At 36.4% G+C, this 144,179-nt stretch overlaps 3 protein-coding genes, 2 long non-coding RNA genes and 1 pseudogene across 10 annotated transcripts; 3 read left to right on the plus strand and 3 right to left on the minus strand.

The window, feature by feature from the left end:
- The first annotated feature begins 23,728 nt into the window (after positions 1 to 23,728).
- On the plus strand, positions 23,729 to 40,206 carry LOC110786903 (uncharacterized). The gene is made up of 15 exons (XM_021991487.2): positions 23,729 to 23,949; positions 24,042 to 24,101; positions 24,220 to 24,325; positions 25,863 to 25,935; positions 26,067 to 26,112; positions 28,691 to 28,801; positions 32,644 to 32,719; positions 33,113 to 33,209; positions 34,566 to 34,626; positions 34,749 to 34,879; positions 35,542 to 35,659; positions 37,323 to 37,446; positions 38,814 to 38,927; positions 39,386 to 39,460; positions 39,929 to 40,206. Exons 1-15 carry the CDS (start codon positions 23,884 to 23,886, stop codon positions 40,009 to 40,011), a joined length of 1,341 nt encoding a protein of 446 aa, XP_021847179.2. The 5' UTR covers positions 23,729 to 23,883; the 3' UTR covers positions 40,012 to 40,206.
- Positions 40,207 to 40,883: 677 nt separating this feature from the next.
- Positions 40,884 to 42,242, plus strand: LOC110786911 (uncharacterized). Its single transcript, XM_021991499.2, has 2 exons — positions 40,884 to 41,013; positions 41,059 to 42,242. The coding sequence occupies exons 1-2, from the start codon at positions 40,884 to 40,886 to the stop codon at positions 42,240 to 42,242; spliced, it is 1,314 nt and encodes a 437-aa protein (XP_021847191.2).
- Positions 42,243 to 51,081: 8,839 nt separating this feature from the next.
- LOC110786904 (imidazole glycerol phosphate synthase hisHF, chloroplastic) lies at positions 51,082 to 78,377 on the minus strand. Of its 3 annotated transcripts, XM_021991488.2 has the most exons (19): positions 78,092 to 78,377; positions 77,891 to 77,973; positions 76,346 to 76,440; positions 75,483 to 75,586; positions 74,232 to 74,401; positions 74,032 to 74,146; positions 72,166 to 72,221; positions 72,031 to 72,069; positions 71,808 to 71,906; positions 71,313 to 71,375; positions 71,166 to 71,228; positions 70,838 to 70,920; positions 70,052 to 70,160; positions 69,912 to 69,965; positions 65,161 to 65,248; positions 60,219 to 60,256; positions 53,980 to 54,085; positions 53,096 to 53,262; positions 51,082 to 51,527 (listed from the first exon to the last, which is right to left on the minus strand). In XM_021991488.2, exons 1-19 carry the CDS (start codon positions 78,276 to 78,278, stop codon positions 51,468 to 51,470), a joined length of 1,779 nt encoding a protein of 592 aa, XP_021847180.2. In that variant the 5' UTR covers positions 78,279 to 78,377; the 3' UTR covers positions 51,082 to 51,467. The 3 variants fall into 3 exon arrangements, with proteins under 3 accessions (XP_021847180.2, XP_021847183.1, XP_021847181.2); XM_021991491.2 differs by lacking the exon at positions 76,346 to 76,440 and having other exon boundaries at positions 78,092 to 78,234; XM_021991489.2 differs by lacking the exon at positions 51,082 to 51,527 and having other exon boundaries at positions 53,122 to 53,262; positions 65,174 to 65,248; positions 78,092 to 78,360.
- Positions 78,378 to 78,979: 602 nt separating this feature from the next.
- Positions 78,980 to 80,261, minus strand: LOC110786912 (uncharacterized; annotated as a pseudogene).
- A 6,570-nt stretch (positions 80,262 to 86,831) lies between these two features.
- LOC110786888 (uncharacterized) lies at positions 86,832 to 89,785 on the minus strand. Of its 4 annotated transcripts, none has more exons than XR_008919089.1 (3): positions 88,847 to 89,151; positions 87,264 to 88,249; positions 86,832 to 87,143 (listed from the first exon to the last, which is right to left on the minus strand). It is a non-coding gene; the product is annotated as an uncharacterized lncRNA (long non-coding RNA). The 4 variants fall into 4 exon arrangements; XR_002532942.2 differs by having other exon boundaries at positions 86,832 to 87,140; positions 88,082 to 88,249; positions 88,847 to 89,139; XR_008919090.1 differs by having other exon boundaries at positions 86,832 to 87,050; positions 88,082 to 88,249; positions 88,847 to 89,135.
- On the plus strand, positions 88,897 to 92,831 carry LOC130459583 (uncharacterized). Its single transcript, XR_008919091.1, has 2 exons — positions 88,897 to 89,036; positions 91,870 to 92,831. It is a non-coding gene; the product is annotated as an uncharacterized lncRNA (long non-coding RNA).
- Positions 92,832 to 144,179: the final 51,348 nt, after the last annotated feature.

The following is a 144,179-nucleotide window of genomic DNA, read 5'->3' on the forward strand; positions in this document are numbered from 1 at the left end:
ACAAAATAGCCATTAAGTTCCAGCCTTTGAAAGGACTTTAAAACAAACTAGATGACCCTACAACTAATGTAGCATTGCCATGCTTCATTTCCCACTTGTAGGCCATTAGTGTAGCCTAGCTTCCATTGTTTGAGTTATTACCGAAGTAAAAACCTCAAGCGGTATATGATACCAAGGAAGTTTGATTGCTAGGTCACTTCTCTTTAAATATAAACTTTTAGGTAGAAACGGAATTGTAAGTTCCTTTCATTTGTTCCTTGTTTTCCTATTTCTTGTACCCTTTCTTATAGTCTTAAGAATTGACTTCTGTAGTGTTGACTTTTATACTTTGTTAGACATGTCCAATGTCATTTTATCAAAGTTTTTACCATTTAATTTATGTTGAATATTCTGTTTCAACTAGATGGTCTTACCGGAAGCTTCTAAAGTTCTCTAAGCATCGATCTATTCGAATGTCTAGGGACTAGACTCATTCGAGAATTAAATGGACAAAGATGTTAGGTTGTTAACCATTGGTAAAGCTGAGCGTTTAAACTCAATGCTTTATGATCTCAAAACTACAATGTATTTTGAATTCACAAGCACCAATCGGTTTGCCATTCGACTTTGATATTCGAAAACAACCATAAAAGTCGCTATAAGAAACGTACATTTTAAATTGCTCACTTTCTCTCATTTCCGTGAATCGTTCTTGGATTCACTACCAATCGAGGAAATTTACTGTTACCCTTCTAAAAGGATTTATTGCAGTAAAAGATATTTAATTATAAACAATAATTAAAACATACATTGAAGCATGCAAAGTCTAAACATTTATCATGAGTAATAACTTGAAAATTAAAGCAATCATGCAATTTAAACAAGTTATTGGCATTTTATTCGATTTTATTGTTCCGGCAGGTGTGAATAAAATGATTCCAAGACCCTAAAACCATTGAAGAATTAAGCACATTATGTATTTTGAATCAATTCTAAAATATTTTAGGTAAGCAAAAGCCTTTTTTCTAATAGTCTAGCTAGAAACTACTCTTGGTTGATAGGTACGTCTAAGAGCTTATTAGGTAAACCTATCGAATTTGCCACGACATAAAAGGACTCCTTACTTATATCGTTGAGTTTCACCAAAACTAACATGTACTCACAATTATTTTTGTACCTTACCCCTTTAGGATCAATAAGTAACACCTCGCTGAGCGTAATCTATTACTAGATTGATGTAAAGGTTATCCAAGTAAGTGTTATTATGGCATGGCACCTTTTAACTCAATTTTTAAGTTTGGAACTTAAAGCTCTTACTATGTTGGTTAGATTTTAAGTGAACTAAAATCCTTAATCATGCAACATAATCAAGCTTCGATCTCATGCATATTTAAGACATATTTAAAAGCAATAAATAACTTAAAGCTTCGATCTCATGCATATTTAAGACATATCTAGTATGGCCCGACTTCATCTTGAAGCTTCAACTTCAAAGTCCGTCTTGAAAATGGATGGAAACTTCGTCTTGAATTTCACCGTGGGAGGCGCTATTTTCTTCAAATAGGATAAGCTATAATTAAACTAATTACAACTATTTGATGGTACGCAGACCATATTTGAATTGAAAAACAAATTTGGTGCTTTAGACCAATTACATTCAAATTAATGGTACGCAGACCATATTTTCTATCCTATTTGGGTCATACTAGTCACTTCATAACCTGCAAAACAGTACATATAGAATATATATACCATCCACCCATTCATTATCATGAATGGCCCACATAATTGGTTAGTAAAAACACATTGTATGCATCACATAAATATTTGCAGCAATTAATCAAGGGCACCAATAATTTACCAATTATTCAGTCCTTATTAATTCTAATCAAGTTGTTTAACCTTAAAGGATTTGTAGACCTAATCAAGAGTTTATGACTAAAATTGCTCTCACTTAAACCAATAAATTCATATGAGTTACTAATTTTAAACATAAAAATGTATTTCTAGTCTAACCGGAAACATACAAATTTAATTAAAATTTAAAGCTCATATAAATTTATAATTGAATCCATTTTATTTAATTTATTTTTCGGTTGAATTAAATGAATTTAAATTAATTCAAGGTTTAATTTTAGTAAAATAATTAGTATAAATAAAATTTATAATAATTATAATATTCAAAATTAAAATCCGAGAAAACAATTTAAATTATTAATTTTAAATTAATTAAAATTACTCGAAATGAAAATCTCAAATTAAAATTTAAAACGATTTAATCGTAACACAAGCTACGCACATCACCACGCAATGCACAGCCATAGGCCACACGCACACACAGCCATCACTGGCCACGATGCGTGCAGCCTCTGTGTTGTGTCGCGTCTGCTGCTGCTTTCCCTCGCAAGGTACCGCTCGCTGCACGCGAGCCAGAGCTCGCTGCGCGAGGCAGTGCGCGCTGCGCGAGGCAGTGCGCGCTGTGCGAGGCAGTGCGCGCTGTGGCGCAGCTCGCTTGCTGCCCACACGCGACTGCTCGCTTGCCTTGCCCCTCGCCCTCGCCCATCGCATAGCACACACGGCCAACTCCTTTGCTTTGCGCGCGCGCTACGCTATGTTGCTCGCTGCATTCGTACCGCACGGGCGACGAGCTCCCTTGCTCGTCGTCGCGTGCCCGCACTATACAACACCCCTTAAGGGTAACACGTAGCTTCCATTGCTTTGTGCGTGCAACATTCATGAGCGTTTTTATAAAAATTTAAAATTTTTAATTTAAAATTAATGACAAATTAATAAAACATATTAATTTCATAATTTTAGGGCGAAAAATCGAAAATCAATTAATTTCCGATTAACATGGATTCAAATCTAGGTCATAAAAATTAAATTTTTAATATAAATTAACAATTTTTATGGTGGATTTTAATCATTGGTACCTAATTAAATTATTAATTAATTATGAAAAACAAATCAATTCTAAATTATTCGAATTTCAACAAATTAATCATAATTACAAATTAGGTTGTATAATTAACAAGTCTAGGCATTCATAATTGTTAAACATATACAGTAGGTCAATCAAAAACTCAAGATTTATCAACAAGAATCGCAAAAACTTAATTTAACATCTTAAATTTACAAACTTTTGCGTTCGAAAAACTAAAACCTCCGAAAAGTCATAGTTAGGCTTCGAATTTGGGAATTCTGGGTTCGGCCGAAAAATATTACTTTTGTCAAAATTTTAGAATGCCTTTTACATGCGGAATTGACACAAAAATCACTCGATTTGGATGAGTAACGAAGAAACTGCTGAAAAACTGCGTACATATAATTAAATAAACGCAATTTGCAATTAATTATGAAAACTAATCACCCCTTTAATTCCTTGCAAATTTGTAAAATTTAACCATGTTCATGCAATTTAGATTATGAAAATAATAAGAGGCTCGTGATACCACTGTTAGGTTATGATACATATGAATAAACATAAACCATGCGAAAAAACCATAAAGCCAGGAAACATATTATTTACACATAATCATTTAGCATAATTCAGATGCATACACTTTGTAGCGTGCCCTCCCTAGCTGCGCCCGAACCGAACAAGAACAAGTCTTTAGGACTCCAAGTGTCGTCCCTCCGTAGATAGTCCACAGCACGTCCGGATCCGCCTTAAGCTTGACCAACTAGAATCGCCCTTAAGGTTACTAGGATTTTCGGCTATTTGGGTTGCAAGTGTTTGGCTAATTTTTGCTTAAAAATCTTACCTTTGAATACTTCAAAATCATCTTTCAAATATGTGACCCTAGGCCCTTATTTATAGAGTTTATGGAAAGGAATTATAATCCTACTAGGATATGGATTTATTAATTAGAATCCTATTAGAACTCTAAATAATAAATTTAATCTTTTAGGATTAGGATTTAATCAATGCACGAATTCCGATAGGATTAGGATTCATTACGAACACGAGCACACACACACGCATGCACGCCCGCACGCAGGCATTGCAGCCCACGCCGAGCGCACAGCGCATGCGGCCTCGCAGCCCATCAGCTTCTTGTGCGCCCGCCAATGCTTGGCTGGGCCTGGCCTTGCGCTGGGCCTGGTCGAGCACTTGGCGTGTGGCTTGCTGGGCGTTGGCCTAGCTTCGTGTTGGGCCTTCGTCTAGCAAGCCTCGTCCGATGCTAATTCGTACGATACGCTTTCCGATTAAATTCCCGAATCCGGAATTTATTTCCGATACGAACAATATTTAATATTTCCGATTTCGGAATTAATTTCCGTTTCGAACAAATATTTAATATTTCCGTTTCCGGAATTATTTTCCGATTCCGATAATATTTCCGATTCTGACAATATTTCCGTTTCCGGCAATATTTCCGATTCCGACAATATTTCCATTTCCATTAATAATTTCCGATACGTACCATGTTTCCGTTTCCGGCAACATCTACGACTTGGATAATATTTATATTTCCGATATGATCCATATTTCCGTTTCCGGCAATATCATCGTTTCCGGAGTATTCATTTGCTTGCCTTTGACGATCTCAGCTCCCACTGAAACCAAGATCCGTCGATTCCGAATATCCATAGATGGAGTATTTAATTGCATTAAATACTTGATCCGTTTACGTACTATTTGTGTGACCCTACGGGTTCAGTCAAGAGTAAGCTGTGGATTAATATCATTAATTCCACTTGAACTGAAGCGGCCTCTAGCTAGGCATTTATCTCACTTGATCTCACTGAATTATTAACTTGTTAATTAATACTGAACCGCATTTATTAGACTTATCATTTAATGCATACTTGGACCAAGGGCATTATTTCCTTCACTTTGAAGATCAAGATCAATCCGAGATATGAATCATATTCATTTTTCAAGATGACTATAACGTTTGTAACGAGGTCCTCTGATGAGTGACATTTATGTCACTCCTAGGATAGTATTTTGTATCTTTTTATTCTTGTTTTTGTTTGTTTTCCTCCCCTTTTATGCTCATTTTAGTCCTTTTGCTCTTACATGCTAGTTGACTCGGTTTCCCCTAATTACCGCCCTTTCGCCTTGTTTTTCTTAAATTTTGTCAAGCTTTTGCTTTTCACGAGTTTGTTAATGTGTAGGGAAACAAGTAAAATGGACGGAATAGTCAATGGAAGTCAACGGCATCCAAGGAAAGCTCGAAGTGGAAGGAAGGAGTCAAAAAAACTCAAGATGTTCGGCCGAACTTCAGAGGTGTTCGGCCGAACCAAAGCAGGACAGCCTGAAGATTTAAGCCCAGAGTTCGGCCGAACATTCACAAAAGTTCGGCCGAACTTACCTATGTTCGGCCGAACCTCCCCTATTGTTCGACCGAACATCGCAATCAGTAGCTCCTGTCTCTTCCCAGGTTCGGCCGAACCTGCATTATGTTCGGGCCGAACTTGCCTCTTAGTTCGGCCGAACTTCATTTATGTTCGGCCGAACCTGCTGCCAGCGTTGAGCCACTTTTCGGGACTATTTAAAGCATTTTAGGAGCTTTTAGAAAACCTAGTTTTTTACAAAAGTAGTTTGAAATTAATTTTAGAGAGAGAAAGGAGGAGAACTTCATTCATTGCTCATTGTATTGCTTGGGATTCTCCCTAATCTTGGATTTTGAAGCTTCATTGTAAAAATTCTCAACTCTTATTTCTATTTAATGTCATTAATTTCTGATTTTTCTTATTTTGTCTCTTATTTTTCTCATTAATCAAAAACCCCAAAAATAGGCACTTTTATATTTTTCCTTCCTACTTGTTTGATTGTTTAGTTTTTCCTAATCCTTTATGATTAGACTTATTAGTTTCCTTGCTAATCTCTTGAGATTTGGTGATTTTGATTGTATTTTGGATGATGGTTTTGCCTATAGATTTGATTCCCATGATGAAACTAGCTTGAACTCTTTGGTTAGGGATTTTTGCTTTGATTATTCGGAAATGCATACTTCCATTGAATTCATCATGTTGAAATTTGTAGTCAAGTCCATGAGTGAGTAGTTCTCATCTAGGGGTTTGGGTGTAGCCTAGGGTTTTCATGTGTGGGGTTTTAAGGTAGGATTTGATAGTTTTGCAATTAAATGCATAAGTTGGGGGGTCCTCGTTGCTTGCTTGGTTAGACGTAACTTTGCTTGGTCAATGGAACGCGATGCATTGATTTGGCAAGGGATTGTAATTCATTGCATTGTATGATTTCAATCGGATTTATTTTGATTAGTTCTTAGGCTTTGGGTTGATTGCGGAAGCATGATTCGTTGCTTGAGGATTTTAAAGATCGATTCCCCTTTCAATTTGTCTTTGCAAGTTTAGTTAATCCCCAAATCCTTATTTCCCCCATTGCATGTATCCCTTGGTGAATCCCAATCCCCTAGTGTTTTTAATCCTTGTTTAACATTTTAATCGCTTAGCTAGTTTGAATCTTCTTTCTTTTTCAACAACCAATCCCTTTTCGAATTAGCTTATGTTAGCATTTCTAGCTACGGAACTCGCAATTCCCTGTGGATATCGACCCTTTGCTTGCCACTCTACTTGATTCTTGTGGTTAGTTTAGGTATTTAAGTTGATTTAGGTGTAAGACTAGTAACGACCTAGTTTTTCCCTTTATCATCCTCCATCCAACGAAAAGATGCTTTGACATCGAAGTTATTTCATGGCTACACATATACCATGATTTTGGAGCCGTTCTTCAGTATTTGCTCATTTAGTTATTTGGAAAAAAGAATTTGTTATTATATTTTAGATTTATTTTTGTTCTTGTTAAGGGAAAAATTTGATTGTAGATGACGTATGGCTTTATTTAATGAAATTTTCCCTTACCCCGTCAAAAAACAACTCTTTATTATCGCCATCAGCGGCTTAAACTGTGAGAAGCCCGAACTCTCCAAAGAAAAATTACAGGCGAAGCAACATCAAGCTTAATCCCATTTTCAGGAAATTGAATATTAGGTTCGAGATTAATCGGGATATCCTAAAGAGAAGACCATGTTGTTTCATAATAAGTTCAACAATTTGGGTAAGATTGAGTTAAAATTTTAGTTTGCTATTTTGGTTTTAGGGATTGTTCTAGTTTTCAGGGGTTTTTAATTTGGAGATTGAATTTAATTGAAGAATTGATTTTTAAGGATATTATCATTTGTTTCCATTATTGGTGATTTTAGTCTGCTACAAGAAATGAGGTTGGATGAGAAGAATTGGAAATAAGAAGAGAATAATGTACATCAACAATGGCGAAAGTAATAAGTAAACCTAGACAATACTATGAAAAGGAATTATGAATGCCATGAGAAAAAGTTGAAAGACTCCTCTAGGGTGGATATGCCACAACATAGTTCAATTGTTAGTGGGCATAAATGAGGAGTTAGAAAATTAAAGAGAAGAGAGCTTGAGATTGGATGGTCATTATACTTTATTTGATTCCAAGGAAGGGTCAAATAGTGTACTATCACCATATAGGAGATGAAAGTGAGTACAGGGACGATGCTTGTTTCAAGTCAACGGCTAGTATATAGCAAGATGAGAAATTTGAACCAGGAGTTAGAGTAGGAAATAAGGCAGGTCGTTGCATTGGAAAGAAGGCTACGAGGAAGCATGTGGATAAGAAGAACAATGATATTATAACTCACTCTTACCCTGTTTTTAGCAGTATCGGAGTTGAAAAGAAGAGAAAGGTTGTTGTCCCGCCATCTGATTGCATACAACGTCCAAGGAAGGAGGCTTTATATGCGTCTCTTTGCAATAGTGTCGAGTACTGTGCTAGTAGTGTTGAGTCTTGTGCTATTAGTGTCTAGTCCTGTATTAGTAGTGCTAAGTCTGTAATGCCCCAATATTTTATGATTTAGGAAATATATTTTATAGCCAAAATAAAAGTACATTAGTTTATCAAATGAGTTTTCATAAATTATAGAGTATATTCCTACTTTCAGAAAGTATAAAACCTTAGTTAAGTTTTAATAGGAGTCTTCTATACGAGACACGTACTATAAATACTCTTTTAAACCCTAAAACTATTTCTAATAATTTAGTGGTTAGCCGTCCTCGTTTTCCTTAGGTTGTGCGTGAGTTTGGAGCAAGCAAACACACTACTCATCCTTTGTTCATCTTCATAATTTATCATCAAATCTTCCTTTTCAATTAGAACACCAGTAGCTCACGCATGCCTATTCATGTGTTTAATTATCTTTAACAAACCCGGCCCAAACGTACATATAAACATTGAGCAGCAGCCGTATCGTGTTGTTCGCTAGAATTCTACTATTTGCTATTGTTATCTGGGAAGGTAATCACACGTACTTAGTCTATTCGAATTATCTGTATATGTAAATTGTAATCATGCGCTTATCGATCTGTTGTTGTTAACACTAATTATTTGTATTCATAATTATTTCTTGGAGTTGTATGATTAGTTTTGTATTGTTTAATAACTGCCATAGTATTGTATTATTACGTGTACTATTAATATGAATGAGAATGATGCTAATTGCTAGTTTAGATATAATGATTAGGGTTTAGTGTAAATGTTGAAGGAAATAATGCCCTTGGTCCAAGTATGCATTCTATGATAAGTCTAATAAATGCGGTTCAGTATTAATTAACAAGTTAATAATTCAGTGAGATCAAGTGAGCTGAATGCCTAGCTAGAGGCCGCTTCAGTTCAAGTGGAATTAATGATATTAATCCACAGCTTACTCTTGACTGAACCCGTAGGGTCACACAAATAGTACGTAAACGGATCAAGTATTTAATAGCATTAAATACTCCATCTATGAATATTCGGAACCGACGGATCTTGGTTTCAGTGGGAGCTAAGATCGTCACAGGCAAGGAATGAATACTCCGGAAACGATGATATTGCCGGAAACGGAAATATGGATCGTATCGGAAATATAAATATTATCCAAGTCGTAGATGTTGCCGGAAACGGAAACATGGTACGTGTCGGAAAATATTATCGGAAATGGAAATATTGCCAGAATCAGAAATATTGCCGGAAACAGAAATATTGTCAGAATCGGAAATATTACCGGAATCGGAAAATAATTCCGGAAACGGAAATATTAAATATTTGTTCGAAACGGAAATTAATTCCGGAATCGGAAATATTAAATATTGTTCGTATCGGAAATAAATTCCGGAATCGGAAAATTTAATCGGAAGCGCATCGTACGAATAAGCATCGGACGAGGCCTGCCGGACGAGGCCCAGCACGAAGCCAGGCCATCGCCCAGCAAGCCAAGCGCGCCGCACAAACAGCAACGCCAGGCCCAGCGCAAGGCCAGGCCCAGCAGGCTGCGCGCAGCGCGCAGCGCGCGCGGGCGCTGAGTGGGCTGCTGCTCGCGCGCACGCATGGGGCCCATCGTGGCTGCCGTGCGTGTGTGTGCAAGTGTTTGTGTTCGTGCACGTTTCCTAAAACATGCAGAGTTCGGTTAATGATTAAATTCCTAATTCTATTTGATAAATTAATTAAATTAGAGTTCTTGTAGGATTCTAGGTTTAATTAATTTGTATCTGAATAGGATTTCGATTCCCTTTCCATACCGCTATAAATATGAGGCTAGGGCTCACAATTTATAACACAAGTTTAAAAGTATTCAAAGTGAGTTTTTGAGAAAAAATTCAGTCACACATTTGCCTATAAAGTGCCGAAAATATTAGTACCTTAAGGGCGATTCTAGTTGGTCAATCTTAAGGCGGATCCGGACGTGCTGTGGACTATCTACGGAGGGACGACACTTGGAGTCCTAAAGACTTGTTCTTGTTCGGTTCGGGCGCAGCTAGGGAAGGCACGCAACAAAGAGTATGCATCTAATCTATGCTAAATGATTATGTGTAAATAATATGTTTTCCTGGGTTTATGGTTTTTCCGCATGATTTATGAATTGTCATATGTATCATAACCTAACAGTGGTATCACGAGCCCCTTATTATTTTCATAATCTAAATTGCATGAACATGGTTAAATATTACAAATTTGCAAGAATTAAAAGGGGTGATTAATTTTCGTAATTGTTAATTAATTGCAAATTGCGTTTATTTAATTATACGTACGCAGTTTTTCGGCAGTTTCTTCGTTACTCATCCGAATTGAGTGATTTTTGTGTCAATTCCGCATGTAAAAGGCATTCTAAAATTTTGACAAAAATAGTCTTTTTCTGCCGAACCCAGAATTCTCAAATTCGAAGCCTAACTATGACTTTTCGAAGGTTTTAGTTTTTCGAATGCAAAATTTCGTAAATTTAAGATGTTAAATTAAATATTTGCGATTCTTGTTGATAAATCTTGAATTTTTTATTGACCTACTGCATATGTTTAACAAGTTTGAATGCCTAGTCTTGTTAATTATGCAATCTAATTTGTAATTATGATTAGTTTGTTGAAAATTAGAATAATTTAGAATTAATTTGATTTTCATAATTAATTGTAATTTAATTAGAAACCTATGATTAAAAACCACCATAAAAATTGTAAATTTACGATAAATTTTAAATTTTTATGACCTAGACTTGAATCCATAACAATCGAAAATCAATTGGATAATAAATTTTCGATTTTTTCGCCCTAAAATTATGAAATTAATATTATTTATTAATTTGTCATTAATTTTAAATATAAATTTTAAATTTTTATGCGATTCGTTCATATAACTTGCACGCACGAAGCAATGGACGCTTCGTGTTACCCTTAAGGGGTGTTGTATAATGCGGGCATGCGACGACGAGCAAGGGAGCTCGTCGCCCGTGCGGCACGAATGCAATGAGCAAGGGCGTAGTGCACGAGCACAAGGCAGCAGCCCTGCCTTGTGTCGTGTGCCACGAGCAATGGACGAATGGGCATGGGCGAAGGGCGAGCCAAGGCAGTCGCGTGTGGGCAGCAAGCGAGCTGCGCCACAACGCGCGCTGCCTCGCACAAGAGCGCGCAGCCTCGCGCGCAGCGAGCGCAAGCTCGCGTGCCACGAGCGCTGCGCCCAGCATTGCTCGCGCGCACAACGAGCAAGGATTCGCGCGCACAGCCAGCATTGCTCGCGCGCACAGCGAGCGATGTCGCCCGCCCAGCGAGCGATGTCGCGCGCCCAGCGAGCGATGGCTCGCGCGCCCAGCGAGCGATGTCGCGCCCGCACTGCGAGCGATAGCTCGCGTGCGATGAGCGCTGGCGCGCGCAGCGAGCACCAATGCGTGCGGAGGCTTGCGATGGGGATGCAGCAGCTATGCGACGAGCGCATGGGCTGCGCGCACATGGCCAGCAATGGCTGTGTGCGTGCGGCCCATGGGCGTGCAACGCGTAGGGTGTTTGCGTTACGATTAAAGATCGTTTTGAATGTTTAATTTAAAAATTTCAGTTCACGTAATTTTAATTAATTTTAAAATTAATAATTTAAATTATTTTCTTGGATTTTAATTTTGAATATTGTAATTATAATAAATTTTATTTATTCAATTATTTTACTAAAATTAAAATCATGAATTAATTTAAATACGACTGAAATTAAATTAAACTTTTGGATTCAATTATAAATTTATATGAGCTTTAAATTTTAATTAAATTTGTATGTTTCCGGTTAGACTAGAAATACATTTTTATGTTTAAAATTAGTAAAGCATATGAATTTATTGGTTTAAGTGGGAGCGTATTTTAGTCATAAACTCTTGATTAGGTCTACAAATCCTTAAGGTTAAAACAACTTGATTAGAATTAATAAGGACTGAATAATTGGTAGATTATTGGTGCCCTTGATTAATTGCTGCAAATGTTTACGTGATGCATAATATGTTTTACTAACCAGCTATGTGGGCCATTCATGATAATGAATGGGTGAATGGTATATATTGTATATGTACTGTTTTGCAGGTTATGAAGTGACTAGTATGGCCCAAATAGGATAGAAAATATGGTCTGCGTACCATTAATTTGAATGTAATTGGTCTAAAGTACCAAAGTTATTTTTCAATTCAAATATGGTCTGCGTACCATCAAATAGTTGTAATTAGTTATAGCTTATCCTATTTGAAGAAAATGGTGCCTCCCACGGAGATTTTCAAGACGGACTTTGAAGTTAAAGCTTCAAGATGAAGTCGGGCCATACTAGATCACATTTATCTTATGCATGCTTTAAGTTATTTATTGCTTTAAATATGTCTTAATTATGCATAAGATTGTGGCTTGATTATGTTGCATGATTAAGGATTTTAGTTCACTTAAAATCTAACCAACATAGTAAGAGCCTTAAGTTCCAAACTTAAAAATTGAGTTAAAAGGTGCCATGCCAAAATATACACTTGCTTGGATATCCTTTACATCAATCTAGTAATAGTTTTCGCTCAGCGAGGTGTTACTTATTGGTCCTAAAGGGGCAAGGTACACAAATAATTGTGAGTACATGTTAGTTTTGGTGAAACTCAACGATATAAGTAAGGAGTCCTTTTATGTCGTGGCAAAATCGATAGGTTTACCTAATAAGTTCTTAGACGTACCTATCAACCAAGAGTAGTTTCTAGACTATTAGCAAAAGGCTTTTGCTTACCTAAGATGTTTTAGGATTAAGTCGACAAACTGTGCTTAGTTCTTCAATGATTTTAGGGTCTTGGAATCATTTTATTCACACCTGCCGGAACAATAAAATCGAATAAAATGCTAATAACTTGTTTGAATTGCATGGTTGCTTTAATTTCAAGTTATTATTCATGATAAATGTTTAAACTTTGCATGCTTCAATGTATGTTTTAATTAAATATCTTGCACTGCAATAAATCCTTTTAGAAAGGTAACAGTAAATTTCCTCGATTGGTAGTGAATCCAAGAACGATTCACGGAAATGAGAGAAAGTGAGCAATTTAAAATGTACGTTTCTTATAGCGACTTTTATGGTTGTTTTCGAACGTCAAAATCGAATGGCAAACCAATTGGTGCTTGTGAATTCAAAATACACTGTAGTTTTGAGATCATAAAGCATTGAGTTTAATACGCTCAGCTTTACCAATGGTTAACAACCTAATATCTTTGTCCATTTAATTCTCGAATGAGTCTAGTCCCTAGACATTCGAATAGATCGATGCTTAGAGAACTTTAGAAGCTTCTGGTAAGATCATCTAGTTGAAACTTAATATTCAACATAAATTAAAATGGTAAAGAACCTTGTTGGTGACATTGGACATGTCTAACAAAGTATAAAAGTCAACACTAAAGAATTCAATTCTTAAGACTATAAGAAAAGGTACAAGAAATAGGAAAACGAGGAACAAATGAAAGGAATTTACGATTTCGTTTCTACCTATAAGTTTATGTTTAAAGAAAAGTGACCTAGCAATCAAACTTCCTTGGTATCATATACCGCTTGAGGTTCTTACTTCGGTAATAACTCAAACAATGGAAGCTAGGATACACTAATGACCTACAAGTAGGAAATGAAGCATGGCAATGCTACATTAGTTGTAGGGTCATCTAGTTTGTTTTAAGTCCTTTCAAAGGCTGGAACTAAATGGCTATTTTGTTCCATAATCAACATACCTAAATTTCTGTTTTCAAACACAGAAAGACTCACATTCAAGAAAAACAAAAACAATGTTTGTTTGTTTATTTGAATGAAATGGTCAATTACAGGTTGAGTCAATATGCTTGATTAAAACAAACAACTCTTTAAAGAACTTTACTAGGTTCAAATCAACCCCTTGATTTGAGTTCCACTAATCTTTGGCATTGTTGCTTAGACCATATCAATAAGTTAACATTCAAAAGCTCTATTTTGATGGACTTTTGAAAGTTGATTGATCAATTCAAGACAAGCTAGTCTTACTTGTTGAAAGTAACAAAAGATATGAACTATTGTTAGAACGCCTAGACAATAGAGTTCAAAGCTAAAGAAAGATTTTATGACTTTATTATTTCACATGGATTTGAGTGAATATAGGTTTATTTACTCAAATGTGATATAAGTTGAATCTGTTTGGCTAGTTCAAAGATTCAGAAGTATAAAATCCACTTGGCAAGAAATCATAAAGATCTAGGTTAGATCATGTTGATGATTACTTGAGACCAAATATGATCATCAGTGATTGTGTGTTGTAATTTCACAATCTAGTCCATAAGATATGGCATATCGTAGTTGGAATAATCGAAGTCAATTAGTACTTGATTCGATCAATGATGAATCATAAAGACTTTTCCTATAATTTCTAAAACAAAATGCTCAACTACCACCAAACTAAACCAAATTCGTCAAAGCTATTGAAAAGTAATTTCAGAATAACTTTTCATAAAATATATCTAGAGAGTTGCAAAACTCAGTGGGAGCTTAGTGTTTGTCATTTCGACAAACTAAGGCCCAAGTATAGATATATGTTTCATTATGATTTATTCAAATGAGGCACAAGGGTATTGTTTCTACCACGAATTTTGAGAACATAATGTTTGTTTGCTCGAAATAATGTCCTTTTGGAGATTCGTTTCCAAAATGACAAGTGGGAGAAAATAGACCTCGAAAGTTTTCGAGGCGAACAACAAACATAAACGGACATTCCGGAGGCTTTTCGAAGTGCTTTAGAAAATCCGAACTTATTCTTTAAGGACTTTAGAAGTGGCTTTAGAGAATAGACATCTCTTAGAAGACTTTACAAGTGCTTCAAGGAGAATAGAATATTCAAAGGACTTTCAAGTGGCTATTGATATTCTATTGTTTGATGTTCTATACCCAAGTAGGCATAGAATTCAAGTCACTGAAACTATGAGATTCTTCTATTAGATAGTGAAGAAACATAGAGATCAGGACAATGAAACTATGAGATTCTTCTATTAAATAGTGAAGAAACCTACAACTTGCAGTCAAACTATTATCATATAGATTAATGAAGTTTGTGACTTGTAAAGAAAGCTATGACGAAATATAGATTCCCTAAAATGGTTAGAGGCCATATATAGACTGTATGTTTAAATGGTTAGAGGCCATAAAACATACTCAATGTTTTGATGACAAAATTGAAATTTTGTTGATTTGCAAGAATAGTTTCACACCTATTGGTTGCAAGTTTGTTTTAAGGATAAAAACCATCAAACATAAAATTGTGTTTACACGCAAAGCTAGATTAGTTGCTAAAGGTTACAAGCAAATTCATGACATGGATTGTGTTGAAACCTCATGCATAATCGTAATGCTCAAGTCTATAATTCAAAGCAATGATTGCATATCGGTACATATAGCAATTGGATGACAAAACAATTCCTCAATAAAATGTTGGAAGAAAACTATGTACATGGCATGTCATAGGATTTGTGGATCCAAATAATGCTTGAAATGAATGCCAGCTTAGGAAATCTAAGTACAGATTTAAGCAAGCAATTGGGAATTGGAATTGTATTTTAGTGAAGCTAATAAGTATTTTAGTTTCATAAAATATACATGATTCTTATAGAGATATAAGAAGTTTAGTGGGAGTACGTAAAACTTAATTGGTCCTATGTGTATCACACGCATATCTCTCTATTGTGAAATAACATTCAAATACTAATGACTTAGATTTGAAATTATTCATCAATGATGGACCATGGCGAAACTTAGTACATACTGGGTATTAAAATCTATTTACAAAGATCTTATGATATTGTTTTGGATTAAGTAATGGCATTTACTAAATCAAACACGAAAGACTCCATTGGAGATATTCGACCCATATGAATAAATCTAAGTAAAGGATGTTTGAACTATGTATAAGCATTTACTAAGTTAAACATCAAAGAATCTAAGTAAGATTCTTAAACCTATATTATATGTCAAAGAATTTAGCTGGATTTAGTATCTACTGAAACTAGATGAGCTGAAGTTACATGAATAGAATTCAATTGGGAATTATTCTGCAAAAGAATTTATCATGTATGATATAATATGAGGATCGCCAAAAACGTATCGTATGACTTTAGGCATGACGAACATATACCAATCTCTATTGATCTAAGTGAAGATCAACTAGATTGAGATCAAGAATACTTATGGTACTTGAAAAGGTACATAGGAATAGTTCTTGATTCAAGGAAATAAAGATATGCTAAATATTGATGGTACACGCATAAACACTGGCAAAGGATCAAGCAAGACCCTTTGGAGTTAACCATTGATAAGGACGAGCTATAGAGCATCGTGTTTTGAAATGGCAACATGGATTGGAGACCATGAGTTGTTGCGTGGGAAATTAAATATTAATTTCTATGTTCTAAGATACAACTGGAAGGTCTTCCACATATCTGTGAACTGCTTGGATAAGTAAATCCAAACAAAGCATCACTAGCAACCTAAACAGTTGAAGTAAAAGTACTTATTGCCTAAGAAGCAATAAAACAGGGTTGTTTGTTTATGTTAAAGAGTTTCTTCACTGAACTTGGGTAGATCATATGTCTTCTGACTTGATGGTTCTTCATTGCAAGATGCGTAGAACTACTCTTGTAGCTAGAAGGAATAGATCACAAAATAAACACACTCAAAAGATCTTATCATCATATCTCGAAGAAACATTCGATGAAAGGATATTAAGATTGGCAAAGCATGATAACTAAACCTATGCAACAAGTGAGAAACAACACTCACATTGTGGCACTGGAAATCAAGCATAGCTTTGAATTCCATGAACTGTTTTAAAGATGGGTTTGAGGCCCATGGTTATAAAACATTGGGGTTGAACATTTATCATATATGAAATGTGTTTTCATATTCCATTTAATCTTGGTTTAGTATTAAATGATGAGTCCCTTCAATTTGACAATATATTCAAGATAGACTGTCAGGACCAGTCCTGTGACTAAGAAATGTCTATCAAGTGAACTTGAATGTCAAAGGTTGAAAATGGTCCCTAATCGGAGTTTTCTATAAAATTGGACGCATAGAAAACGTTAGACGATTAGAATGCAAGATGACTAGTAGTTCTGTTTCTTGAACTGTGTGGACATGGCAATGTCATAATCATTTGCATAGATACTTACTTTGGGAAGACTAGTATCGGACAAGACCTATGAAACTTTACTGTAAGAGATGAAAGTCTGTCATAAGTAAATTTCATTAAATTATTAGACACTAAATCCTCAATACCTGAGTGATTTGAGATTACTTGTTTGAGAACTGGTTGCTTTGACGTTGACCAACCGTCGCACCGTAAAAGGAGGCTATAAAGGCAACGCTCAGGTAATCACCTATCAAACGAAGTCTAATCTCAAGATCGCAAGATTGGGATTGTCCTCCCATAAATCGGGATGAGATGCTTAAAAGTTGTACAAGGCCACTCGGAGAGCTAGAAACTGTGAAATGCATGGCCGTGCTCGGATGAATCATAGGCTATGATTATCTGTTTATTTGATCAGTTGAACTCTGAAACCGAGGAACACCTTTGGACATAATAAGGATGACAACTCTTACCTTATGTTCAAGAGCAAGCATCGAGCGACAAAGGAATTAGGAAATGCACACTTGTCCCTAAGGACAAGTGGGAGACTGAAGGAAATAATGCCCTTGGTCCAAGTATGCATTCTATGATAAGTCTAATAAATGCGGTTCAGTATTAATTAACAAGTTAATAATTCAGTGAGATCAAGTGAGCTGAATGCCTAGCTAGAGGCCGCTTCAGTTCAAGTGGAATTAATGATATTAATCCACAGCTTACTCTTGACTGAACCCGTAGGGTCACACAAATAGTACGTAAACGGATCAAGTATTTAATAGCATTAAATACTCCATCTATGAATATTCGGAACCGACGGATCTTGGTTTCAGTGGGAGCTAAGATCGTCACAGGCAAGGAATGAATACTCCGGAAACGATGATATTGCCGGAAACGGAAATATGGATCGTATCGGAAATATAAATATTATCCAAGTCGTAGATGTTGCCGGAAACGGAAACATGGTACGTGTCGGAAAATATTATCGGAAATGGAAATATTGCCAGAATCGGAAATATTGCCGGAAACGGAAATATTGTCAGAATCGGAAATATTACCGGAATCGGAAAATAATTCCGGAAACGGAAATATTAAATATTTGTTCGAAACGGAAATTAATTCCGGAATCGGAAATATTAAATATTGTTCGTATCGGAAATAAATTCCGGAATCGGAAAATTTAATCGGAAGCGCATCGTACGAATAAGCATCGGACGAGGCCTGCCGGACGAGGCCCAGCACGAAGCCAGGCCATCGCCCAGCAAGCCAAGCGCGCCGCACAAACAGCAACGCCAGGCCCAGCGCAAGGCCAGGCCCAGCAGGCTGCGCGCAGCGCGCAGCGCGCACAGCGCGCACAGCACGCGCAGCGCGCAGCGCGCGCGGGCGCTGAGTGGGCTGCTGCTCGCGCGCACGCATGGGGCCCATCGTGGCTGCCGTGCGTGTGTGTGCAAGTGTTTGTGTTCGTGCACGTTTCCTAAAACATGCAGAGTTCGGTTAATGATTAAATTCCTAATTCTATTTGATAAATTAATTAAATTAGAGTTCTTGTAGGATTCTAGGTTTAATTAATTTGTATCTGAATAGGATTTCGATTCCCTTTCCATACCGCTATAAATATGAGGCTAGGGCTCACAATTTATAACACAAGTTTAAAAGTATTCAAAGTGAGTTTTTGAGAAAAAATTCAGTCACACATTTGCCTATAAAGTGCCGAAAATAATAGTACCTTAAGGGCGATTCTAGTTGGTCAATCTTAAGGCGGATCCGGACGTGCTGTGGACTATCTACGGAGGGACGACACTTGGAGTCCTAAAGACTTGTTCTTGTTCGGTTCGGGCGCAGCTAGGGAAGGCACGCAACAAAGAGTATGCATCTAATCTATGCTAAATGATTATGTGTAAATAATATGTTTTCCTGGGTTTATGGTTTTTCCGCATGATTTATGAATTGTCATATGTATCATAACCTAACAAATGTGGAGTATCATAGGCGAGTAGTATTATTTTATGTCAAAGAAGAGTTGGTTTTATATACTCCGTATGGTCGAGTTCGATCAATTTTGGGATGCAGACTTATAATCTCATGATTGGTACTACTTGTGTGAAGTACTTTGGTTATTTTAGGCAGAGCTAAGTTGTATCACAATAATATAGTCGTTTGGATTCTCGTGCCAGCGTTGAAAAGCATAAATTATTCACTCGGAATGGGTATCAATCATATTGATCAGATAATGAGAAAAGATTGAGAATGATTATTATATTTTTGGTTTGAGGCTCGGCGTTATAGACCTTAGTTCTTGGCATGTTGGTAATGAGATGGTGTGGTAATGAGATGGTAATCATTAGTAGAGGAGCAAGATACAATCTTTATTTTTCTTAATATCCCCAAAAGTGGGATTTGGTCCAAAAGTGGCCTTGACTCAGAGAGTCTCTCTAGTAGCTATTGAGAGTTTCAAGTTTTTATACTTGTTGGTCTATTATTCGAATTACCCATGTCCAAGGCTAGGTATAGAAAAAAGAGAAAATATGGCACCTATTGGTTTGAGTACGTTTAGTAGAGGAAAAGATCATATCAATATATTTGAGGTTCATATGAAGAGAAGATTTATAGTTTCCATAGAGTATGGAGTTAGTTTTATCTTTGGGATCATACTTGAAATGTAGTTTCACACTACATTGTTTACATGAGCCTTTATTATTCCATATTAGTATGTTTTTGTTTGTCACAAGTGATTACTCAGCTTTTTGCTGACGTGTGTGTTTATTTGCTATGTGTGTTTGCGGCCATGTCTTTTTCTTATGGTGGCCCTGCGACGATCCTTTTGGAATTTGTCCTCTATGGTGAGCAGTCAAGATGACTGGAGCAGATAGATCGTGAATGATTGCAGTTAGAAGTAAAGGAGCTCAAGTGTTACCGTTTAGTCTTTTGTAACAGTTGTACAGTTGTAAATAGATCACATAGTAATTGAGTTGTAATGGTTTGAGTTTTGTAAGCCTTAGCACTTGACATTGTGGTCAAGTGTGGCGGTGATACCTCCGATTAAGGTGTAAGCTTCCGCAATTTTTATAAAGTCTATAGTATTTCTTATTTATTTATAGTCAGTATATCGGGGGTGTTACAAAGTCTTGTAACAATAAGGTCAATGTGTGTCCCATGAAATGGTCAGTGGCTAAGAGTAGTGGGTGTTTTTGTTGTTTCTGCCTGTTTGTAATAGCTGCCAAAAAAAAAAGTAAGACTCACTATAAAATAAAATAAAATAAAATAGTACCATCTTGAAAAGTAATAGATAAGAGCGGGTTGTTTTTGGAAGCGAAATGTAATAGTTAGGATTATTATGAATTAAACTGTAGTTGGAATTATTTTGAGAATACCACTAATAGTTCGGATTATTATTTCTAATTTTTCCTAAAATAGTTTTTAAAAAAGTTGGTGTAATCCGGTCCAGTCCGATCCATTTAAGTTCGGCCAGGTCTAGCCCATTTAACTTCGGCCCAACCCGGTTCTAACCCGGCCCAATGCACATTGTAGACACCTACTTTTGTCCCCATTTCCGAAAGGGAAGGTTCGATGATGAGAACATAAATCTCCACTTGGCAACGCATCTCCTATAAAATAACGAATCTCAATCACCCTTTCATTTCAGTCAAAACTGCTATTTATAGAAACCTGCTAAGAATAGTAACTGCCGTAAAAGGTAGTTGTTAAAAGTGGCAAAGTCATAAAAGATAGAAACCTGTCAGAATTAGGTGTTGCATTCCAACATAAATCCTAAAAGAGATAGAATTTGCATTCCTGGTATAATTCGAAAATAAGAGTTACGTATTAATTAAATTCCTAACGAACCTAGAGTTCGTAACGGGCCCAGACGCATTCCGTCATAAGTTAATACGCACTAAAAGACTCGGATAAATCTCAAAAGCTCCGTGTTCTAAGAGTCCAAATCTGACAAAGAAACTCGACCCAGATCCCATTTTCAACGCCTGGATCTGGGCGCCGAAATCTTCGGCGCCCAGCCCTGGGCGCTGAAAATGCCTGGGGCCGTTTTATCTCCGGATTCTTTTTGGATTCGTATCTTAAAATCTATCTTTCCACACACTCTTTTCCTATAAATACAGCCTAAAATCGACGTGAAAAAGAACACACAATTGCATAACCTGAGTATTGACTCTAGCCTTAAGCCTAAGCCTCACGCTGCGAAATTGATCCGGCGTTCTGTCGCAATCGACCCAAAAGTCGAACAGAACGCGTCCTGCCCCTTGTAGCTTGATGAATTAAGCCTAAATACTGGAACATTGCTTAGAAACCCGAGATTCGTTAAATAAAAGGAGAAATAGCAAAGCCAAGTGGTTAGTTTTCTGAGAACCACAACGCACCTCTCAAGGGTGCGTTGTAATGTGTCCCTCATATGATTTAATCGCTTTTATCACCCTTTTATAAAATTGTCAAACTATTAATTTGATTGATCTATCACGCCTAATAAGATAATACCTTGGACAATTGAATTATCATGCTAAGTACCTTAAATCAATCTAAATAAGATAATCACGATCGATTTAGTATTATGTGTTGCATATTTCTAAAATCAATTTAGAATAGTTTAATAGTTTAACGCATGTCCCTTCAATTATTTATGCTGAGCTAGTAAGGATAACCTGCCTCTGGAGTATTATCGATGAGCACTCCTCTCGGTAGCTACAGTCCCCCGAACTCTCAATCTCTGCCCTGCGGGTGTACGTTGAGCGATCCCCACACCAGGGATCACAAGGGAACCTATGGCCGTCGTGGTCGAACATATTTGCACTCCCTTTATATCACGATAACCGAGTTTTGTCAGTTTTTCTCATTGTCGTTAAAAACTGAATGGCGACTCCTATATTACTAGTCGATTGGGTGTAAACTCACAGGAAATCCAAATACACTTGACCTGACAACGCCACGTATACGAGGGACAAGGTCACGCATTAGCCTCGTGCTTTTTCGACCCCCTCACACACATGTCTAACTTAGACCTAACTAAAATCCGTGAACCAAATACCTCAGTGCAGGGGCGGACCCAGAAATTTATAAATGGGGGTCTAAAAAAAATTACTCCTATATGATTTGCTTTCTAATTTTTCATATTTGCTCTTTATAGAGGGTTAAAGTTGAGAGGTAAGTACTCGAAATATTAAAAACGCCATAATAAAATATGTGGAAGATTTATGAACTTTAATTTTGGATTTTCATAGCAATAAAACTCAACACCTAGTCCAAATAGCAAACAATAACTTGACGCGATTTCAATTTAAAATGAAAAAAAAAACAGTTTTTCATACTTAAAATGAGATTTACTTTATTACAATAATTACTACTAGAAGTATATGTTAAGAAAAATACAAAATATTTTTTAAGAAAAAACAACATTACTATTTTCTTGTGTTTTGTTAAAAGCAAAATCATTAACCATTCTAGAAAAATAAGCGATGAAAAAAAAAAAACATAAAGAATATAATTTAGGTGATCAACGAAGGGGACAAAGTAAAAGACAAAAAAATAAATGGAAAAAAATCATAATTAACTTCACTTAAAAGGATTCAAACCCTGGTCACATGGGTAACATAGTATTTAAGCAACCATTATGCTTCAAATACATTTCATTGTCATAAATGTAAGTTAATTATACATAACTTAACTATTTCAACTGTAATTAATTCCCCCAATATCAATTTTACAGTTTTTTTTTTCAAAAATAATGGGGTCCCTTTGGACCCCTCGAAGGGTGCATAGGTCCGCCCCTGCCTCAGTGTTTTAAGTAAATTGTGGGCGACAAATAGCATTTTACACAGTTGCACATAGGGGTGTCAACGGGGCGAGTCGAGTCGAGTCGAGTATTTGGTTGTTCTAGCTAGACTTGATTACAAATTTTCGAGCTCGAGCTCGAGCCGAGCTTAACCAATTAGCTTTCATTTCCCCTGTTCGAGCTTGACTCGTATAAGTTTTTCATTATTCGGGCTTAGCTCACGTGTAGCTCGTTTAAATTTAAGCTCGAGCCTAGCCGAACCGAGCTATATCCTAACACTTATAAAGCTTCATACTTTGATTACTATTCACCCAATAGTGCATTTACGTGCATGCCCCTCATTTCCTTATTTGTTTTATTTTGTCTTATTCTTAACATAGAGCATTTACGGTTTCACCCTTCCATTGCTATACAAAATGTATTGTTTTCTTTGGGTATAATTTCCTATATATTGTACCTTCGAACTATCAATTAAAACGCGTATAGTTTCTATTTCCTGTTACATGTAAATCCAACATCTAACTTTAAAATATCATTTCTAGCATTTACCATAAATTGTAAGTTCCTAGCTTTTAAGTAACATTTTTACAAAAATAATTTTGTATACCTTGGGGGATCGTGCGCGCTAGCGCACGATCCAACAACTAGTTAATATAAACGAGCTTTTCACAAACGAGTCTTGATAAACAAGCAAGATCGAATTTAAACGAACATATTCATAAACGTAATATTATTTTAAAAATAACCAATTCAAATAAATTTTTGCATAGTAATACTATTTTATAATCTCGTAAAATAAAATATTCTAAATATTGAAATCTTACAAAATAATTGCAATGAGATTTAAACGAGCTTATAAACGAACAAGGACGAACTTATAAACGAACAAGGACGATTCGTTCGCGAGCCTAAAAAAGCCGAACACCAAATTATTCGAGCTAGTATCATTTATTAAATGAGCTTTAAAATTTTGGTCAGACTCATTTATTTATTAATAAATGAGCTTTGAGCCTTTAACTGAGCTTGTTCACGAGTTGTTGACTTATCAGCTCATCGACGCCTTAGTTGCACACTGCCAGTACTTCTATCAATTTGTTCACTCTTTTCCAATATCAGCGACAACATTGCCCATTTGCACGGGCTCCCCCTTTCGCATTGCAAACCCTGCTGCTGTCTAGGAAGAAGACGAAGGAAGAGAAGAATAATATGGAGAACGATAATCTCATATCTTCTCTCCACTACCAAATCGATTCCCTGCATTGCCGCATCAAGGTACAAGCAATCATCAAACAAATGCAAAAGCGATTAGCAAAGCAATTGTTGAATTCAATTTTCTATCTTAATTTTGCCCTGTTTTGAATTAGGATTTAGAGGCCGAAAATGCAAAAATGGCGTTGCAACTTGCGAATTGCCGCTGTTCTAAGGTACTTTAATTTCATTTTTTCTGTTTGTCACTTTAGTGCAATTCCAATACTTTTGCAGTAATTTAATTTGCCAGTTTAAAATGTTGAACTACATTTGTTTTCTTTTTAATTTATTCAGATTGAGGAAGTTAGTGATACTAGTGTGAGTAATGCTGTAGTTCCTGTTGAAAATGCTCAGAAATTGCATCAAAAGAGTGGCAAAAACAGGAAAAAGAAGTTAAAAGGTTGGTGATTTTTTATTTTTTTTCCAGAAGTTCTTATGTCGATTAGGGTATACTGATTCTTAAGCTTATTATGGTTTATTCTAATTGATTGTCCGAAATATCCGCTAGTGGTATTACACTAACACTAGGTCCAATTCCGTAGTTAGCGGCTTGGGAAAAAAAGGTAGTACGGAGTAGTAGCTTTGGATGCTAGAGGATTTGGTTAGCGGTTTGCTCCATGGTTGATTGCATGAAAAACCATCAATTCTGATTGCCGTGGTTGTGCTATTATGCCATGGTGCATCTGCGCCTTGAAGCTTCCTTAGGCACTCTGAAAAACAACTCCTCCCTCCTTGACTTCTCGCTATTTGTTTGAATTTGCCTCGGGGTTATACCCACATAGACAAACATCAAAATAACAATAAAGGAGACAATAAAAACAGCAGAAAAGGAGTATGAGCCATATAACAATAAAAATTAAAGTATTAAACAAAATACCAAAAATTGTCTATAACTTTGGAAGACCAAGAAGATAAAATAAAGACAGAAAAGGCTAAACCAGTAAACTACTATTAGAACATTGAAAATATTTCAAAAATACACTATGTGTCCTTAATGAACACCCTAAAGTGAGATAAATCTCAGACACAAGTTATTTGAAGATAGGATTACCTTCAAAGAAACTACTTAACTCTTTCTCTTTTTAAGTTATTATTTGTTGGTGTTTGGGGATGACTCTTTTCTCTTAGTACATCTTATTTATTTCTTAACGAGGTTGTTGTTATATTCATTTGGTGAGAGTTCTTTGTAAAATGTGTTGTTTATAAGTCATGGCAAAGGAATATGAGCAGAGTGTAGTTGGTCACTTATTTTCTTGACTTTAGCATACAAAAGAAATAGTATTCCTACATTTTAAAAAAATATTTCCATGGATGGGCTCGCCTTTTTATATACTGAAGCATAGTATTCCTGCAGCAGCAGCAACAACACAACAATGACCAAGCCTTAGTCCCGAAATGATTGGGGTTGCTAACATGAACCGTCACAAGGAACCGTTTGCAAAACGTGAAGTAAGAGAAATAAAAGGTTATGTTAAAAGAGACAACATGGTATTCCTGCAACTAACAGAAAATAAATTCTTCCGTCCCAATTTAATTGTCGCACTAACATTTTCACGGAGTTAAACAAGTTATTGTAGGCTTATCTAATATAGTTTAATAGAAAAGTGGGTGTGGTGGGACATAGTGGAATACTTTTTGAATTGAATGTGAGAGGATGTGGGGCCATAACTTTTGGTAGTGGGAAGAAAGATAATAAAATATTAGTCGATCCAAGCCATAAAAGGAAACGTGACAATTAAATTGGGACAGACGTAAATAGAAAGTGTGAAGATTAAATTGTGACGGAGGGAATATTTTGACATTTCGATAAATTTATGTTCTTAAAATCTGTTAAGATTGTTTACTTGGTAATATTTGTATTAATTTATTTTTGCATGGTGAAAAGTGTGTAGTATGCATTTGTAAATTGGTTCACCTTATTCACTTGATGGTTATAGATAGGAGTGTGAGGACGTTGCATCACTATTCCAAGAGATACGTCGCTCTCAAAGTCGTGTATTTTGGTCAACGGTATGTCTTCAATATACTCGTATGTTCTAAGAAATAGTATTTCCTTAGTGCCTTTTATTGGTCTAGCATGGTTTACATTATTTTTTGAGAGGGGTTTACATTGTAGTTCTTACCCGCAATTTGATGGACAGGTTTTATGGCTTTGCATCAGAGGCACAAATGGAACCTACTGTGGAGGTGAGCTTAGGTGTCATTTTATATCTGTACTTGTTCAATTGGGTTTTTTTAGTGAACTACAATTGTCATGCTTTTTGATAAACTGACTTTTAAGCGGGGCTTAACATTTGGACAGAGCTTTTCGTTATTTTTTGTAGTTTCCAATTTTATGATCTGATTTTACTCTCTGTCTCAAAAGATATAGCCTTCTTTCTTTATGAACTAATTAGCAAATTAGATTATAATATTAGAATATGCTGTCTTTAGGAACTGTCAGCAAACTTTTCACCAACTTTTTTTAAAATGCTTAATTTTTCCTCCTCGGAAGCCCCTTTGTTGGATGATGATGGCGGAAAGATCAGGGTAGCTACATACATATTATAATCTTACACTGGACAATTATCATAACAAGGTCGTACTCTGAAGAACCTTCACGCTGGAGCCTGGAAAGTTGCCTTTTCCTTTCTTTCCAAACAGCAACATAACACTCTATCAGACTTCTTTCGAAATGCTAATCATCCAGGCACATTCAGCACTCTAGGGTTCAGGGGTTCTGTTTATCCTCTGCCTGAGCTTCAAACTATCCCTCGGCTTCCACCTGCCAACCAAAAAACAAATGATTTTGATTCGATTTGAAATATTGCAAGGATTCAGCATTTTACTATCTCAGCTTTAGCATCCAGAATTTAACCAGGTCTTAACTTTCAACTGCGAACATATTTTTTTTTTTGCTGGTATGTCAAATTGTCAACCGCAACTGGTCTGCAGAATTAGAGTATTTTAGACCCTCTCTGGCACACATGGTTCTATTAATTTTGTATAAAAAAATCCAACCGTATATTGTCAACTACAATCTTCCATTTCCAAATTTTCACCCCTTGGCTGTAGACTTGCAGGTTCTTATCAAGACCACCTTTTTTTAGCTGAAAAGGGATCCATTAAATACTATTAGGGTTTTCTAATGTTACACCATTCAAGTTTAATGAATGGTGTAACATTAGGAAACCCCTATTAGCTCCAAGATATCTTGTTTTAGCCTCTACGCAACACCACCAAAGCAATACAATTTCATATTAACTGGCGCTCCCAGAAAGCACTAGATAAAACCATAAAGGCAGAGTTAAGGAGTTGAATATACATCATATCGCCTTTTGAGAATAATTTAAGACTATCGGCTGTTTGATACCTAGTCTTTTTAGGATGATGGTTCAAGGATTTCCCTTCAAACTGTCAGGGCAACTATTCAAGCATTTGATTCCTATGAACAACAAAAATGGAGCTGGATCCCCTTGCTTCAACTTCCTAGGTTATGAAGACAACATAGTTTGGACTAGGGACATGATTAATTAAGATAGAGTAAGAAGCAAAAGAAGATATTCCGTGACATAGTCTACAAATGTGTTACAGAAATTCAGTTCCATACTTCCATCATTAATTATATGTATAATATATATATTTATATATATATAGGACCAGGTTTCAGTGAGAACCAAGTCTATAATGAGAATGAGAACCAATTTTGCCCCTTAAAAGTAAAGCAAAAAGTCATTAAAGTAAACCGAATTGACTCAAAAGTAAATAACCAAATATGCAACTTCTTATGATTATATTTTGTAACTTTTAAGGAAGAAAACACATTATAACCATAAAACATCATCATTGACATCTTACATGGTTTTGATTAAGTTTATGTTAATTTAATATAAAAAGTAAATGAAAAACTAGTATAAGTAAATGAAATTGGTCAAAAAGTAAAGGTCAAATTGTTTTTTTACCACCTAAAAGAATCGAAAAATTATTTTTTACCACCTAAAAAAAAAAAACTTGTATTTTACCACCTAAAAAAAAGTTAAAAATTGTTTTTTATCACCTAATAAGTATGTTGAGTTGGAGAAAAGGAGAATGATAGAGAAGGAAAAATCCCAAGTAAGGGATTAGGAATTCATTCAGTTAAGTATGAGTAAAGATCCCCTTCATTGCATTCAAAACTATTGATTTAAGAAAATGGACCATAAAGGGAGAGGATCATGCATGTCATATGTTGTTTCCTTGCTACTGTTGAAGGCATTATGTCTGTTTCAGATGTCTTCTTTACCGTTCTGGTAGTCATGGTGGGTTTAGAAGCTTGGGACGAGATACAACCTGGGGGAGAATCTGATTTTCCTTTTCTACAATTCAACATTTTATTTTTTTTACGTGGTAAAAAACAAAATTTCGATCTTTTTAGGTGGTAAAAAACAATTTGTCCAAAAGTAAATGAAACTTCTTTAAAAGTAACGAAACTGGGAAAGTGGGAATCCTTTTGAAAAGTTGCATAATTACAAAAATGCCATTAATGACACGGAAATCATTTGGACCATCCGATTTTGATGATCTAAGGCTCCAGATTGGTTCTCAGTTCTCATTTTTTAGTGTGGTTCTCACCGGATCTTGATTCTCTCTCACTCTCTCTCTCTAATCTGTATATATATATTCTATAGTCTCAGCATCAATATAGGGGATGGAAATAACTGGGATGTAATTTCAATAAAATCTTTGCACATTTTTATGATGGTTGGTTATTGTTGATCTTTGTGTATTTGTTACGTGTCTTTTGCAGTCTGAACTCTTCAAAGCTTTTGAGAAAACAAGGCTATTAGTTGATGATAGAAAGGGTTCACAATACTCTAGATGCGGCAGAACGGATAAGGGAGTCTCAGCTGCTGGGCAAGTAAGCATCACGAGATCCTTCCTGAAACTTTTTATCTCTCTCAAAGATTTTACTTTGGAAGTAATTGTCATTTGTCACTCCCTCGGTCCCTCCATCCCAAAATAATAGGCCACACTTGATTGCTGGTCATTTTAAGGGTTGAATATAAATCCCATTTCAAATGTTTATTCTTCAAACATGGAATAAGTTAGCGTTTCTTAAAGGACATGGTTAACGGTATCATCAAGGGTAATATGGGAAAGTTCATACAATATAGCAAATAAAGACAATGGCCTATTAATTTACAATGACTCAACATAGACTGGTTTCCTATTGTTTGGAGTAGAGGGAGTACTATATAGTATATAGTGTATTTTGAACTAGTAAAGTGACAACGTAATCTAGATGGAGATATTTGATTTTTATTGATTAGGCCTTCAGTAAAGTAGTTCCATTGTTTGATAAATAAACAGAAGTGTAAACAAGCTATGCACAAATGTTATGTATGTCATGAAACTAGAGCTAAACTGTATGCGTACATAATTGTGTGCCTGTGCGTACAATGTACATATGCTTTTCATATGAATTGACTAAGAATTCCGAAAGAATAGCTAAATGATATCTGTATTGATGTACTATACTCCTGTATTTTTATTTTTCCAATATTTCTATGTGGAATGTGCACATTAAGAAGAGTTACAAATAAAAGAAGAAATAACTAGGAAGATTAAAAACAATACAAACAAATAAGGGTTACAGATAAAGGAACCAGGAAGATCATGAAAATAGAGAGAGTGACAGAGTGTATCATAACTTATTTTTTTTACTCTTTATGCTTATATGCGTATGAGTTCTGTCTTATCTTCCATTAATGTAAACCTTAAGAACTTTTTCCACTCATTTGAAGTTTGGGCGTAGTTAATTGAAAGCTTACTCAGTTTGTTTTTGGATCTGCAATTCTAGCTGTTTAAACATTTAAAATTATTAACAGGCAACCTTGATTCCTTGAAGTAGTTGATAGACTGATCATAAGAACCTGATCCTTAATTATGGCCGTTCAGAATTCAGATTATTGCTGTTGTAGGGTGCTGGGCTGCATGAGGCAAGGATGTGAGTGGGAATCTAGATGAGAGATAAAAAGTTTCGAAAATTCAAGATAAGGACTTAGTTTTAAAAAGCAGGTCTTGTGTTCGCCTAGGCGCAAGGCGCAAATTGCGCCTTTTCCTAGGCTCAAGGTGCAACTATGCGCCTTATGGTATTAGGCTCCAGTTGCTGACATGTACCAATTTTCTTTAAAATGCCCAAACCACGTGACTTTAATGGTTCCCCAAAAGGAAGAAATTACTATAATGATAAGAGGAGAGATTAGACCCTTAATTATTTACCTTTTTCTCCGTTTTTTTCTTGTCTCTTCTGCTAGACAACGACAAGTCATGTAACCCCCCCCCCCCCCCCTTTTATGTAAGGTGTGGCCGACTTCTTCTGAGAATTTCAAATAAAGTCAGTGACTAAACCTTACCCGATCCCCCCCCCCCCAAACTTTTCTAGCAAGTAATCTATTTTGATTTTTTTAACAGAAAATAGATACCACACAAGAAAAATTATTGTGCGCCTTGCCTACGAAAGGTGTGGCCCTTCGCTTTGCGCCTAGGCTCTAGGGTCTTTTGCGTCTTGGTGCGCCTCGTGCCTTTTATTACTAAGGAGTGTCTAAGGATACGGATACATGGAGGAAATGCCAAAAAAAAAAAAGTTATTTATAAAAAAAAAAATTATAGATATTTTCAGATATGTAAGGACAACAACAACAACAAACCCTTAGTCCCAAAATGATTTGGGGTCAGATATGTAAGGACTAAAGAATAAAAAACCCATAGCTGATCACTAGTGCAACATGAAAAGTGATTGCATAAAGCTATGTAATGTGAATTTCTTCTTACTTTTGAGCTTTGAAAAGTAGAAGTATTTACTTCATATGTGAAACCAAGACTGTTCTAGTATACAATGTCGGAGTTCTGTTATCTGTTCCAAATTCTGGAAAAGTAAATAACTAAGTGGCGACGCTAAATAGTGCATTGAGTGGAGAAACAAATTATGGCTTCTGATAGCCTGGGATAGGGTTTTACTTGTAGGTGAAGCTTTAGATGGGTAGTTTAAGACAATGGAGTACAAAGTGCTTTATTCAAGACATAGGACTATTCATAATTTATCTCTGATGGATGAACCTTCTCAAGAAGTGAATTACTTTGACATTAAGAGAAATTAAAGGATGGCTCATAAAAGTAATGCTTATCATATAAAAAAAAAATTGGTTTAGGTCTTTTCTAGTAGGCTTAACAAAATCATATTAGTTTCTATGCTGTTTGTAGGGAATAGCTTAAGGTTTCATTACTAGGAAGATGTGTTTTACCATAAAGTTATACTTGCCTGTGTCAGGGATATCAAATTCTAGTTTTAATGAAAAACGCAAGGGAAGAATAAATTACTTTACCATAAAATGTTTGCTTCCAGGTCTCTTCACTTTTCCCGACCTTTCGAGTAAAAGGTTTGCCAGGGATCAATGGTTTGAATTGGGAGGTATCCTGGAAGAACAACCCTTTCTTTCTCCTTGTCTCTGTCACCTTTCATATTTACATAATGACCCAATGTTAGATTTTATTTTAGGAGACAAGAATATACTCCCTCCTTTCCTTTTTGTTCTGCTCACTTAATCTAAACTCTTGTTTCTAGGTAAATATGAAAAAGGTGAATAGGTGTAAGAAAAAGTGAATAAAGTAAGAGAGATGTAGTAAAAAATTGGGTATAAGAAATAAATAAAGTAAGTAAGAGAGTTTGAGTAGAAAGGTGCAAATATTGTGGGGAAATGAGGGTGAACTCGGTGAAGTGGTATAATTCATAGGCCAAAAATAGAATAAAGAAAAAGTGAGTAGAACTTAAACATCCCAAAACGGAAAGCGAGTAGAACAAAAAAGGACGGAGGAAGTATCTTAGTTTTAAAAAGCGCACTTTTTTGCGCTTAAAGCTCGTAAGCTCGGAAGCTCACAGCAAAACGCTTCTGCCAACCGAAGCCTAGCGACGTACAAGAAGCGCGCGCTTCCTAGCGCTTCGGTGCTTTTGCGCTTCCTAGCGCTTTTGCGCTTCCTGTAGTTTGGGCACATCAGACCCTTCTTTTTTATAAAAAATAAAGCCACGTGACTCTAATCTTCTTTTTTAAAGTATCACGTGATTTCTTTTTTTTAAAAAAGCGAATATTTGGGAAGTTTTTGAAAACTCTAGGCAATTTTCTCCCGTAGCCGGATTTCTCTACTCTTCTCGCCGGATTTCTCCCGTCGGATTCTGAATTTTTCTTTCATCTTTTTTATTTTTTCATATTTTCTTTCCATATTTTCTCCATATTTTCTTAACTTTTGAATTTTTATTATTTCTTTCCGGGTGCGCTTCGCCTACGAAAAGCGTGCGCTTTCGCTTTGCGCTTAAGCTCCAGGGTCCTTTTGCGCTTCAGTGCGCTTCGCGCTGTTTAAAACTAAGGGAAGTATATGGGTTGTCCTCTTTAATAGGCCATGTGAGCAAGTCATAGTCTTTCTTTGAGTACAATTCTACAAAAGGATGGTTCTGAGTGCATGAATGCACAAAAAAATAAATAACATACTATAAGTAGCAGGTAATATCTGGAACAGCTTTACCAATAATACTAAAATTATCTACTTGCTATTTCTTTTATGCTTCATTGCGAAAGCCATAGTAAAAAAACTAGGTCATTTGCTATTTTACAATTAGACCAATTGTGTACAGTGGTACATTCTGAAGATTTTGTCTGCATTTCCAAAGTTGGACCGTGTGGGAAATGAAAAGCTTTTTTTATGCAGGTGATTGCTCTTTACCTACGGTCAAATCTTAAGGCTGAGACAAATTCTGACAGAATCGTTTTTGAAGGGCAATATGGTCTGCTATGTCTCCTTGTTGATTATTCTGAGATTTGAAACCCCTTTCTACCTTGACTATTTTTTTGTACGAGTACAACATTGTATAATTGACCATGACCTATGATATTTACGGGTTTCTTTTCATTATCAATTTGTTTTAAAATCTCTAAGATGCCTTTTGCTTGGCAGAAATATGATTTTGCTGATTTTTAAAGAACACTTCTTGTCACCTGGTAAAAACAAACGTACCTAAATGATGAATGATTATTACCCAAGAAAACGTTAATAGATGTACTTGTTCTTCTCTCTTTCCTTATGTGTCTTACATCTTTATTTATTGTAATCAATTTTTTTGACTCTGATCTTCATTTTGTTGAAAGCTTATTATTATGAATTTTCTTTTATTTTTCAGAAGGAGAAATTGATTACGTGAGAATACTGAATAAAGTTCTTCCAAATGATATTCGGATAATTGGTTGGTCTCCAGCTCCTGTGGATTTTCATGCAAGGTAATAGAATCAATCCAAAGCTTTGCTTGTTATTTTAGGTACTGGAATACATGCTACACACTGGCTTTTCATGGAACGACAAGTTGAAAATCCATCACAGTAGTAACAGTAGTTAATCTAAAAACAGTTTCCTTTACAACTGGGAAACTTGTGCAAACAATACTATTTTGTTTCTAGTTTGTTTTTTGTTATTACATTGGCCAGGCCAATTTATCATTTATTTACGCCAAAAAGATTTGTAACATACCCATGTACGTTACAAATTTACTCACTTTACAGAACCATCTATTGATAACAGAATAACCTTGTTTAAAGGAATATTAGGTTGATGGCAGCCGAAAACATGTTCACCTCAGTATGACTTTTCTTATGTCTTCACTCTTCATCAATATTGTGGTGTATCCGTATATGACTTAAGGCTCCGTTCTATTCGACTTATTTTGTCTGAACTTAACTAAACTTAACTAAACTTATCTGAACTTATTTTATCTTATTTTGTTTGAAATAAACTTATTTGTGTGTGAAAATGTACTAAAAAAACTTATTTTTCTGAACTTATCTCATCTGAATTTTACTGAACGTATCTGAATGCATAAGTGCTTCTCCAGTCACATTTTACATAAAAAATATATAGAAACTTAGCAATCGTAGTGTTCATAAAATTATGGTATTGCAATTTATTTCTATGAAAAGTTTAGTGATTTTGTACTTATTAACTTAGTTTTGTAATGTTTATTCTGCAAAACATATTCTCTATGCAATTGACCTTCATCTTAGTGAATGATATGTGCTCGGTTCTTGACCTGTACACGCGCCTTCACCCCTCACCGTATGATTAGGCTCCAGATATTTCTTGGCTTAGTTTACCTCATGTTTTTAATGGCAGAGGTTGATACTAGTTCACTTTTTAATTAATGCTCTTTGAAGAAGATAGTCACTTAAGAGCTTGTAGCTGGCATAAATATGAACATGCACCTTCCAACCAGTGCAAACTCCGCAACTTTTCTCCTATCAGTTAATCTGTTTAACAGAGCTGTATTTCAGTAAATTGGACTATCCATATTTAATCCTGATAGAATGAAACAAAAGATGAAGGCAACTATCTCAATCTATAAATTCCTTCAGATGCTTTGATTCTAGTGGAGACTGAACTGTTACACTCCTGTTATTTTTTTTTTTTATAAATGATAAAGATCAATAAAGACTATAACAGTACAGAAAATGTGAGTTTGGTAGCTAGCTTATTTGTCATACTTGAATTCTTAGCTATGGATAGAAGTAAAGCTAGTTAAGGATTCATTCTTCCAGGCCTTAGTATCTGAGTTAACATCTCCTCTTGTTCATAAATGATTACAGGTTTGGCTGTTTAAGCAGGGAGTACAAGTACTTTTTCTGGAGCGACGATCTTGACTTATCAGTAAGAAATCTTAGGATTTTCATTCTGCTGTCTGTTGCTGAAATTGATGTACAAACAAATAAAACAATACTTTATGCTAACATGGATATTTTAGTCTTTATTTTGTTCCATGTGTTTTGTAGGCAATGCAGACTGCAGCAAAAAAGTTTCTGGGTGAGCATGACTTTAGGAATTTCTGTAAAATGGATGCGGTGAACGTACACAACTATAAGCGACGTATCACATCATTTGATATCATCCCAAGCAGTGAAAAGTAATCTTTCCAGAAAAATTCTATTTGCTTATTAATTAATTATTGAAAAATATTGCATTCCTTTAAAGCATCTGAGAGTGTCTAAATTATTAACTAGAAATATGTAAGATGTTCTTCCATGATAGGGATTTCTGTTTTCTGGACAAAGTTATTACTCCATAGTAAATATATGGCAAAAAAGAATCTATAATTTCTTTCTCTAAAATATTAATTGGTATCATATCCATTATATAATATTCATCAACTTATATTGAAGGATATATTACTGAAAGAGCATAGACCATTATTTGTTTTCTCCCATGGTCCCACCAAAAACGTTTCAAAAAAATGCTTTATGAATCATGATAAAACGGGGTCTATTCTGTTTCGGATTGTCGGACCTGATTGAACATAATTTGACATGCTTAGTGATGGGATGGACTTTAAAACTTGTTCTTGTTGGAGTAAGATATTGGATTAGTAACATTATATTGGGCTGTAGCCTTCCTAATTTGTTTGCTAATAAGATCCATTCTTCAAGAGAAATTTTTTGGTTTTTGTTGCTGAGTTGAACACAAATATTTACTGCTTTCACCATGGTATAAGGCTAATATGGTTGTCTAAATTCAAATATAATTGTGAGAATAAACAAAGGCACTTGCTTCATGGATATTATGATTCAGGTTTAGAGACAAAGAATTATGGGCCATCGTAATTAGAGGCAGTGCATTTCTGTGGCACCAGGTTCGATGCATGGTTGCTGTATTATTTATGATTGGACGGGGCCAGGAATCAGCAAAAGTAAGTATAACGCATCTGTGTTGTAATAAATCTGGATGTTGTTGCTACTATATTTTGCTATTAAATTATGTTTCAGGTGTATTTTTCCTTTTGAATCATTTTGTCACTTTGCTTGAGAAAAGAGATGAACTGAAAATGAGCTTTACTTTATGGATGTTCTACTAAAAGAAAATGTCAATCCATTGTTTGTTTGAGAAACAAAAGTAACCTCGAACCTGGAGGGCTTGATGTCTTTCTATATCTATTCCCCTCTTTTCTTTGTTGAGGGATGGTGGGGAGAGTTGGTGGTGGTGGGGGAGGGGGGTGGCGGCTTTGACTGAACAAACAGAAGTTAATCATCTTTTTATTAATAAGATGATTTTGTGTTTCTAGCTTCTAAGAAAGCGTAACTCTTACTCAAATAAAATGTCATTCTTTATGTTTTACTTGTATATACTTAGAATAAAAGATTTTAATTGTTGACACCAAAGGCGTATAGTTTTGCGGTCTTGCTTACAAATGTGTGAGCATGAACGTAATTGCAGCCTAAAGTGAAGTTGTGTGTTTTGAGCTCCAGAGAAGGGAGAAGGGTGAGACCCTGAGGGGGGCTCAATTAAAATGATATTCCAAACACCATAAAGGAATTATGTAACCTTTTTTTCTTCCTTGGCTAACAAAATGGGCAATGGAAGTATATTTTGTTCGTCATTTCTTTTTCTTGACATATTTGACTTTTCAAGATTGAATCACGTTTATGGTGTGTCTGTCTTCTCCATGTCTTTCCCTTTTGAGGGCTGCTCCTCAAGCATTGTGCCAATCTTTGCTTGGGCCGTCTCATTCCTATTCAATAATCAAAATCTCAGTCGATTTAATGCTTATGATGCTTATGATTGCGGGTTATCCATATTTGTCAAGAATTAAGTTTTAAAGTGAATACTTACACTTGGGACGGAGTTTGGAATTTCTGTCAACTGAAGTACTTCAACTATTAGCACACAGCTCATCTTCAGTTTACAGTGTGTTTGATCAACTGGAATTCTGAGTATCAAGGGTTTTCGGAAGTGAAATTATTTTAGGTAGTTTAAGCTGTGAAAGCTTACTTAATATATGTCGTTACAATCAAATCAATGCCTCAGATTCACACATTGAAGGGTAGGGGAAATTATATGTAGGCTTCCCTACCTTTTTAGGCTGTGTAGAATTGACTATTTACTCAATATGCAATGACCATATGCTATTTACAATAAATAAGCTGCATTAATTTATGCACCAATTTCATTTAGTCCATTACAATCCAAAAGTCAAAAGAATAGTAAATATTTGACTTGATTAGATATGGACTAAAATAACGTTGTAGCCGAATCTAGAATTTTCTACTTGTTATACAGTGTCACTTTGGTCATTTACCAGCACCACTCTATGCTTATGTCAGATTATGAGAAGCAACTCTTTCTTAGTATAAAGATCCACCTTGCATCACCTATTCTTGCTGTCTTATATTTGTTTGCTTTGTGGAAGATTCATCAAAGTCCATAATTGTTCTCCTCAAATTCATTTTTCTTAGCATCATTAGTCAACGTATCACTGTTTTGCTTAAAACTTGTATACCCTTTATTTTTCCAAGTTTTACATGCATTGGTGAGTTTTTCCGGATTTGTTGAGGTTTAATTTGCTTCTTGTGCAGATTATAGATATGTTACTTAATATAGAGAGGGTGGCAAAGAAGCCTCAATATAACATGGCCTCGGAAATGCCATTGGTTCTACACTCTTGTGAATTTGAAGGTCTGCGGTTCTTTATTTCAGCAGGTAAGTCTGCATTGTATATATTTTTCGATTCAATTGAAAACTCTACTCAGGTTCCGAAATGATAAATGTAGTGGGCTCGGTGACATTTTGAAAATAACTCTTGATTGATATGAAATTTCCCATTTGGACAAAACAGATTTAATTGTAAAATGAATCTTTATTAAACCAAAAGATAGCCTTTATTCTTTTATGAGTCCTTTTTAATTTTTATGTTCTCATTTTCATTTTTTATCTTTATTCTTAGAAGTGTTTCTTATGGTCACATTGGTCAGTTGAAGTTCTACTCACTTGCATTTTACGTGGTCTCCAACGCGTTAGTTTGACCATTATTATTATGAATTATGCATTAATAAAAATTAAAAAATATTTATATTTTGAAAATACATAACGAAACGAATCCAACAAGATCTCACATGATAATGTTTGTTCTTATACATACATCATAATACATGGTCAAAGTTTTTTAGTTTTGGTATTTCTAAGAAACAAAATAGTTTTACCTTGTTTGTTTATAGTTTAGTCTAACGCTTTCCACATTGAAATTTGAAATGTTCAATAACATTAAAATATACGAATATGTGTACAAGAAATTAATCATATCATACTTCTACATTGCATTGCAATCGAAATTGCTGAAAAATACTTATGGATTCCAAATCATTTCAAAATACTATCCTATGGTCATATGACAAATACTTATGGATCTCATATTTTGTCAAGTGAGATCTTGTTGGATTCGTCTCGATAAGTATTGTCACATATCAACTTTTTATATTTTTTACTAAAAGAGAATTAAACATACTCATTGTTAAAGATGTGCCTTTTGCAAGTGTGAAACTTCAAATAGTGCAATTATTAAAAAAGTAGAGGAAGTATATATTTTGAATTCCGGACTGCGAATGGTCCGCTAGATTATATTAGAAATATTGTGATGTTTTGTTAAATTATGGCATGTCCAGTACCTGTGGCTAAATATAAGACAGGTCCCGAGTAACATAGGAATCCGAAGAGACAAAATACAGTAAAATAAAAAACTGAGCAACTGAGGTCAATGCTCTGTTTGATAGATGATACAACAGATGATACACCAGATTATCTGTATATAGTAGATCTTAAACGGAAAGATGAAGGGAACTTTATTTAAGAAGATGCAGCATAAATACACAAATATGATACCGTGTGTCTCATGCATGATTGCGTTATAAACAGATTTAACAATAGATTAGGTGCATGCACTCGCGTGCATGTGTGCATAACTGTGCATACTTTGGTTGCCTTTCTTTCCTCCTCTGTATTAATTTACTATGCAACATGCTTCAGGTATGGAATCTGCTTTTATATAGTTCTGACTCCAGAAGTTTTTGTAGATGCAAGGCAGGCATTATGCTCAAGCTTGGCAAATGATTGCGAAAATCTCATGCTGCAATTTGCTATTTTTCGTGATGCTTTGGATAGCTGTTCATCAGTGGAAGATGATGAAGGTGGTTTATGGTTCTATCTTTATCCTCTCAGGCTCCGTTCGATTTAGTGTAAAACGTTTTTAGTGCAAAATGATTTTCCATGGAAAACACAATTCCAAACTAGTTTTCCTTTGTTTGGTTCCTTAAAAGAAAATGGGAGAAGATGGTGAAGATTGAGGGGAAGAAGGGAGAGAGGTAAGGAGAAAAAGTGGAAAAGTGGTTCCCCTTCTTTTCAAATGGAAAAGGTTTTTCCACCTTTGTGGGAGTTATGGATTATTTTCCATCCCTTGTCAAACCAAACAACGTAAAATGATTGAAAAGGAGAAAATTGTTTTCCATGAAAACATTTTACACCCTACCAAACGGAGTCTCGGTGTGCTTTATAATTCCCTCCATTGATTTTGTCTAACGCAAGAAAAAAGTAGTGAGACTGATTAATCAAAAGGAAAGTCGGACCTGATGTGCTCTTCGTTTTTCAGGAAGGAATTCCCTTACAAAAGGGACGGGGACGAAGAAATGCTTGCACATTCCCCTGTTGACAAGGGAAACCGAGCGTGAGTCTTATGACAATTATCACATGTAGTGAAAGGGGGGGGGGGTGTTTAGGTTTTTGCTTGCTAGATGTTCTTTTTTTTAAGGAGCTTGCTAGATGTCCTCCTAATTGTTTGCAAATGTGGACTTGATAAATTTTTTAATCTTGCCCTTTTGTTACAAGGATGTTCTTGTTGTGTTGCATTAAGATGTGTTTTTCCAAACTGAGATAATGCATGACCATTTTGTGCTTATGATTTCATTCACCACTCCTACTCTCAAAATGCCAATGTGGTAGAAATATTTTGGTTTACAACCTCTTTTGTTGGGCAACAATGACATCGATTTTGCTTGAATGTTGTTTATTTTTTAAAATGGTCTATTGACAAGTATTTAGGATTATATTAGCAGTTCTATTCAGTTTCTACTAATTTAGTTCGCCTTCTTTTCTATCAACCTTGCCTTTTATATTTTCTTCTGTTTGATTTCAGCTTCATACGAGGAGCGGCGTGCCAAGTTGAACTCGGGAGGCTTAAAAGAAAGATTTGTTGGATTATGCTCTTCAACTCGATAATGAATTACTAGCAGTTTTTGTGTTTTTCATGCCTCGTCTTGTATTGTGACCTTGTGAATTATATGAATCTTGACCTTTTTCATTGGTTAAGAATGTTGCTTATACGATTTCATGTTTAGGGCGAGATATTTGTGATTCTTTAAACAACTAATGTTACCATATTTAAATAGTAGGCCACATTTTCATTGAAGTGTCCCTATAAAATAACAAAATACTCAATATTACCTTGATAAATTGTTACGGGCTATCTCATGATATGTGAAAGATCTAATTGCTTACATAAAAAATCACTATCACTTAAATGTGTCCATTCAGTTAAGAATTTGCATTTATTATGTACTCCCTCTGTTTCTTTAAGTTCTTCCCATTTGGGAATGGGTGTGGAAAATAAGAAAACTGGAATCTTTGAATGTTTGGGTATTTGTGTAATAATTGGGTGTAAGAGTAATAATTGGGTGTAAGTGATTGGAATAAAGGAGAGAGAAAACAATAAACAAATGATTTAAAGTAAAGATATTTATTTCTTTATTAATAAATCAGAAAAATCTGTTTGATGTGGGTACCAATACATGTGCAAGTGGGGACTTTTCCTCCAAACAAATTCAGTTTACACGTGATTTCCTCCAAAAAATTTCAATTCCCTCCAAACTTACCCAAAACAAAAAGTTTGGAGTTGGATTTTTTCCCTCCAACTTTTCCCTCCAAACTGAAAAGCTAAAACAGGGGAGTTGAAACCCTTTATAAATAGGGTCACTTTCCCACAAATTTTGTCTCATAAATGCAACCCACCAAAATTATAAAAAATCTGTTGTATGTGAACACAATAAATTCAGCCTCAATTCACTAGAGTTTACTTAAAATAGGGGACATTAATGGCTTCAGATCAAGAAGAGGATGATTTCCTCGGTTATTCTGATGATGAAGGAGACGGCGCAAATACGGAATCCGACTCGGATGATGATGGACCCACTGCTGTTGATGAAAATGGGGATTTTGATGAAGGTCAGAGTGTACCAGACCTTAATTAGGCACCACAGCAAGTGCCAGAGCTTAACGAGGAACCACAACAAGTGCCAAATGATGAGGATGTGGCAGAACAACAAACTGAAGCAGTAAGTTCATCACATCTACAAGTGGTCCCTTATTTATTTGATTTGAACATGCCATCACATGAAGAATCAACATCATCTCAACATCAATCAGACACAACAGCACAAGTTCATCAAAAGCCTAGAACACCAAGAATAAGTAATGAATTGAGGCTGAAAATATTGTTGTTCTTGCTTTGTAGAAAGAATGTAGGGAAAGAAACCCTTATTCATGGGACAGTTGATTTGGCAGTTAAGGAGTATGGTTACACAAGGAGAACCATAGGTGGGATATGGAACAAGGCAAAGAAACAGAAGGCAACAATGAACTCATATGTTGTGCAAAACAAATATCACAATTGTGGCAGAAAGAGAATTCAAGTGACATATGAACAAGTTGCATCAATAGGCATGGGGGATAGAACATGCATTAGAGATCTTGCACAGATGCTCAATTTGGGACCAACAACAGTTTGGAGGATGGTTAAGAGGAAGCTGATTAAACCCCACTCAAGCCCCTTGCATCCAGGAATTTCAGATGATTGCAAGATGGCAAGGGTGAGGTGGGTACTTAGACTGATAATGGATATCTCTATACCACATGAACCAACATATTACAGCATGTTTGATTTCATTCACATAGATGAGAAGTGGTTTTATCTAACACAGAAAAATCAAAGAGTGTATCTTGCAAACAATGAACCATTTCCACACAGAACAGCAAAGTCAAGAACAAAAATTCCAAAGTTCATGTTCATGGCAGCCGTAGCAAGACCAAGGTGGGGTGAAGATGGACAATGTGAGTTTGATGGCAAAATAGGCATTTTTCCATTCACAGATTCAATAGCAGCCAAGAGAACATCAAAAAACAGAGTAAAGGGGACAATTGAGACTAAACCAATCAAGTCAGTCAATCAAATTGCAACAAGGGGCATGCTCATCAACAACATAATCCCAGCAATCAAAGAAAAGTGGCCACCACATGTAGGAGAAAAGGTCATCTACATAATTCAAGACAATGCTAAGGCACACATATTGCAAGCTGATCCAGAATGGCAACAACACTTTCAACAAGATGGGTTTACATTTGTATTGACTCAACAACCACCAAACAGTCCAGATTGCAACATATTGGACTTATGATATTTCAGGTCAATTCAATCTCTTATGCACAAGAAAATGCCAAGAACAGTGGAAGACTTAAGTGGGGCAGTGATTAATTATTTTAAAGAATTGCATCCTAAGACTTTGTCTAATGTTTGGATGACTCTACAATTTGTTTCTAATGAGACTCTAAAACATAAGGGAAACAATGCCTACCAACTTCCACACAACAAGAAAAAGATACTAGAAGATGAAGGCAATCTGCCAGAGCAAGTCAAGGCACCAATATGGGCAGTGAATGAATGCATACAAGTGTATGATGAGTGGAAAGAAAACCATTGAAGTAAAGAAAAAACAAGTAGATAACTTTTTGTGTTTTGGGGACATGTATTGAAAGTAACAAGTATAGTTAAAATGTCACTTTTGTGGGCTTGAATGTAAGCATTACATGTAGGCAAAACATTTTGTAAGTGTCAATCATTTTGGAAAGTTCAATGAATGAAATCAATGTTATTAATGAGAATGTTGTTTTTTAATTTATAACATAACATAACCAAGGCAAGACAAGAAAAAGGAAGCAAGAACAAGGAAAAAGGCAACACAAATATCCTTGTTCTGACTTTTATAACAGAACATAACCAAGGCAACACAAATATAACCAACATAAAAAAAAATCACACATAACATAACTTTATAACATAACATAACCAAGGCAACACAAGAAAAAGGCAGCAAGAACAAGGGAAAAGGTAACAAGAAAAAGGCAGCAACAACAATGCACAGGGGACCAATTACAACATAAATCTATGTCATAACATAACCAGGCAACACAAATATCCTTGTTCTGACTTATTTAACAGAACATAACCAAGGCAACACAAATATAACCAACATAACAAAGGAAACACATAACATAACTTTATTTGTTCTCAATTTGTAGTTGGTTTTCATCATTGAATCCTATACTTTAATATCCTGCTCCCAAATGGAGTAAATGACTAACACACATATACATGGGAAAGGAAATTAACTCCATTTGAGATAGGATACTAAAAGTTCAGGATACTCAGGACACACAACATCACTTCTCTAGACACATCGACTTCTAAATGGAAAGAATGCATATCACATCATTTTCAGATGGAAAATCTTCCCACTTAGAAACCGATGTGCCGAAAGACGTAATATTCGAGTTAGAAAATCAATTCATCATTGAACAAGACAACAATAACAAGGCAGCAAGAACAAGGCAGCAAAAACAAGATACAACGATCTCAGAATGTCCCCAAGCATCACCAACACAAACCCCATCCACTAACACTTAGCTCCTGAAAAGCATCATTGATGCTAATGGCGCATGAGTGTTAATGGAAGAAAGGGTTTGAGTCTCAGCACATGATGACTCATCATAGATCAAACAAAACATGTTATTTTGGGTCTAAAGGGGACAACTAGCAACTAAGTAAACAAGACATGAATTGCCTCTCCGGTCTAATGCCAGTTTATATGTCACGGATTCAATTTCATTGTTTCCCAAGACATTAAAACTGGCAAAAGATCGAAAAGCCAAAACAAATCATGTTATTTTGGGTCTCAGATGTCCCCAAGCTTCATAGAATCACACCATGATGCATGGATAGTTTCTCAGCAAACAGAAAGACTCATCACATGAACAAGGCAACATGAACAAGTCAGAAATGAACAAGGCAACATGAACAAGTCAGAAATGAACAAGGCAACAAGAACAAGGCAGCAATGAACAAGGCAGCATACTTCATGGCAGCAAGCACAAGGCAGCAATGAACATGGCAGCAAGCACAAGGCATCAAAGTATAAGGCAGCATGAACAAGTCAAAGGATGTGACTTTAATATTGGTGTTGTTCTCGGTTTTTAGTTTTTTATCATCATTGAATCCTATGACTTAAATATCCTTCTACCAAATGGAGTAAGTGACTAACTCAAACAGAAATGGGAAAGGAAAATCACTCCATTTTGATAGAGGATACTTAAAGTTCAGGAAACTCAGGACATACAAAATCACAACTCTAAACACATCGGCATCCAAATGGGATGAATCCATATCACATCATTTTCAGATGTAAAATCATCCCATTTAGACGCCGATGCGTCAACAGAAGCAATATTCGATTTAGACAACCATTTCATCATTGAACATAAGCAATTTCTAAATGATTAATTACCTCATCACCAATTTACCAAAGGGGATACATGATCACTCAATCATGTGAAATGATCTCTATTCCCTTTGGAAAATGGTGATGAAGGACATGTTTAGAAACAAACAACACACAAAGATCTCAGAATGTCCCCAAGCATCCCTGACACAAACCCCAACCACTAACACTTAGCTCCTGAAAAGCATTATTGAAGCTAATGGCGCATGAGTGTTAATGAAATAAAGGGTTTGAGTCTCAGCAAATGATGACTCATCATTGATTACACAAAAGCAAAAACAAGGCAGCAATGAACAAGGCACAACAATCTCAGGTAGGTTGATTTACACCACATTCAAACATGTTGTTTTAGTGTTATGGTGGTCCTTCCAAAGGGAATTGACAAATTGTGAACTGTCGCATTGGATAGTTTAACAATCAGTCAATCCCCTTTGAAGGACCACCTAATTAACAAAAGTCAAACATGCAAGGGAATACACAAGATCATTTTCAATCTCAGTTAGGTTGAATTACATCATTGACCTTGTTTGTTTCTTAATTTTTTCAACCTCATCACCGTTTCACAAAAGGGAATACATGATCACTTTGTCTTATGAGTAATGACAGTTATCCCCTTTTGCAAAAGGGGACGAAGGAATGATTAAGAAACAAATATCTCAGATCATCAACACTTACATCACAGATCAAACAACAAATGCTGCATTCATGCAAGACAACAACATTCATCTCAGAATGTCCCCAAGCATCATTGAAACAAATTCAACCTACAAACACTTAGCGCCTGAGAAGCATCATAACTGATACTAATGGCAGCACGAGTGGGTGTAGGTAAATGAAAGTGTTTCTCAGCATATAAAAGACTCATCATCGATGTTACACAACAAAGGAAATTAAGGGGACAACTAACCTCTAAGTAAACAAGACATGAATTGCCTTTCCGGTCTAATGCCAGTTTATATGTGACGGAATCAATTTAATTGTTTCCAAAGACATTTAAACTGGCAAAAGATCAAAAAGCCAAAACAAATCATGCTCATTTTGGTCTCAGATGTCCCCAAGCTTCATTGAAGCACACCATGTTCACAAACCATTAGCACACAAAAGCCTCAAACAGCCTAAGGCTGGATGCTAATGGCGCACTGTGGTTTATGATGCATGGATAGCTTCTCAGCAAACAGAAAGACTCATCACAGACCTCACACAAACACAAAGGCAATTTGACTTAAGGAACACACATAAATATCAAGCATCAATCATTCATCAGTAACAAACATTTAGAGGGGACTTTACATCATTGATCATTTTGTTTCAATTCTTTAATTCACAAAACCCATCCCCATATGATTTCACCCCCCTCATAGTCATCAAGGCAACAGACCATAGCATCAAGTAAACATTTTTTGCATTGCCGATATCACAACATCATCAACAAGGCAACATAAGAGATGAAATACAATCACATAATTTTATTTACCAATATGACAACATTATCCACAAGGCAACATTTATAAAGCACCATGGCAAAACAAGAGGACATGCATACACTTCATACCCTAAAGCATGATCATCAAAACAACACCCCTGGCCAACAACAGATCACAGTTGTTGGCATCTCCACCTTATGTCTCCACAGCAAGCCAGCATTTCATCAATAAAAAGCAAAATTAAATAGAGTTCAGGGGACACACTTATCTCTGCGCATCATGTTTTGCCTTTGATGATATTTCTTTCAGATCATCATCATTAGAGTTTGGGAACGAAGCTGAACATTGCCCATCAGACACCTCAGGAACACCATCTCTGTTCCCACACTCACCAACGTAGTAGAGTTCAACTGAATCATATTGTTTGGATTCCTTGCAACCAACAGGGGACATCATAGGCGATTAGTATGATCAACCAAAACCAGATCATATAAGAAAATGAAAAGGCAATATACAAAGGTCCAATAATTTTAGATCAAATCAACACAGACATTGATCATGTTTTCATCTCATATCAGATCATCACAAATGAGACATGCAAAAGACAAAGTCCATCTCTTTACAGATCATTTCCAATCAGACAAATGTTTTAAGAACACAACTAATCAAACATGCAAATCAACCAATTTCCCAATAACATCAAAAACTTTTTATGAACAAAAAGCAATCCAATATTTTAATAACACAACTAATCAAACATACAAAGCAACAAATACACCTAACTTTCCCCAACTTTTCAGATCAAAACAAGTCAGGCATGCAGTTGGAAAATAATATCAATATTTCACCATATTTATCAGATCATGTAAAATCAAACTTGCATGCAAAACAGGATTTCTTCAGATTTCTTGAAAAAACACAAGTAATTGAAAAAACACAAGATTTCTTCAGATCGAACAAGGCATGCAAAACAGGAAAACAAAATCAGGCATCCCTAATATTCAGATCGTTTACAGAGCAGACATGCAAGTGAACAAACATTCGATAAAACACCAGATCTTTTCAGATCAAAACAAATAAGACATGCAATTGAAAAAAATCATCGATTTCACTCCCAAACTTTCAGGTCAACAAAACGAATACATGCAAATGAAGATAAAATCGCAAAAATCAAAATTTGCACAAATTATTATCCGAAAAACCACAAATCATCCGAAAAAATCACAAAGCATCCGAAAAAATCAAAAAAATTGACAAATAATTCCAAATAAATAAAGTAAATTTAAAACCACAAAAAAAATACCTCATCTTGTTCATCACCCCCAAAAAATCTCATATCTGCAGCAGTGGGCAACCGATCGTCATACCTCGACTCCACCTCTTCACCAGGCTCCACTTCCCTCTTCTCCCACCAAGCTTTCAAATAATTTCGAGTACTAGTATTCTCTTTCTGGGCCAACCTCAGGTTATTCAAATACTCGCCTGAATACGAGTGCTCGTTGTTGGGACAATGGCATTTGGACCCCCAATCACAATTAGGGTTAGGGATTCTTTGCCCAGAAGTACCCATCAGAGAGCCCGCAAGAGATTTGGAAGAAGAGGAACCCATGAAACCCTATAAACTCACGGATTTTTTCCCAAATTTTTTCGAGAGAAAATCACCAAGAGAAAACGTTGAGGGACGATTTTGGGGACAATATTATAGGGGATCTGACCGGAATTTAATTCCGTTCAGAGTTTGTGAGAAAAATTTGTGCAAAAAACCTCAGATCTGATCGATGTTCAAGATAAATCGAAGAACAGAGGCGGACTTTTTTAGGGTTTTTAGAGAAACAGAGGGAAGTTGAAGAGAGATAGAGGGAGACAGAGAGAAAATGTGAGGAGAGAGAAAGTAATCCGGAAAGGAGTGGTAGAAAATGAGGGGAGAGAGAGGTGAAAGGGATGGGTATAAAAGGTGGTGGGGAAGTGGGTTTATGGGGAGTAGAAATTAATTAAATAAGGTGGTTGGGAAATTTAGGTGGAATTTTGGGTGGAATCTTTAGGTTATTTGGTAAATATAAGGGGAAATAAGGGTGAATTGGGAAAAAAATTATGTCCAAAAAAGGAAATGGGAAGAACAAAAAGAAACGCCAAAAATAGAAACGGGAAGAACAAAAAGGAATGGAGGGAGTACAACAGTACAAGTCTAATATTGCTATATTTCACAAAGTACTATTCCCTTCGTCCCTTTTTATTCTTTATGTTTGGTATCATGCACGTGTTTTAATAACTAACTAGTGTGCATTCCAAGCGTTGCTCCGGGCTTTACTTTTAGTGGGGATTAGTTTTTCGATTTAGTATGAACATGATTTTTCTTTCTTTTTTTGGTTTTTTTAGGAAGAAGAACAAAGTTCATAATTTTTTTGGGTTGGGGGGGGGGGGGTGGTGGTTTGTTAAAGGATGGGCTTTTAAGAGGGAAAATGTGGGTAGTTAGCCAAATTGAAGAACATGTGCCCTGCACATGCAAGTCAATGGCCGAAAAGTTTGAGCCAACGCCTGAAATGAGCAATTGGTTTTGTCTCGCAATTTATTTTTTTAGTTTAAGGTCTTCTTTCGCAAAAAAAATAATTGAAAGGTTATTTCTCGCAAATTTTGAGTTATAAAATGTTGCTTTTAGCAAATTTGCCTTTTAAATATTACCCAAGTTCAAATCGACAAATAAAATATTTTATTCATCACTTTTATGGTCTAAATTTGGAAATTTCTTGAGAATTTTGCGAATTGAAATGGTTTAATTCAACATAGTCACAAACAATATCCGATTCTCCAATAAGGAGGATAGGACAAAGAAGCACACCACGCTTACAATACTCACATACACTGTAGTACTATACCAGTGATACACCCACCCCCCCCCCCCCCCCCAAAAAAAATCTACGAGTAAATTTGCCAGATTTTGAAGTACTCCAGCACTGCAGGAATGAGGGCTTCAACAGTTTCAGGATCTTCCTTATAGGGGCGCAGCTCCATTAAAGGATTTAGGCCAAAAAAATGTGTAGTTTATTAATAACTGGATTTAAGCCTATATGATTGTGTTAATTATATTGTGTTGTATTACTCCGTATATGATTTTACTTTTTAGCATTTTTTTAAAAAAAAAACAAATTTATAAAATAATTTTCTTGACTGGATTCATATCATATTCATACATATAATTCAATATCTAAACATGATTAAATTATCATTATTTGAGTTTTGTATTTTTCAAAATTATCTTTTAGAAAGTACTTCGTAAAAGATTAACTTTTTACTCTGCTTAAAAAAATTGGAGTAACAAATGATTGACACAATATCGTCTTGACAATTGGACTTTGTAATCAAATTTATCATGCCTCACATTTACAAAACATCCTCTTCAACCATTTCAAATATAATTCTTGATCTTGTATATTTACATTCCTTTAATTGTTACCAAATATTGTACACAAACTTCTAATTCAACAACTAATTGCCAAATAGGGTCATATATATTTCTAATAATTTGGTTCACTAAGTTATTATAGGTTTACTTCCTATTTGTCATTCTCAACATCTTTTGCCATGAAAAAATTTGATTAAAAGAATACAATACTGAGTAATTCTTTGTTGTAAGAAACAATTTGATGATACTATTTTTCGTTTTTATACAAGAAAAAGACTGCTATTTGCATCAATATATTTGAACAAAATAAATTCACTCTATACTTACATACATGTATAACGAATAAAGAATCTCAAACAATCAAACAAGTTGCGAGTCCCATCTGCTAACCTCAGCTGAATGGGAGTTGACGGTTGGCTCTGATCCACAACCAACTATGCATCCACCCTACAAAAACGAAAAAGCTAAGACTAACCTACCAAGCTATGCATCCACCCAACAAAAACGAAAAAACTAAGACTAACCTACCAAGCTATGCATCCACCCAACAAAAACGAAAAAGCTAAGACTAACCTGCCAAGCTATGCATCCACCCAACAAAAAAAACCATACCAAGAAGAACAAAACTGAACTGAACAAACAGGAGCAGCAACTATATATCATTTTCTATGCTAAAAGTATCACATAACCACTGCCACATCAACATACTTCATATATACGGAGTATTAATTTCTAAAAACGAAAGAAAAATTCCAATAATCAAATACATTAATATCAAACTATACCCGTCCAAACCATGACCAAGCAACACACTAGCCAGTAACTAATTTCAATAGCAAAGCAGCCTTCACAACTGTTGTAAATTGATTTTAAAATGTTTACGCATAAGAAAGAGGTTACCCTTGGAAGCATGTTGGCGTGCCTTTTCTGAATCGAACACCAATACACCCATAGCTTCTTCGGTATACAAAATATATAATAGTTTCTCTCTCTACCTCCTGGAAAATGACGCGCAACTTCTTGCACTTTTCGCAAGCCTCCATTCTTCAAATTCCAGAAATTCATCCAAAAATTAGGTATAATTTGTCAATCTAAATTTGCAATCACACTTTAATTATCCGTGATATCAAACTTCCTAACGTTCTACAGTGATTTTCAACTTCGATTTTGAAGTTCGTCATTCGAAAATTTTGAATAATACTTGTTTGATTTGATTAATTACTTCTAATTTCTTCTGCAACAACATTTAAATTAACTTGAATCTGCAATAATCGAGCTCAAAATAAAGGTAAATGTTTCTAATTGGATTCAAATAGATTTCTAGGTTATCAATTAATTTCGTTAATCACAAATTATACATGCTAGTAACGATTTTGAACTAATTTGTAGTGAAGTAGGCAAATTCTACGTTGACAATTATCAAATTTGAGCAAAAAATAGAAATAAAACGAATTAAAAGTTAATAACTTAATACCTAACAATTTCGAGCTTAACAATATCAAAAGATCTAGAAAACTTACCTAATTTTGATAGAGATCTTCAAAGGAAAATGCGGATTAGGAAGATAATTGGGGATGAAATTTGAGAAATAGGAGAAGAAAGTGAAAAAATACGTACGAAGAGTAAGGGAAGAGAGAAAACCAAAGAGTGGATAAATCATAAATTAATTAATGGCTCAGATTTAAGTAAATCAACAGTTAGATTTGAGGTTCTCATCATAAGGGGTTCTCATATGAACAAACGTAGTACGAAGTAGTTCTTTATGGAGATGTGACTCAAATATCAGGGAAGGATATTTTCCAATTTGGATGGACTAAAACAGTCCAACTCCAGATAAAATATAAATATAAATAGCATGTGTTAAACACTTCCTGCTAAATAATCATGAAAAAGGCTACCATGTGCATTACAATGGGAATACAATGGTACGGTGAAGGCAACACTTCCTGCTAAATAACTGTGAACTAACCGATTCAGGGTAGCACATGAAAAATCTGATGAAATATTCTTAACCGTCAGCAAAAATGAAATATTCTTAACCGTCAGCAAAATACAGAATACAGACTCCTGACCCCTTTGGTTGATCGATTATAAAGGATTACCAATTTATACCAGGACAGAAGACCACTATAAGTACAACGTACAACGCTATTACGTAACTTCCAGTTTGACTTCTTCCCAAAAAATAGAGGACTTTCCCTTGAAATTAGTCACGGGTACTCCACATGTCAAATGGCTTCCCCTTCACATTCTGACTTCAATGCCTTCCTTTAACAGGTGCTCCTTCACAGATAGAACAGGTACCTGCACAAAATACCATGTCAAAAAATACATATGGGACAAGGATTAAGCACACAACAGCAGATTAAGATGTTAGTTAAAATCTCAACGAGATGCAAAAATATAAGGACCTTTGTCAGCTAGCTTTTACTACCTCCATCCAGATTTAGTGGTCTGTTTCTAATTAGACTATCAACATTAGTTACACTATCAACGTGACTTTATTATTATTATTATTATTATTATTTACAGGCAGGGGGAGCAAATATCTTTGAGAAACATGCAAAGAATCACCAATTCTGTAAGACTTGAAGTTAATCATATTAGTTTCAACAAATACTCCCTCCGTATTTTCTTAATATTACATGTTGACCAGCACAAGATTAAGGAAGGTGAGTTGATTTTCTTATAATACTGATGTAAGTGGGCTAGTGGACAATAAAGAAATATAAGAAAAGAAAATGGGGTAAATAATTTAATAAAAAAAAAGGGAACTAGATCCATGGACAATGGTTTATAGTACTAGTGAGACCCAGGGGAAAATGAGAATAACAAACAATGGGGGAGTGGAGACCTTACGCGTAATATTTTAATGAAGTTACCAAAAAGGGAAATATAACTCCTACAAAAATACGGCCAGAGGGAGTAACTAACTTTTTCATTATATAGGGGTAACTTTTAGGTTCAGTTCCATTCAACTTATTTTGCCTGAACTAATGTTATCTTAATTATCTGAATTTATCTGAACTTATCTTATTGTATTTGAACTTATTTTATCAGGAAAAAAATCTTTAAAAAAAAAAAAAAAACTTACTTATCTTATCTAATCTGGACTTACCTTAACTTATTACTTAAAATAAGTCAAAATAAGTTCAACAGAACATAGCCTTAAGCATTTTGATTTTTGAGATAACTTTACTGTACACCAGCCTTTATCTTTCTTTCGTTAGGGAAAAGGTGGGCTAACATATTAAACAATAGTAGGAAGAAGTATTAAGAATACTTTGACATGCATGATTTTACATTGCATTATAGAAATATTATTTCCACTATTTAGTAGGATCTTATGATTCTACGATCTGGTTGTACCGACTTTATCCTACCGAACTCATTGATCCAAGGTAGGGTTGTTCCGATCCTGACAACCTTGTTTTTGAGAAATGAAAGACTTTCACAATCTAATAAGAAAATGTGAAGTATTTAACCTAAAACCTAACCCTAATTGTTTGGAGGGGGGGATTCTTAGTGCTTTTGTCATAAATGTCGATTGAACCATCAGTTGGCCAGAAATACTTTCGGGACCCAATTACTGCAATTTGACTTTTTCTTTGCTTAACAGCTGAGTAATTTATTATATTTTTTTTTAGTGATTAACTAATAGATGACTCAGCGTAAAGCTGCTTGTCTAGCAGAACAGCTAAAAAGATAGTATTTTGGTAGCCTGTAGTCTTGTAAGCATTTTTGCAACAGAAGTAAAAGGAGAATAACACGAAATAACTAACCAATACAGGAAATAGTATACAAAGCATCATTTTGAGATGATTTAAATAAGCTTGAGAGATATTACATGAGGAATTTACAGCGAATATTACCTCCTTGCGATGGAATATTCCAGCTGCAAGTGCAGCAGAAGCATTCGTCTTCTTGAAAACTTCTGAAAAGTGTTCAGGAGAACCAGCCCCACTACTTGCAATTACAGGGATGCTGACAGCATCGGAGATGAGCTTTACAAGATCTATATCAAATCCTTTTCCTTGACCTGGTGTAAAGTACATTAACACAAGAATAGGAGGTAATGAGAATTTTAGCATGCCATGCAATTTTTAGTTTCTGGTCAGAAAATAAAAATACTGTTACTCCTATCATGCTGTAAAATTGCAACAGGCTTCAAATTTTAACTGTACATGACGAAGTCAAGAAAAATATTGGGGGAAAAAAGACATTTATGACAAAACCTAACTGCAAAAATTACATAAGATCACCAATTAAACCATCCAAGGATTATTTGAATACGAAATGACTTTTAAGACAGTGGGAAAATGTTAAAAAAATAAATCTTTAGATGTAAAATGAATCGACGAATGGTTACGTATGATTTTCTAGGTTAGAGTTGATCCTACTCAAGAATGTTTTCAGTTAATAGCGCCTAAAGTAACAGAGCTCTATGTTATACACAAGACTGGTATGTCGCAAACATGACTGGCTAGAAAAGAAAAAACAGAAAGCACATTCATGCAGGTACTATTATCTAGGCATGGACAAGACAAACGATAAATTTCAAAACAGAAAAATACCATATCAAATATATTGGTGAGAGATGCCAAAATATTTTTGTCAAAAGATTAACATCATGTACAAATTACATAATACTACAGTTCAATTAGAGGATACACGTTTCTGTCAACTGCGTCACTCCATGCGGTCAAGCATAGTGTTCACTATGACTTTCAACTCTCAGACAAGCAGGAAAGCTTACCATCACAATCTATGCAGTTAAGTAATATTTCACCAGCTCCTAGCTCCTGCACAGCTTTTGCAAGCTCATACGCGCCAATTGGACGGCCTTCTCTCCCACCGTTGACCTTAAGAAAGCAATTGCATTTTTAAAGAAGAAAAATAGTCACTGAAAGAAAAGCATATTGATGTTTATGAACAGGTCATAAGCCTATACACCCCAGATATATCAGCAAAATGACACCATGAAAAGAAAACATAGGAAGTAAAGCTAAGAAACTCTAATCAACTAGACTTTTATGAATTTCTGCTTGGGATAGGACTATAAACATGTTTGATGCCACTTAACATGAGAAATTGCAATAGCTCTTTAATTGAGTGACCAAACATATAAGTCTAAACATGTCAGTTAGCTGAATAAGTGTTTAGTGTATCAGGTTGAGAATACAAAATATAAGACGCTTTCAGTGTCTGGAATAGTATTTCATACAGTATTGTTACTCCAATATATCCTCTCACATATTTCAGGTCCATCTATTTGGTGATTAACTAACATGTTCTACATCAACTTATTATAATCAACTAGATGAACCACAAACATTATCAAACATTTTCCATAAAATAAACTAGCTAGCTAAGCTAAAAATACCGAAACAGTTGAATGTTCCGAACATACAAACTTCCAACATGGAAAACACAATAGCCTGATCACCGCTAATCCAAAAAGTACCCAGGTTATGCAAAAACAGTGACCAAAATATTTGTAAGTTCCCCACAAACACAGAGAACAGCTATTCAACCTTCATGAAAAGTATACTAATAAACAAATGGATTACGAGAGGACAACGATAATCCATTTCAGATAGTGGAGTGTATTTGAGTAGGTAAGATGAAGGCAACCTTACACTTGAAAAACAAAACGGAATTGGATCTAAACACTGGGCGAAGCTATGTTGGGACCAAAGCTCCTCTGCCCAACATTTACATCCCGCTGGACAAAAGCAATATTACACCAGAGAACTATGCAAGTACTAGGCAATAGAAGATCCCATTTTGAGGTTTCAAAACAATGGGCACCACAACCAAGAGAATTGTGCCATTATTATTAAGTCTATATTATGATGCATGTCACGAATTTGATGGCATGATACTGGGATGTAAACAAAAGAAGAAAAAAAGAAGAAAGAGGGAGAGAGAGAGAGAGAGAGAGAGAGAGAGAGAGAGAGAGAGAGAGAGAGAGAGAGAGAGTCAAGGATACCCTTTTCTTTTATATAAAATCTGTTTTCCCCATAATATTTGACACTAAAATGAAACCCTCTTCATTTGGATGCACACAATCAATGTTACACGGAACAAGGGACGACGGGAACGTGGTACGGGAGCGCGGAACACTGCCTCTGAAGTTCCCGGAACGTTGGGTTCTTTTTTAATATATTTTTTATTTAAATGAGCGTAATCCATTTGAAAGAGTAGGTAAATACCAATCATATAAAAACCAGCAGAAGCCCAAAGTTTAAAAAAAAAAAAACAGTAGGAAATATGTTTAGCCCACAGCCCAACACTGTTGACAAACCGTAAAGCGTGTCATTTAAGTGATTTAACCAAGCAGCCCCAGCCGCCAGCCACATGATAGAAAATAAAGAGGAGAGAAAAATAAGGAAACCCTAAAGCATGTGACTGAGATCAAGCAGCTCCGCAGAAAAGAAAGAGGAGAGAGAAAAATAAGGTTAAAAAAAAGATGAAAAGATGGAGAAACGTTGAGCAGCAGCCATGACTGAAGCCATTACAGCAGCCATGATTTTCTCTTTCTCATCCTTCTCAGATCTCTAATTGGGTCCGCCGAACTGGATTACAAACCGGCTAACGAACCGGAGAGCGAACCGCAGCGACCCGGAACGAGTGAACCCGGGCCACGGAATGTGGTCGCGTTCCATGTTCCGGGTAACACTACACACAACACATAGGACTCACACAACACATTGGACTTACATAACACTTCTCATCTTTTATACTTCCTCTTTCTTTTACTTGCAGCGCTTTGACTTTTGCACTATTCATAGTCTAGTTTTACTATCCTTAATGATTTATACTTGAGGAAAAATATAGCCATGTGGAGGATTGTTAGATTCATCTCAATAAATACTTTCAAAATATCAACGTTTTATAATTTTTACTTGTTGATGATTAGATGTCTTGGTTATTGAAATAGTGCACTGGGGAGTGTGAAGAGAAACGGGGGAAGTACAAACTAAACCACCAACATGAAACAGATGTAACATAACTTTACAACACTAGTTTAGAGTACGAAATTTGGTAATTGAAACAACGACCAAAATGCTCTATAATCAAACATCAACAAATAAACCACTTCAAAATACATGACCTACTATTAGTACATATATGTAGAGTTGTCTATTCTCAACCCGGACCGTAGAACCCACTGGGTTGGGTTGGGTTGGTCGATAGTTTAGAACCCAAACCGTTAATAACCCGGGAGCTGGAACCCTAAACCCGATTCGATACGATTATATTCAACCCAAATCGGCCCGAAATATAAACCCGATTAAGATCCGAAACCCGATAACAAATCGTTCCGGCAACCCGATCCGTTTCAACCCGAACCAAATGGATCCAAAACCATGTAATGACCCGATCCACTACAATCGGAACCGTTTCAACCCGAGGAAAACCCGGTATATCTAAACCGTTTACAACCCGAATTGTTTCAACCCGTAACCCGTTTAATCCGAACCGTTAACAATCTGTAACCCGTTTAATTTGAGTCGTTTACAACCTGCAACCCGTTTAAGCTGATCTTAAATTATTAACACTTTTAAAGGTTAGTTAGTGCCCTTGTCCCTCTAATAATTTATAAACGTATTGAAAATCGTGATTTTAGTAATAATCAGATATTGTAATTTTATAAATTGGAACCGATTTGACCTCGCTCGAAGTACAACGCTTTGATTTTAGTATGAACCCAAAGCGATAACAACTGAAATGATAAGAACAAGAACCGATATGAACCTGAACCCGATGTAACCCGACTAAACTTGTTCAACCCGATCCATTTCATATCGTTATCCGATAAACCCGATCCGATATGATCTGAACCTGTTACAATCCGGCTAAACCCGTTTGAAACCCGACATGATCCAACCCGACCCTATCTGACCTGACCCACTATAAATCGACCTGATAATAATCCGATATGAACCCGACCCTATATGAACCCGTGCTTAATTAACCCGAACCGATCTAAAACGTTAATTTTCGAACCCGACCGGACCCGTTAGCAAAATGAACATGTTTCCATCCGAACCGATGGACCCGACCCAAACCCGATCCGTTTGTCCGAATTGACACCCATACATGGCTACATATATGAAAATACATGTCAAAGCTTTGAATACCAAATCATTACCTAATGTCTTTAACAAGTTCAAGTATTGGGTAAGAGACTTCGGACTAAAAAGGTTAGCCGTAGAGATGGCCAAAGTAGCAGGTCGTGGGCGTGGGTCGTGGGTTAGAGATGGCTTAACCCAGGGGGAGCACGGTGGAGGTAGAGGCGGGTCGGGTCCTTAGTTTAAAAAAGCGCGCCCAAGGCACACCCAAGCGCAGCCTTCAGCGCCCAGCTCTCCTCAGTCGCGGCGCTCGCCTACATGCGCCTTTCAGCGCCTTTGTCGAAGCGCAAGGCGCTGCGCTTTTCACGCCTTCTGGCTTAAGGCGTTGAAAAGCTGACGTGTACCCTTTTTATATATAAAAAAAAACTCACGTGTCTTACTCAGCCATTCCCAAGTTCCAACGGTCATATTACCCACATGTGATTTACTGGATAGAGGCCCGAAGACCAAGAAAGAAAAATCCCCAAATCAATTTGCAAGACAAACCCTAGTAATACTTCGGCGGCTGAGGTTCTTTGGCGGCGGCGATTGCTTCTCCTCGGCTCGTCGGCTACTTTTCCACCAGATTTCGACCTCATCCAATTCTTCTTCTCTCTTCTTCTTCTTCTATCTTCTTTTCTCTTCCTCTTCTATCTTCTTTCTTTTCGTTTTTTTTTGTGTTTCAAAAACTGGATCTTTTTTACTGATTTATTTTTCTTTTCTGTTTCTTGAATTATTATTATTATTATATTTTTTATTTTTTTCCACTCGTTTTGTCGGTCTTTTTTATTTTTCAAAAACAAGATCTTTTTCTTTTTCCGTTTATTTCTTGAATTAATTTTTTTTTTCCCACCAGTTTTTGTCGCTTTTTTTTATTATAATACTCGTAACTCTCTTCTTCTTTCTTCATCCCTTTTTCAACTTCTATTTATCTTCTTCTCTGTTTTCTTTTTCTTTTCTGTGGCAGTACTTAGTTCTGGGTAGTGGCAGTAACTATTTTGGGTAGTGGCAGTAACTATTTTGGGTAGTGGTTGTAGCCAATAGCATAATATAAGTTAATTTTCATATTTTCAACTTATAATTACCACCCAAATTCTTATTTACATGAGGTGTACGATAAATATTGTACACCAAAGTTAAAGTTGGCGTAAAATGCTTAAAAGTCACCATTATATATGTAAAAGTTATCTACCTTTTAGTAATAAAAAATTTCATTTTAATAAAAAAATATTTATTCAAAATCACTAATAATGTATAAAATTAATCATTTAACACTTTAAAATGTTTATCTATTAACTTTTTTTTAATAGTATAAAAGTTAGAAAAAACTGAGTAAAAGTTAGAGAAAACTGGATTAAAGTCATATTGGTGCACAATAAATTTATTGTACAACTTGTGCACGCAAGACCTTTTGATAATTATCATGGAAGGTTCTAATTCTGGCACTCCATCGACGGGATCATACGATGCTAATAAACCAGCAAGAAAATATGGCACTCCAATAGTATTATGTTGTTTTGGGTATAAAATTTGTTAATTTTGTTCTATACCGAATTTTATGGTTTTTTAGGAAATTATGTGTGCCTTGTATCCAGAAGACGCGCGCCTGAGCCTTACGCCTTGGCGCCAGAACCCTTGTGCGCCTTAGGGTGTCTTGCGCCTTTTTAAACTAAGGTCGGGTCATGGGTTGGGTAGGAAAAAGTGGACACAATACGAACTGTGTCGTGGGTCGAGGTGTGTTGTGCGGGTCAAGTGGGTTCAGAATATTACCTTACCATTAAGAAAATAACAAAATTATTTAATTTTTATAATATAAATTTGACATAAAGTTATTGTTTAAATAGACATTGGAAACAAATATTGTTGAAAATTTGAGTATACCAATGCAAGAGCAGTGTGTTAGATGGAGAAAGAGTAGAGAGGAGTAGCAATGGAGTTCGTCAGCCAAGAAGGCCTCTGCATAGACGGTCGTCCCTTGGAGATAAGGCAGTGAAATTGACACCGTCTCTAAAGCTGACGGGTAATTCCTTTTTCTTTCAATTTTATTATTAATTGTGTTTGCAAATTGTAGAAGTTATAAGGTTGAATTTGGTAAGAAAGATCGAGATGAGGTAGCGAAGAAGATTGATTGAAGAGAAGAACGAATGAAGAAGCAAATTGGAGCAAGCTAAGCAACAGCAGATTATACAAAGTGAACTTTCTCTCTTATTTGTCTATTTGTATTGAGAGTTTGTAACCCTAAAAGTATTACGGAGTACTAGAAGAAAATATCCTTGGTTTGTATTTTATTATAAATGAATAAAAGTCAAATATCCTTTGTAATCCTTGGTTTGTATTTTTGTAATAAATGAATAAACTTAATGACTCATAAAGTATCCGATTGTGGTCCGGGTTGAGTTTGGCGGGTCGGGATCATATGTTGGGTGGGGTTTGTGGGTTGATTTAGATGGGTCGGGGGTGCCGTGGTGGGTCGTGTCAGGTTGGGAGGGTGGGTCGAGATGGGCTGCTTTTGAAAAATTCAACCCACTACCCATCAAAAATATATCAGGGTTGTGTGGGTTGTGTTACGGGTCATAAGTGGGTCCGATCCACATGACCCATTATGGGTTGTGTTAGGGTGGGCACCCGATCGGTCGATCCACTGCCCATCTCTAAGGTTAGGATATCAACAAAAAAAGAGTATATTTTGCATCTAAAGTAAAAATATTGAAAGTGCACATCTATTTTCCATAAAAGTCCCTTATTATGTGATTGTGAGGATGATAAAAATATACAACAACTATGTATAAACATATATCCGAATCCCAAGTGGCATTTCCAATAAAATTGAAATTAGAAGAATTCTAATATTGCTCACGTAGAAGGTCAGAGAATTTACCGTGCACTGATACCAAGCATATGCTTCTCCATTTGGGCCTGAAATCCATCATGGAAATTTTCTCAAGAAATCGTCATAAATGAATGTAATATTTGAGCACGAGAAAAATTGAACATAAAAACTTTTAAACATTAAAATTATGCCTAACAAATGGTACTTTAGACAGTTTTAAACCTTAACTAAGAGAAGTCTTAGTTTACCAGTTTTTCACATTACATATATTGTTTTAGAGGAAGAGTCCAAGGCTACTCTGCTAGTAAAGCTAGAAGTACGAAGATTAGAGTTGGAAATTCAAGCATTCAGCCCTTATAAAATACTTTAAAACATACTTCCTCCGTTTCTATATAGTTGCAACATACATAATTTTCACACATTTAAAGAGAAATGAATCAAACTTTTTTTTATTACCAGGGCATAAATGGAAAGTTCCATTATTTTATTTGGTGGGTATTGGGTAAGAGGTTAAGAGTAAATAGAGAGAATGAAGTGAGAATATAAATGTCATTGCATACAAAACAGTTTTCCATTTATAGTGTGTTGCAAGTATTGTGATGTTTCCATTTTAGGAAAGTGTTCTAAGTAAAAAGAAACAGAGAAAGTATAGTTAAAGTGTGAATTGGATATAGAGGATGATCTTAATCAGAATATTGTTAAACCACAGGAGACATGGTACTATCATGATAAACAGAATGGAGATAATGACCAAGATGAACCACGATAATCGACTGACGAGTCAAATGGAGAGTAACAAATGTATGACCAAATTTTTTATACATGTCTTAATGTTTGGCTTAGTGTTACCTAATTTCCTAACCCGCACACCCCCCCCCCCCCCATGAACCGAACAAGGTGAATCATAACATGAAAGTGGTATACCTATGGCCTAGAACCCACGATAAGAAATTGAAAGAGACCATGGACAGATAGAACCCACAATATGAAATTAACTCGTAGCTCCACAATAGAAGTTAAACCGATTGCGGTGGTTTAGATATGTCCAACACTAACATCAGGAAGCATCAGTTTGAGAATGGAGAGTTGGTATAACAAAAACTAATGTTTACGCATGCGATGCGTGCTTGAGATTTATATGAACGGTTATAATCCTAATAAAAGCATGTGGTCTTGAAAGTAAATTATTAACAAAAGGGGATTGTTTATCGAAGGACATTAGTGATATAAATTACACTTCCTACGTTTTCTAATAGTTGCAGCATGTGTGGCCACGGGGATTAAGAAAAGAGGTAAATAGTGGGTTTTGGACCTTTTGGTCCCCACTTCGTTAGTAGATTAAGAAAAAGTAAAGGAGGGATAAGGGCAAAGTAAGTTATCAAAAGTAATGGTGTAACTAAAAAAAATTGTCATTTTCAGGAAGTGTTGCAACTATTAGAGAAAGGAGGAAGTATGATTTGCATAAAATTAAGGACGAATAATAAAGGACAGTTGAATTAGTTTTATTTTACTTTTTTAAGAATTTAAATACTCCCTCCGTATTTATTTAAAAGATACACTTTGACCGGCACGTAGTTTTAAAAGGGTGAGTTGAATTTATTAAAATAAGATGAAAGTGGGGCATTGAGTTATTATCTAGGATGCTCGGACTCGAGTACTGGTGTCGGACCCTGGTAAGGGATCCGAGTGTCAGACATGAGAAATTCCAAAATCAAGGGCTCGGGGACACGTTTTGGAAGGGTCTGAAACTTGTATATGGACTCGGGGACACGGCAATGCAAAAATAAAATAAAGCTTTTTAAAAATTTTATTTAGTTAAAAGTTGATTTTTTTTTTTTCAAATACTGGTTTTAGTTGGTTATATATGGAGTAATGACTATAAACACATAATTCAAGTATTAGGTGAGAAAGGTCAAACTCTTTCCCAATTCCCACTAAATAAAATCAAAGACCACCCCACCTATAGGAGACAATACTTTATTGCTTATATTTTAAAATAAAGTAAAAAAAAAAAACAGAAAAAGAGGAGAATAACAGAAGTCACGTGATTTCTTCCACCTACACAGTACCCAACCCCATTTTTTCTTCCACCTACCCAACCCCACATAAAAAAGAATTTAAAAAAAAATTAGAAAATCAGAAGTACATAACCAGCAAAAAAGGTCGAAGATGCGAAGAACAACCTCCCTTCGCTGGAGAAGAAAACGGAAAACTCCGTGATACCGATCTACTCGTCTTTTCAGGCCGAACAAAAACACTAAGGTTTCGGCTCTTGTTTTGGTGGACTTGAGATTCAATTTTAGATCTAGGGTTAATGAGTGTCGAGTCTAATTTTCTCTGGCAGGTCCGATCCGGATTTCGTGTCCACACCCGGGTCTTGTCGTGTCGACACTGGTACGGAGGGGTGGTGAACCGAGTCCGAGCATCCTAGGTTATTATTTATTGTAAGACATTGATAGTGGGTGAATTATTTATGGTAGTAAACAGAGGATGTGAGTAAGTGTGGGGGCCACAAGAGGGAGAGAAAGATTAATATAATTAGAAGTGGGGACCATGACATGCCAAAAATAGAAAGTGTATCTTTTAATAAAAATACGACCGAATAAGAAAAGTGTATCTTTTAAACAAATACAGAGGGAGTAGTATTGATGAGGGACAAAATGAACAATTTAACTCCTCAAAAGTTGACTTATAGAAGAGAGATGATAATGATGTTGAAAGAGACCATGGACGACCTGGATGGAAGGGGTAACAAAAATAACAAAACAAGTGGGTCTCCAAGATCATATTGCAATAGAAAGGAAGGTTCATGTGAATGACTCACGGGGATGACATCTTGGTTTATGTAGCCAATCCCAAACTTAAGGGATCAAGGCTTTCCAATATTTGTTATAATAAACTTACAAACTGGAAGTCCATGAACAGCATATGCTCACTTATTGTGAGTCGTGACCATTGGATAAACAAACATATTCTTCGTAACTTTTCCAGTTTATACTGTAATATATAAAGATTCAAAAATACTGAAAACAAGGTATGAATGACCCGCTACAACAACAACAAAACCAAAGCCTTATTCCCAATGGAGGGGTTGGCTGCATGAACCAAGAATTTATCTCCAAGAAAATCCACAAAAGTCCTACTGATACATGCTCTTACAAATAGAATTTCTTCCTGCTATTCTTAAGTATCTTGAGTCACTCTTCCAATTAATATTTGGCCTCCCTCAGCTTCTTTTGAAACCTCCATTGCCCCAACCCTCCACCTCACTTACCGGTGCATCGTCTAGTCAACGCCTCACATACACAAATCACCAAAGCCGATTCTCCCTTATCTTATCAATATTCACAACTCCAAGGTCTCCAACTATGTTCCAAATATCTACATTCCTAATTTACCCCTTAAGATATTCCCACATATCCATCTCAATATACACATATGCAACACTCAACTTCATAGTGTTCTCCTTCCTAAATGTCCTATAGAATTTTCCATTTCAACCTTAAAGGCCCACTACTATCGCATAATACCAGTCGGTGATCTGCACTTTTACCACCCAAACTTAATTTTATTAATTACATCCTGATCAATACTTAGGTTTAAAAGGTGTGAGGCGCAGAAGGTGGATGGAGCCTAGGCGCAAGGCTAAGGTGTTCGGCATTTGTATACGATGCACACTTTTTATTTTATTTTTTATTTTGTGGTATTTAGTTCCCATTAAAAGAGCCTAAATCTAAGTTGATACAAGTATTTCAAAAATAAAACACTATTTAAAACAGAATGCTCAGGAAAGGGGAGAGGTCATGTGACAACTTCTAGTAAGGGGGTGGAGGCACCAATCCAACACACAATTAAAAACAAAAAGGGATATAGCTTATACAGATCATAAAGAGAAAATGTAGGTGAAGCTAAAGGTTCCAGATTCACTGTACATGGAAAATAAAAGGAAAATGAAAAAGGTGACAGAGATAAGAGAAAGAAAGAGAAGAAAAGGAATGATCGAAGAGAGAGAAAAGTAACCTTGAGGATCTGGTGCTGGCAATCTCTGTCATGAGTCTCATGACCAGCCCAATGGGAAAACACAATGGTTACCAAGTTTGAAATTAGGGTTTTTTCTTACCAAATTGGGGATTTATGGAGAAATTGAAGATACTTCATGCATTTGAATGAGGGGCTTTGCTCGAATTTGTAATTTAAACGCTTAGGTAACATTTAATTTCAAGTATTCTTTGGCGTTTCTTCTATTTCATCTCAAGCTTCCACTCTTACATAGTTACATACACTCCACCAAAGGCGGCTTGAGGTGTGACCCTTGGACGGATTCTTAAAATTAAGGATATGTATCCCTATTTCTTCGATTTATGTGTGACACATAAAACGTTCACAATTAGGTTACTTCTCAGTTCTCACCATCTAAAGTAACAAATCCTCGCTTCACCCCCCCTCCAAATACTAAATGAAACTCCATGTGCTCTGTTTCACTCTGACTTAGCCTAAACCATCGACATTCCAACTTTTGTCTCCAACGCTCCAACTTAGCCTTAACCTCAGACGTGGTCTCATCAACCAACACATACCATCCACAAACAACAAACACCACGACATATGAGAATCACCCACTTTTGATCACAAGACCATTTAAAATAAAAAAAATTAAAAAAAAAAAAAAAAAAAAAAAAAAAAAAAAAAAACTTATACAAAGGCAATAAAGCTTACACTTGATTTAAAATATCATGATATAGATTAGGCACAAAAGAGCCTTGAAAAGGCCAGAAGATTCAAGTTTCAAAAATTTTGGTTACAGCATTTAATGAAAAATGCCAACCCATAAATTCCAAGAACTATACTAAAAATTAATTCTAACAACTCTAAGACGGAAAATCATCAAGGACTAATTAGGTATTACTGCAACTGTTCAGTGATTTAACATAAAGAACATGTAATAGACGTAAAATCAAACAAATAGTATATGCTGTGGAAGATATTCTACCTAGATTAGTCACCTTAACAGACTTGAATGGTACATCATTAGGAGTATTTATGTATACTCGGCGAGGATCAATGCTTACCACAACTGCCTGCGAAATAATTATTAATATTTAGATACCGCAGTATTTCTAAAAAGAATAAAGAAGCACTTGAAATAAGATTTTGTTACAACACCACAGTTTCTTAATAAAAATGTCACGCAAGTGTGCAAAAGCTTCTATAATAAGATGCCACCAATTTTCCAAAACCTTGGTCAAAAGAAAAATGACAATAACAAAAATGTCACACAGGTGTGCAAAAGTTGTATATTCTGCATGCATACGACATTAATAAAAATGTCACGCAAATGTGTAAAAGCTTCTATAATAAGATGCCACCAACTTTCCAAAACCTTGGTCAAAAGAAAAATGACGATAGGACTATCCATTTTATTAAAGAAATACTTGTATTTATGTATCCGTTTATGATACTAAACACATTTGAGTTCCAGCTCATTAACCCCTTCCCTACAGGAATCTAAAGGCAACGCCTAAAGTACTAGCTATGTTCCAAACATTACTACTACAAAAAAGTACAGGGGTATGAGGCCATGAGGGTAGCTGTGTATCTCATGAAATTTACTATGCATTTGGCAAAGTACAGGGGTATCATGAAATTTCCCTTAATTTGATTAAGTTGCCAGTAAGGAATACTACAGGCACACATAAAAAATATATTGCTAAAAAACTTAAACTATGCAAGGCCAAGTGGTCAACAAGCAGACATGGCTTAAAGGCCTAAAACACAGCACAACGAAACATATACAAGGAAGATAGGGATTAACTAAGAAAAAACGCATGGACACACCTGTCCCTAAAGAAAATTAACTAGCCCAATAATAGGCAATACCCCAACCCCCCACCCCCCCCCCCCCCCACCCCTACACATACACACCAAAAAAAACTCCAAATTTTTTGTTCTTAATTTTCTATTTGACCTTCAATTGATACTTGATAGATTTTGTGATTTCAAGTTTTCTAACTCAAAAACCCTATATCCAGTAGATTGTGTGTTTTCAATTTTTCTAACTCAAAAACTCGGTCTCCTGAAATTTCTTTAACCTACAAATTATAAAAAGAATTCCAAATTTTCTCATCCGTGCTTTTCTTTAGGGAGATCACCCTTTTTTCTTGATAGTGGATAAAATTTCACATGCTAGTCCTACTTTCCTTGGCAAGTGATCATTTTTTTTTCTTAAACTCTCCTAGTCTCCTATATAGATGGTGAACAACCCCTTGACGTCTAATAACAAAATTAATTACTTATCAAATAACAAATAGATAAGCTCCATTCAAACAAAACTTTAATATAAGCAGAAGATAATAAAATGAAATGCAATTAAAAGCCAAAAGACTGAGAAAACAGCATGATTGCTTTTTTCTTTTTTGTTCACTTGTGGAGCCACAAGCTGTGGGTTGACCCAAAGAAAAACAGGCACCCAATTGTTTTAGGTACTCAAAGGCCAAAACAAGCCCACCTGGGTCGAACCAAGTTGCTTTTGAGCTCTGATTTAAAAATGGCCATCCTTCTGTCCCTCAAATCCATAATAAACTTCACACTAACCACTTCGGGATGTCCCAAAACAATACGTACATTTCCCTTTTATGTTCAAGTTTATTTATAAAATAATTTCTATATCAAATTATGTAGTAATAGTAAAACTCTTAAAGCTCTCTGCAATGGCGAGTTAGGTGTATGATAAGGTGCTCAGCTATTCTACGCCAACTTCATCAATGGGGAGAATGAAGAAGGTAGTACAAACTTCTCAACCAGCTTCCCGTGGGAATCATCTCAGCAACAAAGTATGAATACATCAGCGCCTGATTTGGAGAAACACCAATATAAATCAACACCCAGCTCCATGAGTATTGTTCCGACGAAGTTGCAGGAACCTGAATCTATGGCTGATACAGCGCTGGTCCACCCTAGAGCAGGACCCTGTGTCAATTGATTGCAAATGGTTATTAAGCAATTTAGTGATAGCTTGTTCTCAACATCGAAGGAAACCGCAATCGTACAGTATTGGGGTCTGGTATGCTCGATGCCATGACGGATGGAGGTAATTCTGCTTCTCTCCCTTCAAATAGAACTGTCAATCGTAGATTGAACCTTGGAGGTGAGAATATTGAGGGTGATACACCTACTATGCTTTTGTTATGAGGTTTATGGCTAAAGAGTGAAACCAAGTAGCCCAACCAAAGGTGTTTTTACACGATGATGGCTACTTTGTGATAAATTTTGCAAGTGTTGAGGATAGGAATGAGACTCTCTTTGCACAGCCTCAGTTCTTCTATGGTTAACCAGAAATTATCAAGCAATGGTCAGCTAATTTCAACTTCCATACTGAGATATTGAAAGTAATACCATTTTGGGTTAAGCTCCCTAACTTACCGTTAAACTGTTTTGGGAGAGGATTCCTTAAGTAGAATGAGTAGTATTTTGGGAGTTCCTCTTTATGCAGATGAATGTACAACTCATACAACTCAACAACTCAGAGTTGCTAGGGCTCTCATTGAAATGGATGTAACTAGGCCCTTAGATAAGTAAATCTAGTAGAGGATCGCGAGGGGAATATGTTTGAACTTTGAACATCCAGAGCAACCACAATTCTGTAAAGCATGTGGCATGTTAGCTCACGACTGTGATCACCAAGGCTACAAGCACAAAGCTCCAACTCCAGAGAAGAGAGTGACAAAGAAGTGGGTGCTTAAGCTTGTTCCAGTTCTTGCAGGGGTTAAGGACAGACCATCTAACAACCTATCTTCACTCCTATAGGCACGGCTGCTGTGGTGAATTGTGATGATGATTTAGGTTGGAAACTGGATACAAGGCGGGTTTAATCTAAAGTGGGTGTTAGAGAAGGAAGAGGGAAGACTGAGACACGTACCCAAAACTCCTATCACTTGCTGCACAATAACGCTCTAGGGAAATTTGGGATGAATTAGCCGAGAAGGAAGCGGAAAGTATACCAGGTGAGCATATTCCTAGGCCATCCTTACTTACTGATGATTATTTATTCCTGGAACATCAGAGGGTTGAATGACCTATTAAAAGTAGAGATTTTTAAAGAGTGTTTTACATAAGAACAAAGTTGAATTCTTGAACATAGATGAAAGAGCATAAAAAAGGAAAATTTTAAAAAAACTTTTGGCACTATTTACAGCTGATAGACTAAGTAAATGGGAGTTCAGTGTGCCGCCGTCTTTGTAACAGATATCCCGAAACTATTCAACATCTTTTTTTGAGTGCAGATTCTCTTCTAATATCTGGAGCAACATTTTGCGATGCCGATTACTGTTTATTACTAGGCAAGTGGAAGGGTTTGAGGCAGAGCTGATGAGAGCTTGCAAAATCAGTAGAAAAGCAACTAACAAGGGAAAGATGTATGCCATGTGCTTCACTGAAGCATTATATCAGATCTGGTTATGTTGGAGCTAGGTTGTGTTTAAGAATCAGATTATGTCGAGTGACCAGGTGGTGAAGGAAATTGTTTTTAGAGTTTCATCTGGTGGTGCAGTTAGAGCTAGACTCTCTAGTTCAGTGTTACCTGGTTCTCCCCTAACCCCCGCGAACCGCGAACCGGTTCGCCTGTACCGATTCGCGGTTCGCCGGCGATCCAAATCGCGATGTTTCACGAACCGAACAAAATCCCTAGTTTTAACGATTGAATGTCCTGGAAGGTGAAAGAAGATAGAATATGTTGGGGCTTTTGTTTGAGAAGGACTTACGTGTTGATTCCGAGCCTTAATTTATGTTTTTGTTGTTATTTCTTCTTGCTGAAAATAAACACCATGGAAGCTCGATGGTGAAAGAACGGAACTGCTGAAGAATGAAGATGATGTTTGTTTTTTTTTTTATCATTTTTTACCCACTATCTTATTAAATGTGGCCCCATTGTACTTTTTGTTTATTTTTTGCATTGACTTTGCTAACAAACAAATGGGTAAGCAGGCAAGCAACTACTTCGTATATACTAATAGTCTAATACGGAGTAGTATACTTATCATTATTTTTGCTTATTTCTTATCAACTTTAATACTATTATTATCAACTTTAATACCATTATTATTTCTTTTATCGCATATTACACTTCGTACTTTAAAATTATTATTTCTTTTATCGCATATTACCCCTCTCGCGAACCGAAAATCAGCTACCCGCGAACCCGAACCCGTACCCCGTACCGAAGCGAACCACGAACCAGGTAACCCTGCTCTAGTTCATGTGTTTTAGAGGTTTGGTTGCAATGAATACTTGTAATTATTTTTGCTAGGCCTTTGGTTTCTAATAAAGCTTTATTAATTGCCCAAACAAAAGAAAAAGTAATTTCTATATCAAACTTGTCTCTCTTTCCACAACACTTTCTCTTACCTTTTCACTCTCTCTCCTTTCAAATATTCATTATACCTGTTCAACAACGATTAATCCTCATGCCCAACCAAAATGTAAAGTTCATCATGGTATGGAGGGAGTACTAATTAGGGTCTCAAAAGGCATCTCCATTTTTCCAATGCAATGAATTAAGAAAGATAGCATGTTAATTTTCTTTAAATTTACAGTTGTAAATCAGTAGTAAAATACAGATATGACTAAGATATACTGCCTCCATCTATTAATAATTACCCCATGGTACTATATGATCTAGAAATATGGAAAATTGGAAACTAGGAGGAAGGCCATATAAGAAAATCACAAAACTAACTAACAGGATACCTGATTGCCATAAACTCTAGAAATCTGTTCCAAGCTGCTCTTTCCACTTTTTACCTACACAATCCACAGTCAAAAATTACTCTAAAACCGACAATAGGTAAAAAAACAAATCACAAAAAGTAGTCTTAGACATGACATACTCCAGTTTGCAAATACTCTTCAGCAGCATAAACAGCGTCACTACCGATAGAAATTTTATCAGCACCTGACCTAAAATATTCTGAAGCAACTTCCAAACTAGTGTAGTGCCTGAACAGAGAAAAATCTTTCTGAAAGTCAGTGCACAAATCTAATTTATCTGCTCGAAAAAAATCTTCTTTGGTTCTTATTGGGATCAATGGCATATTTACAATATTTAGCTTCTATTTGGGTTCACGCTCATGGGGGAACTCCCTAACGTATCTATTCTGATGTAATACGAGATGGGAATTCTTTTTTCCTTTTACACTGATTTCTGGTGGATTTCTGTACCCCTATGTAATTCTTCTATATCGTTTTCGAAAGGAATTTCTTTCCTTATCCAAAAAGTATTTAATGCTCTCCATTTAATTTTCATGTAAATTAGTACAAAAGTATATATATATATATATATATATATATATATATATATATATATATATATATATATATATATATGTTAAGAGTTGGGGATGTGAGAAGCCATACGGATTTTGAGGATGTAGCTTCCCCTCTTTAAGATTTCAAGTTCCTTTATCGAGGCTTAACATAGATGCAGTCAAGTATTAGATTTTGAGCACACTACATTTATTAAAATTTCGTATATATTACTTCATGATAGCTCCAGCCTCGAGGTCATGTGCCTTTTATCCTTAAGACCTTATCCCTACTTTTATAGAGGGTGACTTCCTTGGTGTATGTTTAATTCTTATTCAATATCAAAAGCAAAAGAATGCCATAAGCCACACCTTCCATTTGCATCAGTAAAATCCCTTATGCCACCTCCCACCGTCAATGGAACAAAAACATTCTCTGAAGCAAATCTCAGAACCTAAATGTATAAGAGAATCAGATTAACAAAAGAACGAGAACCACAGGAATGGAATATAAGATAATATAGGATCTCAAATGGGGGGATAAGGATAGCTACAGTAAAATAATATTATCCTCGGGCCTGAAAAATAACACAAATTGAAAAAAACAAATGAAAAATAAGAAAGGGGTGGGGGGGGGGGGGGGGAGGGGGGGGGAGGGGGGGGGAACAAACGAGTCAGTAAAAGAGGCTCGAAACAGAACCTGCAACATTGGCAAGTCGCCCAATGGAAAGTCCCTAAAACCTGTGATGTTGAGAAAACTGATCTGCCAAAAAAAGGCTTAATTTAAGCTTTAACCTGCTAAAGTACGACATCACCATCATATACGTTCAACCACAGAAAGACATACCTCATCAGCTCCATCTTCATAATATTGCCCAGCAAGTTCAACGGGTTTGCCAAGATTTCTTACCTAAGATATAAGGAAACAATATTCCATTAACCAACAGCAATCCCCAGAGTACTATAGGAAAAGCCAACTAAATTTAAAGAAAAAAAGAAAAATTAACACTATTGAAATTGTAGACTTGTCAATAAATGTTAGGAGTCTGGTGCTAGTAGCCTTAAGAGGAGGACAAATAACACAAATTTCAACACCAAGTCTAAGCATAGTAGGCAATATTTTATCCATCATTTAGAGTGGAAGGAACCTGGGACAAAAAGCACCAATATGGTGTTCGTAAGAGAGAATCCTTACAAAGAAGAAGCTTCGGAAACAATAGTATACATATATATATGATGTGAGCATTAGAAGCATATCGAGTTGCATTATACCAGACACCACTCACTACAGAACCATATCGAGTTGCATTATGAACCACGATAAAGAAATCTTATGCAGTACCTCATTTTCTTCTGTCTGTTCTCTAACATCATATTGATCTCCTTTTGTCACAACAAGATCTCCTTTGTCGTTAGCCCTCACATCGAGACAAGCAATCACCTTTTAAAAAGGTTGAGTGATTAGCATAATTAGAAGCAAGACATTTAAATACTTATGAATACTTGACATGTGATCTTTAATGAAAGAATGTACTGGAAAAGAGTAAAAGATTTTAAGACCATACCCTCTTTGCCAATTTTGATGCTTTTCCTTCAGCTGGCTTCTGTCTAAGCAACAAGCTTCAAGTTCTTAGGTTGAGAAACAGCAAAAGTACATAAGATAAGAAGTGTATTTAATTTTCAGAAGCTCTAAAAACTACCTTTGATATGGAGGACTTCGGGTGTAAGAAACGTCTTAATATAGAGAGACCAACATCTGGAAGATCCAAAATGGGGAAGATAAGCATAAGAATTGCTTCAGTAAGCAATTTATCCTACTTATAAGCAATAAATTACAGCATTTGTGAAATTATTATCCATCAAACAAATTTTGGACAACTAAATCCTTAAAAGGGGGGAAATCATCACATAGATAATCAAACAATGAGAGCATTCAAGTAATTCAACCAAAACAAACTGAAAGCAACCAAATCCAGAAAGATAACTTTCGGGTTGATAATCAGCAAAAACTCAAACATAATATAGGTACACATTTTCTAAGTTCAAGAGTAATTGAGCGGAGCTACGAACAACATCAAAGTAGTGGGAGATAATGATCTTAAACTATTTGACTAAGGATGTTGCACTTGTAATAAATATAATATGTGTTGAAACTTATAGAATAAATATTCCTAGCAGTTAACAATGTTTCATCTGCACCAGTAATATTTGGAGTTGAGGGTTTTTAAGTATTACATCATTACAAAGAATGAAATGGTAGTTCATAATTACAATAACTACTTTATCCAACATGTTGTTTGGCTGGTGTGCTAACACACGCAATGGTAAAGACCTTCTTTGGATAGTGTATTTTAATTCATGCAAAGGTAAAGAGATCGCCACGAACAACTAGCCTTTTGTATTGATGAGTAGCCTCAAAGTCTCAAACCATCCCCTCAAAGTAACTAAGTAACAAACGAAGATATCCCACCAGCAAAACAACCCCGTAGAGATAGTGGAGTATTTTTCAAAATAGGCCTCTTATGTTTCAAAATGGTCGTCATTTGACAATACCAACGTACCAGTAAATATCACTTTATAATACACCTAAGGTTATAGGCTGTTTGAAACCATTAATGAAACCTTTTATGTCATTATGCATTACCTATCCAACTTTAACGAAATTCTTGATATGAGTAAAAATTGGTATGCCTTGTTATTTAAAGCGGAACGGGTAATTCCGATCTCCACTAAGTACTTCCTCCGTCCAATTTTATCGTCGCACCAAGCTTTTCAAAATATTCCGTGCGATAAGGTGTTGTTTGCTTATCCATTATATTTTAGTAGAAAAGTGGATGGGATGGGAGATAGTGGAGAAACTTTTTTGTTGAATGGGAGAGAAAGTGGGACCAGGTCCGTCTTAAATAACTTGGGGCCGTGTGCCAATTATGCATGTATGCAATATCCTAAAATTTATCATTTTAAGGATATAAGTCATATGGTTACTGCACGTAAAGTGGAATGAGTAAAAAGGGAAACAAAACCAAAAGACAAAACAAACAAATGCTTCCAATAGGAATCGTACCCCGTCCCAAAAAGTCAATGCTCACATCTTGGGCGCTTTTCTTAACCACCAAGATAGATTCTACTTAGTATCATTATTTGCATATTTTTATTTTATGTAGTGATTTTAATACTGACACGCTTTTCTTTTAAGAAAATTGGGGCTCTTTGGGCCCTAAATTTTTTGGGGCCTTGTGTTGTAGGTCTGTTTTGCACAAGCTTGTAGCTGGCTCTGAGTGGGACCCATGCCATAAAAGAAAGTGTGACAATTAAATTTGGATGGACGTAAAAGAAAAACGTGACGATTAATTGAGACTGAAGGAGTACAATCCTCTATCACTAAGTACCCATAAAAGTTAAGATAATTGTTCGTATATCATGACCAATAGTCACATCTAGGCATATAGTTTAGTTCCAATGACAAATCATAGAAAAAAATCGCAAAAATAATCTCAGTTAGGAGGAAGAATAAATCATGAAATGAAATCAACAACAATATTTAAACCACAAAGAAAACATCTTGCCTCCACTCTTCTCTGGGTGAAATTGAACTGCATTAACATTTCCTCTTCTTACAGACGCAATGAAATTGTCTCCATAGTTGCAAGTTGCAGTCACCCACTCTTCATTGTTATCTGACTGAAAAATATAACAATTAGGATAGCTTACGAAAAGTTCGAGCACATGTACTTGTAATCACTAAGTAACAAGGATAAAACCATACAGGCATGGCACGATAAGAATGAACAAAGTAGACATGACGGCTTGCTACATCATCCAAAATTCCAGCATCCTTCTCAATTTGCAAGGAATTCCAGCCAATATGTGGTACTCTTAATCCTTCACTGGAATCAAAGCGTCCAACAACACCGGGTATCAAACCTAAACCCTTCACTGAGGAAAAACAACAAATAAACTAATGATAGACAAGTGGAATCTGTTGTTTTAAAAAAAAAAAATCATGAGAATGCATTCATCAAATTTCATACAGCATAAGCCAACCTAATGCTGATGTAGTATTATGTCTCTGATGGACGAAAATTGAAGACATCAGATACAGAACTAATTTCAAATTGAGGGGATCAGCAACAAATAAGAAAATTCAAGGCTGTTTTTATCACCTAGCTAACATCATGATTCATAAAGCAACAATTTGCTAACGTTTGATGGCATTTAAACTTAGATAGATAGAGAGATATGATTTTACCATACACAAAGTATCATACTTCTGTATTTAATACTAGCAACAGCCTCAACATCCAGGACATTAATCAATTGAATGCTCTGTCGTGATTATTTCAAAAAGGCATCAACTAGCCAAATAAACGGGGCAAAGTATTTTACAGCTATTCAGGTGATGCCATAACAATAACAATAAGCCCAAAAGATCTTCCATCTACACCAACGGTGTATACATCCTCATATAAAGCGTATAGCCGTGAGAGTAGGCGTGATATATAAAGTATGTACGCATCCCAAACTTTTAGCACTAGATACAAATGGAATATTGTTCAGGATTTTCCTTCTTATATATGCACAAAAGTCAAACACTCTCTCGGCCTTAAATAGCTTTCTGCAATGCATTAGTTTAATAGAGAACAGTACTGCTTGGCAAGTTTGAGTAATTACCTATACAGCCACAAGAGTTAAAAATCTTAAACATCTATTTGGTAACAAAAGCACAAGCATAAAAATATTACGTCAAAATATATCCCTGGGCATTTTGTCGCTGTCAAAAGACAGAGTTTGCGTGTAATTTTTCTTTCTAAAACAGAGGACTTCTTGTTCTCATTGTTTTGCTCTCCTTTTTTCCTACTGTTACTATAATATAATCTCCTTGACATTGGAGAAATAATCTTACCATCCTTGACAAGAAGCTTTGAACAAAAATTATCACAACCTTCCTACCAAAAGTTCAATTCTCATGCTTCAACAAGACAACAAAATTTTCATAAATGAGGAATCAAACAATTACCTGGTCCATTTTCTTCGCTAGATTCAAAGAGCAGCTGGAGTCCCAAACAAATGCCTAAAAAAGGGCGATCATTGTTGATGTAATCACATAGAGCCTCGGCCATTCTGTGGACAATTAAGAAAAACAGACAAGAATTTATTGTTAACCCAACCATCTGAAATTCCGTTCTGGAAAAATGGATAACAAAAGAAAGGGGGGCAAGTTAAAGGAAAACAGCATTTGCATGTTCTAGGTTGTGTATGTAGTACCTTGACATTCTTACAAAGCTAAGACAATGACATTAAGGTCCTATGACTCCTATTTTGAAGTGAAACAACCAAAACCGTAATGATTGGTATAACACAAGGAGAAAAAATAAAACAGAAACAAAGAAGGGCATTAGTCACCATTCAGCATAAGATGAGGCTTGAAAACGCTCACTAACAACTGGCCCAAACAAGTAGAATTTGGCATTTGATCATTTGCTACAAACCTCAATTCAAAAGTTGTAGTTTTTGTGTTCAGATGCTAAAGAATAAGCATCTGAGATGCACCTATGTTCAGACATGTTTTCCACCAGAGTGAGCTGAGCATGCATATATACATATAATTAAACATCTCAAGATAACATGATAATGGTAAGAAGAATAAGCATCCTAAATAAAAGGAGGAAATACAGGTAGTCCATAAACAACATGCAGCACATCAGCAATCAGGCGTCCAAATCCTGATCATCTAATTCAAAAGAACTATAGAACTTCTGTTCGTGAACTACACACAATGATCCATACATGATCTGTCAGATTACAATGGAACTGTAAAAATAATAGCAAAATGAGGCATAAAAGGATTGTTAAAAGCCTTCACTTTGCAAGACAACTCACCCTTTTTCATTGAGAAAGTTCATTGCTGCAGCAAATGCTCCGACACCAGGAAATATAAGACGGTTTGCTTTTAGAATATCATCAGGCGTTTGGACCTAAATATTTATTAGGAAAACGTGGTAAATCAACCTAAAAGAGTGAGTCTTTGTTATCAAAGAGGAACATCAGATATTTGATACATATGCACTATCCTTGTAGAACATGCACAAACAACTTTTGGGATGGCAGGATAACTAAGGACATCAAATTAAAATCAGCTTTTGGGTTATATTTTTCAACTTCCCAGACAACTTTGTAGAATTAGACATCTTGTTTCTCAACACACATCTTTTGGTTGTAGGCTGATAGCTTGCATAGACAGTAGCCACTTTCTAACTCAGACTTATCTTCACATTACTTGACATTTCCCAATAAACCTTCACCGGTGACATATTTCTACACCTACTGGCTACTGCTTAATGTCTTCCAGCAACCATAGTCGATGGTCGATGCAATGGCTGCAAGTTAACAGCTGTCTGGAGCACTCGAGTAGCACTCAACTTCGGCGACAGGCGTTGGGTTTTCGAGAGGGTGTTGGTAGTTTCTAGTGGGTGGTGGGTGGGTTTTGTAGCGGTTGGATAATTTTTAGGGTGGTGTGTTTTCCCTGTGATTGAGGTGGTGGATTCTGGCAGTATGGTGATCTTGGTAGGTGGAGTGGTGGAGTCGGGTGGTGCTATGGTGTAATAAGTTGGTCAAAGGGTTGGTCAAGGAAGATGAGTATAGAGGAGTTTAGGGGTAAGCTTGATTCCCTGGGGATGTGGGGAAGTGGGGGAGTAAGAGGGGTAAAGGGAATGATTAAAATGGACAAACAAACAACAACAAAGGGAATGAGGGGTATTGATTCTCTTTCCCTTTCCTAATGACCCCAACCAAACGCCCCCTTATATTTTTAGTTTTTACAATTACATAACATTTTAGTTATCACTGTCATCTTAAATAAACTAACAAAATGGAAAACCAGATTGATTGATTTCGAGACACATGGACATATAAACCTAATGTTTCATAATATAGTGGGTGGAACACAATAACTGCATCCCATAGATGTTTGACATAACCATCTTCTAGTCAGTAATGCCTGCCCCTACGCGGAAAAAGACCGGATAGTATTTGTTTATACACTTCCACGTACATTGACACAAGTACGAGGGACATCAAATAAATTGATAAACTTCAATTCCAAACAACTCGAATTCAGTGTCAAATTACACCGACTCCAAATTCACAGTGAACTTAAGAAACTATAATATATTACTAGTATTTTCGTCAATATAATTATGTTTCTAAGATCATCGGTTACTCATCAACATCTGTATTGTTCCTGATACATTATATATTTATATACTAATTGATGGCAAGAAACTAAGCAAATGTGATGTAGATACATTATACTCCGTATATTTATATACTCTAATATCAAATTGATGGCACGAAGCTAAGCAAATGTGCTATAAAGTCATAAGCAAACATAATGATCAAAAGACTGCAAGAAATTAACATGCTCACATCTTTGATGTCGAAACCAAGGCGGCGAATAGCATTCCTCAAACTCCTTACATTTCCGGCGCCGTAATCAAGCAATGTCACAGCTGTTTAATCCCGCGACAATGCGCAAACAATGTGAGTCAGATAATTGATAAGCTGTAGACCAGATAAAAGGAAGAAGATTTAGAAGAATGCAAGAGAAGAGAGAGAAAGAAAGAAAACCATTATCTCCGCCACTAGCGGCGGCGCGAATAGAGAATGTCGCCGGTGACTTGACTCTGATATTGTTCTTCGGTAGGTGGACACGGCGGTGGAGAAAGAGCCCACTGTTGCCGGAAAATAAGGAGGTGGACGATGACGAAGAGAAACCAGCTATAGTGGGAACAGTGAGAGCAGCCGCCGCCTCCATTTCTGTGCCTCTCTTTCGTAGTTGAAGCTTTGTTCAGTAGAGAAAGACAAAAAAAAAAAAAATTGTCGGGGTTGCTTTGGTTGGTAGGTAGATCTTAGGCCGGGCCGGTTTCATCTTTAAGTGCAAACTAATATGGGCCTATAAAATTAGGAAGTAAGAGCAATTCCAATGATGGGCTACAAGTAGATGTAGCTAAGCTTGCCAAATCATATTTCTAGTTACAATTAATTTAAGTTATAAATTCTCACATTGGTGAGCTACAATTCCTTGTAGCTCCCAAAAAAAATTTAATTTAAATAATTTATTTATTTAATCCAAAATAAATTATTTGTAAAATACTATTGAGAGATCAAAATTTACCGGTATACTATAATCATGATATTCTTGCCGTATATTAATTCAAGCTACAATCATGATATATATATATACAAATATATGCCTAGTTCTATTTTACGTAGCTTTCACTTAATATTAGAAGATTGCCTAAATACTAATGTGTAAAATATGTTAAACTCCAAGACTTAGGTATTAGGATTATAATTCTAGACTAATTCTACTTCCTAATTCCTTACATTGTTTAATATCCAATATAAATATTTATCATAATAAATTATACCAAACGATGATTTCGCTACTAATTGAAAACAAATATAACTCATAACAAAGAATAAGAAATTATATTGTTTTTAAATTAAATGAGATCAGTCTAAGTTATTGCCCCCGAAATGTGTCCATATATGCTCTACTAGGTCTGCCTTAAGTTGATGATGCATTTGTCTATCCCGTATAGTTACATCTCTTGCAAGATATTCCTCGAAGTTCGTCTCATGACCATGATGAACATCGCCAACAACGCTTGGTGAAAACTCATCGTTGGGAAAGTTTCTTTTATACGTGTGACGCTCGTCTTCAACAATCATGTTGTGTAGTATAATGCACGCATCCATAATAACATGAATATTACGTTTATGCCAACAACGTACAGGCCCACGGACTACAGAAAAACGAGACTGGAGTACTCCAAATGCTCACTCAACATCTTTCCTTGCACTCTCCTGCTTTTTCTTAAATAGGAGCCTCTTCGGGTCTCGGGAATGAGGAAAAATTTTAACAAATGCGGTCCACTCAGGATATATACCATCAACAAGATAATATCATGTCTCGTACTCAGTGCTATTAACAGTAAAATGTACCTCCGGAGCTCGACCTTGCAATGTCTCTTGAAACAAGTTTGACCTACTCAACACATTAAGGTCGTTGTTTGATCCAACAACGCCGAAATATGCGTGCCATATCCATAGATCTATTGAGGCTACTGCCTCAAGCATGATTGTTGGATATCAATAATCACCTCGAGTGAATTGCCCTTTCCATGCAGTTGGACAATTTTTCCATGCCCAGTGCATACAATCTAGACTTCCAAGCATGCCGGGAAAGCCATGACATTCCTCATGCATCTGAAGCAGTCGTTGGACATCACTAGCATTAGGCTTTCTCATGTACTCCTTCCCAAATACTTCAATATACAGCACGACAAAATTTAAACAAGCACTCTATAGCTGTGCTTTCACCGATCTTGATGTACTCATTTATTGCATCAGTCGGAGTTCCATAAGCTAGTATGCGAATGGCGGCAGTGCCTTTTTGAAGAGGAGATAAACCCATTCTTTTTGCAGCATCAAACCTTTGTTGAAAATATTCGGTCTGATTTTTAAGGGCTTCCAATATACGATTGAAGACCTCCCTTCTCATTCGGAACCTTCTTCGAAAAATATGTTCTGGATATATCGGTTGTTCAGAAAAGTAGTCTCGGTATAGACGTTCTGCACCACCTTCACGATCACGAGAGACAACCACTCTTGGGGTTTTTTCATATTGTGAGATTATGTAGCGACCCATTTCATCATGTGTTTCATCAAACAATTGCTCTTCCCAAAATTCATCCCAATCAAAGTTGTTTGAAGAATTTGGGCTTTCAGACATTTTGAATCGTTAGAAGAAATATCAAAGGGAATGGAATGTAAGAGAAATATTAAAGGTAATGAAAGATAATAGTATGCAAAAGGTATATATATATATATATATATATATATATATATGACCAGATTCTGGTGAGAACCTCTCTTAAGATGAGAACCTCTACTATAATGAGAACCTCTAGCCACCGTTAGATTGAGATGAAACGAACGGCCAAGATGACATCTCGCGAATTGAAACAAAAATTGAGAACCTCTCTTAAGATCAGAACCTCTACTATACTGAGAACCTCTAGCCACTGTTAGATTGAGATGAAACGAACGGCCAAGATCACATCTCGCAAATTGAAACAAAAATTCGGATGCCCGGTTCCTTTTCCCTCTTTCCATTGAACTAACATTTTCTCTCTCCTCACTCAATTTCTCTCTCCCTCACTCACGTCAATCTCTTTCTCCTCAATGAATTTGCTTGAAAATACACTTGAAAAACCGAAAATGATATCGTAATTTCGCGAAGATTGCAAAGATTTTGAGGTAATATTACTTTCTTCTTTCGATTTCTTTCGTTTTTGTTCCTTTTATTATTTTTTTGGTCGAATTTGCTTGAAAATAAACTCAACTATCTGTGAATTTTGCTCAAATTTCTGCAAATTACACCACATCATGTTAATCCTACTGTTTTGAAGAACTTTCAGCTTGAAAATTGCATTTTCTGGTGCCGGAGCTTCGATTTTTCCGGGGACTGAACTACTGAGGTGTTTTCTCTCTCCTCTCTTTGTTTACTTTTGAATCTGATTGTCAGTTGATAGTCAATTTTAGCTTGATTTTACTGATTTTTGGAGCAAATTCAGTCGAAATCAATTTCTAGGTATAAGGCTTGATCGAGTTTTATGTGTTTTATGCTTCATTGAGTTTTAGGTAATCTTATTCAACTTTAAATTATCACTCAGCTTCTAATTTAGCAGAGTCATTCAAATCTGAATAAAGTAAACTAATATCTCTTAAAAGTAAACTAATATCTCTTAAAAGTAAACTAATATCTCTGAATTGAAATATGAAAACACTGCAGTTTAGGGCCCTTGACAGATCCAACTTATTGATGTAACCTTTTCCGAAATGTTAGGAGAGTTAACCAGTGGTAATAATACACTGTGTTGTTAAAGAAATCAGTCTTGGCAACTAGCTAGCAAAACCTGTACAGAGGAAAGCGATAAAGAAAAGAAAATACACCTCACAAACAGTCTGCTAATCGTTGCTCAAACACCCTGCAATTTGAACTTTTCCTTTCTGTAAGGTTGTATGCTTATCATCTGCAGGTCTGCAACTCTATGGTCCTAGGAACTAGAAATAAATATGGGCAGTTGATGTCATCTATGATTTAAGTTGACTTTTAAATTAGTTCCATTTACTTTTCTGAGTTGTTTATCTACTTTTGAAAATGTGATACAACTTGAGATTTTGTTTATGAGATTTACTTTTAAATTAGTTCCATTTACTTTTCTGAGTTATTTATCTACTTTTGAAAATGTGATGTGTGTGTGTTGTTATTTACCATGTGTTACTAGACGAGATAGGCTTTTCACCAGATGATCTGCAAGAGTTGGTTCACCCTTTATACTATGTGTAAGAACTAAGAAGCCCTTTAACTTCTAGGAAGATTTTCAACATACTTCTGCGAACCCTGTCTTAAATGTTGAACATGCATAAACAAAAGACCTAAAATTCAATCAATTTCAGGTGCCAGAGAAGCACCACAGTTGTATCAATAGGTAAATCTAATTGCTACTCTTAAATACAAGTAGTAAGTAAGCTCACTTCCACCAAGCTAAGTGTTTAATTCTCACTTCTTTTTTCTTTTTCTCCCGTGCAGTCGCACCAATTCGATATGCTCACCTAGAAGCCAGCCAAGTATCACAGTTCCTCAAGTATGAGGACCTATCAGAAATATCATCAGGTCATGGATGCGTGACATCTGCTGGAAGTCTTCCTGTGCCTGAGCTCCCCAAGCTGCATGGCAGAGTATGCACCTCAATGTTCTTCTGTTAACCATACTCGTAAAAGAACAATCTAGCCCCTCAATAAAACCATGAAGTATGTAGGATAGTAGGATATTTTAAATTTTATGCATACGGTTAATATTTATGTTCAAATGAATGTGGTGCATTTTTTATGTCTAGTGAGCTCTAATGCGTAGTTTTGTCTGTCTTGCAGATGAACCTGGTAAGCAAGTTACGAGTGCTAAAAAGATTAGAAATACAAGCAAGTCTCATGTAGCTTTCAAGGTATGGATGCTGCTTTTGTATATATATGTTCCCTGGCAACTTGACAGGAAAAATGATAAAATTCAAATGTAACCTAATTTTTGTTTACTTTTGAAGATATTAAGTTTACCTTTGAAATAATGCTTTGTTTACTTTTGAAAACTGAGATGATCTAATTTTTAGGGTACATTATTTTTTGTTTTTAGACCTTAATTGATGATTTTGCTGAGAATAATTGATCCTAGATTTTTGATTTTCTATTTTTAGCCCTGGATAGTTGATTGAATTTGGTGAGCTCTTCACATTGAAACTGAAAAGAGTAAATATAAATGATATCCAAAGTAAACAAAATATGAATCTGGACCATGCTAACATAATACTTTAAAGAACTCAAGGGTTTTTAAGTTGCAGCCTTCAGATTTTCCAACTTGACAGCACCTATTAAATACAGTAGCACCAATACAGTAGTTCTGTTTCTCTAGACTTATCAGTAAACTAGTTTTGCGAGACCGCGTTACTTGTTACTGGTTAGTTCAGTTGTTCTTAGGAGCCCAAATGCAATTTTTAGCCTTTCACTATGTAATCTAATACTGCTGGCTGTGCTGGAGAGGCACTTGCTTGAACAGAAGTTGACCTGATTGCGCTCTTAATTGAGGGTGATGCTGGTGTTGGTTACAAAATGAAAGTAACCAAATTGACTTAAAGTAAACTTAATCTCTCTAATAGTAAACTCAATCCCCTCTAAAAGTAAACAAAAAATATCTCATGAGTATTCTTTTCTCTTATTTTAAAAATTAGAACGAAACTTGGTAATAGTAAATCAATTATGCTCATAAGTAAACTCGTGAGGCTGGTTTCCGGGTTCTAAACTTGCAGTCCGTCTTAGTGTGTTGCGTTTGGGTTGTTGTTGTTGCTGGTTGTTAGTCAGTTAGGGGTTGCTATATTATAGATTTAAGTAAATGAAAATTGTAAAAAAGTAAACTGAATATCTACTCTCTTTAAAAGAAAACTAAATCGGTAATTATTTCGTGATTCCAGTCAACAATGTCGGTAAATTTCCAGATTTTTAATTTCTGTAACTTTTGTCTTTGAGCTTTACATATTGCTTGAATACAATGTATGGTTCTCATACGATTATCTGATTGAATTTATGATCGGTTTTGAGTTTGATAGAAGTGAATCAGTTAGCTACATTACATGTGTTAAAGTAAACAAAAATTTTGCAAAAATAAACTAAATCTCTAGATTTTTAGGCCTTTTAATAGTGGTTTCTTTGTACACATATTTTGTTGAAGTTGTATTATTTGTATCTACAGTTTCTAACATTAGAAGATTCTTACAAGATTCTAACAATATTAGGCCTTATCAAATTTTATTTTAAAAAGTAAATTACTTAGCCTGAAAAGTAAATAATTAATTTGTAAAAGTAGATTAATTAAACTAGCCTAAAAGTAAATATTCTAAAGGATATAAGAGTCTGTAAATATTCGAAAAGTAAATATTCTAGCTGATTTATTTGGTATATCGTTACTACAATCATGTTCTGAGGTCATAAAAGGGCATTTTGGTGGGAGGAATATAGGTGTGGCTGTCATCAGCCTTGCTGGTGTTAAATCGAGTTCAGTAGACATTGAAACAAGTTTGGCAGTTGTTGCAGTGAGTTTGACAAGAGTTGAAGCAAGTTTGGCAGGTGTCTCGTGAATTTTGACTAAGCTAATGGAAGATTCATTTAACTAAAAAGTAAAGCAAAAACTAAAAAAAGTAAATAGAAATGAGCCAAAGTAAACAAAATACTCCCCACACCAGTATGTTCAAACAAATTATGGTAAATCAGTATGATGTTCCTGTTTCTTGTCATGGTCTCTATCCAACTGAAGCACCCACCTAAACACTTGTCCCCTCTCCTATATTCTGTGCTTCACTTATTGCAATGTTACTCCAACTTACTTCTGTCAGATCAGATACAAAGCTATCTAACTGCAAGAAGTGCATATCAAAGTGTCGGTGCAGCTGTGCTGTGTAGATCGATTACCCTATTTCTGTATCTTTCCGGCTTTCCCCCTTATCTACTAAGACACCAAAAAAAAGCAGCTTTAGCTGTAGCTTATGAGATTTACTTTTAAATTAGTTCCATTTACTTTTTCAATTATTTATCTACTTTAAAAATGTGATGCAACTTGAGATTTTTTTTATGTGAATTACTTTAAATCAGTTCCATTTACTTTAAAATTAGTTCCATTTACTTTTCGGAGTTCATTGTCTACTTTTTTTTTTATATAATTATGTTGATATAGGCTGTTGTAAGTTGGGGATTGGTGTGGATCAGATGAGCACCTAGTTCTTGGTATAGATCCTTAGTATAAACTTGGTATACTTCAGATCAGATGCAGTCTACGCAGAAGCTTGGCATTGGGCTTTCGTTATAAGGCTCGTTGCACTTCTGTGCTCAGGTTTTTGACAATATGATTAGATGATAGAAAAGGCAGGTTCTGGTCTGGCTGAAGCTGTCTTTTTAGTTGTCTTAGTAGACCAAAGTTGACTCACTGACTTTGGTGCAAGATTAACCCATGTGTCTATCAGGTATAAGATTTTGATCCCTAATGAATATAGACATGCTAGGCTTTGGAGCATGTATGGCGTGATGTCATTAGGAGTTGAGTATTTGGTTAGTAGATGTGCTTAAACCTATTAGCTCAAATGGTAGAGCACTATGCATATGCATAGTAGATGTAGGTTCGATTCCTACATAGGTTGTCTCGAAAAGTAAATTTAAAAAAACTCAAAAGTTAATACAAGAAACTAAAAAGTAAATCAAAGTACCTCAAAAGTAAATCATAATAACTAATAAGTAAATGTATCTCTGAATTACAACAAAAAGTAAAAAGTAAAGGTTTTTCAATTTAAAGTAAATAAAAACATACAAAAAGTAAATAAAATCGTACTGGCTTGGTGTCTATTGGCTTGTTGGCTGCAGGATGCCTGTGCCACTGGTCAGTTTTTGTGGTTTTTTTCTCCTTGCATTGACGATGCTAATCTGGTGCAGTCAACTGCCTAAAGGACTACTTGGGGATGGTTGGAGAGGTGCTACTGTGCAACAAGGTTGACTGTGCACGGGAGGCATAGTCACGGACTGGTTTGATACAGAAGGTGGCATGTATACTTCAGCAGCATATTCAGGTTTATTGTACCCTTCATAAACCATTGGGGATGAAACCATGACAGGACTTAAAGGCATTTGGGGTTGACTCCTAGCAACATTTGGTGCAGTTATCAGAGTACGAGGCATAGACGCGTCATACAGGTTTTGTGTTTGCCCCATAGGCACCATGTAGACTGGGTATGGCTTATTTAGCTGATATTGAGCAGGTTGGTGTGGTTGGACATAAGTCTGATACATTGGGGCATATGATGTAACAGAAATAGAATTTGGGTAATATTGGGGAACATAGTTGGATTGAGAAGCAGAATATCACTTTGAGGAGAACGATCAGAAGGAGTGCTTTCTGTCTCGACGAGGTCCACAGGAACAGGTTTTGAGTCAAAAAATCCCTGCATCTTGTGATATACTATTGCTTGCTGGCTAAAGTTTAGGCTGGGAAGGTTGCAGTCACTGTAAAATACAATAAATCAAGGAATTACCAAGATTAATTACTCTGGATAACCAACAGTTCACAACATTCCTAGACATGAACCATCCACAGTAATGGTAGGTGCAAACAAAAATATTCCATAGTTGTGATTGCTTTTTGCTTCGGAAAATATATATTTCGTATTATAAAATGATGCTAGTTGTTTGAAGTTTTGGTATCTTTGTTCAGGGATGTGGCTAGGGGCAGCTTGGGCAGCCTGGTTCTGCAGGAACGAGAAGATGCACAACATGTATCAGTCAGCCCTCTCCATAGCGCTGCTGGATTCACAAAGCTGGTAAATGAATACATGGACTATGCGAAGCTCGTGCACAGGCCAATACCAGGTTACTATAGGAGCAGAAGGCAGGAGACTATGATAGGGAGGTCAGACACTATGGCATCCCTTGGAGGATACTACTGACTCCTCGATTGCAACTCTTGGTATCAGATTATGCTTCCAATGGAAGCCTCCAATTCAGGCTTCATGAAAGGGCACTAAACTTGGCTCCTCTCTATTGGGATACAAGGTTCAGAATCTCCGAGTATTGGAGCATATGGAGGCCAAAGTAAACGTTTTCAAACTAAAAGTAAGTAAAACAATACAAAAAGTAAATATGAACCTACGTGGGATTCGAACCCACATCTTTTGTGCATTAGCACAATGCTCTACCTTTTGAGCTAGTAGGATAGTGTTTTTCCTTAAATATTTTCTTAAAAACTAATAGCTCAAATTGCATTTTCTTAAAAACTAATAGCTCAAATTGCATGAACTTCTCAGAAGCACAAAAAAAGCCAGCAGAAAAAACAAACATGTAACGACCTGCTACAAAATTCAACCTTGAAAAGTTGACTTCAGCTTCGAACATCCTGAATCAGGTATGCAGCAATTAGCTACTGCCGACAGACCTGCACAACCAGCAGATCTGAATGTGGGTGCGTAGCTGGTCAGAATAAAGGCTGCCTCTAATAGAACTAAAACCACGTTTGCAAACAAGACTGCTACAACATAGAGAAGAACATAAAAAATTCAGAAGTAAATAATAGGGACTAGGGAGTATTAACTCAAAAGTAAATTAAAAATACTCAAAAGTAAATTAAAAATACTCAAAAGTAACCGACCTGCAGCAACCAGCCGACTGAACAACAAGCCAACTGAAACGCGGCTGCCTAGATGACCATATTAAAGGCTTCATCAACTATGTAAACATGACAGCTACTGCAACAAGAAGAACACTAAACTAGAATTTTAGGTATCTCCCATTTTTCTGATGTTAAGTGGTCTCTAGACTCACTGTTGGCAATCCATCAATGAGGATTAGAAGGCATATGCTGATATGCCAAGAATATGCAAGGATGACATCTGCGTATGACTTTTCAGAATCAGATATGATCAAATTTCCTAACCCTTAGAAGATGGGAATTAGAAGTGGTCAAACAACTTTAGTCATCTAACCCTTGTTTGTTTATTCAATGAAAACGTGCAAGCTTTTATTTGCATAATTGTATCCAACTAATGCTCAATTTACCAGGTAAATATCTTTCTTTAACAGTTGTTTGTGCTAGCTATTAAAATTTGATATTCAGAATAGTCATGACCCCTGAATGGAGATGTGTCCGCAATGACTGCAAATGATTGTAGAAAATAAAACACTGCTAATCTCAGGAAGTCTCTTATCTTCAAAGCTGGATTGATCTAAGGATCATTAAGTTAGATTAAGCTAGACCTGAGAATTTGGAGTTGGGAGTCTACAATCACACAAAATTGTCCATAAATCACACAAAATTGTTTATCTTATTCCGTTTCCAAGCATCAAAACAACCTAACCAAACATGCTCTTAAAGTAAATAACAATGACATAATCACGAGGTTGACAGTCTTTGACACACAAGCACGAATATCCATTGTAACTTAGATAGAACACAAATCAATTACTTACCTTGATTATGAGTTTGGAACCGTCAGGCCACTGTACTCTATCATATACATCGCATCATCTGTACTAGTTAACCAACATTCACCAAATCTCTAATAATCTGGAAACCACCTGCTATCAGTAAACTCCCTCCTTGACTTCATGCATAAACAAGAGCCCTAACAAAGCACCCTAGAACCAAGCAACAAAAGGAGTAAAGAATTCAGTCAGGCAGCAGCAGATAACAATCAGCAGCAGCAACAAACAGTCAAGCAACAACAATAGAACTTGCAACCCATCAAATCATCACAACACACCAAAATTGCACAACAAAAACACAACCTAGGCATTACACGTAAGGCTAAACTGCAATCAGCTATCGAACCTGTTACTAGAAAAACTTCATCGAATACTAATCCCATTAATTTTACAAGATTCCACGAAGCACTCACTTTCTAAACTATCCCATTCAAGCTACAAAATTCGAGTAATTTCTTATCAATATCCAACGAATTGAAATCAAATAAATTTGAGTACATGAAATTAATTGTAGAAAATCAAAAGCAAAACCTTATTCTAGAAACTCTTTCAACTAATAATTAAAATCGCTAAAACTAAAACAAAATAGCAATATAAAAGCCTTAATGGTAGCAATCGAAGCCGCAAAAACGAACAACAAATTCGCAATTTGAAAAAACCCTAATTTGAACATATAAAACGCAAAAAAGTCAACAATAATTCGAGCCCTAATTAAAAATACAAAAACTGAAAACAAATCAAAAAAATTACCTGCGTGCGTGAATTGAGAGAGAGGAAAATCGCAAATAGTATGAAGGAATATTTGCAGGATGATAATCGAAGATGTTGGAGATGCGAATCGTAGCTCTTACAGAGGATTTGCTGAAGAAGAGAGAGAAAACGGGAAGAAGAGAGAGAAAGAAAATCTGAAAATGGGGAAGAAAGGGGAAGTCATTCAAAGGTGGTGAAATTACTCTATTGTCCTTATTTTCTGATTTGGTCGGACGAGATGTGGGCCGTTGATTAAACTGATCTGATGGCTGAGATTGGTTCTCAGTTCTCATCTTAAGGGGTGGTTCTCACCAGATCCCGATTCTTATACAATTGCTAATTTGGCTCCCTAGATTAAGGAGAACATAAAGGTTGGAGGAATTAGAACAATTCTTCTTTTTCTTTTGTTGGTTATAAGCTACGAAGTATTTCCCTAGCTTTTCTCTTGTATAACCCTTTTCCCACTTTCTACAACTAGGAAAGGAAATGAAAAATATCAACATCAATTAGTGCAACATTAAGGCTTATTCTAGCATTAATGATCCGAGTTAGTTGATGGTAAATAAATATATGACATAGCTAATAAGGTAAAATCCACATATAATGCTGATTATCTCAAGTTGAAGCCACCAATTTTAAGCATCCTATTCGTGACTAGCTATACATTTTGATGGACCCATATTATCAGAGAAGGGATGGACCAAGATTTAGATATTAAACTTAGGATAGAGATTTAATGAGTAGCTTATTTGGTATGCTGTATATACTAAAAAAATAGAGTGCATGTGGGTGTTTCTTTTTGTGTTAGACTAAGACTTGTACTCCTTAAACAATGACTTTCTAAGTTAATTGGTTCATCATGTTCATGTGAACATTCTATTAAAAATAATCGGGTGCTAAGGAACCATATTGCATATCCTTGATATTTACTTAGCATCTGTCATGTGCTTGCAGGCGGAGACTCAGCGAGAAGCAGAATAAATAAAGGAGTTTCAAAGAATTCGATTAGGTTAAAGATTTATTTACCAATGTTCTTGATTTTAAGACTAGGAAGTAATATTAGACTAGGAAGTAAATATTACAAAAGGAAATTAAGATACAAAGTACAAATTAGGATGTACTATAAATTATTGAACGCAATATAAAGTACCTAAATCACTTGACAAAAAAAAAAAAAAACTTAAAACACTCAACTAATTAAATTTGTAAATTAATTTCTATCACGACATTCCATGTTTAGCTCTAATGATTTCGCATACTTGCTCGTGATTTTTCCTAGCTCTTTCATCCATATTTGATGTGTCCTTGCAAAGAATCACATAGTCTTGCTGCCGAATGTGCTTTTCACACAATGCAAGTCTCTTTGATTGTAAATCTTGATAGTCACCCCATTTCTCGTCAAGGCGGGTTCTATTATTTTTTACCTTGCATTTACCTTTATTCCTCGCAGTTGCTTTAGCGGCCTTTTTCCCTATTGGTCATTCATCCAACATCTCCACATTATCAAAATCAGTTTCACTTGTTGTAGAGTAATCTCCACGAGCTTAATTCATTGTTGTTTTTGTGGAACTACTTTGTGAAGAGACATAATCCTTCCACTTGGGAGAATTTCGAACAATTCTCCAAGAATGAATATATGAAAACTTTTTTTTCTTTGTACGACTTTGGCTGGTATAAAGAACCATGGCATGACTAATTATTTGGTCTTCGTCATGGCTGCTCATGTTGGAATTTTTCATTTTTATGTAGTTCCCATTGAACTTGCCAACTTCAGTACTCATTTTATACCAATGATTTGAAGCTTGTTCAATGTCGACTGTAGGACCTTCCCTCTTCCACTCGTTGTAATAATCTACGATCTTTTTCCAATAATCTACCTTACTTTGATCAATGCCTTTGATTGAATCAACTGAGAAATTTAACCAACTCGTGCATAGATCTTCATCCATGTGTTGGCTCCACCTAATAGCCTTCCTTGATGTTTTTGCTGCTTGATTATTTACCTCTTGTATGTCTTCACTTTGAGGAGTATCAGACTCCACATATGACCCTTGTAGTGGAGATTCTTGGGGTACACTAGATGCCCCTATTGTTTCGCTACCTATATTTCCATGAACCATATTGGATTCATTTGAAAATGGAGGTCGAGGATAGTATCATGACATAGTAGGATGCAAATTTGGATGTATCATATGTGGGTAAACATAACCGGGGTGGTAATAGTTTTCATGATAATTTTGAGAGTGAGAATTTGTTAATTGTTGCGACGAATTTTGATTTTCTGTATCAAATGAATTTTGTAAATAACCATAATATTGGCTATATGAATTATCCATCTAAATCTTTGCTCCACAAGGGACTTGTGAATTGGAGCTACATAAACTGATTATCAGTAAGGAAACAAGGTGGTGTTTATCAAATATTTTTAGAGTCATTTATATTACATTTTAGGTTTTTCATAGTTAAAACGTTGGCTAAAATGTAGCTAGTAGTTGTACTACTCTATTTTAACGCTTAAATAATTGGTGATACAGTCAAATTAGTCTAGATATGAGGAGTACTTTTCTGATTGATTTGGTATTGTTCCCAAAATTGTGTAACATTTCACGCAATTTACCATGGTAACTCTGCAAAAGTAAAAGTAATACTGACACAAACTATCTAACTAGCAGACAACAACTATTTAATCAAATCAAGTTGGTACTTTGTTTTAATAAGCGGACAAAATATGCTTCTGAGACCCATCATAATGCTAGTACTGCTACTATTTCCACTTCTACTACTTTGTTTTGTTCCTTAAAAAAGGAGGGACCACATTAAAGAAACAAAGTTGGTGATTGTGTTTCACGCACAAATAGTTTTTGGTGTTGTGCTTCACGCGAACATTACGGTTAATTCATCTCTTTCCCTTTTTATTTTTTGAGTTACCTGCCCAAAATAGTTAAAATATATTAGTAGCTGCTGATGTCATTATTGCAACAATGGTGGGCTACCTGCTCATATTTTCTTTTTTTCGTGGGCAGGTCTATTTTTCAACCTTTGGAGTTGCTCTAAATAAAATATTGTACTTCGTATTAGATTTAAATATTTACTATGTACATTATAGTGGTTAGTATAAAAGAGAGTAGTTATGAAATTAATAAATCAATGATATATATGTATCTATGTCTCTATGAGAAATATATTTTTTAAGGGATGTTAGACAATTGAAATGTAGGTAGATATATGCCTAAGATAAAATGTCATATTCTAATTATGTATCATAAGTTATAAATTGTATGGTTTAACCATTTGACTAAAGTATCTACCTTTTTTTTATTAAATTGATTAAATATATATCAAATGCAGAACTAAAAAATGACGTTTTCTATATTTGTTAGATTGATTAAAATTATTTTTCATGTATTTCATTGAAGATTTATTTCGAAATAGCCCGTCATTATATTTATGTTATTCAAATTTTCATGCTAAAGATGTACAACCTGGGTTTTTTTTTTTTTTTTTTAATTTTAGTTTCCCTATTTATTTGTATTTATATTCCATTCATTTTTCCCTCATAAATATATTCTATTCATTTAATACAATTTTTGCTATTTTTTTTAATGGTTATATTTCCTTTTATTGCTAGTTTGAATTCTCCTTTTTTTTTTCTTGCTTGATTGGTGCTTGATTGAAATTGTGCATTGATTACTTGCTTTTAAGTAGGTATGATGTGGCATAGGTGAGAAGTGAGTATTGGGGGTTTTCTCACCTCTCATTAACGGCTAAATATACGTTGATAATAATTATTCGGCAATATGTACCTTCATTAAACCTAACGACATCATTTTCCCATTTGAAGTTGACTTGTTAAGAGTGCAAAATAAAAGAAAATACGGAGAAGAATATGAGCTGTACACAAAAAATATATTTAAAATGAAAATACACGCCTGGGTAAAATTGTAAAATCAGTTTCCTCCGTATTCTTCGTTAAAAAAAAAACAAATATAGATACAATTTCAGGTTTGAAGAACAAATTGCTGGGAAAGGTAGAACGCCGCCGGAAAAGGTAGAACAAAAGTTGAATCTAGCTCATCCAGTATGGTGTTAGATAAGATTCGGCGAGTTCCGGAGCCCTAACTGCGGTGGCGGATGCCGATGGTGAAATTGAACCCGGAGACCTTCGTGTAGAACTAGCCGATGCTGAACCAATTATTGAAGAACCGAATCCACCGGGAAATCATGTCCCAATAGGATCCATCAAGCGGATAAGAAAGAGCGCCATATAGGCGAAAGGCGTGTGGAGGCATGGGGATAAGAAAGAGCAACATAGGCGTCAAGCGTGAAGAGAGGGCATGCGCACAATGTCGGCAGCAGGCGTGAAAAGCGTGAGCCTGGTGGCGCAAGGTAGGCGTGGCGTGAAGCGCGCGCGCATTACGCATAACATCAGGTGTGATGCGCGATCGCATTCGGAACAGGTCATCAGGCATCGCATTTGGCGTGAAGAGCATGCGCCTTGAAAAGAATACAGTTCAGGCGAGGCTGCATCGCATCATCCGTCAAGATAATGCGCTTTAAACGCGGATGCGACTCTTACAGAAAGGTGTTTGATTGAGGCGCAAGTTGGGCTCAGAGCCCACCTACTCATATTTTTTACTTCGTATTAGCTATACACTTTGGTCCCTCAACATTGATTGTACAAGGGACCTTCAATACGTTTAAGTAATGGCCGGTATTAGTAGCCCATACTGAAGGAAATAATGCCCTTGGTCCAAGTATGCATTCTATGTTAAGTCTAATAAATGCGGTTCAGTATTAATTAACAAGTTAATAATTCAGTGAGATCAAGTGAGCTGAATGCCTAGCTAGAGGCCGCTTCAGTTCAAGTGGAATTAATGATATTAATCCACAGCTTACTCTTGACTGAACCCGTAGGGTCACACAAATAGTACGTAAACGGATCAAGTATTTAATAGCATTAAATACTCCATCTATGAATATTCGGAACCGACGGATCTTGGTTTCAGTGGGAGCTAAGATCGTCACAGGCAAGGAATGAATACTCCGGAAACGATGATATTGCCGGAAACGGAAATATGGATCGTATCGGAAATATAAATATTATCCAAGTCGTAGATGATTGCCGGAAACGGAAACATGGTACGTGTCGGAAAATATTATCGGAAATGGAAATATTGCCAGAATCGGAAATATTGCCGGAAACGGAAATATTGTCAGAATCGGAAATATTACCGGAATCGGAAAATAATTCCGGAAACGGAAATATTAAATATTTGTTCGAAACGGAAATTAATTCCGGAATCAGAAATATTAAATATTGTTCGTATCGGAAATGAATTCCGGAATCGGAAAATTTAATCGGAAGCGCATCGTACGAATAAGCATCGGACGAGGCCTGCCGGACGAGGCCCAGCACGAAGCCAGGCCATCGCCCAGCAAGCCAAGCGCGCCGCACAAACAGCCACGCCAGGCCCAGCGCAAGGCCAGGCCCAGCAGGCTGCGCGCAGCGCGCAGCGCGCACAGCGCGCACAGCACGCGCAGCGCGCAGCACGCACAGCGCGCACAGCACGCGCAGCGCGCAGCGCGCGCGGGCGCTGAGTGGGCTGCTGCTCGCGCGCACGCATGGGGCCCATCGTGGCTGCCGTGCGTGTGTGTGCAAGTGTTTGTGTTCGTGCACGTTTCCTAAAACATGCAGAGTTCGGTTAATGATTAAATTCCTAATTCTATTTGATAAATTAATTAAATTAGAGTTCTTGTAGGATTCTAGGTTTAATTAATTTGTATCTGAATAGGATTTCGATTCCCTTTCCATACCGCTATAAATATGAGGCTAGGGCTCACAATTTATAACACAAGTTTCAAAGTATTCAAAGTGAGTTTTTGAGAGAAAAATTCAGTCACACATTTGCCTATAAAGTGCCGAAAATAATAGTACCTTAAGGGCGATTCTAGTTGGTCAATCTTAAGGCGGATCCGGACGTGCTGTGGACTATCTACGGAGGGACGACACTTGGAGTCCTAAAGACTTGTTCTTGTTCGGTTCGGGCGCAGCTAGGGAAGGCACGCAACAAAGAGTATGCATCTAATCTATGCTAAATGATTATGTGTAAATAATATGTTTTCCTGGGTTTATGGTTTTTTCCGCATGATTTATGAATTGTCATATGTATCATAACCTAACAGTGGTATCACGAGCCCCTTATTATTTTCATAATCTAAATTGCATGAACATGGTTAAATATTACAAATTTGCAAGAATTAAAAGGGGTGATTAATTTTCGTAATTGTTAATTAATTGCAAATTGCGTTTATTTAATTATACGTACGCAGTTTTTCGGCAGTTTCTTCGTTACTCATCCGAATTGAGTGATTTTTGTGTCAATTCCGCATGTAAAAGGCATTCTAAAATTTTGACAAAAATTATACTTTTCTGCCGAACCCAGAATTCTCAAATTCGAAGCCTAACTATGACTTTTTGAAGGTTTTAGTTTTTCGAATGCAAAATTTCGTAAATTTAAGAATTTGCGATTCTTGTTGATAAATCTTGAATTTTTGATTGACCTACTGCATATGTTTAACAAGTTTGAATGCCTAATCTTGTTAATTATTCAATCTAATTTGTAATTATGATTAATTTGTTGAAAATTAGAATAATTTAGAATTAATTTGATTTTCATAATTAATTGTAATTTAATTAGAAACCTATGATTAAAAACCACCATAAAAATTGTAAATTTACGATAAATTTTAAATTTTTATGACCTAGACTTGAATCCATAACAATCGGAAATCAATTGGATAATAAATTTTCGATTTTTTCGCCCTAAAATTATGAAATTAATATTATTTATTAATTTGTCATTAATTTTAAATATAAATTTTAAATTTTTATGCGATTCGTTCATATAACTTGCACGCACGAAGCAATGGACGCTTCGTGTTACCCTTAAGGGGTGTTGTATAATGCGGGCATGCGACGACGAGCAAGGGAGCTCGTCGCCCGTGCGGCACGAATGCAATGAGCAAGGGCGTAGTGCACGAGCACAAGGCAGCAGCCCTGCCTTGTGTCGTGTGCCACGACCAATGGACGAATGGGCATGGGCGTAGGGCGAGCCAAGGCAGTCGCGTGTGGGCAGCAAGCGAGCTGCGCCACAACGCGCGCTGCCTCGCACAAGAGCGCGCAGCCTCGCGCGCAGCGAGCGCAAGCTCGCGTGCCACGAGCGCTGCGCCTAGCATTGCTCGTGCGCACAGCGAGCGATGTCGCCCGCCCAGCGAGCGATGTCGCGCGCCCAGCGAGCGATGGCTCGCGCGCCCAGCGAGCGATGTCGCGCGCCCAGCGAGCGATGTCGCGCGCGCACTGCGAGCGATAGCTCGCGTGCGATGAGCGCTGGCGCGCGCAGCGAGCACCAATGCGTGCGGAGGCTTGCGATAGGGATGCAGCAGCTATGCGACGAGCGCATGGGCTGCGCGCGCATGGCCAGCAATGGCTGTGTGCGTGCGGCCCATGGGCGTGCAACGCGTAGGGTGTTTGCGTTACGATTAGATCGTTTTGAATGTTTAATTTGAAAATTTCAGTTCACGTAATTTTAATTAATTTTAAAATTAATAATTTAAATTATTTTCTTGGATTTTAATTTTGAATATTATAATTATAATAAATGTTATTTATTCTAATTATTTTACTAAAATTAAAATCATGAATTAATTTAAATGCGACTGAAATTAAATTAAACTTTTTGGATTCAATTATAAATTTATATGAGCTTTAAATTTTAATTAAATTTGTATGTTTCCGGTTAGACTAGAAATACATTTTTATGTTTAAAATTGGTAAAGCATATGAATTTATTGGTTTAAGTGGGAGCGCTTTTTAGTCATAAACTCTTGATTAGGTCTACAAATCCTTAAGGTTAAAACAACTTGATTAGAATTAATAAGGACTGAATAATTGGTAGATTATTGGTGCCCTTGATTAATTGCTGCAAATGTTTACGTGATGCATAATGTGTTTTACTAACCAGCTATGTGGGCCATTCATGATAATGAATGGGTGAATGGTATATATTGTATATGTACTGTTTTGCAGGTTATGAAGTGACTAGTATGTCCCAAATAGGATAGAAAATATGGTCTGCGTACCATTAATTTGAATGTAATTGGTCCAAAGTACCAAAGTTATTTTTCAATTCAAATATGGTCTGCGAACCATCAAATAGTTGTAATTAGTTATAGCTTATCCTATTTGAAGAAAATGGTGCCTCCCACGGAGATTTTCAAGACGGACTTTGAAGTCAAAGCTTCAAGATGAAGTCGGGCCATACTAGATCACAAATATCTTATGCATGTTTTAAGTTATTTATTGTTTTAAATATGTCTTAAAATGCATGAGATCAAAAGCTTGATTATGTTGCATGATTAAGGATTTTAGTTCACTTAAAATCTAACCAACATAGTAAGAGCCTTAAGTTCCAAACTTAAAAAAATTGAGTTAAAAGGTGCCATGCCAAAATATACACTTGCTTGGATATCCTTTACATCAATCTAGTAATAGTTTTCGCTCAGCGAGGTGTTACTTATTGGTCCTAAAGGGGCAAGGTACACAAATAATTGTGAGTACATGTTAGTTTTGGTGAAACTCAACGATATAAGTAAGGAGTCCTTTTATGTCGTGGCAAATTCGATAGGTTTACCTAATAAGTTCTTAGACGTACCTATCAACCAAGAATAGTTTCTAGACTATTAGCAAAAGGCTTTTGCTTACCTAAGATGTTCTAGGATTAAGTCGACAAACTGTGCTTAGTTCTTCAATGATTTTAGGATCTTGGAATCATTTTATTCACACCTGCCGGAACACATAATTTGAATAAAATGCTTAATAAACATTGAATTATGCATGTATGCTAGAATTTAAGTTTATTAAGAGAAACTGTGAATGGTTATTTATTTGTTTATTCTTTTCAATTGTAGTTTTTAATATGGCAAACAACAATCAAAACATCATCATGGGTTCTGAGCTTATGGTCAAGCTGAACCTGACAAATTTTCTTGAATGGGAAGCTAAGCTAGTTGAAATAGTCAAACTCAATGGACTTGAGTATGTACTGTCACATCCCATGCCAAGCTACTATGCCAGAGACATGACCCCTGAGAGATTTTACGCCTGGGATGCGGATCTCAAAAAGGTTATGAGTCTCATGCTGAACAATATCCCTGATAATTGGGCTAGAAGGTTTGTAGCCTATGAACCTTTTACGCTCATCAAGAATCTGAGGGATATATGTCATGGAAGTACGGAGGACAGGGACCTGAACGTCCATGAGTTGATTGAATCAATGTCTGGTCTAAAGGTTATTTCTCCCAACAGGTGTTATAGGATGGAGGTCCAAGAAACACATGTTCAGCTCCTTCGCACTAAACAAAGGGTAGGCGTCCCACTGAGGTTCCATGTGGATCTTATGTGTTCATATTTTGATCGCCTAAGTCTACTAGGAACACCAATAAGCGAAAGGATGGCAGTCTCTGTCTTGCTCAATTCACTACACAGTGGGTTTGGTCGCTTCAAGCAACTATACCTAAGTGAACCAAGAGAAGAAACAGTTGCAGAATTTATTCACCTTGTCAGAAAGGCTGAAATAGTACTGGACTGTGAAGCCAAAGATTTACTCAAGGCTAGAAAGAGACCATTCAAGAAAGGTGGAAAGTCCAAGGGCAATGCTAAATCAAAGCAGGACAAGTCCACATCAAGCTGTCTTTATTGTGATGGAATAGGCCATTACAAAAGAGAATGTCCAAAGCTAAAGGAAGATCAGAAGAACGGAACAGTCGTTCCATCTTCAGGTATTTTCGTTATAGACTGTATACTTGCTAATTCAACTTCTTGGGTATTAGATACAGGTTGTGGCTCACACTTATGTTCCAATCCACAGGGACTAAGAAGAAGTAGAAAGTTAAGCAAGGGTGAAGTCGACCTTGAAGGAAATAATGCCCTTGGTCCAAGTATGCATTCTATGTTAAGTCTAATAAATGCGGTTCAGTATTAATTAACAAGTTAATAATTCAGTGAGATCAAGTGAGCTGAATGCCTAGCTAGAGGCCGCTTCAGTTCAAGTGGAATTAATGATATTAATCCACAGCTTACTCTTGACTGAACCCGTAGGGTCACACAAATAGTACGTAAACGGATCAAGTATTTAATGGCATTAAATACTCCATCTATGAATATTCGGAACCGACGGATCTTGGTTTCAGTGGGAGCTAAGATCGTCACAGGCAAGAAATGAATACTCCGGAAACGATGATATTGCCGGAAACGGAAATATGGATCGTATCGGAAATATGAATATTATCCAAGTCGTAGATGTTGCCGGAAACGGAAACATGGTACGTATCGGAAAATATTATTGGAAATGGAAATATTACCAGAATCGGAAATATTGCCGGAAACGGAAATATTGTCAGAATCGGAAATATTACCGGAATCGGAAAATAATTCCGGAAACGGAAATATTAAATATTTGTTCGAAACGGAAATTAATTCCGGAATCGGAAATATTAAATATTGTTCGTATCGGAAATAAATTCCGGAACTGGAAATTTAATCGGAAGCGTATCGTACGAATTAGCATCGGACGAGGCCTGCCGGACGAAGGCCCAGCACGAAGCCGGGCCATCGCCCAGCAAGCACGCGCGCAGCCAAGGCAGCGCCCAGGCCTACCGCAAGGCAGGCCCAGCGCGCGCCAAGGCCACGGATGCGTGGGCCGCGCTGCGTGGGCTGCTGCTCGCACGCGCATGGGCAGCCCTTGTGGCTGCCGTGTGTGTGTGAGTTTGTGCTCATGCGTGATTCCTAAATCTACAAGAGTCAGTGTATGATTAAATTTCTATTCCTAATTGGATAAATTAATTAAATAGAATTCATGTAGGATTCTAATTTCAATTAATTCGTATCCTACTAGGATTACGATTCCTTTTCCATAACTCTATAAATAAAGGCCTAGGGGTCATTATTTATACAACAAGTTTTAAGTATTCAAAACTAAGATTTTTAAGCAGAAAAATCAGCCAATATTCTTGCCTACCTAACCGAAAATATTAGAACCTTAAGGGCGATTCTAGTTGGTCAATCTTAAGGCGGATCCGGACGTGCTGTGGACTATCTACGGAGGGACGACACTTGGAGTCCTAAAGACTTGTTCTTGTTCGGTTCGGGCGCAGCTAGGGAAGGCACGCAACAAAGAGTATGCATCTAAACTATGCTAAATGATTATGTGTAAATAATATGTTTCCTGGCTTTATGGTTTTTCCGCATGATTTATGAACTGTCATATGAATCATAACCTAACAGTGGTATCACGAGCCCCTTATTATTTTCATAATCTAAATTGCATGAACATGGTTAAATATTACAAATTTGCAAGAATTAAAAGGGGTGATTAATTTTCGTAATTGTTAATTAATTGCAAATTGCGGTTATTTAATTATACGTACGCAGTTTTTCGGCAGTTTCTTCGTTACTCATCCGAATTGAGTGATTTTTGTGTCAATTCCGCATGTAAAAGGCATTCTAAAATTTTGACAAAAATACTATTTTTCTGCCGAACCCAGAATTCTCAAATTCGAAGCCTAACTATGACTTTTCGAAGGTTTTAGTTTTTCGAATGCAAAATTTCGTAAATTTAAGATGTTAAATTAAATATTTGCGATTCTTGTCGATAAATTTTAAATTTTTATGACCTAGACTTGAATCCATATCAATCGGAAATCAATTGGATAATAAATTTTCGATTTTTCGCCCTAAAATTATGAAATTAATATTATTTATTAATTTGTCATTAATTTTAAATATAAATTTTAAATTTTATGCGATTCGTTCATATAACTTGCACGCACGAAGCAATGGACGCTTCGTGTTACCCTTAAGGGGTGTTGTATAATGCGGGCATGCGACAACGAGCAAGGGAGCTCGTCGCCCGTGCGGCACGAATGCAATGAGCAAGGGCGTAGTGCACGAGCACAAGGCAGCAGCCCTGCCTTGTGTCGTGTGCCACGAGCAATGAACGAATGGGCATGGGCGAAGAGCGAGCCAAGGCAGTCGCGTGTGGGCAGCAAGCGAGCTGCGCCACAACGCGCGCTGCCTCGCACAAGAGCGCGCAGCCTCGCGCGCAGCGAGCGCAAGCTCGCGTGCCACGAGCGCTGCGCCCAGCATTGCTCGCGCGCACAGCGAGCGATGTCGCGCGCCCAGCGAGCGATGTCGCGCGCCCAGCGAGCGATGGCTCGCGCGCCCAGCGAGCGATGTCGCGCGCCCAGCGAGCGATGTCGCGCGCCCAGCGAGCGATGGCTCGCGCGCCCAGCGAGCGATGTCGCGCGCCCAGCGAGCGATGTCGCGCGCCCAGCGAGCGATGGCTCGCGCGCCCAGCGAGCGATGTCGCGCGCCCAGCGAGCGATGTCGCGCGCGCGCACTGCGAGCGATAGCTCGCGTGCGATGAGCGCTGGCGCGCGAAGCGAGCACCAATGCGTGCGGAGGCTTGCGATAGGGATGCAGCAGCTATGCGACGAGCGCATGGGCTGCGCGCACATGGCCAGCAATGGCTGTGTGCGTGCGGCCCATGGGCGTGCAACGCGTAGGGTGTTTGCGTTACGATTAGATCGTTTTGAATGTTTAATTTGAAAATTTCAGTTCACGTAATTTTAATTAATTTTAAAATTAATAATTTAAATTATTTTCTTGGATTTTAATTTTGAATATTATAATTACAATAAATGTTATTTATTCTAATTATTTTACTAAAATTAAAATCATGAATTAATTTAAATACGGCTGAAATTAAATTAAACTTTTTGGATTCAATTATAAATTTATATGAGCTTTAAATTTTAATTAAATTTGTATGTTTCCGGTTAGACTAGAAATACATTTTTATGTTTAAAATTGGTAAAGCATATGAATTTATTGGTTTAAGTGGGAGCGCTTTTTAGTCATAAACTCTTGATTAGGTCTACGAATCCTTAAGGTTAAAACAACTTGATTAGAATTAATAAGGACTGAATAATTGGTAGATTATTGGTGCCCTTGATTAATTGCTGCAAATGTTTACGTGATGCATAATGTGTTTTACTAACCAGCTATGTGGGCCATTCATGATAATGAATGGGTGAATGGTATATATTGTATATGTACTGTTTTGCAGGTTATGAAGTGACTAGTATGGCCCAAATAGGATAGAAAATATGGTCTGCGTACCATTAATTTGAATGTAATTGGTCTAAATACCAAAGTTATTTTTCAATTCAAATATGGTCTGCGAACCATCAAATAGTTGTAATTAGTTATAGCTTATCCTATTTGAAGAAAATGGTGCCTCCCACGGAGATTTTCAAGACGGACTTTGAAGTCAAAGCTTCAAGATGAAGTCGGGCCATACTAGATCACAAATATCTTATGCATGTTTTAAGTTATTTATTGCTTTTAAATATGTCTTAAAATGCATGAGATCAAAAGCTTGATTATGTTGCATGATTAAGGATTTTAGTTCACTTAAAATCTAACCAACATAGTAAGAGCCTTAAGTTCCAAACTTAAAAATTGAGTTAAAAGGTGCCATGCCAAAATATACACTTGCTTGGATATCCTTTACATCAATCTAGTAATAGTTTTCGCTCAGCGAGGTGTTACTTATTGGTCCTAAAGGGGCAAGGTACACAAATAATTGTGAGTACATGTTAGTTTTGGTGAAACTCAACGATATAAGTAAGGAGTCCTTTTATGTCGTGGCAAATTCGATAGGTTTACCTAATAAGTTCTTAGACGTACCTATCAACCAAGAATAGTTTCTAGACTATTAGCAAAAGGCTTTTGCTTACCTAAGATGTTCTAGAATTAAGTCGACAAACTGTGCTTAGTTCTTCAATGATTTTAGGATCTTGGAATCATTTTATTCACACCTGCCGGAACAATAAAATCGAATAAAATGCTAATAACTTGTTTGAATTGCATGGTTGCTTTAATTTCAAGTTATTATTCATGATAAATGTTTAGACTTTGCATGCTTCAATGTATGTTTTAATTATTGTTTATAATTAAATATCTTGCACTGCAATAAATCCTTTTAGAAAGGTAACAGTAAATTTCCTCGATTAGTAGTGAATCCAAGAACGATTCACGGAAAAGAGAGAAAGTGAGCAATTTAAAATGTACGTTTCTTATATCGACTTTTATGGTTGTTTTCGAATATCAAATTCGAATGGCAAACCAATTGGTGCTTGTGAATTCAAAATACACTGTAGTTTTGAGATCATAAAGCATTGAGCTTAAACGCTCAGCTTTACCAATGGTTAACAACCTAATATCTTTGTCCATTTAATTCTCGAATGAGTCTAGTCCCTAGACATTCGAATAGATCGATGCTTAGAGAACTTTAGAAGCTTCTGGTAAGATCATCTAGTTGAAACTTAATATTCAACATAAATTAAATGTTAAGAACCTTGTTGGGGTGACATTGGACATGTCTAACAAGTATAAAAGTCAACACTAAAGAATTCAATTCTTAAGACTATAAGAAAGGGTACAAGAAATAGGAAACAAGGAACAAATGAAAGGAATTTACGATTCCGTTTCTACCTATAAATTTATGTTTAAAGAGAAGTGACCTAGCAATCAAACTTCCTTGGTATCATATACCGCTTGAGGTTCTTACTTCGGTAAAAACTCAAACAATGGAAGCTAGGATACACTAATGACCTACAAGTGAGAAATGAAGCATGGCAATGCTACATTAGTTGTAGGGTCATCTAGTTTGTTTTAAGTCCTTTCAAAGGCTGGAACTAAATGGCTATTTTGTTCCATAATCAGCATACCTAAATTTCTGCTTCAAACACAGAAAGACTCACATTCAAGAAAAACAAAAGCAATGTTTGTTTGTTTATTTGAATGAAATGGTCAATTACAGGTTGAGTCAATATGCTTGATTAAAACAAACAACTCTTTAAAGAACTTTACTAGGTTCAAATCAACCCCTTGATTTGAGTTCCACGAATCTTTGGCATTGTTGCTTAGACCATATCAATAAGTTAACATTCAAAAATTCTATTTTGATGGAATTTTGAAAGTTGATTGATTTCTAGATCATTCAAGACAACTAGTCTTACTTGTTGAAAGTAACAAAAGATATGAACTATTGTTAGAACGCCTAGACAATGAAGTTCAAAGCTAAAGAAAGATTTTATGACTTTATTATTTCACATGGATTTGAGTGAATATAGGTTTATTTACTCAAATGTGATATAAGTTGAATCTGTTTGGCTAGTTCAAAGATTCAGAAGTATAAAATCCACTTGGTAAGAAATCATAAAGATCTAGGTTAGATCATGTTAATGATTACTTGAGACCAAATATGATCATCAATGATTGTGTGTTGTAATTTCACAATCTAACTCCATAAGATATGGCATATCTTAGTTGGAATAATCGAAGTCAATTAGTACTTGATTCGATTAATGATGAATCATAAAGACTTTTCCTATAATTTCTAAAACAAAATGCTCAACTACCACCAAACTAAACCAAATTCGTCAAAGCTATTGAAAAGTAATTTCAGAATAACTTTTCATAAAATATATCTAGAGAGTTGCAAAACTCAGTGGGAGCTTAGTGTTTGTCATTCGACAAACTAAGGCCCAAGTATAGATATATGTTTCATTGTGATTTATTCAAATGAGACACAAGGGTATTGTTTCTACCACGAATTTTTGAGAACATAATGTTTGTTTGCTCGAAATAATGTCCTTTTGGAGATTCATTTCCAAAATGACAAGTGGGAGAAAATAGACCTCGAAAGTCTTCGAGACGAACAACAAACATAAACGGACATTCCAGAGGCTTTTCGAAGTGCTTCAGAAAATCCGAACTTATTCTTTAAGGATTTTAGAAGTGGCTTTAAAGAATAGACATCTCTTAGAAGACTTTACAAGTGCTTCAAGGAGAACAGAATATTCAAAGGACTTTCAAGTGGCTATTGATATTCTATTGTTTGATGTTCTATACCCAAGTAGGCATAGAATTCAAGTCACTGAAACTATGAGATTCTTCTATTAGATAGTGAAGAAACATAGAGATCAGGTCAATGAAACTATGAGATTCTTCTATTAAATAGTGAAGAAACCTACAACTTGCAGTCAAACTATTATCATGTAGATTAATGAGTTTATGACTTGTAAGAAAGCTATGACGAAACCCAGATTCCCTAAAATGGTTAGAGGCCATATATAGACTCAAATGTTTTTAAATGGTTAGAGGCCATAAAACATACTCAATGTTTTGATGACAAAATTGAAATTTTGATGATTTGCAAGAATAGTTTCACACCTATTGGTTGCAAGTTTGTTTTAAGGATAAAAACCATCAAACATGGAATTGTGTTCACACACAAAGCTAGATTAGTTGCTAAAAGTTACAAGCAAATTCACAATGTGGATTGTGTTGAAACCTCATGCAAAATCGTAATGCTTCAAGTCTATAATTCAAGCAATGATTGCATATTGGTAAATATGGCAATTGGATGACAAAAGTATTCCTCAATCAAATGTTGGAATAAACTATGTACATGGCATGTCATAGGATTTGTGGATCCAAATAGATGCTTGAAAAGGAAAGCTAGCTTATAAAATCTAAGTACAGATTTAAGCAAGCAATTGGGAATTAGAAATGTATTTTAGTGAAGCTAATAAGTATTTTAGTTTCATAAAATGTACATGATTCTTATAGATATATAAGAAGTTTAGTGGGAGTACATAAAAACTTATTTGGTCCTATGTGTATCACACACATATCTCTCTATTGTGAAATAACATTCAAATGCTAAATACTTAGATTTGAGATTATTCATCAATGACGGACCAAGGCGAAACTTAGTACATACTGGGTATTAAGATCTATTCACAAAGATCTTATGATATTGTTTTGGATTAAGTAAATGGCATTTACTAAATCAAACACAAAAGTCTCCATTGGAGATATTCGACCCATGTGAATAAATCTAAGTAAAGGATGTTTGAACTATGTATAAGCATTTACTAAGTTAAACATCAAAGGATCTAAATAAGATTCTTAACCTATATTATATGTCAAAGAATTTAGCTGGATTTAGTATCTACTGAAACTAGATAAGCTAAAGTTACATGAATAGAATTCAATTGGGAATTATTCTCCAAAAGAATTTATCATGTATGATATAATATGAGGATCGCCAAAAACGTATCGTATGACTTTAGGCATGACGAACATATACCAGTCTCTATTGATCTAAGTGAAGATCAACTAGATTGAGATCAAGAATACTTATGGTACTTGAAAAGGTACATAGGAATAGTTCTTGATTCAAGGAAATAAAGATATGCTAAATATTGATGCTACACGCATAAACACTGGCAAAGGATCAAGCAAAGACCCTTTGGAGTTAACCATTGATAAGGACGAGCTATAGAGCATCGTGTTTTGAAATGGCAACATGGGTTGGAGACCATGAGTTGTTGCGTGGGAAATTAAAATATTAATTTCTATGTTCTAAGATACAGCTGGAAAGTCTTCCACATATCTGTGAACTGCTTGGATAAGTAAATCCAAACAAAGCATCACTAGCAACCTAAACAGTTGAAGTAAAAGTAATTATTGCCTAAGAAGCAATAAAACAGGGTTGTTTAAAGTTCTTCACTGAACTTGGGTAGATCACCTGTCTGTTGGCTCGATGGTTCTTCATTGAAAAATGCGTAGAACCACTCTTGAAGCAAGAAAAACGTCTGCTAACTTGATGGTTCTTCATTGCAAAATGAGTAATACCACCATCGAAGTAAGAAAGACTAGATCACATAATAAACAAACTCGAAAAGATCTTATCATCATATCTCGAAGAACATTCGATGAAAAGGATATTAAGATTGGCAAAGCATGATAACTAAACCTATGCAACAAGTGAGAAGCAACACTCACGTTGTAGCACTGGAAATCAAGCATAGCTTTGAATTCCATGAATTGTTTTAGAAGATGGGTTTGAGGCCCATGGTTATAAAACATTGGGGTTGAACATTTATCATATATGAAATGTATTTTCATATTCCATTTAATCTTGGTTTAGTATTAAATGATGAGTCCCTTCAATTTGACGATATATTCAAGATAGACTGTCAGGACTAGTCCTGTGACTAAGAAATGTCTATCAAGTGAACTTGAATGTCAAAGGTTGAAAATGGTCCCTAATCGGAGTTTTCTATAAAATTGGACGCATAGAAAACGTTAGACGATTAGAATGCAAGATGACTAGTAGTTCTGTTTCTTGAACTATGTGGACATGGCAATGTCATAATCATTTGCATAGATACTTACTTTGGGAAGACTAGTATCGGACGAGACCTATGAAACTTTACTGTAAGAGATGAAAGTCTGTCATAAGTAAATTTCATTAAATTATTAGACACTAAATCCTCAATACCTGAGTGATTTGAGATTACTTGTTTGAGAACTGGTTGCTTTGACGTTGACCAACCGTCGCACCGTAAAAGGAGGCTATAAAGGCAACGCTCAGGTAATCACCTATCAAACGAAGTCTAATCTCAAGATCGCAAGATTGGGATTGTCCTCCCATAAATCGGGATGAGATGCTTAAAAGTTGTACAAGGCCACTCGGAGAGCTAGAAACTGTGAAATGCATGGCCGTGCTCGGATGAATCATAGGCTATGATTATCTGTCTATTTGATCAGTTGAACTCTGAAACCGAGGAACACCTCTGGACATAATAAGGATGACAACTCTTACCTTATGTTCAAGAGCAAGCATCGAGCGACAAAGGAATTAGGAAATGCACACTTGTCCCTAAGGACAAGTGGGAGACTGAAGGAAATAATGCCCTTGGTCCAAGTATGCATTCTATGTTAAGTCTAATAAATGCGGTTCAGTATTAATTAACAAGTTAATAATTCAGTGAGATCAAGTGAGCTGAATGCCTAGCTAGAGGCCGCTTCAGTTCAAGTGGAATTAATGATATTAATCCACAGCTTACTCTTGACTGAACCCGTAGGGTCACACAAATAGTACGTAAACGGATCAAGTATTTAATAGCATTAAATACTCCATCTATGAATATTCGGAACCGACGGATCTTGGTTTCAGTGGGAGCTAAGATCGTCACAGGCAAGGAATGAATACTCCGGAAACGATGATATTGCCGGAAACGGAAATATGGATCGTATCGGAAATATAAATATTATCCAAGTCGTAGATGATTGCCGGAAACGGAAACATGGTACGTGTCGGAAAATATTATCGGAAATGGAAATATTGCCAGAATCGGAAATATTGCCGGAAACGGAAATATTGTCAGAATCGGAAATATTACCGGAATCGGAAAATAATTCCGGAAACGGAAATATTAAATATTTGTTCGAAACGGAAATTAATTCCGGAATCAGAAATATTAAATATTGTTCGTATCGGAAATGAATTCCGGAATCGGAAAATTTAATCGGAAGCGCATCGTACGAATAAGCATCGGACGAGGCCTGCCGGACGAGGCCCAGCACGAAGCCAGGCCATCGCCCAGCAAGCCAAGCGCGCCGCACAAACAGCCACGCCAGGCCCAGCGCAAGGCCAGGCCCAGCAGGCTGCGCGCAGCGCGCAGCGCGCACAGCGCGCACAGCACGCGCAGCGCGCAGCACGCACAACGCGCACAGCACGCGCAGCGCGCAGCGCGCACATCGCGCACAGCACGCGCAGCGCGCAGCGCGCGCGGGCGCTGAGTGGGCTGCTGCTCGCGCGCACGTATGGGGCCCATCGTGGCTGCCGTGCGTGTGTGTGCAAGTGTTTGTGTTCGTGCACGTTTCCTAAAACATGCAGAGTTCGGTTAATGATTAAATTCCTAATTCTATTTGATAAATTAATTAAATTAGAGTTCTTGTAGGATTCTAGGTTTAATTAATTTGTATCTGAATAGGATTTCGATTCCCTTTCCATACCGCTATAAATATGAGGCTAGGGCTCACAATTTATAACACAAGTTTCAAAGTATTCAAAGTGAGTTTTTGAGAGAAAAATTCAGTCACACATTTGCCTATAAAGTGCCGAAAATAATAGTACCTTAAGGGCGATTCTAGTTGGTCAATCTTAAGGCGGATCCGGACGTGCTGTGGACTATCTACGGAGGGACGACACTTGGAGTCCTAAAGACTTGTTCTTGTTCGGTTCGGGCGCAGCTAGGGAAGGCACGCAACAAAGAGTATGCATCGAATCTATGCTAAATGATTATGTGTAAATAATATGTTTTCCTGGGTTTATGGTTTTTTCCGCATGATTTATGAATTGTCATATGTATCATAACCTAACACATACAACATTTCATTTTTAGTAGCCCATACGGCATTTCATTTTTAGTAGCCCGTACAACATTTCATTTAGTAGCCCATTGGGATTTAGGTGACATGGAGACAATGCAATTGTTAACCAAAAACCAAAAATACAGCATGTACCTTCTGGTCTTTACTTGTTTCAAAAAGGTACTACGTACTTCGTATATTTTTGTACATGCAATACAAGTCAAATCGTTGTTCCCAAAAAAGTTTCTAATCGTTATTAACTACTTGAAAAGCTAGAAATGTTAACTGATCAAGAACATAAATTGGCAACAAATGGACCCATTCGAACACAAAAAGCAGGATTTGATGGGTAGAACGCCTGAATTGTTCAATACAATGTTCAATCCTAAACTTAGAGTTTCGGTGTAGGTATTCACAAATAGTTGACATTCACAACTATTTCGCGCGTATACTTCGTATTAAAGTTACATACTTGCTTGCATATCATAGTAATACAGAGTACGACCTTACCAAGGCCATTAAACTTGGCCCATTAACAAAAATAGAAGCAGGATAATTGGGCCGTCCCCATATGTCATTAGTTTGTGAGTTTTCACTTATCCCTAATGGTTATACCCATGTATAGCCATCGATGCTTGTTGATTAAGTTTTGGAACTTACTACTGTTCATTTTTTGAGAATAAAATGTTCACTTTCTGTTGTGTATAATATTTCCTTCTCTTGCAAATATTTTTGCATTTTATATTTTGCAAAAACCGAATCTAGATATTTTATGTTCATATCTGGATTTTTCAAAATGTTCATATTTATATATGGTTATGTTCATTTTTTGGGACTCTGATGTTCATATCTATTTATTATTAAAAGTAAATACATGTAATTTGTTTATTGAGTTCTGGAACTTGTACATTGATGTTTATATTCTAAGAATAAAATGTTCTTTTTTATTGCATGTGATATCAGAATATGATGTTCACATCTACTATTATAAAGATTAAACTTATGATGGTTAACTTGTGATGGAACTTTAAAAATGTTAATTTTCTAATAATGAAATGTTCATTTTCTAAAAATGAAATTAATGTTCATTTTTATAATGTTTTAAGTTCAAATTATGGAAAAGTAAGAGGTATGATGTTCATAATGTGAATGTGTAGTATGTTCAATTTTATGTAAGTAAGTTCATTTTTTAAAGTTTATTCAAGTACATAAATTGTGTATATTCAATTTGAATAAGTATTATGTTTATTGTTAAACTGATTTACTATGTTAATAGTGCTTGATTTATAAGATAACTAGTTTTCCGGCCAGGGCGATGCCCCGGGTCACTACATTAATAACATTAACATTTAATTAGATTTTTTTGGCAATGATAGACATGAAAAATGTCATGTCCTAGTGGTAAAAGATTTGTTGTTTAAACTCAAGGTTGGGGGTCAAACCTTATACAAACCATGCTTACTACCAATTTTTTTTTTGTATATGAAGAATACATGAAGTGAAAGACTCGTAAACTAAGCGTCGTGTCACGTAAACTTTCTTATAAACGTTTTTTAATACATAGTATAGATTGTTCAAAAACATGTTAAAATTTCATTTTCAACATTTACATTACAAAAGGTTGAATATTCAAGTACAAACACATTAATATGTAAATATATGTTCAATGTAATAACATACTTCTTCGGTTCTTCCATTCCAGAAATATAGCACCATGGTTGACTTTTACTCCTCTAACCATTACTTTGACTCTTAATATCTCAAATTCCGTGCAAGTAAAAAATATTTATCAATAAGAATTTAACATGACCCCACATGACTAAAATTTCTTTACGTACGAATCACAAAAATGGCCAAAGTCGTAGTGTGAATAGTGTAAAAAACAAAGGTGCGATATTTCGGGAACGGAAAATTGCAACACTTTCACTTTTTCCACTATTCATTTAGTAACTTTGACCATAAGTTTTTACTTGAGTAATATATTAAAAACAAATGTTATAAGTAAAATGTTGGTGGATTGATTTCATTGTATATTTTTGTAATATTAAATTTTAAGATTATAAAAAAGAAGTATGATTAGAGATTAAAAAAATAACTATGTTCAGTTTAAAATTATTATATACATTTCACATTGAGTAGATAAATATTCATTGGTACATTGGTTGAATAAATGAGGATTCCTAAATAATATGATAATTGTTAATCTTCGAATGAGTATATAAATGTTCATTACCAAATAAATAAATGTTAATTTCCAAAATAGTAAATTTTCATTTCCAAATAAATAAATTTTCATTTCTGAAATATTAAATGTTCACTTTCAAAATAGTAAATGTTAATTTCCATACCAGTATATTAATGTTCATCTTAAACACACCTAGATCATAGTCAAGATCTCATATGACTACAATTCATTAGTGCATGACACACGCTCGGTTATGATTTAGAAATCATTTGCTACATGAAGTTGTCATATCTGTTATATCCTGTATAACGAGGATAAATTCGAAACGAAAAAGGGAATATTCGAAAAGGAAAATATCAAAAGGAAATCATTAAACCGCAAAGGGGACCAACATGTCGGTTCTCTACTAGTCATGTTCGTTTGATCTGGACATAATATGAATACATTAGCTCCCATCTGGAGAAACGGTATACTAGATAATTTGTTAATACTCACGTTGTAACCACATTTTACTGTTAGTAATGCAAAGGTAAAAACTAGTACTCCCTCGATTCTTGAACGTTATTCTCTATAAGAATCTCATACTTTGTACACCTGTCACATGAATCTGAATCGATTTCGACCCTTGTGTGTATGGTAGATAAAATGTTTATCCGGGAGTATAGAAGTATTGTATTGAATTCAAATAATTTAAAAAACAATTTTGAATGCAAATCACAATTTAAGAAAGCGCAATGCAAATCATGGATTGAATCGTACGATCCCTAAGAAGAATTATGAATGCAAATCAAAATTTAATAAAGTGTAACGCAAATCATGGATTGAATCGTGCGACATGTAAGTAGTAATAATAATGAACAAGGAATCATAATTGCGGAGTAATTTCACACAAGGGAATTATTCATTTCAACTAAAATACAAGCCACAAGGCGAGACTATTAAGTATATATACTACTTTGGTTTCCGTTCATTTTTATTGCAAACGTACCTACTGGTCATGGGATAATGTGGAGATGATAGCAAGATCTCACATGACTACAATTCATCATTCATTAGTGCATGTTCTACGCATGCTCAATTATGATTTAGACGTGTCTGGGAAAATGTCTTCAAATAACCATGCTCGCTACAATCTGGACATGATCACGGGATCTACATATACTTTTTGTGATCTGGAAACCGCTTGGACATTTCGGTTCTCTACTAGTCATATTGGTTTGATATGGACATGATATGAATACATTAGCTCCCAACCGGAGAAACGGTGTACTACCTACTTTGTTAATACTCACGCTGTAACCACATTTGGAAGTATTGAATTTAATTAATTTAAACAATAATTATGAACGCAAACCAAAATTTAAGAAAGTGTGATGGAAGGAAATTAGTCGATTAAATTGAATACTAGTCAATTCATCATATTTTTGGCAGTCGCATTTTGATCGAAAATTTGTGTGAAATCCGTTTGCTTTTGAAGGGGTCTTCATTCGACCGAGGTTTCGATCCGACAACCTTAATTCCCTCGGACCACGTTTCCCGAAATATATGACCAATCAAACTCTCTGGGGCTTACGATGGACCATATTAACATTGAGAAAACCATGAATCAATTATGATATCTTAAGTAATCATGTTTCTTATTGACCATACTTATTTCTTTGTGATTGTTTTTGGCTCTTTGGAATGGCCAAGTCCCACATCGGGCGAGAATTGTAAGTTGTAAACAATAAAGCGTTATAAAAAAGAAGCTTCACCAAACAAACAAAACGTGGAAGTGAACTTGGGCCTTAAATGAGGCCTAAATGCCTTGTCGTGTCAGCTCTTGAGAAACGTTTGTAGCTCAGAGTTGGTTCGTCCTAAGCTAAAATTCTTGCTTCAAAAACTTCCTTAAACCTTATCGAAAAGATCACATCTTGTGACGAAAGTAAGCAACTAACACATGCATTGAAACCAAAATAATATAACATGTATATAGGCCAGTTAAAACAAAAGGCAATAATACACTAACACTGAGTACACACAAAAGTTAAACACATCATTCCCAAATGACTTTGAATAATAGTAGAATATAAAACAACTGAGTTATATTAGGGGTTAAGTGAGTATTTGGTATTACTAATGTTTTTCTATTTGAGCTCTTATCTAATCATATAACCATTATCTATTATATTCCAAATTCCAGTAATTCTCCATTCTAAGTAGATCCGGGAGCCCCTGGCAATCCTGCATAATAGATAGACCCGTGAGACCCTGACAGTCTATTTAATACGTACCCGAGAGCCCCTGACAGTACATTCAATCTTCGTTGGCCAACTTTTTTTTCAATAACCTTTAGTGTGCACACCCCTCAACTCTAGTTTTATTGTGAACCGAGAGTCCCTGAACAGTCACGTTAGAGATGCGGACGATTAACAATCTTGCCACATACGGGGATAATTAATTCCGAATTGCCACATACGACGAAAATCAATCAATAAATCCCATAATCACCTTAAACTCTAATATCCGACTCTCAAAAAGTTCCTCCGATTGTAACTCAAAGTGTATCTGATCTTTTCTGGTCTGGTCTGGTCTGGTCTGGTCTGGTCTGGTCTGATCTGATTTTTCAGAATTAATTTTAAACAAAAATCTACATTTATTAATATTAAACGATTTACGTGTAAATTAAATATTACACAAATTTATAATATTGTTATTATTTATTTGACTTTGCTCATGATTTAACTACGGTTTTTTCATGAAATGCCCTCGAGGTTTGCAAAAATGCACCAAATACCCTCGCGTCTTTTGAATCACATAATATACCCCTATTTAAACTTATTTGCACCAAATACCCTTGGATTTAACGGCCGTTAGTGCTCCGTTAGCGTTACTTTACATTTTTGCCCTTGTTCCTCCAATATTCTGCATTTTACCTTTTTCTTTTAAAAAACAAACTTTTCTTCTTCTCTCTCCCTCCCTCTCCCTCATATCCTCTGTTGTTCCTAGGCACATCTCCGATCTCACCTAAAATTGATCAGTAGCCATTGATTCACTTCAAAATTCCAGAAAAAGAAGCCTCCACTCATCATCTCACTCCCTTTATCTCTCCTCTTCTTTGTGTTCGTCCTTTTTTCTCCAATCTCAGTTCCTTAATCCCCATTCCCTATGGCTCTCTCTCCTTCCTTGTTGGCCCTTTTTCTCCCCTACCTTTCAATATGAGCGACATTTATGTTGGTCAAGGAAGAATCGTCGAATTCCCCCTCAAATAGATTCAATTGATGCTGATGAATCCAAGAAAAATTAAGTGCCCAATAAGAGGAATATAAGTAATCATTCTGATTTTAAAGGTGTTAGCGGTAATGGGCTTTTGATTTTGTGAAGAACAATGAGAATTTGGAGGGCTTTGGGGTTGATTTGAAGGAAACTAATAAAGGAATTTTGAAATTAGTGGAAAATGTTGATGGGGTTGTGATTGAGGAGAAAGATTGGTGATGCCCCTTCTTGAACAAGTGCTCGTGTTTGTGCACTTCCACAAAGGCGACTGCGCATTCCAATTGACAAATATTTTCTTGTCCTGCTAGCTGCTAATCCTCCTGCTTCTGGTTAGATTAGTCTTCTGTAACTGAAAATCTAAAATCTCCTAGGTTTGGCAACAATTTGTGTGTTAATACTCTTGTTAAGTTGTTTGCGGGTACACATTCTCCTAAGTTGGAAGTTTTGGTTACTGAACAGATAACGTTGTTTTCTCAACTCCCTGTTATGTACAAGTAATGCAATTTTGCTTTGCTTTCTTCTTGTGTGTGACTTGTACTAACCTTGTAACACATGAACTATTGAACTTTGTTATGTTGTATTCACAAATGATTATCTTTTCATTATTTTCTTTGCAGGACGATTATCTTCAGCCCCTAATATGTTGCTAGGATTTAAGGGCATAATTTCCTGAAAGCTGAAAGATCCAGGATGTTTCAAAATGGTAGAAATTAACACGCATTTGTATGAAAAAATGAAATCAATTGAATTGTTAATGGGAGCAGTTCCAGGAGGTTTCAAAGATAATTTGGAGGAATTTGTGTTTAACATAATTTGGAGTCCAATTGTGTTAAACAAAATTTACCATTTCGATGTCAAATATGAGGTTCATTCTCACCCGAAATTCTAATTTAAGGAGGATCCTGCAAGCTTGGAGAAGCCCTTCAGACCCATATATCAGATGGAAGATTCTCAATTGGTAGGCCTGGAAGGTCAGCTTCACTAACTTGGAATGGCTAATTGGGTATTTGATAGAACACTTTTCAAAATAGGTATATATTGTGAAATAAGTTTATAAATAGGGTATTATGTGAATTATAAACACGACTTAACGGAGGACTAACGGAAGGTCGGTTTAGGGGTATTTGGTGCAAACTTGGGAAAAAAAAATAGGGGTATATTATGTAATTCAAAAGACGCGAGGGTATTTGGTGCATTTTTGCAAACCTCAGGGGCATTTTGTTAGGTTATGATACATATGACAATTCATAAATCATGCGGAAAAACCATAAAGCCAGGAAAACATATTATTTACACATAATCATTTAGCATAGTTTAGATGCATACTCTTTGTTGCGTGCCTTCCCTAGCTGCGCCCGAACCGAACAAGAACAAGTCTTTAGGACTCCAAGTGTCGTCCCTCCGTAGATAGTCCACAGCACGTCCGGATCCGCCTTAAGATTGACCAACTAGAATCGCCCTTAAGGTGCTACTTATTTTCGGCTAAATGGGCAAGAGTTATGGCTGATTTTTGTGCTTAAAAATCCTAGCTTTGAATAATTGAAAACTTATGTATAAATTTATGACCCTAGGCATATATTTATAGAACCTTGGAAAGGATTTCGAATCCTGTTAGAATACTAATTAATTAATTAGAATCATATTAGAACTCTAAATAATTAATTTAATCTTTTAGGATTAGGATTTAATCTATGCACGAATTCCGATAGCTTTAGGATTCGTATAGCACGTACACACGCACCGCACGAGCATCGCACGCCCATGCGCAAGCCTTGCGGCCCACGCTGTGCGCACGGCGCACAGGCCCACTGCCCGCAGCCCATTTGTGCGCGCGCGCCAGCCTTGGCTGGGACTGGCCTTGCGCTGGGCCTGGTCGAGGCATTGGCGTGTTGTTGGATGCGTGTGGCTTGCTGGGCGATGGCCTGGCTTCGTGCTGGGCCCTCGTCCGGCAGGCCTCGTCCGATGCTTATTCGTACGATGCGCTTCCGATTAAATTCCCGGTTCCGGAATTCATTTCCGATACGAACAATATTTAACATTTCCGATTCCGGAATCAATTTCCGTTTCGAACAAATATTTAATATTTCCGTTTCCGGAATTATTTTCCGATTCCGATAACATTTCCGATTCTGACAATATTTCCGTTTCCGGCAATATTTCCGATTCCGGCAATATTTCCATTTCCGATAATATTTTCCGATACGTACCATGTTTCCGTTTCCGGCAACATCTACGACTTGGATAATATTTATATTTCCGATACGATCCATATTTCCGTTTCCGGCAATATCATCGTTTCCGGAGTATTCATTTCTTGCCTGTGACGATCTCAGCTCCCACTGAAACCAAGATCCGTCGATTCCGAATATCCATAGATGGAGTATTTAATGCCATTAAATACTTGATCCGTTTACGTACTATTTGTGTGACCCTACGGGTTCAGTCAAGAGTAAGCTGTGGATTAATATCATTAATTCCACTTGAACTGAAGCGGCCTCTAGCTAGGCATTCAGCTCACTTGATCTCACTGAATTATTAACTTGTTAATTAATACTGAACCGCATTTATTAGACTTAACATAGAATGCATACTTGGACCAAGGGCATTATTTCCTTCAGTCTCCCACTTGTCCTTAGGGACAAGTGTGCATTTCCTAATTCCTATGTCGCTCGATGCTTGCTCTTGAACATAAGGTAAGAGTTGTCATCCTTATTATGTCCAGAGGTGTTCCTCGGTTTCAGAGTTCAACTGATCAAATAAACAGATAATCATAGCCTATGATTCATCCGAGCACGGCCATGCATTTCACAGTTTCTAGCTCTCCGAGTGGCCTTGTACAACTTTTAAGCATCTCATCCCGATTTATGGGAGGACAATCCCAATCTTGCGATCTTGAGATTAGACTTCGTTTGATAGGTGATTACCTGAGCGTTGCCTTTATAGCCTCCTTTTACGGTGCGACGGTTGGTCAACGTCAAAGTAACCAGTTCTCAAACAAGTAATATCAAATCACTCAGGTATTGAGGATTTAGTGTCTAATAATTTTAATGAAATTTACTTATGACAGATTTTCATCTCTTACAGTAAAGTTTCATAGGTCTTGTCCGATACTAGTCTTCCCAAAGTAAGTATCTATGCAAATGATTATGACATTGCCATGTCCACATAGTTCAAGAAACAGAACTACTAGTCATCTTGCATTCTAATCGTCTAACGTTTTCTATGCGTCCAATGTTATAGAAAACTCCGACTAGGGACCATTTTCAACCTTTGACATTCAAGTTCACTTGATAGACATTTCTTAGTCACAGGACTGGTCCTGACAGTCTATCTTGAATATATTGTCAAATTGAAGGGACTCATCATTTAATAAACCACAAATTAAATGGAAAAATGAATTCTTTTCATTTATTGTGAATGATTAACCAATAATGTTTTACAAAGATTTAAACTCTAAAACTTTAAAACATTAAACAGGGATATCAAAGCCATTCTCCAATATGCTTGATTCCCATAGCTGCAGTGTGCGAGTTGTGCTTCGCCTGCGGCAGAGGTTTAGTTAATGGATCTGATATGTTGTCATCAGTTCCAATCTTGTTTATCTCGACTTCTTTTCTTTCAACGAACTCTCGTAGAAGGTGAAATCTACGAAGTACATGCTTGACTCTCTGGTGGTGTCTAGGCTCCTTTGCCTGTGCAATAGCTCCGTTATTATCACAATACAGGGCTATTGGTCCTTTAATGGAGGGGACTACACCAAGTTCACCTATGAACTTCCTTAGCCATATAGCTTCCTTTGCTGCTTCATGTGCAGCAATGTACTCCGCTTCAGTTGTAGAATCCGCAATGGTGCTTTGCTTAGCACTTTTCCAGCTTACTGCACCCCCGTTGAGGCAGAAGACAAACCCAGACTGTGATCTGAAATCATCTTTGTCGGTTTGGAAACTTGCGTCCGTATAGCCTTTAAAAATTAATTCATCATCTCCACCATAGACCAGGAAGTCATCTTTGTGCCTTTTCAGGTACTTCAGAATATTCTTGGCAGCAGTCCAATGCGCCTCTCCTGGGTCTGACTGGTATCTGCTCGTAGCACTGAGTGCGTACGCAACATCCGGGCGTGTACATATCATAGCATACATTATTGAACCAATCAATGATGCATATGGAATCCCATTCATTCGTCTACGCTCATCAAGTGTTTTTGGGCACTGAGTCTTGCTTAGAGTTATTCCATGAGACATGGGTAGGTAGCCTCGCTTGGAGTCCGCCATCTTGAACCTATCAAGCACCTTATTGATATAAGTGCTTTGACTAAGTCCAATCATCTTTTTAGATCTATCTCTGTAAATCTTGATGCCCAATATGTACTGTGCTTCTCCTAGATCTTTCATCGAAAAACATTTCCCAAGCCAAATCTTGACAGAGTTCAACATAGGAATGTCATTTCCGATAAGTAATATGTCGTCGACATATAATACTAGGAAAGCAATTTTGCTCCCACTGACCTTCTTGTATACACAAGATTCGTCTGCGTTCTTGATGAAACCAAAGTCACTTACTGCTTCATCAAAACGTATATTCCAGCTCCTGGATGCCTGCTTCAATCCGTAGATTGACTTCTTTAGCTTGCATACCTTTTTAGCATTCTTTGGATCCTCAAAACCTTCAGGCTGTTTCATAAACACAGTTTCTGTTAAAACGCCGTTTAAGAAAGCAGTTTTGACATCCATCTGCCATATTTCGTAATCGTAATATGCAGCGATTGCTAACATTATCCGAATAGACTTTAGCATTGCAACTGGTGAAAAGGTTTCATCGTAATCCACACCGTGGACTTGCCTGTAACCTTTTGCAACCAATCTAGCTTTGGAAACTTCAAGTTTCCCATCCTTGTCCTTTTTCAGTTTGAAAACCCATTTGCTTCCAATGGCTTGGTAGCCATCTGGCAAATCGACCAAATCCCATACTTGGTTTTCAGACATGGAGTCTAATTCAGATTGCATGGCTTCTTGCCACTGCTTGGAGCTAGGGCTCGTCATAGCTTGTTTGTAAGTCGCAGGTTCATCACTTTCAAGTAATAGAACGTCATAGCTCTCGTTCGTCAAAATACCTAAGTACCTTTCCGGTTGAGATCTATATCTTTGCGATCTACGCGGGGTAACATTTCTAGATTGACCATGATTCTCACCAGATTCTTCTAAAGATCTTTGAGTTTCATCCTGAATGTCCCTGAATGTCATCTTGAGCATTCTCTAGAGTTTGTTGTTCGGCTCGAATTTCTTCGAGGTCTACTTTTCTCCCACTTGTCATTTTGGAAATGTGATCTTTCTCCAAAAAGACACCATCTCGAGCAACAAACACCTTGTTCTCAGATGTATTGTAGAAGTAATACCCCTTTGTTTCCTTTGGATAGCCCACAAGGATACATTTGTCAGATTTTAGATGAAGTTTGTCTGAAATTAATCGTTTGACGTATACTTCACATCCCCAAATCTTCAGAAAAGACACATTTGGAGGCTTTCCAAACCATAATTCATATGGAGTCTTTTCGACAGCTTTAGACGGAGCTCTATTTATAGTGAGTGCAGCTGTATTTAGTGCATGTCTAATGGAAGTTTGGCCTGACCCATCATTGACCTGACCATGTCTAGCAAGGTTCTGTTCCTCCGTTCCGACACACCGTTCCATTGTGGTGTTCCAGGAGGAGTCAATTCTGATAGAATTCCACATTCTTTCAGATGGTCATCAAATTCATAGCTCAGATATTCACCGCCTCTATCAGACCGCAGTGCCTTAATCTTCTTGCCTAATTGATTCTCTACTTCACTCTGAAATTCCTTGAATTTGTCAAAGGATTCAGACTTATGCTTCATTAGGTAGACATAACCATATCTACTGAAGTCATCAGTGAAAGTGATAAAGTAGCTGAAACCACCTCTAGCATTTGTACTCATTGGTCCACATACATCTGTATGGATTAAACCCAATAGTTCATTTGCTCTTTCTCCAACTTTAGAGAAAGGTTGCTTTGTCATTTTGCCAAGTAAACATGATTCGCATTTACCATAATCCTCTAAGTCAAATGGTTCTAGAATTCCTTCCTTTTGAAGTCTTTCTAAGCGTTTCAAGTTTATATGGCCGAATCGACAATGCCACAGATAGGTGAGATCTGAATCATCCTTTTTGGCCTTTTTGGTATTTATGTTATATACTTGTTTGTCGTGATCTAATAAATAAAGTCCATTGACTAATCTAGCAGATCCATAAAACATCTCTTTAAAATAAAACGAATAACTATTGTCTTTTATTAAAAAGGAAAATCCCTTAGCATCTAAGCAAGAAACTGAAATGATGTTTTTAGTAAGACTTGGAACATGGAAACATTCTTCCAGTTCCAAAACTAGCCCGGAGGGCAACGACAAATAATAAGTTCCTACAGCTAATGCAGCAATCCGTGCTCCATTTCCCACTCGTAGGTCGACTTCAACCTTGCTTAACTTTCTACTTCTTCTTAGTCCCTGTGGATTGGAACATAAGTGTGAGCCACAACCTGTATCTAATACCCAAGAAGTTGAATTAGCAAGTATACAGTCTATAACGAAAATACCTGAAGATGGAACGACTGTTCCGTTCTTCTGATCTTCCTTTAGCTTCAAGCAATCTCTCTTCCAATGCCCCTTCTTCTTGCAGTAGAAGCATTCGGATTCAGAAGTGGGTTGACTGACCTTCCTCTTTACAGATTTGGCGCCAGTTTGCTTAGTTGGGCTGGCCTTGTTGCCACCTTTCTTAGCATTCCTCTTCTTTCCAGATTTCTTGAACTTGCCCCCACGCACCATAAGCACATCATGCTTATCACTTTTGAGCGTCTTTTCAGCGGTCTTCAGCATACCGTGAAGCTCAGTGAGCGTTTTGTCCAGACTATTCATACTGTAGTTCAGTTTGAACTGATCATACCCGCTATGAAGAGAATGGAGGATGGTGTCTATAGCCATTTCCTGAGAAAATTGCTGATCCAGCCGACTCATATTCTCAATGAGTCCAATCATTTTGAGAACATGTGGACTTACGGGCTCGCCTTTCTTAAGCTTGGTCTCAAGAATTTGCCTATGAGTCTCGAATCTTTCGACTCGAGCCAGATCTTGGAACATGTTCTTCAACTCACTGATGATTGTGAAAGCATCTGAGTTGATGAACGTTTTCTGCAGATCTGCACTCATGGTGGCGAGCATTAGACATTTCACATCCTTGTTGGCATCAATCCAACGATTGAGGGCTGCCTGAGTGACCCCGTCGCCTGTGGCTTCGGGCATCGCTTCTTCTAGGACATACTCCTTTCCTTCCTGCATAAGAACTATTTGCAAGTTCCTTTGCCAGTCAAGGAAGTTTTTCCCGTTCAACTTCTCCTTTTCGAGAATTGATCGAATGTTGAATGAATTGTTGTTTGCCATATTTAAAACTACAATTGAAAAGAATAAACAAATAAATAACCATTCACAGTTTCTCTCAATAAACTTAAATTCTAGAATACATGCATAATTCAATGTTCATTAAGCATTTTATTCAAGTTATGTGTTCCGGCAGGTGTGAATAAAATGATTCCAAGATCCTAAAATCATTGAAGAACTAAGCACAGTTTGTCGACTTAATCCTAGAACATCTTAGGTAAGCAAAAGCCTTTTGCTAATAGTCTAGAAACTATTCTTGGTTGATAGGTACGTCTAAGAACTTATTAGGTAAACCTATCGATTTTGCCACGACATAAAAGGACTCCTTACTTATATCGTTGAGTTTCATCAAAACTAACATGTACTCACAATTATTTGTGTACCTTGCCCCTTTAGGACCAATAAGTAACACCTCGCTGAGCGAAAACTATTACTAGATTGATGTAAAGGATATCCAAGCAAGTGTATATTTTGGCATGGCACCTTTTAACTCAATTTTTAAGTTTGGAACTTAAGGCTCTTACTATGTTGGTTAGATTTTAAGTGAACTAAAATCCTTAATCATGCAACATAATCAAGCTTTTGATCTCATGCATTTTAAGACATATTTAAAAGCAATAAATAACTTAAAACATGCATAAGATAAATGTGATCTAGTATGGCCCGACTTCATCTTGAAGCTTTAACTTCAAAGTCCGTCTTGAAAATCTCCGTGGGAGGCATCATTTTCTTCAAATAGAATAAGCTATAATTAAAACTAATTGCAACTATTTGATGGTACGCAGACCATTTTGAATTGAAAAACAACTTGGTACTTTAGACCAATTACATTCAAATTAATGGTACGCAGACCATATTTTCTATCCTATTTGGGCCATACTAGTCACTTCATAACCTGCAAAACAGTACATATACAATATATACCATTCACCCATTCATTATCATGAATGGCCCACATAGCTGGTTAGTAAAACACATCATGCATCACGTAAACATTTGCAGCAATTAATCAAGGGCACCAATAATCTACAAATTATTCAGTCCTTATTAATTCTAATCAAGTTGTTTTAACCTTAAGGATTTGTAGACCTAATCAAGAGTATATGACTAAAAAGGGCTCCCACTTAAACCAATAAATTCATATGCTTTACTAATTTTAAACATAAAATTGTATTTCTAGTCTAACCGGAAACATACAAATTTAATTAAAATTTAAAGCTCATATAAATTTATAATTGAATCCAAAAGGTTTAATTTAATTTCAGTCATATTTAAATTAATTCATGATTTTAATTTTAGTAAAATAATTAGAATAAATAAAATTTATTATAATTACAATATTCAAAATTAAAATCCAAGAAAATAATTTAAATTATTAATTTTAAAATTAATTAAAATTACGTAAACCGAAAATTTCAAATTAAAATTTCAAAACGATCTAATCGTAACGCAACAACCCCACGCAACGCACGCCCATGGGCCACACGCACACAGCCATCGCTGGCCATGTGCGCGCAGCCCATGCGCTGTGTCGCGTTGCTGCTGCTCAACATCGCAAGGCATCACGCATGGTGCTCGCTGCGCACGCCAGCGCTCGACGCACGAGCATGCTGCCGCAGCCCATCGCTGGGAGCAGCACTCGTCGCACGTCGCAACACGCACTCGCACGCCATCGCTGGGCGCAGCGCTCGTCGCACGCGCAACAAGCGCTCGCACGCCATCGCTGGGCGCAGCGCTCGTCGCACGCCCAACAGCGCTCGCTGCGCACGAGCGATCGATGCTTGGCGCAGCACTCGTGGCACGCGAGCTTGCGCTCGCTGCGCGCGAGGCTCCGCACGCTTGCGCGAGGCAGTGCGCGCTGTGGCGCAGCTCGCTTGCTGCCCACACGCGACTGCTCGTGCCTTGCCCTCGCCCTCGCCCATTCGCCCATCGCACACATCCCACGACACAAGGCAGGGCTGCTGCCTTGTGCTCGTGCACCATGGCCTTGCTCATTGCATTCGTACCGCATGGGCGACGAGCTCCCTTGCTCGTCGTCACATGCCCGCACTATACAACACCCCTTAAGGGTAACACGTAGCGTCCATTGCTTTGTGCGTGCAAGTTATATGAGCGAATCGCATAAAAAATTTAAAATTTATATTAAAAATTAATGACAAATTAATAAATAATATTAATTTCATAATTTTAGGGCGAAAAAATCGAAAATTTATTATTCAATTGATTTCCGATTAACATGGATTCAAGTCTAGGTCATAAAAATTTAAAATTTAACATAAATTTACAATTTTTATGGTGGTTTTTAATCATAGGTATCTAATTAAATTATAACTAATTATGAAAATCAAATTAATTCTAAATTATTCCAATTTTCAACAAATTAATCATAATTACAAATTAGATTGCATAATTAACATGGTTAGGCATTCAAACTTGTTAAACATATACAGTAGGTCAATAAAAAATTCAAGATTTATCAACAAGAATCGCAAATATTTAATTAAACATCTTAAATTTACGAAATTTTGCATTCGAAAAACTAAAACCTCCGAAAAGTCATAGTTAGGCTTCAAAATTTTAGAATGCCTTTTACATGCGGAATTGACACAAAAATCACTCGATTTGGATGCGTAACGAAGAAACTGCCGAAAAACTGCGTACGTATAATTAAATAAACGCAATTTGCAATTAATTAACAATTACGAAAATTAATCACCCCTTTTAATTCTTGCAAATTTGTAATATTTAACCATGTTCATGCAATTTAGATTATGAAAATAATAAGAGGCTCGTGATACCACTGTTAGGTTATGATACATATGACAATTCATAAATCATGCGGAAAAACCATAAAGCCAGGAAAACATATTATTTACACATAATCATTTAGCATAGTTTAGATGCATACTCTTTGTTGCGTGCCTTCCCTAGCTGCGCCCGAACCGAACAAGAACAAGTCTTTAGGACTCCAAGTGTCGTCCCTCCGTAGATAGTCCACAGCACGTCCGGATCCGCCTTAAGATTGACCAACTAGAATCGCCCTTAAGGTGCTACTTATTTTCGGCTAAATGGGCAAGAGTTATGGCTGATTTTTGTGCTTAAAAATCCTAGCTTTGAATACTTGAAAACTTATGTATAAATTTATGACCCTAGGCATATATTTATAGAACCTTGGAAAGGATTTCGAATCCTGTTAGAATACTAATTAATTAATTAGAATCCTATTAGAACTCTAAATAATTAATTTAATCTTTTTGGACTAGGATTTAATCTATGCACGAATTCCGATAGCTTTAGGATTCGTATAGCACGTACACACGCACCGCACGAGCATCGCACGCCCATGCGCAAGCCTTGCGGCCCACGCTGTGCGCACGGCGCACAGGCCCACTGCCCGCAGCCCATTTGTGCGCGCGCGCGCCAGCCTTGGCTGGGACTGGCCTTGCGCTGGGCCTGGTCGAGGCATTGGCGTGTTGTTGGATGCGTGTGGCTTGCTGGGCGATGGCCTGGCTTCGTGCTGGGCCCTCGTCCGGCAGGCCTCGTCCGATGGTTATTCGTACGATGCGCTTCCGATTAAATTCCCGGTTCCGGAATTCATTTCCGATACGAACAATATTTAACATTTCCGATTCCGGAATCAATTTCCGTTTCGAACAAATATTTAATATTTCCGTTTCCGGAATTATTTTCCGATTCCGATAACATTTCCGATTCTGACAATATTTCCGTTTCCGGCAATATTTCCGATTCCGGCAATATTTCCATTTCCGATAATATTTTCCGATACGTACCATGTTTCCGTTTCCGGAAACATCTACGACTTGGATAATATTTATATTTCCGATACGATCCATATTTCCGTTTCCGGCAATATCATCGTTTCCGGAGTATTCATTTCTTGCTTGTGACGATCTCAGCTCCCACTGAAACCAAGATCCGTCGATTACGAATATCCATAGATAGAGCATTTAATGCCATTAAATACTTGATCCGTTTACGTACTATTTGTGTGACCCTACGGGTTCAGTCAAGAGTAAGCTGTGGATTAATATCATTAATTCCACTTGAACTGAAGCGGCCTCTAGCTAGGCATTCAGCTCCCTTGATCTCACTGAATTATTAACTTGTTAATTAATACTGAACCGCATTTATTAGACTTAACATAGAATGCATACTTGGACCAAGGGCATTATTTCCTTCACATTTCATGAAAAAATCGATTTAACTATTCCTTATGTTAGATAGACCTAGACATGATCTAGATAGAGTGGTTATAACCTGGACATATCAGTTATGATATGGATAAGATCGGTTGTGATTTGGGGATGATATGTACAAATTTGGTTCTGATCTGGATATGATCAAGACATATTGGTTCTAATATCGACATGATAAATACAGATCTGGACATGATCTATACATCGAAGTTTTGAACTGGACATAATATGTACATACAAGTTCTGATTTGGACATGATCTAGACATATGGGTTTTGATATGGACTTGATCTTGACAAATCAGTAAAAATTTAGACATGATCTAGATAGATCGATCCGAATATATGGGTTCTGATCTAGACGTATAGGTTCTGATCTGGGCAGATCGGTTCTGATCTGGACATGATATTTGTATATCAATTCTAATATGGACATGATCTATACAGATCGGATCAATTCTTATATGGACATGCTTTATACAGATCAGATCTGATATGGACATGATCTTTGTATATCAATTCTGATCTGGACATGATCTATACAGATCGGATTAATTCTGATCTGGTCATGATCTTTACAGATCAGATCTGATCTGGACATGATCTGTACAGATCAGTTCTGATCTGGTCATGATATTTACAGACCAGCTCTGATCTGGTCATGATATTTACAGACCATTTCTGATCTGGTCATGATCGTTACAGACCAGTTCTGATATGGACATGTTCCGTACAAATCAATTCTAACATGGACATAATCTGTACATAGTCAATATTTAGACCAGTTCTAATCTGGACATGATCTGTAAAAATCGGTCCTGATTTGAATATATTGGTTCTGTAGGGATTGGACATGATTTGTAAGGATCGGTTCTGATGTAGAAAATATCTTTGCAGATCTGAACATGATCTGGATATTATGTGATCATACCGGTTCTGGTCTGGATATATAATGGTTCTGATCTGTAAAAATCAGTTCTGATATGGACATGATCTGATCCTATCGTTTCTCATCTCAACTTAATGGTTTTAATTTGGACATGATTAATTTGAATGTTTTGTTAATGTTTTTTTATGCCTCAAATAATAGATTTTAATTGCACCGACAACAACAATTTTTTTATTAATGCAATAAGTAATAAAATAATAATAATAATAATAATAATAATAAATAATAATAATAATAATAATAATAATAATAATAATAATAATAATGTCTGATCTGATCTGGTCTCGTCTAGTCTGATCTGATCTGAAATTATTTTTTCTGATTTAATCTGATGCGATCTCATCTGATTAAATCTGAAATAAGTAATAAGGTCCTGAAATAAGGTGAACTAAATAGGGCCTTAGCAAATAATTTAGGGGGAATTTGTGAAAATACCCTAAAACCTAAACCTCATTGAACTAGTATTGATCTCGTACCATGCACGACTTTTGTTATGCTTTAATTAAAAGCGAGATTAATTTTTGAATTTTTCAAAAAAGAGTATATATATATTTCAACTTGTGTTTTACGTTACAAGAATTTGTATCTTTAATGACAACTTAATAACGACGGGTCAAAATCCCGTCGCGAAAGACTTTTTGCGACGGGGCTAACAACCAAACAAAGACGAGAACAACTGTTGCAAATGTCTTTTACGACGGGTTAACGACATGATTTTCCTTTAACGACAACCCTCTTTTATGACGGGTTCGAGACAAGAAATCCCGTCATTAAACAACGATTATTGGCCTTTAGCGACGTGATTTCCCGTCGTTAATGGTACATTTAATTTCTTGTAGTGCACTAAGAAAACAATCAATATAGAGTATAAATTGGTATTATTTGAAATTTATGTAAAAGTTTTGAAGATAAAGAGTCATAAATTTTATTACAGGTGAAAATACAAGAACTTTTTGTAACAAGAAAAAGAAAATGAGAATAGGTTTTCAAAGAGAGACACGGTTATTAGTATAGATGTGGTGTACATATAAATTTTCAATTTAATTAAGTGCGAGATTTATTTTAGCAATCTGGTTTATGTTTTCTTATTAAGAAGTTGTTGTATACTATTACATCAATCGTCTTGACGTTCAACAAACATGGTTTAATTTCAAAGCATATGACCTAATTAATGATCACGCATAGAAACTGCTGCAATTTAGAACACCGAGTATTGTACTACGCGACTACTCTGTCTGATTTAGGGTTACTTTTGTCAGGAATGTAGAAGTCGAAAAGATTTTCTGGATTTTGGGAAGAAAAATAAACACTACCTAGTGGTTAGTGCTGCATGCAATGATGACCTACTCTGTGTCTCAAAATTAGAATTTTAACATTTATTATTATTATTATTATTTTTACTTCTTATTATTAATTATTACCCTGTCGTTTGATCAGTTCCGATAAGTTCAGATAACTACAGACAAGGCTCGGGTTCATCCACATATTTTGTCCGAACTTATCTCATCTACACTTAACTTTTTTGACTTATTTCAGTATATGAAGATAAGTAAAAATAAGTCCAATATAACAGAGCCTAAGTTCAAAGTTCAGGTCAGAGAAGTTGAATAAAACCCCCCTATAGTGTAAAACATTAGATGGAGGTAGTAAAAATCACAAATTAGAAGGTACATCCGGTTGTATGTAGTTCTACATGCAACCGGGTTAAAAGCACATATTTTTACGGCTTAAAAGCACATTTGACATATTTAAAAGCACATTAACGATTTAAAATCACATACTTATATATTTTTCATTTCTTTTTACTTGCAAAACTTTGCTTTTCATCTGTAACAATGTGCTTTAAAATTGTAAAAAGTGCTTTTAATTTGTAAATATGTGCTTTTAAACAATAAAAATATGCTTTTAGGGGTTAAAAGTATAAAACGAACTGGTTGCATGTAGAACTACGTGCAACCGGGTGTACCTTCTACTAATTGAGTAAAAATGAATAAAATAAGAAAAAGTAAATACGCCATTTACGGAGTAACAAATAGTTAATGTGGCCAAAATTAATTTTTCTTGTTCACCTAACAAATGCAAATACGTTTGTTACAGATTAATAATCTATAATCTTAGGGAAAGTGAAAGAGAGTTAGTACCCCAATGAGTTTGAAAGATTAATACCCCAATAAATTTGATCGGTTAAATTAATAATTTTACACGAATTTTGGCAGAATATAAACGACATTTTCGTAGTAAATTAATTACAATATGAAAAATAATATTCCAAATGTAAAAATTAAAATGGGACACTATAACCAGAATACTTAAAAATGAAGGAATTAAAAGGACCTAAGGGAGTATTTTTTTATTGATATTCCGATATTATCCACACGAGTACAATGCACTCCACTCCACTTCTCTTGTACTACCTAAACAACAATAAAGTAAGGAGTATATTAGAACAAAGAGTTGTCAAAAACTGACCCGACATGAACCGACCGAACCTATAACCGACCATGACCCATAAATTTGGTAAAACACGTAACAAGTAACCTGGTCCGTACTCGATCCAAACAAACCGATCAATGATTTGAACCTGATGTTGTATGATACGAACTTGACACCCGATCGAAAGATGATCGATAACCAACTGACCCGATCGTACAATGACCCGAACCCAAGTCGATACCCGAGTCGAAAATGACCTTAACCCGATATTTCTGATATAACCAGTTCAATTCGACCTATAGAGTACTTTACGCTTGAATATTTTGAGATGACCAAATCAGTTATTGACTCGAAATCTATATTAACTTTATTATGTATTGACTTGACAAGAGCACACGATGACCTGATTTGAATAAAACTCAATTTGAAATAAAAGTGAATATTATTTTTTAAATATAAGATAAAAGTAATCATAGGGTAAAACCTTGACCAGAACCGATATTTATCGGACCAGACCTTGACCCATAATCATTTTATCCAAACTTGACCCTAACCGAAATCGACGTAAACCCGACTAGATAAGACCTGATCTAGAAATTGAACCCTACTTGAACATGACTTGACCAGTACAACATGTACCCTAATGGAAAATAAAACGACATGACCAGACCGTAAACCAACCGGACCGAACCCGACCTGAACCCGGGTGACAAAGTGACCCAACACAACCCAACCTGATCGTGACCCAAGACTCGAGATGACCTGACCCGGACCGACCCGTGTAACCTTTTCGACAACTCTACTTGTTCCCTAAAATAACATAAGAAATACATAATAGCAATTTACTAGAATCTTGTTTTATAAATAAGAACCCGACATCAAATGTTCAAGTATAACTTTTTCCCCAAAACTTCATAAAGTCACCATTTCACTTTTCCCCCTTCAATCCTTCAGAAAACCCTAAATGGACATGCTATTACCTGATGTTCCTTACATGCAAATTCCTTCCCTTTATTCCATGGATATACATTCCATGAATAATCCTTCCCTTCCTTCCATGGATATACATTCCATGAATAATCCTTTCATTCCTTCCATGAATATACATTCCATGAATAATCCTTCCCTTTCTTTCACGGATATTGTGAGGGGGTCGAAAAAGAACGAGGCTAATGCGTGACCTCGTCCCTCGTGGGGGTGACGTTGTCAGATCAAGTGTAATTGGATTTCCTGTGAGTTTACACCCAATTGACTAGTAATATAGGAGTCGCCATTCAGTTTTTAATGATAATGAGAAAAACTGACAAAACCCGGTTATTGTGACATAAAGGGAGTGCCATTATGTTCGACCACGACGACCATAGGTTCCCTTGTGATCCTTGGTGTGGGGATCGCTCAACGTACACCCGCAGGGCAGAGATTGAGAGTTCGGGGGACTGTAACTACCGAGAGGAGTGCTCATCGATAATACTCCAGAGGCAGGTTATCCTTACTAGCTCAGCATAAATAATTGAAGGGACATGCGTTAAACTATTAAACTATTCTGAATTGATTTTAGCAATATGCAACACATAATACTAAATCGATCATGATTATCTTATTTAGATTGATTTAAGGTACCTAGCATGATAATTCAATTGTCCAAGGTATTATCTTATTAGGCGTGATAGATCAATCAAATTAATAGTTTGACAATTTTATAAAAGGGTGATAAAAGAGATTAAATCATATGAGGGACACATTACAACGCACCCTTGAGAGGTGCGTTTTGGTTCTCAGAAAACTAACCACTTGGCTTTGCTATTTCTCCTTTTATTTAACGAATCTCGGGTTTCCAAGCTATATTCCAGTATTTAGGCTTAATTCATCAAGCTACAAGGGGCAGGATGCGTTCTGTTCGACTTTTGAGTCGATTGCGACAGAACCCCGGATCAATTTCGCAGCGTGAGGCTTAGGCTAAGGCTAGAGTCAATACTTAGATTATGGAATTCTGTGTCGTTTTCACGTCGGTTTTAGGCTATATTTATAGGAAAAGAGTGTGTGGAAAGATAGATTTTAAGATACGAATCCAAAAAGAATCCGGAGATAAAACGGCCCCAGGCACTTTCAGCGCTCAGGGCTGGGCGCCGAAGATTTCGGCGCCCAGATCCAGGTGTTGAAAATGGGATCTGGGCCGAGCTCTTTGTCAGATTTGGACTCTTAGAATACGGAGCTTTTGAGATTTATCCGAGTCTTTTAGTGCGTATTAACTTATGACGGAATGCGTCTGGGCCCGTTACGAACTCTAGGTTCGTTAGGAATTTAATTAATACGTAACTCTTATTTTGGAATTATACGAGGAATGCAAATTCTATCTCTTTTAGGATTTTATGTTGGAGTGCAACACCTAATTCTGACAGGTTTCTATCTTTTATGATTTTTCCACTTTAAACAACTACCTTTTACGGCAGTTGCTATTCTTAACAGGTTTCTATAAATAGTAGCTTTGGCTGAAAATGAAAGGGTGATTGAGATTCGTTATTTTATAGAAGATGCTTTGCCAAGTGGAGATTTATGTTCTCATCATCGAACCTTCCCTTTCGGGAATGGGGACAAAAGTAGGTGTCTATAGTTAGCCCCCACTTTGACTGAGTCTCGAGATGAGACGATGGTCAAAGTACTAGACGGAGTGCGTCCTACAAGCCATAGCGTATGTGACCTGTTTTGCGAGGGTCTCACGAGCCCCCGAGTGATAACATTTGACTTAAGGGTCATCACTTAAAGTGTTAACACATTCCTCACGCGTCATTGGAATTTGTTAACTGATAGTATAGAAACTCCCTCACTTTGTCATTGGAAGTGTCTAAAGATGTTTTCGAAATTAAAGCTATAAAGTGTAACTAGGCCTGGCCAAGCCCAATCACGAGGTAAAACGTTTTAAAGATTCTCATTTTCAGGGTTAGCTAAACGAGAAAACCCCCTTGTTTTTATAGGACGTAAAACGAAGGAAAATCCAGCACATCGCTCTTTTTTGGGAAAACGGAAAACCAATCCTTTGATTTTTGGAAAAGGGAAACCATTCTTTGATTTTTGGAAAAGGGAAACCATCCTTTGATTTTTGGAAAAGGGAAACCATCCTTTGATTTTGGAAAAGGGAAACCATCCTTTGATTTTTGGAAAATAGAAACCATCCTTTGATTTTTGGAAAAGGATAAACCGGGAAAAGTTATCGCTGCAACGACTAAGGACCTGCATGGTTAGTGACGCAGACCCCGCCCGCTGAAGGTGGGCGAGCCTGTCTGCTGAGGGTGGACACCCCGTCCGATAGAAGTGGGCGAATCTGTTTTGATGTTTTGAAAATAAGGACCTACGCGGTTTGTGACGTAGACCCTGCCGGCTGAACATGGCGAGCCTGTTTTTGTTTTGAAGATTTTATTTTCTTTTCATTTTCGAAAACTGAGGACCTGCGCGGTTAGCGACGCAGACCCCGCCCGCTAAGGGTGGACGCCCCGCCCGCTGGAGGTGAGCGAACCTGAATTCGTCTTTTCGATTTGGGACTCGCGTGGTACGTGCTGCGATCTTGCCCGATTGAGGTGGGCAAGTCCCTATTTCATTTGTTCTTGTGATTTCTTTTGAGAATTTCTTTTCATTCATTCTTGTAAGAGCGAATTCTTTCGAGGGATGCTCGGATTTAGTTGCAACCTGAATCTGGGTTGACAACGTGCTTAGACGGACCATTGTCTCGTGGTCATCATCTATCATGGTTTTCAGGTAGTCTTTACGGCTCAATTTTGCCAATACCTGGGTCCTTGATTAGGGGACTATGTATAAGTATCAACGGCGACCTTTGTCTTGAGGTCGTAATCCGGTTTTATCTTTTGAGATTATCCAAACACGGGACTTCGTACAGCGTAGTCTGGGAATATTGTTTTAACTTTGCATACTCTCTTTTGAAATATATATTTTCTTTCGAGCCCCCAAGCACTCGTGCTTGACGGTCATTTCTTATCAAAGAGGTTCCTTGGGGATACGCATTTTGTAATGTCCTTGATCGTGTTTGGAATCGTGCTCGTAAGTGTGAGCGATCTTTGTAGTGGTGTGCTACTCTTAACAAAGCCGTGAGGTGCGACTTTCAGTAAGGAAATCGGTAATTTTCGAGTCGAATGGATACGGCAGGACCCTATAGAAGTCAGGGCTTCTTTTGGGCCTGGGCTTATTTTCGGCGCCCAGGCCTGGGCGTTAGAAATAATTCACGCCCAAGTGGGGCGTTAAAAATATTGTTTGGGCTGGTCTTTTGATGACACAGTTGGCCTCTTGTTCGTTCGTTTATTTCACTTGGAAATTCTACGTATTCTCTTCTCTTCTCTTTTGTTTTTCTTTATTTTTGGAACGTAGAATTTTATTAGAGATCAAAATGAGTTGAGTGATCGTGATGATTTCTCGAGGAGCCGTAGCCGATTGGTGGACTACGGTGTTTGTCGCTTTGGGGCGATTATTTAAAGGAACTGTCGCTCTTAAGGCGTACAGTTATTGCAATAGTTGGGCGAGTCTATATGGCCCGAGGAACATACCTTGAGGCGTAAGACTTTGATCGCGTATATATTTTTTATTTTGCTGCGGTCGTTTCGTAGCTTGGAGCCCCCAAGTATGCATGTTGGGATGCTTCCTTTTGGCGTACGATTTTTGTAGGTTCTTTCGAGAATGATTCCTTGGGGTCCCGCTAGTGTAGGTGCGAGCTATCCCTTCCGTGGTAGGTAATATTTTGCTACCTTTAATCCTTAATGTAGAAGTCGTGTGGCTTGCGTTTTGAATTTGGGCGATAAGTAGTCTTTGCCTCATGCTCTTGGTCGCGCCCGCATTAGTGCAATATGCCTTACTCTTTTTTTTAGACTTGTACCGTGGGATGGTTGAACTTATGGTGCGACGTAGGCTTGGGTGGCCTAACAACGTGTCTTAGAACATTCCTCCAGGTGTTGGGATATCATTATTATTTTTTGCATTGGAGTACTTCATCACGCCTCGTTCAGGTGCTCGAACAAGTGTAGCACCTTCTGGGTGGGTGTGCACGGCTTATTACTTCGTTCGATGCGAGGATTCATAGATGTTTTTTTTTTTTGTTTTTTTTTTTTTTATCTTTGATTTTTCTTTCTCTTTTGCTTCGGAACGACGTAGACTGTGTAACAGGCGCTTGTAGGGCGAGCGTTATGTGCAGTAGTTTGATCGGAGTTTTGGTGACTCGCGATTTTCAGTTACCCTTGTTAGTGGGGTGACTTTATATATTCTAAGTAGCGCTTAGAATTTGGGAGGGGTTGTAGCCATTCTAAGGTTCGTTTTACACGATCAAACCTTAGGATTGTGCCCCTATGACGTGTGTATAGCATTAGCGTCGAGAATTTGCGATAAAATCGTCATTTCGAGCATTTTTAGAGTGTTTTTCTCAAGCCCCCAATTGTAGCTACGGGATTGGCTTGGTGCTATAATGCTTGGCATACGTTTTTATGCATTCATGGTGACATGGATCATGAATAGTTTGAACCAGACTCGTTTAGTGCGAGGTACGTTCGAGTAGTGATTTGCTACATCTCTTGTAAATGTCGTATTGTGCGACATTGCCATAGTCAAGGTAGTCACATGTTGAAGTGTTCCTTGACCAAAAGCTAGGTGCCTTTCTTTACCCGTAATCATATTTAGAAATCTTTTTGACTCACTTGCAACATCGAGATAAACGCATACTTAGCTTAAACCGACACTTTATTATGTTCGAAGAAGTCTTTGAAAATTATTTGAAATCTGAGTCCTATTGTGTACAATCTGAGGCGTCCTAAGTAAGTTGACTTATAGAAGGGTTTGTACAGGATTACATGAGTGAATCAAAATACTGCTACGATTTTCGGAATGTTGTCTAAGGATTTGCTGGAAGCCAGGGTGCAGGCGTCAAGATATTACTTGTGCCCGTGTGGCACATGCTTTAGGCTTTTAGCGCCATCATTTCCAGAATTGCGGGAATGTAAACCGCTTTCAAATTGACTTAGGTTTACTTGGTGTATGTCTTCACAAAAGGTCAAGGTATACTTAGTTCTTTCCCTAGTTCTTTCATTTCAATTTTTAGCCCCCAATTGCTATTATGTCTTCTCATTAAGGATGTTTTCAGATTTCGATTTTAGATGCCCGTGTCATATGTCTGAGTAGGGTGAGCCTTGGTTAAGTGCCAAGTCCTATTGACAATGTCTGATTTTTTCAAAGGGGATTCGCAAGCATTTGAATTACCATGAACGGGTGCCCTGAGTTCGAAGGAACGATGGGGCGATGACGTAGAACAATCCTCTTTATTGCAAGCTTACTGCCTTTACTACTTGTTGGCGATTATGACTGTGTCTAGTGGTGAAAGGAGGTCTTAAGTGAGTTACTTTGCTTTAGGGAGGGTCAAGTCGAGTACTTTAGAGGTCATGGATGCTCGCGCTAGCCCCCATTCAATTGAGGCAAAGCGATCTTTTGAGTATTGGCTAAGTGCCTAGGAGTGTGAGTGCTCCTTCTAGCAAGGGTACGTGCCCTTATTATTTTTTGATGTGTGCTCATTTTGGCATCTTGATGACTCGGATTCTTCCTTTGACTTAAATTTTTCTTTCGATTTGGATTGCAAGTAATTAAATTTCAATAAGGGACTCTATTTTTTATTCTTGTTATTCTATAGGCTTTAACATTTTTGCAAATTGGTTGGACCGAATCATGGATTGCCTACGTATCCGCCTTAAATAGATTTAATTTAGAATCAGTTCTTGCGTAGTTCTTAGCCAAAAAATGGTTTCTTAGAATGCCGATTTTAAACAAGTACGTTCGAGTGGAATCGTAATGTTTGAAATAGGGTGAAATAAGTGTACGAAAATTTTGGAGCGCGCGTATTTTGCGTATTTTATATGATCTTCTACCCCCAAGTGTTCGTTATTCTTCCGCATGTATATAGGAAAATATACGAACACTTTTAGGAATTGGGAGTTGAAAAGTGATAAGCAAGAACGTGTTCTGGGCTGCCTTTTTGTGCTGCTCCTTTTCGTTTTGTGCCAAATCTTTTTTGTGCGCTAAATGCTTTTTTTTTAGACGAACTTTAAAGGCGCTTTGCAAAGTTTCTTTTTTATTATTTTTTTTTTACGTTAAGCGTAGAATGTACTTTTCATTTGTCTTTTTTTTATTCGTGACTCAAGACGGCTTGAAAGATGGGTTGAATGAGATAGGATAATTTGTATAGGTATTAGTCAAGCATGAGGATTGGAAAGGGTAGAAGATCGTAGAACTTTATGTAGTTTTTGTGGTATGATTTGGATAGGTTGACTCAATTCTTTTCCTTCGTTTACTTGGGTAAATTTTGCACTTTGGGAGGTACGGGCTAAGTATTTCATGGCTCGCTCTTTTCGCTCTCCCTTTTCTCTTTCTCTTTTTTCTTTTTGCTTGGGATTTCTCCCCCTTTTTATTTGGGCTAAAAGGTAGATGGTTGTGGTCTTTGAGTCACGAGGCGAGACTGAGTGAGCCTCGTTTGTTAGGCCTATAGTGGACCTTTAATTTTAGTAGGCCTAGGGTGGACCTTTAAATTGTCTTACTTTGCAAGCGTATTTAGTCGTTTCTTAAAATGTGCAAATAGCGTAGATTCGAAATGTTGTTTTTACTTTATTGAAATTTAACGAAATAATTACATCGAAAATAATTTTTTTTTGCTTCTTTTCAGATTCCAGTTTCCGGGATTTAATTGGAAGTTGTGATTTAGACTCGAACTTTCATTAATTTTTCTGATTATAACCCGTGTATGAATACAAGGAGGTGGCCTAGACTCAAAATAATGACGTGGCGTAATGTTAGGTTATGATACATATGACAAAACATAAATCATGCGGAAAAACCTTAATGCCAGGAAACAGATTATTTACACATAATCATTTAGCATAATTTAGGAGCATACACTTTGTAGCGTGCCCTCCCTAGCTGCGCCCGAACTGAACAAGAACAAGTCTCAAATGTCGTCCCTCCGTAGATAGTCCACAGTACGTCCGGATCCGCCTCAAGTTAGACCAACTAGAATCGTCCTTAAGGTTACTAGGAATCTCGGCTATTGTGTTTGCAAGTGTATGGCTGATTTTTCTTTCAAAAACTTACCCTTTGAATACTTCAATTGTCCTCATAAATTATGACCCTAGGCCCTTATTTATAGAGGTTTGGAAAGGGAATTGGAATCCTAGTAGGATACGATTTAATTAAACTTAGAATCCTACAAGGACTCTAATTAATTAAATAATCCTAATAGGAATAGGAATTTAATCATACATCAAATCCTAATAGTTTTAGGAATTATGCATGGACACAAACACACACACGAGAATGACTCGCAAGCATGCAGGCCATGCCCGCGCACAGCCCACACGCCCACGAAGCCCATGCGAGCTACCGCAGCCCACGAGGCTGTCATGGCCTTAGCTGCGCGCTGGGCCTGCCTTGCGGTAGGCCTGCCGCAGCCTTGGGCTGTGTTGTGGCGCGCCATTGCTTGCTGGGCGATGGTCTGGCTTCGTGCTGGGCCTTCGTCCGGCAGGCCTCGTCCGATGCTTATTCGTACGATACGCTTCCGATAAAATTCCCGGTTTCGGAATTCATTTCCGATACGAACAATATTTAATATTTCCGATTCCGGAATTGATTTCCGTTTCGAACAAATATTTAATATTTCCGTTTTCGGAATTATTTTCCGATTCCGATAATATTTCCGATTCTGACAATATTTCCGTTTCCGGCAATATTTCCGATTCCGGCAATATTTCCATTTCCGATAATATTTGCCGATACGTACCATGTTTCCGTTTCCGGCAACATCTACGACTTGGATAATATTTATATTTCCGATACGATCCATATTTTCGTTTCCGGCAATATCATAGTATTCATTTCTTGCTTGTGACGATCTCAGCTCCCACTGAAACCAAGATCCGTCGATTCCGAATATCCATAGATAGAGCATTTAATGCCATTAAATACTTGATCCGTTTACGTACTATTTGTGTGACCCTACGGGTTCAGTCAAGAGTAAGCTGTGGATTAATATCATTAATTCCACTTAAACTGAAGCGGCCTCTAGCTAGGCATTCAGCTCACTTGATCTCACTGAATTATTAACTTGTTAATTAATACTGAACCGCATTTATTAGACTTAACATTGAATGCATACTTGGACCAAGGGCATTATTTCCTTCAGTCTCCCACTTGTCCTTAGGGACAAGTGTGCATTTCCTAATTCCTTCGTCGCTCGATGCTTGCTCTTGAACATAAGGTAAGAGTTGTCATCCTTATTATGTCCAGAGGTGTTTCTCGGTTTCAGAGTTCAACTGATCAAATAAACAAATAATCATAGCCTATGATTCATCTGAGCACGGCCATGCATTTCACAGTTTCTAACTCTCCGAGTGGCCTTGTACAACTTTTAAGCATCTCATCCCGATTTATGGGAGGACAATCCCAATCTTGCGATCTTGAGATTAGACTTCGTTTGATAGGTGATTACCTGAGCGTTGCCTTTATAGCCTCCTTTTACGGTGCGACGGTTGGTCAACGTCAAAGCAACCAGTTCTCAAACAAGTAATCTCAAATCACTCAGGTATTGAGGATTTAGTGTCTAATAATTTTAATGAAATTTACTTATGATAGATTTTCATCTCTTACAGTAAAGTTTCATAGGTCTGTCCGATACTAGTCTTCCCAAAGTAAGTATCTATGCAAATGATTACGACATTGCCATGTCCACATAGTTCAAGAAACAGAACTACTAGTCATCTTGCATTCCAATCGTCTGACGTTTTCTATGCGTCCAATTTTATAGAAAACTCCGACCGGGGACCATTTTCAACCTTTGACATTCAAGTTCACTTGATAGACATTTCTTAGTCACAGGACTGGTCCTGACAGTCTATCTTGAATATATCGTCAAATTGAAGGGACTCATCATTTAATACTAAACCAAGATTAAATGGAATATGAAAATACATTTCATATATGATAAATGTTCAACCCCAATGTTTTACAACCATGGGCCTCAAACCCATCTTTAAAACAGTTCATGGAATTCAAAGCTATGCTTGATTTCCAGTGCTACAATGTGAGTGTTGCTTCTCACTTGTTGCATAGGTTTAGTTATCATGCTTTGCCAATCTTAATATCCTTTTCATCGAATGTCTTTTCGAGATAGGATGATAAGATCTTTTGAGTGTGTTTAGTTTGTGATCTATTCTTTCTAGCTACAAGAGTGGTTCTACGCATTTTGCAATGAAGAACCATCAAGTCAGCAGACATGTGATCTACACAAGTTCAGTGAAGAACTCTTTAACTTAAACAACCCTGTTTCATTGCTTCTTAGGCAATAATTACTTTTACTTCAACTGTATAGGTTGCTAGTGATGCTTTGTTTGGATTTGCTTATCCAAGCAGTTCACAGATATGTGGAAGACTTTCCAGCTGTATCTTAGAACATATAAATTAATATTTAATTTCCCACGCAACAACTCATGGTCTCCAATCCATGTTTCCATTTCAAAACACAATGCTCTATAGCTCGTCCTTGTCAATGGTTAACTTCAAAGAAATCTTGCTTGATCCTTTGCCAGTGTTTATGCGTGTAGCATCAATATTTAGCATATCTTTATTTCCTTGAATCAAGAACTATTCCTATTTACCTTTTCAAGTACCATAAGTTTTTCTTGATCTCAATCTAGTTGATCTTCACTTAGATCAATAGAGATTGGTATATGTTCGTCATGCCTAAAGCCATACGATACATTTTTGGCGATCCTCATATTATATCATACATGATAAATTCTTTTGCAGAATAATTCTCAATTGAATTCTATTCATGTAACTTTAGCTCATTCAATTTCAGTAGATACTGAATCCAGCTAAATTCTTTGACATAATATAGGTTAAGAATCACATTTCGATCCTTTGATGTTTAACTTAGTAAATGCTTATACATAGTTCAAACATTCATTACTTAGATTTATTCACATGGGTCGAATATCTCCAATAGAGTATTTCGTGTTTGAATTAGTAAATGCCATTACTTAATACAAAAACATTAATATAAGATCTTTGTAAATAGATCTTAAAACCTAGTATGTACTAAGTTTCGCCATGGTCCATCATTGATGAATAATTTCAAATCTAAGTCATTAGCATTTGAATGTTATTTCACAATAGAGAGATATGTGTGTGATACACATAGGACCAATTAAGTTTTACGTACTCCCACTAAACTTCTTATATATCTATAAGAATCATGTACATTTTATGAAACTAAAATACTTATTAGCTTCACTAAAATACAATTCTAATTCCCAATTGCTTGCTTAAATCTGTACTTAGATTTCATAAGCTAGCTTTCCTTTCAAGTATTTATTTGGATCCACAAATCCTATGACATACCATGTACATAGTTTATTCCAACATTTGATTGAGGAATTGTTTTGTCATCCAATTGCCATATGTACCAATATGCAATCATTGCTTGATTTATAGACTTGAGCATTACGATTATGCATGAGGTTTCAACACAATCCACGCTGTGAATTTGCTTGTAACCTTTAGCAACTAATCTAGCTTTGTGTGTGAACACAATTCCATGTTTGATGGTTTTTATCCTTAAAACCAATTTTCAACCAACATGTGTTAACCTGTTCTTGCAAATCAACAAATTTTCAATTTTGTCATCAAAACATTGGTTATGTTTTATGGCCTTTAACCATTTAAAACATTTGAGTCTATATATGGCCTCTAACCATTTTAGGGAATCTAGGTTTCGTATAGCTTTATTACAAGTCACAAACTTATTAATCTACATGATAATAGTTTGACTGCAAGTTGTAGGTTTCTTCACTATCTAATAGAAGAATCACATAGCTTCAGTGACCTGAACTCCATGATTCTTTACTATCTAATAGAAGAATCTCATAGTTTCAGTGACTTGAACTCTATGCCTACTTGGGTATAGAACATCAAACAATAGAATATCAATAGCCACTTGAAAGTCCTTTGAATATTCTGTTCTCCTTGAAGCACTTGTTAAGTCTTCTAAGAGATGTTTATTCTTTAAAGCCACTTCTAAAGTCCTTAAAGAATACATGTTCGGATTTTCTAAAGAACTTCAAAAAGCCTCCTGAATGTCCGTTTATGTTTGTTGTTCGCCTCGAAGACTTTCGAGGTCTATTTTCTCCCACTTGTCATTTTGGAAACGAATCTCCAAAAGGACATTATTTCGAGCAAACAAACATTATGTTCTCAAAAAATTCGTGGTAGAAACAATACCCTTGTGTCTCATTTGAATAAATCATAATGAAACATATATCTATACTTGGGACTTAGTTTGTTGAATAACAAACACTAAGCTCCCACTGAGTTTCGCAACTCTTTAGATATATTATATTATTGAAAAGATATTCTGAAATTACTTTTCAATAGCTTTGACGTATTTGGTTTAGTTTGGTGGTAGTTGAGCATTTTGTTTTAGAAATTATAGCAAAAGTCTTTATGAATCATCATTGACCGAATCAAGTACTAATTGACTTCGATCATTCCAACTTAGATATGCCATATCTTATGGTGCTAGATTGTGAATTTTACTACACACAATCATTGATGATCATTTTGGTCTCAAGTAATCATTAACATGATCTATCCTAGATCTTTATGATTTCTTGCCAAGTGGATTTTATACTTCTGAATCTTTGAACTAGCCAAACAGATTCAAACTTATATCACTTCGAGTAAATGAACCAACATTCACTCAAATCTAGGTGAAATAATAAAGTCATAAAATCTCTTTCTTTAGCTTTGAACTCTATTGTCTAGGTATTCTAACAATAGTTCATATCTTTTGTTACTTTCAACAAGTAAGACTAGCTTGTCTTAAATTGATCTAGAAACCAATCAACTTTCAAAAGTCCATCAAAATAGAGCTTTTGAATGTTAACTTGTCGACATGGTCTAAGCAACAATGCCAAAGATTAGTGGAACTCAAATCAAGGGGTTGATTTGAACCTAGTAAAGTTCTTTAAAGAGTTGTTTGTTTTAATCAAGCATATTGACTCAACCCGTAATTGACCATTTCATTCAAATAAACAAACAAACATTGTTTTTGTTTTTCTTGAATGTGAGTCTTTCTGTGTTTGAAAACAGAAATTTAGGTATGCTGATTATCGAACAAAATAGCCATTAAGTTCCAGCCTTTGAAAGGACTTAAAACAAACTAGATGACCCTACAACTAATGTAGCATTGCCATGCTTCATTTCCCACTTGTAGGCCATTAGTGTAGCCTAGCTTCCATTATTTTGAGTTATTACCGAAGTAAGAACCTCAAGCGGTATATGATACCAAGGAAGTTTGATTGCTAGGTCACTTCTCTTTAAACATAAACTTATAGGTAGAAATGGAATCGTAAATTCCTTTCATTTGTTCCTTTGTTTTCCTATTTCTTGTACCCTTTCTAATAGCCTTAAGAATTGAATTCTCCAGTGTTGACTTTTATACTTTGTTTAGACATGTCCAATGTTACTCCAAAAAAGTTCTTACCATTTATGTTGAATATTCTGTTTCAACTAGATGATCTTACCAGAAGCTTCTAAAGTTCTCTAAGCATCGATCTATTCGAATGTCTAGTGACTAGACTCATTCGAGAATTAAATGGACAAAGATTTTAGGTTGTTAACCATTGGTAAAGCTGAGCGTTTAAACTCAATGCTTTATGATTTCAAAACTACATTGTATTTTGAATCCACAAGCACCAATCGGTTCGCCATTCAATTTTGATACTCGAAAACAACCATAAAAGTCGCTATAAGAAACGTACATTTTGAATTGCTCATTTTCTCTCATTTCCATGAATCGTTCTTGGATTCATTACCAATCGAGGAAATTTACTGTTACCTTTCTAAAAGGATTTATTGCAGTGCAAGATATTTAATTATAAACAATAATTAAAACATTCATTGAAGCATGCAAAGTCTAAACATTTATCATGAATAATAACTTGAAAAATTAAAGCAATCATGCGATTGAAACAAGTTATTAGCATTTTATAAGATTTAATTGTTCCGGCAGGTGTGAATAAAATGATTCCAAGATCCTAAAACCATCGAAGAATTAAGCACAGTTTGTCGACTCAATTCTAAAACATTTTAGGTAAGCAAAAGCCTTTTGCTAATAGTCTAGAAACTACTCTTGGTTGATAGGTACGTCTAAGAACTTATTAGGTAAACCTATCGATTTTGCCACGACATAAAAGGACTCCTTACTTATATCGTTGAGTTTTACCAAAACTAACATGTACTCACAATTATTTGTGTACCTTGCCCCTTTAGGACCAATAAGTAACACCTCGCTGAGCGAAAACTATTACTAGATTGATGTAAAGGATATCCAAGCAAGTGTATATTTTGGCATGGCACCTTTTAACTCAATTTTCAAGTTTGGAACTTAAGGCTCTTACTATGTTGGTTAGATT

This window comes from Spinacia oleracea, chromosome 4 (genome assembly GCF_020520425.1).
Source record: "Spinacia oleracea cultivar Varoflay chromosome 4, BTI_SOV_V1, whole genome shotgun sequence".
NCBI classification, from domain to species: Eukaryota; Viridiplantae; Streptophyta; class Magnoliopsida; order Caryophyllales; family Amaranthaceae; genus Spinacia; species Spinacia oleracea.

Bases quoted from the DNA above. Each gene is read 5' to 3' on its own strand.
- LOC110786904 (XM_021991488.2), bottom strand. From the start codon at position 78,278: ATGGAGGCGGCGGCTGCTCTCACTGTTCCCACTATAGCTGGTTTCTCT. The intron at 71,229-71,312 runs GTATGTCTTTCT...TTTTTTTGGCAG, and splicing joins ATGAAGATGGAGCTGATGAG to ATCAGTTTTCTCAACATCAC. The intron at 60,257-65,160 runs GTAGAATATCTT...GATGGATTTCAG, and splicing joins TGTTAAGGTGACTAATCTAG to GCCCAAATGGAGAAGCATAT.
- LOC110786903 (XM_021991487.2), top strand. From the start codon at position 23,884: ATGGAGAACGATAATCTCATATCTTCTCTCCACTACCAAATCGATTCC. The intron at 25,936-26,066 runs GTATGTCTTCAA...TTTGATGGACAG, and splicing joins GTCGTGTATTTTGGTCAACG to GTTTTATGGCTTTGCATCAG. The intron at 35,660-37,322 runs GTAAGTATAACG...CTTCTTGTGCAG, and splicing joins GGGGCCAGGAATCAGCAAAA to ATTATAGATATGTTACTTAA.
- LOC110786911 (XM_021991499.2), top strand. From the start codon at position 40,884: ATGGCTTCAGATCAAGAAGAGGATGATTTCCTCGGTTATTCTGATGAT. The intron at 41,014-41,058 runs GTCAGAGTGTAC...AGCAAGTGCCAG, and splicing joins AAATGGGGATTTTGATGAAG to AGCTTAACGAGGAACCACAA.